The sequence below is a fragment of the Mustela lutreola genome, chromosome 5 (genome assembly GCF_030435805.1).
Source record: "Mustela lutreola isolate mMusLut2 chromosome 5, mMusLut2.pri, whole genome shotgun sequence".
Lineage (NCBI taxonomy): Eukaryota > Metazoa > Chordata > Mammalia > Carnivora > Mustelidae > Mustela > Mustela lutreola.
In genome coordinates this window covers 136,488,268-136,619,482 of record NC_081294.1, presented here as the reverse complement: position 1 = coordinate 136,619,482, position 131,215 = coordinate 136,488,268, and the positions used below count along the sequence as shown (strand labels likewise).

At 41.1% G+C, this 131,215-nt stretch overlaps 1 protein-coding gene and 1 non-coding gene across 14 annotated transcripts; one reads left to right on the top strand and one right to left on the bottom strand.

Annotated features, from left to right (window-relative positions):
- The first annotated feature begins 11,329 nt into the window (after nt 1-11,329).
- Nucleotides 11,330-123,831, top strand: GRAMD2B (GRAM domain containing 2B). 13 transcript variants are annotated; one of them, XM_059175723.1, is made up of 17 exons: nt 53,149-53,396; nt 83,462-83,597; nt 96,893-97,012; nt 97,848-97,890; nt 99,993-100,104; nt 102,857-102,923; nt 103,849-103,952; nt 108,013-108,108; nt 110,462-110,533; nt 110,633-110,713; nt 113,115-113,226; nt 113,777-113,899; nt 114,590-114,677; nt 115,584-115,688; nt 119,330-119,423; nt 120,051-120,131; nt 122,593-123,831. In XM_059175723.1, exons 3-17 carry the CDS (start codon nt 96,907-96,909, stop codon nt 122,632-122,634), a joined length of 1,326 nt encoding a protein of 441 aa, XP_059031706.1. In that variant the 5' UTR covers nt 53,149-53,396; nt 83,462-83,597; nt 96,893-96,906; the 3' UTR covers nt 122,635-123,831. The 13 variants fall into 13 exon arrangements, with proteins under 13 accessions (XP_059031701.1, XP_059031704.1, XP_059031697.1 ...); XM_059175714.1 differs by lacking the exons at nt 53,149-53,396; nt 83,462-83,597; nt 97,848-97,890 and adding exons at nt 11,460-11,571; nt 81,001-81,241; XM_059175716.1 differs by lacking the exons at nt 53,149-53,396; nt 83,462-83,597; nt 97,848-97,890 and adding exons at nt 11,460-11,571; nt 81,001-81,241 and having other exon boundaries at nt 120,047-120,131.
- Nucleotides 106,898-107,002, bottom strand: LOC131832851 (U6 spliceosomal RNA). Its single transcript, XR_009354209.1, has one exon. It is a non-coding gene; the product is annotated as a U6 spliceosomal RNA (small nuclear RNA).
- Nucleotides 123,832-131,215: the final 7,384 nt, after the last annotated feature.

Here is a 131,215-nt window from a genome sequence, read left to right as displayed (position 1 = left end):
GGGGGAGATGGCAAGCACCTGGATCTGTATTTGAGTCTCAGTGTTGTCACCCACAAACTAGGAGATATGGTATGAGTTCATCGAACTCTCAGAGCCTCAGCCTCTCCTCTGCAAAATAAGGACGATAACTCCCTTCCAGACTCACTTCCAGCACTGCACACAAGCATGTTAGGAAGGCAATAACCATCACCACAAATGTGGTGGCCTTTCAAAAACTCTCCCCCCAAAAAACAACAAAAAAAATGAAACAAAACCCTGCCCACTGGTCACCCAATTGGGTTATCTTCTGCATTGTTTGATAACTAGTAGAGAGTATTTTTTATTTATTAGCCATGTGCCTTTTTTCTTCCACAAATTGCACCCTTATGACCCAACTCATATCTTAAAAGATCCTATGACCTCCACTCTCAAGATCAAACTATTACAGATAGCACCATCTCAGTCACCTTCTGAAGTTGGCACAGCCTCACCACTCTTTGCTGTTTTAAAACCTTGCAGGATGAATGATAAACTGAAGACATGTCATCAACAGTAACACAGAAACGCATTAGTATATGATTCTCTATCTCTTTGCCTGTCCTTGAGTGATACTAATTCATGCTCTTCTCAGTGCAAGAAGATTCTGTAGGGAGGCATCATTATTAGCATTCCTTGTTATTACCATTGTCACAAACAGGTAAAATAATAACCATCTAAAAAACATGATGTCAGGATTATCAAGAATGATAGAGGGAAAATACACAAAACTCTGGCCCTGGACTTACTACTAGAGATGCAGAAAAAAGACAGAAGTCCATGTCTTCAAAAGGAATAGTGATGACCAAATTCACCAATGGAGAATAAGTCGCTAATTATATTGTTAAAAGTAATCAGTTAGCCAGAAATAAATCCTAACATTCATGGTCAGTTCATTTTCAATAAAGGAGACAAGACAATTTAATGATAAAAGAACAGTCTTTTCAACAAGAATGCTAGCAAAAACTGCCAAAGGAGTCAAGTACCAGGACAACATACCAAGAAAGAAGTTGGACCCCTACCTCACAACACACTTAAGAATCAACACAAAATAGATCCAAGACCTTATTCTTACATAAATGTTAGAACTATAGTACCTCAGAAGAAAACATAGGAGGAAAGCTTCATGACCTCAGGTTAGGCAATTATTTCTTACGTCTGACACCAAAACACAAGTGATAAAAGAGAAGACTGCTACATTGGACTTCATCAAAATTGAAAACTTTGTGCTTCACTATTAAGAAAGTGAACAGACAACCTATAGAATGGGAGAAAACATTTGCAAATCACATTTCTGAGTGGAGAGTTTGATCCAGAACATATAAAGGATATAACTCAATAATAAAAAGACAACCCAGTTTGAAAATGGGCAAAGGATTTAAATCAGTTTCTCTCTAAAACAGATATGCAAATGGCCAATCAGCCATCAGAAAAGATGCTCACATCATTAGTCATTAGGAAAATGCAAATCAAAAACATAATGAGATACCAGTCCATATCCACCAGAAGGGCTATAACCAAAAAGAAAAAACTAAAACAAAAACAAACAAACAAAAACATATTAAATGTTAGCAAGGCATATGGAGCCATTGGGACCCTCATCTATTTCTGATTGGAATGCAAAATGGGCAGCCACTTTGGAAAACAGTTTGGCAGTTCCTCAAAAAGCTAAACATAGCAACTGCACTCCTAGTTATTTAACCAAGACCACTCTGCACCCAAAACATGTACACATATTTCCATAGCAGAATATTCATAATAGCTAAAAACTGGAAACAATCCAAATATGTACTGACTGAAACACAATATGAAATGTGGCATATCCATTCAAGGGAACATTACTTGGTCATAAAAGAGAAGCACTGATACATGTTACAACATGGATGAAACTTGAAATTGTGCTAGGCGAGGGGTGCCTGGCTAGCTCAGGTGGTAAAGCATGGACATCTTGATGTCAGCATCATGACTTCAAGCCCCACATTGGGTATGGAGCCTACTTAAAAAACAAAACAAAAACAAAAAATAAAAAGTATGTTAGGTGAAAGAAGACGGTTATAAAAGATCACATATAGGGCCTGGGTGGCTCAGGTCATGATCTCAGGGTCCTGGGATCAAGCCCCGCATCGGGCTCTTTGCTCAGTGGGGAGCCTGCTTCCTCCTCTCTCTCTGCCTGCCTCTCTGCCTACTTGTGATCTCTGTCTGTCAAATAAATAAAATCTTTTAAAAAAATCACATATAGTATGATCCCATTTATATGAAATATCCAGAATAGATACTTTGTCTCTATAGGAAATGTTTCATCCACTGACACAGAAAACAGTGATTGCCCAGAGCAGAGAAGCAGGGAGGTAGGAGATGGAGAGTCACTGCCAGTGGGTCCAAGGCTTCTTTTTGAAGCAATGAAAATATTCTAAAATGAGATGATGCTGGTGGTTGTATACCTCTGTAAATATGCTAAAAACCACTAAGTTACGCACATTGAATAGGTGGACTTTATGTGATGTAAGTGATATCTTAAGCTGTTGTTTAAATCTTCAAAAACAGTTACTTTAACTAAAACCCTCTGATTTTATTATAAATGTTGGTAACAATACTTATAACAGCTAACTGAGTGCCCATTACAGGTCAAGCAATATTCAAAACCTTTACAAGTACTAATTCACTTTTCTGGCAAATCTGTTAGGCAAACACCATTATTTGGTATTTTTACATACCATTTTACAGATTAAAAAACTAAAGCTATTAAGTAGCATCCTAAGATTTCAAACACAGAGAGTCTGTGTTTTTAAATAAAATATGGACATGGCCCAGTAATCCAACGGCAAAATATGGGGAGAAAATCCCCGAAATTCAGAGTTGGGGAAATTTTAAAATATTATAACAAGCGGGGTACCTGGCTGGCTTAGTCGGTGGAGCGTGCAACTCTTGATCTCAGAACTGTGGGTTCAAACCTCAGGCTGGGTAGAGAGATTACTTAAAAATTTTAAAGAAAATTTTAAGGGACACCTGGGTGGCTCAGTCGGTTAAGGATCTACCTTCAGCTCAGGTCATGATCCCAGGTGCTGGGATCAAGTCCCACATTAGGCTCCCTGCTCAGCAGGGAGGCTGCTTCTCCCTCTGCTTCTGCCACTCCCCCTGCTTGTGCACTCTCTCTCTTTCTCTGACAAGTGAATAACTAAAATATTTTTTTAAAATATTAAGAATAGGGGTGCCTGGGTGGCCCAGTGAGTTAAAGCCTCTGCTTTTGGCTCAGGTCACGTCCTGGGATCGAGCCCCACATCGGGCTCTCTGCTCAGCAGGGAGCCTGCTTCCTCCTCTCTCTCTCTCTCTGCCTGCCTCTCTGCCTACTTGTGATCACTGTCAAATAAATAAAATCTTTTTAAAAAATTAAATAAATAAAAAATTAAAAATAAAAAAAATCCTTAACATAAAATAAAATACTATAACAAACAACAGAACCTAAGAAAGTTAATGACTAAGAGTAAAACAATTTTTTTTGGTTACTTCATATAATAGCACTGGAAAATGAAAGGTTGGAGATGTCATGGCCATGTCCATTTCTTGTCCTGTGTGAAAACAATATTAAATACAGGTGGGCTGATGCTGGGAATCCCTGATATGTTTTCATTCTCCCATGAGCTACACCAGGAGGGATCCGGTACTGCAGCATGGCCGGAACAGAAGCCAGACTAGCAGGCTAGCAGCAAAGAGAGTCTGGAGGGCAGGCTTTCCTCTGACACTGATTATTCATGTGGCCTTGGGCAGGTCCCCTAACCCCTCCGGACACAAATGACAGATCTCGACCATGAACTATCCTCAACTGACACTTCCTAAAGCATCTGTTTGTTTGAAAATCTCATCATCCTAATTTATAGACTGGTCTCAAAAACATTTTGCCCGGTGTCATGCTTACTCTCAAACAAATCTTCCTCAAATTGGTTTCATGAAGGTCCTCAGGAATTCGTGTGGTTCTACCGAGATGAGTCCATGCGTTCCTCACTTTGAATGGTAAGGCCCCTTGAAAATAATAAAAAAGTATTTTGCAGATGTTGACTATATTTCCAGGATTACCAAGCAATTTTGACAATTATTTACAGTAAAGCACAGTTTTGGTAATGCCTACAGTGTTAATTGTGATTATCTCTGGAGGCTGAAGATTATAGGGGCTTTCTTAATCTTTTTTATATTTCCTGTGTTTTATTTTATAAACAAAAAAGTGTATTTTAAAAAACCATGGCCCAACACTATGAATGTAGTTAATGGCACTAAACTGTGCACTCAGAAACAATTATGATACTACGTGTATTTCACTGCAATAAAAATCCCCCCAAAATCCACTATGGAGACACTATAAATAATACAATGTTCATAAATATTTTTCTGAAAATAATTGTCAATTTGTAAAAAATCAAAGGCAGAATAGACAAAACCGATGCAGTAGGTCTAAAGATATTGGTACTTAAACCAAAGAACACAGTTTCTTCAGTCTGCTAACTCTGGAGCCAAATTCATAAGTTTTGCCAAATACTGCAGCTGGGATGCTGAATGTCAGCAGTGGTGTGAGGCAGCCAGCTCCTACAAGCTCACAAGAGTTAACTGTCAGCATCTCTTCCCAAAGCTATATTCAATGGTGCATGTCGGTAGTTTAAAACCAGCCATGGTGGGAGCACTTACACTTTGGAAATTGGAAATGCTACAAATCAAAGCTTTGTTTTTCCTAGAAAATCAGCATACCAGTACATTGCTGTTTAAATAATAAAAATATAAATAGAGGGGCGCCTGGGTGGCTCAGAGAGCTAAGCCTCTGCCTTCGGCTCAGGTCATGGTCTCAGGGTCCTGGGATTGAGCCCTGCACTGGGATCGAGCCCCACATCATCATGGGGCTCTCTTCTCAGGGGGGAGCCTGCTTCCCCCTCCCCTCTGCCTTTCTCTCTGCTTACTTGTGATCTCTCTCTCTCTCTCTGTTAAATAAATAAATAAAATATTCAAAAAATGTAAATAGAAATGTATACTAACAGGATGCCTAAAATCAATGATCCCAACTTATTTTATAGATCTAAATACAGTTAGGAGCAGTGAAAAATATACCCAAGTGAGTGGCAAGGCAGGAATAGGAACCTAGGATTCCAGATTTCTTTCCCTTCCATCATAAAGACCAAATGCCCAAAGACAAAGGTTGCCTTGAGTTTGCTATTGCTGGATTCACTGGAACTGCAAGATCAATTTGCTAATCTTTCTGGGGGCAAAACTCCCTCCAAAAGTCACCAGCCGCTGCAGAGAGTAATGGCTTTCTGTCAAAAGCAACATCCATCATCTCTCTGCATTGTCTCAGAGAAGGGCTCATGACTTCAGAGGAAGAATTAACTTCCTTTTTGATTGTGACCATGGAACCCACAGATCAAAGGAGCTTGAGGAAGAAGCCAGGGGCTTGAGACAGGACCTAGTTCACCAGTTAGATTGAGCATTCCAGGCTGCTTGGTGGGCCCTTAGCACCGATGTCAACACCCCACGGTCACAAACTGTTAATACTTGATCTATCTCTGGAATGAGGTCTTCCACAAGACACATACAGGCACACAGCTAACGTCATTCAGAAAAGGAAATCACATCTTTCAATCATATTATAAGACTCCACTCCACTTTAATGAAGGTATGACCAGCTCAAATCATAATCTTCCTCCGCCTGCTTATCATCAATAGTATTTCCTGCATGCTGACTACATACAGGCCTCATGCTGGAACTCTATGTGACCATCCAATTCTTACCTTTGAGATGGATACCTTTTCTCCAGAGGTCTGGAACCTTTCTAAAGAAACACAGCAGGGAAATAATGGAGCCGCCTTTCCAATGCAGACAACCTTCCTCCCAAACCCACATTCTCAATCACTCTAGAAATATGCATACATTCATAATATATCCAATGTACCATCATTCTATGAAGACTCTGGAATCTCCAGGTAACTCCACCAGAACACACACTTGTGTGTCCAAATGGCAGCAGCATCTGCTTTGAGTATAAAACTAATTAAATTAATACTAACCTGAACTCAGCATAATCCATCAGATAAATCGTAAAGCACAAATACCTGTAAGGCTTAATTATAGAGGGTATTTAGTGTATTTTTCAGTGGAAATTTATATTCCATACCCCTGGAAAGCTCAGTTTTGAAGCTCTGTTGTTTATGTGATGTTTTCAGTTTTGTCCTGTGCTTCAACATCCCATTCCCACACTTTCAGGAGGAGGAAGAAGATATAGGGGTATGAGCTCCCCACCCCTTATCTAACCGAACACCAGCAGGCATACCAGGTCTGTATTTGTGGACTTCAGAATGGCTGGATGTAATAACCAAAGATTGTCATCATCGCACAAGGCTAAATTCCTGGAACTACGGGCCTTGTTTCACTGAAGAAAGAAAAAAAGTTCTGGGCACTTGGGTGACTCAGTCAGTTAAGCATCTGTCTTCAGGTCAGGTCATGATCTCAGGGTCCTGGGATTGAGACCCACATTGGGCTCCCTGCTCAGTGAGAAGCCAGCTTCTCCTTCTCCCTCTGCCTGCTACTCTGCCTATTTGTGCTCTTTGTATCCCTGTCTAATCTTTTAAAAATTTAAATTTTAAAAAATTTTTTAAAAAACATTTTAAAAAGTTCTTTTAAAAATCTTTTAAAATCTATTTAAAATTTTTTTAAAAAGAAAAAATTCTTACTGGGAAACTTGAATGAGTTGAGTCTAAGGAGCTAGAGCTAGAGAAGACTTTCAACATCATATAGGCTGGGGGTTTAAAACCCAAATGCATATTTTGAGAACCCAGTGAATCAAAGCCAGCAAAATGAGTGCAAGGGGGAGACTTGAGGGAAGAGGCAGACTGCAGAGATCAGCCCCACCACAAGGGGGCACTACTACTTAGTATCAGCCAACTACTACCACCAGAATCCTATTTTTATTTTTATTTTTTTTTTTAAGATTTTATTTATTTATTTGACAGACAGGGATCACAAATAGGCAGAGACACAGGCAGAGAGGAGGAAGCAGGCCCCCTGCCGAGCAGAGAGCCCGATGTGGGGCTCGATCCCAGGACCCTGAGATCATGACCTGAGCTGAAGGCAGAGGATTAACCCACTGAGCCACCTAGGCGCCCCCAGAATCCTAATTTTAAGGCAAGGTCAGATAACAATGTTTTATATAAAACGTTTAAGAAATTTCTAATTATGAAACATGGCAAAGCCAAACAGAAGCTGTCAGCAGGCCAAATCTAGGCTAACATCTTTCATTTGGTAGAAGAGAAAAAAGTCTAGAGATGTAGATTCAACTTACCAAGTGAGATAGCCCAAATTCATTTGTCCATTTTCTAGGTCATAAGCTCTTTAACAATCTCTACTTATAAAGATATTACATATAACTTATTGGAGAATATCAGCAAAATGAGTCACTTGAATCATCGGTGGTCTTGCTTTAAACTACTCGCTGTCAGTTTCTGTCTTGTTGGGCTTCCATAATCTCAGTTTACATGGGAGGAGAGAATATGGTCTCTGCTATCTTTATTTTAGTTGCAGTCTACTTGTTATCATTTTTTTCACCAGTGTGTATGTTCTTTTTATGGCTATATTTATATAAATGTCCTACTGCCGTTGTTTATCTTTGATCGCCCGGACTTTGTTTTAATCTTCACAGACAGAAATGAAAGATGCCGCAAAATCTAGGAGCGCCTTGAGCAAAGGCCGTGTCTAAACAGTCAAGAGGGTTAAACAGCGGCAGTTCGGTGCCTGCTGATGTGGATTGCTGTCCAGCAGGCACCTGCCATTAATCTTAAAAACAAAGCGTCAGAAGTCACATTTTTCTCTCTGTGGTCGTATGCCTTCAAACCCTCATTCCTGTTTGAATAGAAGGTCCAAACATAACTACTAGCAAATTTTGAAACATTCAGCACTGGCAGCTCCTATCAAGAAGTGAAAATGAGGGGGCAAGCCACACAGCTGGATCCCACTCCCGAAAAGGTTTGGGTTGCCTGTCCCTTCGGCACCTGGCCATTTAAAACTTGAACATCCCTGAGGGATGACTGGTGTTGAGCATCTTTTCATGTGTCTGTTGGCCATCTGGATGTCTTCTTTGGATACATATTTGTTCCTATCTTCTGCCCATTTGGATTATTTGGTTTTTTGGTGTTGCATTCTGTAAGTTCTTTATAACTGGTGATCACCACAGGGGAGATAAGTGGGGGAATGGAAGAAACAGGTGATACTTATGATGATGAGTCCTAGGTAGGGTAAAAACAATCACTGCATCTCTATATTGTATACCTGACACTAACTAATACAACACTGTGTGTTAACTATGCTGGAATTTAAGACAACAACAATAACAACTTGAATGTCTCTGGGGAGAACATACACTCTGCCCCCTTGCTACCACTTTCTGCTGACTTCCAACCCCACCACACATTCTTACGAATGCCCACCTCACAGGCATTCGAGTTCATGACTCTGGGTCTAGACTTTGGGCAAACCTTGTCTTTGACATAATTTCTAATGATTACGAATGAACTCAACATCTGACATAACATCGGTCAGCACGGTTTCAACGACTTCAGTCAGAGTTGCATCCCATAGACAGGTAGCAGCCACCTAAGTGAAATGAACCTATCATCAGACAACCACAATCATTTTTGGCTATCAAAGCAACATGTACATGTCCATGAAATTCAGCATTCATCTGTTTATTCCTAATACCTGTAAGATAAAGCTTGACCTAGCCACGGCATTTGGGGTCCTTCATCATCCGGCTGCTACCTAAGTGTTAAAAACTACTTTCTTGGCCAACACAAAGTCTCCACTTACACACACAACCTGACCTGTGTATTTTTTCACTCATGGACTCTCCTGCCTTCCCTCTCTGCTTTTCCAACGTCTCCTCACTCTTCAGAGTGGAAAGGTTAACTGGAACTCCATTTTTTCCTATAGACTTTTCTAAATCATCCGGGATTCAAAAGATCTTTCTTCCTTTGAAATGTAAATAAACATAGTCTCACTTGTGTTTAAATGCTCCATAAACATTTGGTGAATGAATGACTGAATGAATTCCAGCACGACCACATTCTTAGGGCCACTTAATTATGGCCAAGTTGCTTAACCTTCTTAAGATACAGTTTCATCATCTGTAAAAATGTGGTTTGGGCAAGAGACAGATATTGTTTTGAAATTATCTAGCAGAGATTCTACATAGACTCAAAAGATACTAGGTAGAACAAAGACTGATTTACTGCCTCCCTCCCTCCTGTGTTGTTAGTTAACTTTTCCATTAGGCATAGTGTCTCTTCCTAGCTAGATTATTGGATCAAGGACCCCTTTCTTGAAATTTTTTTTCTATCCTTTACAGTGGCTAGCAAAACATGGAGTTTTGCTAATAAAATACTGTTGATGAGTCAATAGCTTCTCTATTGAAAAATATGTCCCGGGGCGCCTGGGTGGCTCAGTGGGTTAAAGCCTCTGCCTTCGGCTCAGGTCATGATCCCAGGGTCCTGGGATCGAGCCCCGCGTCGGGCTCTCTGCTCAGCAGGGAGCCTGCTTCCTCCTCTCTCTCTGTCTGCCTCTCTGCCTGCTTGTGATCTCTGTCAAATAAATAAATAAAATCTTTAAAAAAAAAAAAAACAAAGAAAAATATGTCCCGAGATTTGTCTGGTGACACTGGAATTCCCTCCTTTAGAGACATTCTCTCCTAAAGTAAAGCATTGGCCTAGCTAAAATCTAAATCTGCCTGGGAGATAGCAACAAATTATGTTGCATTAGTTATGAATATATGCTCTAGTTAGACTTTCTTGTTTACAAGAAGTAGAAACTAAGCTTGCAGACTGTCGCTAGTATGCGAAGTATGATATGGTTTTGTTTAATCCAAAACCTCAGTAGAATTTGCTTTATTTAATGTTTTGCCAACATAACTGCAACATAGAAATACAGGGGACAAGAGAAATACAGATACTGCTCTATCAAGGAGGACAAGGAGTGAAACGGAATGAAGTGTAGCATCAGAATTGCAGCACATGGCATCAGGAACCACAGTGATCGGCTGTCATGGTTTGCATTTCACCAAGAGGTTCCAAAGATGCAAGGCCTTCAGGGCTATCACCAAAAATCCCAGACAATCCAGTATAAGTTGGTCATCCTGTAAGGAACCACTAAACTTCCACCAAAAAACACACTTCCTCTAATTTCAAAAGTGCTCTTGTGGTTAGCAGCACAAACCTGTTCCTGGCTGGTTATCAGCTGGTTAGGGCAAAGAGCTCACAAGGCCAAGGCTAAAGGTTTGATTTCCCAGGAACCTTTGCTCTCTTCCACAGTCAGAGGCAGAGTGCTTCCCTTAAGCCAGCCATCTTCCAGCATCTCTGACCCATCAGAAGGGGAACAAGGAGAGGGAATGCACAGCTACTTTGGACCAGATCCTTCGCCGCTGCTAGTAACATTGGTGGGCGGACACTGATGTTTTCCTTGGGCATCAACACGGAGTAAGTGAATAAGGTCAAAAAAAGAAACTCCCCCTTAAATGGGTTTGAAATAACCATACATAGCAGAATCTCCTCGATTTCATTCCAATACTGTGAGACAGGCCTGGCAGTCAGCTAGCTCGGCAGGTCTGGGATCACCTGTGGTTCCAAAGCCAGAAAGCCACAGAGATGGGGCAGGAACCCTCACCTCCTAGCAACGGTTTGTCATCATGGTGGCAGTGGTGGTGGCAGTGACAGAGGTCACAGCCGCCTGTAACCCAGCAAAACACACACCCTGAACGTTGAGCTTGACTTTGTACATCTCCCTTCCATAAGGATTCCAGAACTCTTCAGGTCACTGGAACCACGCAGGCCGCCTGAAAGCTCTCATGCACCTTGCCCAACGCCAGCCGTGGCGTGCTTGTGGGCTGATGATTCCTGCAAGTGTAAAGGCTTTACAAAGTGCAGTCGAATGCTCTGCCGCTGAGCTATACCCCCTAGGCTTTACAAAGTGCATCCACATTCTCCACCCTGTTGCTCAGGTCCAGGGGATCCCAGAAAAGGATCCCCACTTTGAAAGTTTAGATGCTGCAAGTTTCTGCACCTCCCTCTTTCACGTCTTTATCTTCTCATAGACTCTTCTGCCTCAGTCCACAGGGTCCTGAGGTATTTGGTGTTTGGATTAGTAAACTGACAGGTCCATTTCCCAAACACGTTTATTTTTCCTTTGGAAAAGTGTGGGTCGGAAGAAAACCACTCTGTGTCCTACTTCCATGTTACTCATTAACTGACTTGAAAAAAAATAAACAGCTTTGGCTAGATTAGGAGTCATGTGAAGAAAGTTTCCTGCAATGTGGGAACAGTGCAAAGCTAAAATGCAGAGCTTTCCCCATGACAGGGGGGATTCAGAAATGAACCTCTGAGCTTCTTGCCTGACCTGGTGATCAATACGCGCACAATGGCGAGGAAAAGTCAGTCTCCCAGCGACTCGGTCTTCCAGTTTGACATTCCTGACAGCCCAAGAAAGGCAGGCTCCGAGGCCCCACACAGCTCCACAGACAGCCCCGGCTCTGTGTTTCTCAGGTGGGTACCTCCGTGGGTCACCCTGGTGGCCTGAGCCACCAGACCCGTGTTCCTTGGAGAGCTCTGTGCTCGTCCCTGGAGGCTGCAACCTGCCAAGGGGAAGGAGAAGGCACAGCCTGGGCATTTGGGCCAATGGGTTAGAAGGGGGTACATAGCAAAGAATGTGACTTGCTGAGCAAATACAACTATTACCACTATTAAGGGAAAATAATGGTGAGTACCTTCTTTAGGAATTTTTTGTACTGGGTGACTGGCCAGCTCTGCTGTTCTTTCATTCTCGATCACTTTCATGTTCATAGGAAATGAAGTCAAATAGCTGAGCCAAAAAACCTTACTTCCGTGTCAGAATTACCTGTGTTATTATCGAAAGAGTAAATTTGGGGGCTTTCTAAATTAATTATCAGAATAGTATTAGCTGTACTGTGGGTTCAACTATTTATCGTACAGATTGAAAGCAGCTTTGGCCTGATTGAGAACACACTCTTTTTTAGCTATAAATATTAATATCTACATAAACATGACTCTGATAATTACATTTTTTTTTAATTTTTATTTTTTTATTTGAGAGAGAGAGAGAGTAAGAGAGTACAAGCAGCAGAGGGAGAAGAAGCAGCAGGCCCCCTGCTTAGCAGGGAGACCAATGCGGGGCTCTATCCCAGGACCCTGAGATCATGACCTGAGCTGAAGGCAGATGCTTAACTATCTGAGCCACCCACGTGCCCCAATAATTACATATTTTTAATGAAAACCCATGTTATCAACTCTTTATTCATTTTGACCTCCTAATAATTGTCTAGGAACTTACAAAATGTAGAAATCAAATCCAAGTGGAAATAATTTCAAGAGAAAGTTTCTTACCCAACTTTGATGTAAGCGTTAATGTTATGCCACATGAACCTCCCAAGTAAAGCCAGAGGAAAGACCTCCACACTGGATGTTTACTTCTACACAACACCGTAGTCAGAAAGTTGATCATTTATTTTGTTTTTTTCATCATTTTAAGTCATTTATACAAAAAGGTGCTCCTCAAAATTATAGCTTTTAAAAATTAAATGGAAACAAAGAAATCCCATTTCATTTAATGGTGTTTGCATATCAGAATGTCAGGTTACAAAAATAAGTAAAATAATTTAATTTTATTTTACTATATTATTTTACTTTATTTTTATTCATCTATTTGAGAGAGAGAGAGAGAGAGCATGAGAGGGGAGAGGTCAGAGAAAGAAGCAGACTTCCCTCTGAGCAGGGAGCCTGACTGGGGACTCAATCCCAGGACTCTAGGATCATGACCTGAGCCGAAGGCAGTTGCTTAACCAACTGAGCCATCCACATACCCCAAGTGAAATAATTTTAAGAAGTTTTGGGGACAGAGCCTGAATTCATGCAAAATGTTATGAAATACCTTTATTTTTAGGTTAACTTAGTTTTTTCCATCCATCATGAAAATGAATTAATCTGACTTTGATTGTCTGAGCAAGAGGACAACTCCTGTGATTAAAAATGTAAAACCTCTGTATTATTCCCATAATTTGCTGAATTTTTAATGTTTCTCAAATCATTTTGTCTGCTTAATCCACCTCTTCTGTAAATAATGCCAACTCTTCTAGGAGCTCAAGTTCTAATCAGGAAAAACAAAATTAAAATGTAAAACAAGTATTTAAAATATATAAAATACAGAAAATATAATTCAAACGAACACATATATTATTTAAATAAACTTAAATAAATAGAATAAAAATAAAATAAAAATCTGCATCAACTTAAAGTCAAGCCTCTTTCAAAAACAGCCCATGCCTATTCTACCTGCATATTAGATATTAAATATCAAATGTCTATATTAGGATCTAGAAATGATTTTTTGTGTGTGTGTACTGGAACCCATCTAAAAACACTATGTGTATCTCCAAACACTTTGGGCACTGAAGGACTTTCAGTGTAGTTGAAAAATCTACTTAATGTGTTATATAGTAAATCATTCCAAATAATTCATGAAAGCATTTAGGCACATGCTGGTTAATTATCTGAGGTATAAAATAAGACCAGGTAAACACTTCCCTTTACCTTCTCAATAAATACTAAGAATTTATGGGGCTGATGTGATATCCTATTATCATTTCCCAAACCAGAGGCAATAAAATGTACTCTGAGATCAACAAACCACTTCAGATAGGCACGGATACAATTTACTCAGTGCTCTTACTCAAACATTCAACCCAGATTTACTGAGTGACTGTCATATGCCAGGCTATATGGAGCACAAGGGTACAATCATAAGCCAGACAAACCTAGTCTCTGCCTTAAAAGAGGTTATTATAATGTTTAACATCAAAGACAGGCTAAAAAATTATGAATGCACAAATGTATATACCTCTATATACAAAATTCTTATATTAACATTTATTATCATAGGAAACAGTACAGGACTGAGAAAAAGAACCAGATAAGGAAAACTAACTTAGTTGGGTAGCAAGGGAAGGACTCTTTAAGGAATTAATAATTCAGGTGTCTTCAAGGATGAGTAAAGAGCCAACCATGGAGTGACCATGGAAAGGACATACTGCCCACAGGGAGGGAAGATCGTAAGTCTTGAGGAATCTGGGAAGAGAAGCATCTGATGAAACTGGAGAAGGGGTTTAGGATTCACTCTTAACTGCAGTGGGAAACCACTGGGTGCTTTAGAATAGGGGAGTCTCACAATGTGTTGTTCCCTTTAGAAGGGCATTCTGGCCCCTCTCTGGGTGATTTCCAGCTTTCTGCTCTGCCGAGCGATACTGGATCTTGCCCATATCTCCCCATGACCTTGTGTAAGAGTGTCCGTAAGGTACGGAGCCAGCAGATGCATTACTGGGTCACAGTTTATAGGCACGATTAACCCTGCTCATGATGTCAACTTGTGTTCCAAAGTGTTGTGTCATTTACGATCCTACCTGCAATGATTCTGCTGCCTATGCAACATTGACATTGTCTGACTTTTTAATTTTTTCTAATCCAGAAATGGCATCTCAATGGGGTTTTCATGTCCATTTCCCTTATTAATACAAAAGGAGCATCTTTTCAACATGTTTCTTGATTATTTTTATTTCCTCTTCCATAAAATACCTGCTTATAGATTTATGACCCTTTGGGGCAGAAGGCAGGTAGGAAGACAGGATACTGTCTTTTTCTTGTTTTTAGATAGTTTTAAAAACACTGCAGATACTAATTTTTTGTTACTTATATGTATGGTGTAAATATTTTATTCCGGCATATGATTTGTCTGTTAACATTCTCTGTCATATCCAAGTTCTTATTCTTAATTTATCAGTGCCTTATTTTCTTAATGATTTGCACTTCCTGTGACTCGTTTATGAAAGCCTGACCTACTCTGAGGTCATTAGAATGTTCTTACCTATTGTCTGCTAAAAGTCTGTTTTCTTGCTCTGTCACACATTGCTGTCTTAATTACTACAACTTTATAATAAAAGTTTTGCTGTCTGGTAAGACAAAACTCCTTACCTAGTTCAAAAATGACTGACTACTCTTGGGACACCTATATGGCTCAGTGGGTTAAGCCTCTGCCTTTGGCTTAGGTCATGACCTCAGGGTCCTGGGATTGAGCCCTTCATTGGGCTCCTTGCTCAGAGCAGAGCCTGCTTCCTCCTCTCTCTCTGCCTGCCTTTCTGCATACTTATGATCTCTCTCACTCTCTCTCTCTGTCAAATAAATAAAAAGAAATAAATATTAAAAAAAAAAAGACTGGCTACTCTTGACACATTTGCTTTTCCATTTAAATTTTAGAATCAGTTTACCAAATGAAGACTTATTCTTAGTTGAAATTGTATTAAGTCTATTACTTAATTTGAGGAAATTAAGTCTACTTCTCCTTATATTGTGTTAAATATACCTATTCATGCACATAGTATGTCCCTCCATTTATTTAGGCCTTCATTAATATCCTTTGATAAAGTTTTAGAATATTCTACATAAAGACCTTACACATTTTTAGACTTATTCCTACATACTTTACACCACTGTTGCCATTGGAAATAAATAAATACACACACACACACACACACATACTTTTTTTAAAGATTTTTTTTATTTATTTGAAAGAGAGAGACACAGTGATTTATTTATATCTTTTTAGAGAAAGAGAGTGTGTGTAAGCACACATGCAGGGGCAGATGGAAAGGGAGAGAGAATAAAGCAGAGTTCCCATGGAGCCCAATGGTGGGGCTCCACACAGGGCTCCACACAGGCTCAATCCCAGCACCCTGACATCATGACCTGATCCAAAATAAAAAATCCACTGCTAATCACGCAGGCACCCATGGAAGTCTATGCCTCTTAATCCTCTTTACCTATTTCATCCATTTCCCTACCTCCCTCCCCTCTGGCAACTATCAATTTGTTCTCTGATTCTGTAAGTCTGATTCTGTTTTGTTTCCTTTGTTTTGTTTTTTAGAATGCTCATATAAGTGAAATCATATGGTATTTGCTTTTCTGTCTCACTTATCATAATACCCTTAGGTATACCCATGTTGCCACAAAAGGCAAGATTTCTTTTTCTTTTTCTTTTTTTTTGATGGCTAAACTAATATTTCGCTCTATGTGTCTATATCTGTGTGTGTGTGTGTGTGTGTGTGTGTGTGTGCATGCCATATCTTCTTTATCCATTCATCTACTGATGGACATTTAGGTTGCTTCCATACCTTGGCTTTTGTAAATAATGCTGCAATAAACAGAGACATGCATACATATTTTCATATTAGCATTTGTGTTTTCTTTGGATAAATACCTAGAAGTGGAATTGCTAGATCTTACAGTAGTTTCACTTTCAATTTTTTGAGGAACCTCCATACTGTTTTCAATAGTGGCTACACCAATGAACATTCCCTACCAACAGTGCACAAGAGTTCCCTCCTTCCCACATTCTTGCTAACACTTGTTATTTCTAATCTTTTCGATACCATCCATTCTAACAGACATTTTGGCTTTGATTTATATTTCCCTGACGATGAGAGATATGGAGCATCATTTCATGTGTCTGTTGGCCACCTGGATGTCTTCTTTAGAGAAATGTCTATTCAGGTCCTCTGCCCATTTTTTAATAGGGTTTTGTGTTTTTTTCTGCCTTTTTTTTTTTGTATGAGTTCTTTGTATATGTTGGATGTTAGCCCCTCGTCTGATATATCATTTGTGAATATCTTCTCCTATTCAGTAGGCTGCCTTTTCATTTTATTGATGGTTTTCTTTACTCTGCAAAAGCTTTTAGTTTGTTGCCCTCGCCTGAAGAGACAGATCAAAGAAAAAAAAAATTCCGAAAAGATGAGGCAGCACTATGCTGGAATGTGGGACCATGGTGGGACCATGGTGGGACCAGCCTAGGCCTCCTCAGACTCCTTCAGTGCTCTGGTTTGGGGATCACCCCAGGCTGCAGTCAACAATGACTATGGCAGGTCCAAGGTAGCCTTATAGTCACATTCATGCCTCCACCCAGTGGCCCCACTGATTCTGTCCCTGTTCATCTATTGTCCCAGCTGCCACCAGTGAATGGTAGAGGAAATATTGGCCCTTTTTCTCTCTCTTCCCAACAGCCTTGATTTTTCTTAGCCACACTCACTTCCCCCGCTATCAGAGAAAGAACAGGAGCACTTTTTGGTACCTCAAGAAGAGGAACACCGTAGGCATCGTATTATGACCCATTTTCACGATGAGTCCATATCTCAGCTCCTGTTCATTGGGATTTGTAGAGGTAAAGGTTATATTTAGAATCTGGAGGGAGCTGAGTTCTGGGAAATGGGTTTTCCTCCCTAGGAGAAGGGATGAACAGGTAACAGCCAAAGAAAGCAGGACTGTGTTAAGAGGATATAGTAGTAGCAGTTGTAGTGTCCTAAGCTTGGTGTGGGTGTTTCAGCGAAAGGCATACCTCTCTATTCTTAGTGGGCAAGGTTCACTGGCAGGACCTGGGAACTCTGCTGAGCCTCAAGGGAGCTTGAAGAGCAGACTATCAGAAAGAAAAGAGATGATGAAGTATACTAGGATGTGGTGAAATGGGGCTGTGGAAGTTAGAATGAGGAGATGCCTCTCCTCAAAGAGCAACAGGCATCTCTGACAGGAAGGGTAGAATTTTCCCTGCAGGAAAGAAGAGAACTCCCCAGCCTCTAACCTGGCCCGGAGAGAATGGACTTGCAGTTTCTTTCCCAAACTTTGTCAGACACTTCCCCACAGTCTACGTATACCAAGCACTCAATATTCTGTCAGCACACATTTTCTATCCTTGCACCAGGCTTCCAAACACACTGGGAGCCCTCCCTTGACTGCCTCAAAAATTCCTATTCATCTTTCAAGCTGCACCTCCAGAAAGGTCTTCTCTAACATCTGGGGAGAACTTCTACCTCCACCCCTCAGAAGTAGCTGCCTTTCTTATTTGTTGATATCCCATCCACTATTAACCACTTATCAGAATGGACTGTCAGGAGGGGTACCGTTTACAAAGTCAGTGAAGCTTAAGCTTCCACCCCCACTTACACAGGCCCCTTCCAAGGCCCTGGGAGTGTCTGTAGCAAGCTACTCAGATAGGCATACCTTTCTGTAAGGCTTTTGGACAATACTTCAACTACCATTATGACTGCTGTCTCTCTTCACTCCGATTTTCTCTCCTATCCAGTGGGCAAGGGATTTTTTGACATTATGAGCTAAGGGGAAGTTGTTTGAAGATGCATTTAGTTTGGGATTGCTGGAATTAGTTTATATGGTTTGTCATGTGTGAGTTGTTACTAGCCAACCTGGCTTCCTGGAATATTCCCACCACACATGAAGGGTCAGAGATGAGATCACGATAGGAATATGTCCTCCCAGTACCGTTTATCAGCAGTATGTAGGCAGTGAAAGAGAAACAAGACTCGATATGTATAGGACCAGAAGCTAGTTTCTGGTAAATTTTTCCAGTTATCAGATGTGGTGGACTCTGTCCTCATTAATGCCAACACAAAACAGAAGTTCTCTCCTGTTAGGACCATAAATGTGATAATGTAGCTGATATCATTTTAAGTACACCAAACTTTTTTTTTTCTTCTTCCTTGGTAGTAATTGCATGATTTATCAGAATTTCTGTCTTTATGGGACACAAACCCAAGGTAATACTAAAAACAGCCATTGCTTTTGTGTGTGTGTCATATAATAGACCACATCTTATTTTTACTCTTTTATACTTACACTGCTGAGGAAGGAATGGATGTGATTCCCTAGGCATGAATCCGTGAGTGGAATGCATGCTGGCTTCTTAGTGACTACCTGTTAGAAGTTTCTCATTTGGGGTGAACTTGAACATATTTATAGAAAAACTAAGTTTATACAAATGTTTCTCATCAGTGTCCAGTTCATTAAATTTTCATGACCCCTAAACTTGTTTTTAAAAAATAATTTCAAAAATTAATAACCTATGCATTAAGCCTTGACTCACATTTTTAAAAAATTTTTTATTTTTTATAAACATGTATTTTTATCTCCAGGGGTACAGATCTGTGAATCGCCAGGTTTACACACTTCACCGCACTCACCAAAGCACATACCCTCCCCAATGTCCATAACCCCACCCCCCCCCCTTCTCCCAGCCTTGACTCACTTTTTAAATGACATTTTCAAATGTCATGAAAATTTATTTTGGATGAGCTTATCTTTAAGTTCCTACTTTCATTAAAAGCTTTTTATCTTAACAGGTTTTTTAAAAAAATCAATCAGGTTCATTTACCTCCTCTCCTCCCTCCCTCTCTCTCTGCCCCCTCTCTCTTTCCTCCATGTCTAATGCAAAGCCAGGCAAGTATACCTGAGCTGCAAGTTCCAGCAGTTCCCTCAATGGGTAACTATGTGGAGTTGTAAGAGGGCAAATTGGCCAGCCCTGCCAAGAAGTACAGGAGTGATGAATGAGGGCTTCTTTATAGCCAATGGCACAGAAATAACCTCTACTATTTGCACAGAGTCTTACTCGTGGGAACTTTTTACAGATGTGACCTTACTGACCTTAGTGGCTTTTTGCTATGGTGGATGGATTATGGTAGTTGCTCTCTAGTGCTTAGATAATGAAGAAAAGAACAGAAAAAGGAAAAGACGTTTTCTGCTGCGGCTGTCTGGCAAAATTAAGCTAACGAAATTAGTTCAGGTAGTGAGCACACAGCCAGAGAGGTAACAGAATGGCATTATCCAACTTCACTGATTAATATATTCACCCGGTGTGACTTCAAATTATGTGGGCTATTTCCAAAAAATCAAATCTATCCTTAAAAGTCATTTAATTCGGGCGCCTGGGTGGTTCAGTGGGTTAAGCCGCTGCCTTCGGCTCGGGTCATGATCTCAGGGTCCTGGGATCGAGTCCCGCATCGGGCTCTCTGCTCAGCAGGGAGCCTGCTTCCCTCTCTCTCTCTCTGCCTGCCTCTCCATCTACTTGTGATTTCTCTCTGTCAAATAAATAAATAAAATCTTTAAAAAAAAAAAAAGTCATTTAATTCGGTTTCTTCAGCCCACCCAGGGTGACTTTCATAACCTCAGAAGTAGGCATGTGACTCTCTTTGAAAGAACAAAGTTAAAAAGACCTACCCGGTGTTCTCTATTGACCTACTATGTGATTCTATGGGTTTTGGTGAAATTTATTTGCAAAAAAGACAAGGGTATTTGTCTTAGATAATTTTCAGGAATGGTGAAAGAACAAGTATGATGGGTAATTCTATTGGACAAACAGCTCTGGAACTCCTTCTGTAACGCTGCACGGAAGGAGGACTGCCTAGTATATATCTGGTTTGGATACTTACTAGTGGCATAAACCCTCAGGGCCTCACTTTCCCTGATGGCAAAATGGGGACAATCTTAAGACAGCCGATACTATTAAACAAGACAATATATAAAGTGCTTGGACAGCAAATGTTCCAACGAGCTGATTGTAAGGCAGTAGAGCAGATCTACAGAGGAATAATGGTATATTCACTCACCACCTAGAACTCTTAGAAGCTAGAAATACATCCTTGCCTCTACATCTATCTGGCACAGAGAAGAGACTCTGTAATGAGAAGAGAGCCTTGCAAAGTAAGCAAATGGCTGCCAACCCAGCTCCTGCTTTTAGGGGCTCCAATTTCTGTTGGTTACAGACACACCTGCCGGCTACTGTACAAGGCAGGCAATGCGCATGTACTAGGAAGACTGTATTATTAGCCTCACTCTCCAATCTGTAATTTCCCTCAGCATGTTTATGGCGGATCCCCATGTTGCAAAACTTACATCTAGAAATAACTGCACATTTCAAATGCTTAGTGCCACAAAATAAACCTTACCTAATGTGAAAAACTAATGGCTGTCAGGACGTTCCTGAGAGAAACAAAACAAAAGACAAAGCCCTATTTTATTACTTCCAATAAAGCCACAGGGGCAGAACAGTGGGCCATGAATAAGCTTCCCTCCAAACACACTCCTGTACAAGGGTAATAAAGCAAGAAGCAGGAATGGTGAAATCATACCAGTGCATGAATTTATCTCCCAGACTTGTCCTTTGAACGCTGGGAAATACCAGCTGTGACCTGGCCAGCTTCCCTGGTCCTATATCTTATTTCGGGAAGCTTCCACTCCACTCATGCACACGAGTCCTGCCTTTGCACATTCTGAGCTGCCCACAACACTCTGGCAGAGTAAATTCTGTGTGGTCCTTTGAAATTGGACCAAACATGCCTGTCTTTGGAAAGCCTCCCTTGACACCCTTTTCTCGGCTATGTAGTATCTTTTGTTTACCTCCATGACCACATTTATCACAAGCTGCATTACTCTTGTTACATTTGTCTTTCTTCCTCACTTTGCTGCCTTATTTCTAACCCAACCATTCAGCGTAGTTCCCAGGACAAAATAGACAACAATAAATGTCAGAGGGTGGTGGGTGACAGAGCAGTGAGGAGCTCCCCTGAGATGACAGGCAAACCTGGCCCCTGCTGGGGTGCTTGCTGGGGTGCAGCTGGCCTGGCCCCAGGAAGGCTGAGGCTCCATAGCACAGTGAGAGCACACAGAGAGGAGCCGGCACAGTGCAGGAGGGCAGCTAGAGACAAAGCTCTAGCTGCCCTCCTCAGACCTTCTGACTCACCATTCTGGATCTTCTCGCTGTTCCACAGTGATTGATTATTAGATCTGAACTAGCATTTGCCTATACCGTGGTCCCAAATGTTTTATCCTTGCAGTTGGGAAAAGAGAGGGGAAGAATTACAAGGAGCCATAGAGGCTGAGATTTCTGTTTCCATAAATTGAAGGGCACACTTGATTTTAATGTATTTTCACATTGCATTCAGTTTACAAATAAACTAAATGACTGTAAAATTGAATTAAACTCGGCATAAAAGAAAAAAGAATGAAACAAAACATCAGTTTTTTTTTTTTAATATTTTATTTATCTGACAGAGATCACAAGTAGGCAGAGAGGCAGGCAGAGAGAGAGGAAGGGAAGCAGACTCCATGCTGAGCAGACAACCTGATGCAGGGCTCGATCCCGGGACCCTGGGACCATGACCTGAGCCGAAGGCAGAGGCTTTAACCCACTGAGCCACCCAGGTGTCCCAAAACATCGGTTTTTCATTTAAGGAATGATCCCCCCACACACACTGCACACTTTCCTGACTTCATGCCTCTAAGCTCACTCTCTCTGCCCGGAATAACATCTCCTTCCAAGATCACTAAATCAACGTCACTAGAAATCCGGCGGTGAATACAACAAGGGTGGCCTATGTTCTTGAATTACTCTCCTCAGAGGAAGCCACACACGGACAGGATTTTGAGTGTCTTACATAGAGGAGGGCAGGTAAAAGGACCAAAGGGCAGAAACCCAGCCTCCAGGCCCTAAAGCAATGGCAGAGGAGACGCAGTTCCCAGCACAAAGAAATGGTAATTCTGTGACGTGATATAGGTGTTAGCTAACCCTACCTCAGTAATCGCATTACAATATAGAAATGTCTCAGATGAACAGGTTGCACACTTCCAACTTACACAATGGTACTTGTCAATTATATCTCAATAAAAATAATAATACTTTAAAAAAAAGAAATGGAAGGTAAGAGGTGAGCTGAGCATGAGGTGAGGGGGTGGCAAAGAGAGAAAGAGCTAGAACCTAACACTGAGGAATTAGCCTTTTGCTATTCTCTGTGGAAGAGAAGAACCCCCGTTTCAGATGGCTGACAGAACCCTCTGTCTCTAGAGCACAAAGAGGGGGCAGGAGAATCAGAGGAAAGGATGCGGAGCCCAGACACACTTTCCTCAAAGCATAAAAATGAAGCTCAGAAGCTGAATTTTGTCCCAAGTTCTGAACAAAATAAAACACCCTCCAGGAAAAAAAAAAATATCATTCCTATTTCTCTCCCTGTCGGAGACTGTATCCAACTAATACAAACTCTAAGTTAGCAGTCACTGCCTCCAATGCCACCTCTGGAGAACAAAAGATATTCTTTTCTCCTTCGTGGCTGTGCCTCACCATCAGCACCCAGGCTCTGCCTGCTGACCCTTGCACGATTCCACACCGCCCAACATCCAAAGACAAATCCAACTCCAGATCACTCATTTAGGGGAACATGAAGTTTAACCAGGAGGCTCACCCCACAGTGGGGAAGAATGGCCAACAAAGACTGTTTGAGTTACCAGCTGCCTCCCAGCTCGTTACATCAAATCTTCACCTCTTAAAATCATAAGCATCTACTTTCTCATACAGTATCTGTGTGTTTTGAATCTGGAAGTGAAGAGCTTGGTGGTTCTAGCTCAGGGACTCTGGTGAAGTTGCCGTCAGCTATCAACCATGGCTGCAATTATCCAAAGGCTTGACTGGGGTTAGGGGGTGCATTTCTCACCACACCTGGTAGGTTAGTGCTGGTATCTACAGGAGGCTTCAGTTCCTCTCCAACTGGAGAGAGGGTTGTTTACAACATGGCGGCTGGGGCTTTCCCCAGAGCAAGTGATTCTTGAGACAGGACTGTGAAAGACACAATGTCTTTAACAGCCCAGTTTCTGAACTACACCATCATTTTTGCAGTATTTTGTTGGTGAAATAGGTCAGCCCTATGTATTCGGTGTGGGAGGGGACAATACATGGGTGAGAATGCCAAGAAAGAGGGATCATTTGGAGCCATCCTGGAGGCTGGTGACTACAAGGGCTATGGGGGTGACATCAAGGTTGCCACATACTTCTAATCTGTATATGCTGTATATGCTGGAAGTATATGCTGGAAGGACAGCTGGCTTAGAGTTGCACAGGCCTGTGTTTGTGTTGTGTTGTGTGGGTTTTTTGTTTGTTTGCACAGGCCTGTATTTGATCACAATGTTGACACGTGCTGTGTCACCTTAGTCCAGTTACCTGAACTTTCTAAACCTCAGCTTTCTCATTTGTAAGATGGAAAAATAACACCTACATCTGAGGACTGTTTTTGAGGATTAGGTATGGAGAATGTACATACTGTGGCAAATACTGGAGAATGGTTAACTGTTATAGTTACAAAGTAGGCTAAATGTTACTATAGCAACACAGTTGGAAGTCTTTACCCACACAACCCTGGGTCAACTCTAAGGGTTTGTTTGGATTTGTTTCTTTTCCCTCATTCTTTAAAAAAAAAAAATTAAGATTTTATTTATTTGACAGAGAGAGAGAGACAGTTGACAGAGAATACAAGCAAGGAGAGTGGGAGAGGGAGAAGCAGGCTTTCCACTGAGCAGGGAGCCTAACACCGGGCTCAATCCCAGAAACCTGGGATCATGACCTGAGCCAAAGGCAGATGGTTAATGACTGAGCCATGCAGGTGCCCCTTCCTCATATATTCTTTTATAACTTACAAACGACTTCAAGATAAACACAGTTGGTGGCAGTATATAAAGCTAAAAAACATGTACTTTTGTTCATATATTTGAATAGATGTAGAAACCATGAAAACTTTAAGATCTAAACTCGACAGCAAGAGCTGTCAGGCTCTTGCATTTTTCCCATATGGCTGAAATCCATACTCGGATGACTTTAAAGAAACCTGGAAATAAGGTAAGGGTGGAGATAATATACTGCATTCATGAGTTTTCTCAAAATCACAGTTTTTCTGGGAAGAAGTGTGATTATCTCTAGAGAAAAACACAAGTTCCAGTGGTCAAGTGGTGTGTGATGTCAAAATGAAACATTTTTTCAACAGGGCTACTGATTTATAAGGTTACAGTATATTCTTTACTCAGAAATTTGAGAGTTTGGGCTTTGCCTTTGATGCAAATGTCTCCACCCTTCATTTCTTCCCCAGTAAAATAAGAGTAAAGACCCTATGAGAAAAAGCTTCTTCATGTGTGAACTCCGAATATTAACTCTCCAAATTTGTGCCCCGGAAGTTTAAGTAGAAAGAGCCCAGGCTTAGCCCTGACAGTCCTCCGGGACCCGGAACAAATCACTGATCCCTTCCTTTTCTCCATCTCACAAAATGGAGAAATCTACCAGTAAGAGGATTTTTTCCAGACAATGGAGAAGTTAAGGGGCGGTGGGGAATGAAATGAAGTGAGATAAATAGATATAGAGAGTTAGATATATAGATATATAGATATTTAATTATAAGCTCCTTCTGGGGGAAAAAAATGAAGAATCCTTTCCCGGGATTACTTTATTCTTAGGTATTTAATATTTATTTTAGTTGCTATCTGAAGTGGGGGACTTACCACAAAGCTAATGAAGCTGAACTTTTAGGGCTGATCACCTGAATTAACCTCTTCTAATTCAATATTCTCTGTCTGCACCTGATTTTCAGTTTTTTTTTTTCCCTTAAAGAAGTCCCCCATATCATATAAGCTGCAGGCCCTACAAAACTGAATCTGCCCCAGTTGCTGCTCTTAACATAAATACACATTTTTCAACCCAGACCAATTTTCTAATGGTATCATCGGTGTTTCATCATCATCAGTGAGATAATATCCTACTAACAGCTTAACAAATCTATGCAAGAAACTTAACAAGAAACTATTACTATAGTATGAATGGGTATTTCCAAAATGACTGATTCCTGGAATAGATGGAAATACAACTTATCCCCTACGTGCATGTATTATTTTTCAGAATATTCATATTGTCATTTATACAGGATGGTCATATTACATAAACCATATAATTCATGAACCACATATACTAGAGTGTATAACATATTTAATGCAGAATTTAATTTTAGCATAAAGCATAGATAAAGGTGATAGTATATTTTCCTTCTCAAAAGAGAAGAAAAATATTATCAAATATTCTATCTATATTATTATATACCACACGTTGGGGGGTTTAAAGAAATATAGATTCCAGAAATCCAAAAGTTGCTGTACTGACAATAATTCCTCTCTGAGGTGAGAAGTAGCATAGAACAGTTGTTAGGAATGTCAGCTCCACAGGGTGCCTGGGTGGCCTCTCCAGTGAGCTTCTGATTCTGGGTTTCAGCTCAGGTCGTGACCTCAGGTCCTGAGATCCAGCCCCACTTGGGGGTCAGCTCAGCTCAGTGCAGAGCAGTCTTGTCTCTCCCTCCCCCGACTTGCACGCACACACACACTCTCTCTCAAATAAAGAAATAAAATCTGGAAGGAAGGAAGGAGAGAGGGAGAGAGGAAGGGAAGGAGGGAGGGAGGGGAAATAGAGAGCAAGCAAGTAGACCAACATGGGGTCCCATCTCATAGAAGTGGTTCAGCAAGTCTGTACTTCAGTTTTTGCTCCTCTTAAAGAGGGAGTGATAGCTTCTACTTCATGAGGTTCTTGTAGGGATTGAATGAGCTGCCCTACTTGTGAAGTGCCTAGAAACCTACCTAGCATAGGCAAGCACTGCATAAATGTTATTTAAAAACACTTTATGCTGGGGGCACCTGGGTGGCTCAGGCTGTTGAGCATCTTCCTTCAGCTCAGGTCATGATCCCAAGATCCTGGGATCCAACCCCACATTGGGAAGCCTGCTTTCCCTCTCGCTCTCCCCTGGCTTGTGTTCCCTCTCTCACTGCCTCTCTGTCAAATAAATAAATAAATAAAATCTTTAAAAAATAAAAATACTTTATGCTGATTTCTACCTTGGGCTGTAGTCTCACAAACTGCTTTAGCACCCTGGGCAATGACTGAAAATTTCTCATTTTACTTGACTGTCATTCTCCCACTAGTGACAATAGCTAAAACAGAAAACTGTGTAGTCATTTAAATGTTTCATGGCATAGGATTATTTGTTTTTATTTCAAAAGGGTTTTTAATACTTGCTAAATTGTCCACATTAGGAAATATAACTATGAATTAATAAGCATGTCTATTGGAAGTTGCCTCTTTTGTCAGCCTGTAGGACTGAGTGACTGAGAACCGGTGACTGAGAAGCTGACTTGACTTTGAACTTGCAACAATATCTGGGTTTACAGTAATAAAACAAAGTGTGTTTTATTGTGGCCCTAAACCATGATGTACATGTGAACACTAAATTATTGGATCACTAATATGTAAGTTCTGAGGTAATGCTATAAATCATGGTAAATATTTAATGGAAATATAAAACCATCCTTCTTAAAGTCTTATAACTGAATGACAGGGAAGGAGTTTTGTTAATTTCCTTGTAATTCTATCAATGGTCCTTAATTAATGACAAATAAGAGAAAATACACATTGTGATGAAACACTCAATCATGCCGATACCAGCTTTTTGTCCCTTCTTTGGATCCCCAAAAGCAAAAACATAGTTTTTTCTTGAATCCAAAAGAAGTAAAATCTTTCTACTGTGTGCCTATCAGGTTTTTCCACAGTGCCAGACGCTATGTAACCATAAGCAAACCTATAGCTTTATGTAACTTTTGCAGCTTTTCAAAAATACATGATTAAGAGCAGTGTGATGACCACAGTTCTGTGAGGTAATTCTTAATAAGGACCAGCCTTGGTTCCACAATCTTGTCATAGAAATGACAACATTTATTCTATGCATCCTCTGTACCAAGTATATACTAAGCCCTTTTCACAGATTAGCTAAATAAGACTTCACAATAATCTTATGAAATAGGAACTCTATGACTGCATTTCCCAGATAAAGAACCAAGGTTTAAAAAAAAAAAAAAAAAGGAAGTACTTGATTACCACGATGTAAGAGTTGGACTCCATCTTAAAACTCTAAATCCCATGTTCTTCCTACTTCACTGTACTCCCACTCTTGCAACCTTTAATTTCCTTCCTTTGTGGACTAACAGAATTGAGTGAATGGATATAGACCTTCTGAAGTAAGTGGGGTACTTAACATCTGCTGTGGGAGTTAGATGTGACACCAAAAGCATAAGCTACAAAACAAATAATAAATAAACTGGACCTCATCAAAGTTAAATACAAAAGACACCCACAAGAAAGTGAAAGACAATCCACAGAGTGAACAAAAATATTTGCAAATCATGAAGCTGATAAACATCTAGTATCCAGAATATATCAGATTTCTTATAACTTAATAATGAAAAAATGACACATTTAAAACTAAGCAAAGTTGGGACACCTGGGGGGCTCAATCTATTAAGCATCTGACTCTTGATCTCAGCTCAGGTCTTAATCTCAGGATCATGAGTTCAAGCCCCACATTGGGCTCCACTGGATGTGGAGCCTACTTTAAACAAACAAACAAAGAAATTCAAAGGATATGAAGAGTTTTTTTCTCCAAAGATATATAAATGCCAATAAGATGCAATATGGTTCTTCACATTAGTCATAGGACAAAGTAAAACAACAAGAGAAAAAAACCCATAATGAGGTACCACTTCACACTTACCAAAATGACTATACTCAAAAAGACAGAAAACAACAAGTCTTGAAAAGCATGCAGAGGAATTGGAACCCTTTTACAAAGCTGGTGGAAATGCAAAATGGTGGGAGCACTTTGGAAAACAGTTTAGCAGTTCCTCAACAGATTAAACATAGAGTTACAATATGGCCCAGCAATTCCACTCCTTGGTATATAACCATAGAATTAACAACTCATGCCCACACTAAAACCTGTACATGGGTATCATAATAGCCATCAAGTGGAAACAACCCAAATGTCCATCTACTGATAAATATGATGTGGCTTGACTACAGAATGGATTATTAATTGGATAAAAGAAAAAAGAATGAAGTACTATTCTAGGCCACAATGTGAATGAAAGAAACTAGTCACAAAAGGCTACATGATTCCATTTTTTAAAAAGATTTATTTATTTATTTGAGAGAGAGAGAGCATGAGAGGGCATGAGCTGGGGGAGGGGTTGAGGGAGAAGCAGACTTCGGTTGAGCACAGAGCCCTACAACCAACATGGGACTCCATTCCAAGACCCTGAGATCATGACCTGAGCTGAAGGCAGACACTTAACTGAATGAGCCACCCACATAATCCCATTTAAATAAAATGTCCAGAATAGGCAAATCTACAGAGATAAAAGTAGAATTATAGTTCCCAGGGGCTAGAAGAAAGGACGATGAGATTGACTACTAATGAGTACAAGATTTCTTTTTGTAATGATGAAAATGTTCTGGAATTAGTGGTGATAGTTACACAACTCTGAACCACTGAATTGGAGAGTTTGAAAGAGTAAATTTCACAGTATATAAAATATGTCTCAAAAAGATTAAAAAAACTTAATGAAAAATTTTTAAAAATCATTCTTTTTTTAAAAAAAAACTCACATTCTGTGAGTACAAAACATAAAAATAACTTTTTTCATGACTGACAAATTGGCCTATTGATTTCAAAAGGAATGACACATTTTTATTAAACTAGATATTCTAGATCAACATTTTCTTTATTTGCCATGTAACTTTTTAAAAGACTTTATTTATTTATTTATTTATTTGAGCAAAAGAGAGAGAGAGAGGGAGAGGGAGAGGGACAGGGATAGTGAGAGAGAGCACAAGTGGGAAGGAGAGGGAGAAGCATACTCCCCATTGAGCAGGAATCCTAATTGGAAGCTTGATCCCAGGACCCTGGGATCATGACCTGAGCCAAAGGCAGATGCTTAACTGACCGAACCATCCAGGTGCCCTTTAAGTTTTTGTGTTGTTGTTGTTGTTGTTTTTCTAATTTTATTTATTCATCAGAGAGAGAGAGCGCACACGCGCACATATGCACTTTCGGTGAGGGGCAGAGGGAGAGGGAGAGAGAGAATCTCAGGCAGACTCCCCGCTGAGCCCTGAGCCCAACATAGGGCTTGACCTCACCACCCTGAGATCCCAACCTGAGCCAAAATCAGAAGTCAGACGCTTAACTGACTGAGCCACAGGTGACCCTAAGATTTTATTTTTTAAGTAATTTCTACCCCCAACATGTGACTCTAACTCACAATCCTGAGATTAGGAGTCGCACACACCATTTAAGTTTTTGAAAACGTTTCCCTTTCATCTTCTCACTGAAACTGTGCCAGGTTAAGGGAAGGATGTAAGAGATTAAGTACCACAAGAAAGGGTTTGTGCCAGGGGCCCACAAGACCAGCCCACACTGAGAGATTCACTAGACACACTGACAGAACTCAGCATACAGTAGAGTACACAAGGCTAAGATTTACCACAGGGACATAGTGAACTGGGTCATAACAGAAAAAGATGCAGGTGGAATCTGGGGGCATCCATGTATAAGCTTCCTTATACCCTTTCCCTCATAGTAAGGGTCACAGGGAATAAATACCTTCTTCCCCCGGCAAGGCAAATGCTACAACAGGTGTACAATGTTTCTGAGCACGGAAGCCCATCAGAGAGTTTTTACTGGAGGCTAGTCACATAGGCACCCTCTTCCTAGACATGTGCCAAATTTAATCTCCCAGAAGGAAAGCAGATGTTGAACATAAATCATATTGCTTGCACAGCCTAGGCCTGATGAGCCACTTTTTTTTTTTTAAGGTTTTTTTATTCATTTGACACAGAGAGATCACAAGTAGGCATAGAGGCAGGCAGATAGAGAGGGGGAAGCAGGCTCCATGCTAAACCGAGAGCCCAATGCGGGGCTTGATCCGAGGACCCTGAGACGATGACCCAAGCTGAAGGCAGAGGCTCAACCCACTGAGAACCCAGGCGCCCCCTGATGAGCTACTTTTATCAGCCTGGGAAAAGTGGGAACACTCCCAAAACCAAAGTTCCCAAGTATCAGGCTTGCAAAGATACCTTTCTAAGAAGACCAATCTCGGGTCTTCATATTCTACAGTAACTCCATCCTGAGCAGGGGTGGAAAACCAGGACCTCAAAACTACCATCCAATGAAACACAGATTCTTGAGGGAAATACAAAGAGGACTAAGAGGATTCAAGGCCAAGGGGACACTGTAAGGTTTGGCTCCTAGATCAAAAGTCTACCCACATCCACCACCTGGGAAAAATTGGACAGGCTCAAGGAAGAACCTTAAGCCCAGATGGGCCTGATCATTTTGAAGTGATCCCAGGATTTTCTAGATTCGCTTCCTAGCTTCTACCATCACCATGGCCTTCCATTCTCTAGTTGTCCAGGCAAAGGCACCTCCTTTAGTACTTTCCTGGAATAGGTGTGTCTTTTGCAGGAGAGATAAAAGGAAAGAGAGATGAAGTGCAAAGGTCTCTGACCTTTATCGTCCCCTGTGGTATTCAAGAAAGAATCCTCATTGATGTACAGATGAAATGGTTTATCACCAAGAACAGAGTTCATGAAACACTTACGAGACCAGAGGTGTTCATGTAGCCCAGATATAAAGGTCACAGAGGCAACCCCAAGAAATAAACATGACATGACATGAGGTCATCCTTTTCTCTCCTGCAAATGCTTAGTGAGAATTTATCTCATGGAAGACTGGAAGACTGCTGTCTCAACTCCTTTGGGAGTCAGTAACCACCAAAGATCAACTAGAATGTATTTGAAAAATAAAGTGGAAGGGATGTCTTTTTTTCCCCCCCTAGAATATATTTCTGTTACATAAGAATTATCTAACTATGACCAGTGAGTTACAAAATGCATCATTAAAGGGCAGGACTCAAAGTGCATGCCAGGCATGAAAATGGTTTAGGTTTCTGTGGCTGCTTAGAATTTCTAAGACTTTCTACTTTCTCTGTATCTTTCTCTATTATCCTGGGTTCCTCGTTTTCCTTTTACTTCTTTCACTGATCAGCCTCCTCCTCTTTCCCCCCTTCCCATCCCTCCCATCTCCCCAAAGAATTAGAAACTGACTGTAATTTCCAAGGGTTCACTTATCTGCAGCCAACTGTTTTCTTTGACAATTTCTTTGACAATATCTGGGAGAATTACCCAGATACAAGATGGTATCTCATTGACAGATGATTTCTAATAAACATTGCTATGTTAGCATGTGTGTACCTGCATCTTCCACATTAATTTTTTTTTAATGGTACCTTCCATAAATATTCAAGTTCACGAAAATCAGTAAATTCTTTTTTGCTAAGTTGTACTTTTAGCCCTATGGAAAAAAGAGACAGTAAATTCTTATTTAGAAGCCTTTCAAAATCTTCAAAGCTCTGCCTTCAAAATCAGGCAGCTACATAGGAAAATCAGAGTTTCCCAGAATCACACTTTGTAGCCCTGGTGATTGGCTTGACGGAGAGGGAGGAGACCTTCCTGGCAGAGATCAGTCACCCAGGGAAGGACCCTCCATCTAACTATCCATGTTTAATCTTCACAGAGAGTCAAACTGTCTTGAATCTAAGAAAGTCAACTTAGATGCAAGACACAACAGATGACCCATTAGCAGGTGAGCCTGTCTCCAAGATAATAATTGCCTTCCATTTCATTTGCCTTCCACTGAGGCAGGGTTTTACTAGGACTAAAAGAGAAGTTTTCTCCGAAAAAGTGAAAAAATTGCTTCCTCCAAAAAATGAAAAAGTAATTTGGTATCATAGAGCATAAGCAGACTTTAGGATAGGTAACAATCCTATGTGTGTCAGGCCTTCCCCGAACCATTGTGGGTTCTATGGAAAGGTGACAATCTAGAGCATACCCAGAGATCTGAGAGCATGTGAACATGCAGATCTCTGTCAGCTGTGCAAGAGCTAAGGCTATTAGTCTGCAGAAGTAAAGCTCAGAAGCCAGTGCGGAGAGTAGGGCGCGAGCGTCAACTTGGATATTTAAAGGTTTGTCATGTGACAGAGTCAGTGTACATGGCCTGAAGGGCTAAAAAGGTACAACTAAGAAGAGATAACATTCCAATTGCTATAAAAGAGAACTCGGAACAATCAAAATTCCCAAGGATGAAATGGGAATGCTGTGAGTGGTAAGGAGTTCCCTGTAGCCTAAGGTATTCAAGCATTTGATAGATTCATTCAACATTCTGCATACCTTTATTAAGTGTTCACTCTAGAGGCTCAACACTGGCTACACAGAGGTGAATGAAAGGGTTATATTCCTGCTTTTATCCAACCGAGTCTGGTAAGGTCATCAGCTCAGAGGTAGACTCTGAGTTAATCGCTAGAGAGGACTCAGATAGGACCTGTCAAGTTTTTCTGAATCTCAGGAAACATTCCATGAAATAAAGCTATGGGTTTTTCTACATTTAGGAAGCCCCAAATATTTTTTTTCTTGCCAAGAATGAGCCAGCCAGATTAATAACTTCTTGGTTACGGAATAGTTTACAGCTAGTTTAAAGAATATTTTGGAGACTGTTGGGATTAAGGCTTTAAACTTTTAACTGTGGGTCTCCAAAGAACCTAAGGAAGAAGGTTCAAGTACATTTTCTGAAAGTGAGCTCTTAGAATCATCTTTTTGCTGTTGGTGATAGTACTTATAACTTAGAGTTACATATGCTTTACGGTTAGAAGATAGCTGGCCTTTGGAAAAATAGAATGACAGTATTCTATAAGTAGGAACATAAGACTGGTATATGCTAAAGAAAAAAACGAAAAAGTTTCTTCTTAATGGTTTGCATTTATTCTCAAAATTAATTCCTTAACACAGAACACTGATTAAGTACAATCTAATCTTGCCTAATTAGTGAAGTTCATTTTCTAATCACTTTGGTAATCAGCACACTTCAAGATGTGATTTTTTTTTTTTTAAGATTTTATTTATTTACTTGAGAGAGAGACAGTGAGAGAGAGCATGAATGAGGAGAAGGTCAGAGAGAGAAGCAGACTCCCCATGGAGCTGGGAGCCCGATGCGGGACTCGATCCCGGGACTCCAGGATCATGACCTGAGCCGAAGGCAGTCGTCCAACCAACTGAGCCACCCAGGCGTCCCAAGATGTGATCTTTTTAATTTTACAACTGTGATCTCAAAACTGGACCACCTGATGATTTGGAAAGATTACCTGTTATAGCTACAAGGGCCCTGTGAGTTTGCCTAACTTGACCAGGGGGCAGAGGTGAGAAGCTCTGGGAAAATTCCAGGAAGTTCGCTTTAGTGAGCCTCCCAGAATCGCTCCCGGCAACACAGAATTCACAAACACGTCTTCATGGAAAATAAACCAGCACTAACAAAAGCTCCTTTCACTTCTTTTTTTTCCTTTTTTTTTTTTTTTTTTTAGCATATTTTAAATACTAAGACTAATCCAAAAAAAAAAATTCTATTAGCAAATTATGTACTAATCAATGCTAGAATGCTAAAAGTTTAAAAAACAAGAAAAAGAACAAGGTCAGGGACTGAAAAGTCATAAGCATCAGGAGAGAACTTGCTATTCAGTTTCCAGAAGAAGAGGGAATGCTTTATAGAAACTTCTAGATACAGACCTGTTTTACCTTGTACTTAAAGAGAAAGGTTTACACCAAATACAACAATATACTTTACATTATTATACAGTTTTCTAACCATATTCTTGAGTTGCCCATTAGACTCAGACAATTAAATATTTAGATAAACCTATGACCCCTAGTCATACACATGCACAAGTGAATAAATCACAGAAGTAAAATAATAAGGATCATGAGGCTAAGAGCAAACTGGCAAGTTTTCAGTTTATTGTTAGACTTTCAAATTCTAACAAAACACATTGGTTGGCTTGCTTAGGTGAGGGTCACTATTTCCTAACAGTGGAGCTAGACAGAGAGAAAATTAAAACTGTAGGTGCGGGTCCTTGAATCAGGTTTCAGGCCCAACCCTGTCCTAGTATTAGCCCTCTCCGGCGTTTTCCCTTATATCTTGCCTTTCCCTCTATCTGTGGGGCTTCTGCCAACATGCCCACTGGGGTTCCAGGCCACCCATGCGCCTTCCTATCGCCCCACCCCAAGGGGAATGAAGTCTTCTCTCCAAGTATGCCAGTTCCTTCAGCCAACTCAGAAAGCCTGGCTTCATCAGCAAGGAGGCCCACACATAAGAAATTTAAGGCTAATGAACCTAAGAGTTTGCAGAACCAGGAAGTGCAGATGAATGGCAGCGAGAAAGATACTCTCAGCCTTGTGGTCCCAGGAGGTGATTCTCCTCTATCTCTAGCTAGGATCCCTGTTGCTCAAGAACCCATCCAGCCTGCTGAGATGGGAACAGGCTTCAGTGTTTTCTTTTCTTTTTTTTTTTTTAAAGATTTTATTTATTTATTTGTTAGAGAGAGAGAGAGAGTGGGAGAACACAAGCAGGCAGAGAGGCAGGCAGAGGCAGAGAGAGAAGCAGGCTCCCCACCGAGCAAGGAGCCCGACACAGGACTCGATCCCAGGACCCTGGGATCATGACCCGAGCCGAAGGCAGCGGCTTAACCAACTGAGCCACCCAGGTGTCCCAGCTTCAGTGTTTTCTTATTTGAGGCATAATCTCTATGGTATTACAGACCCCCAAACTACTACCAGTGAATCTGAGGTAGAAAGAGCTCTGAAACCACACAACTTTTGTAACTTTGCTAGAAGAATGTGAACTCAAGTGCTGTGAGACTCAAAGCAACACCTATTTAGTTCACTTAGTGGGAATGTTCTCACGTTTAGTGGAAGAAATCTTATCTGATTGAATCAAGCTGGGGTATTTTCTAACATGCAGCATATGTGTCATATAACTTTCTAAAATCCAAAAATCTCTCTGTATCCAAAACAATTTTGGCCCCATGGGTTTTGGATCAAGGCCTGGGGATCTGCAGTAGCTTCAAAATTAATTCCAGAGTTTTCCTTCACTATTTCCCCCAGGGGGCTGAATGAATTATGCAGGATATTGTGGCTAAAAGGAAAAGGTCACATATTGAAATTAGAATTCCTCATAATTTAGTGGTGAATTTAATGGAGGGGAGTACTTTTAGAAAGCCAGGGGTTAGGGTAGAGTGTCCCCCTGAAGAAGACAATATTTACCCCTTAGCTGTCTCATCTCTTTGTCTATTGTTGGCTAATATTCACTCAGGAAGAAGAGTATAGTGTGGGAAATCCATTCCTGAATTCAGTGGGGAGCTCACCATAGGATAAGAACTGCCCTCACTATACAAACAAAATTTTAAATGATTATTTGATTTCCTCACTAAGCCAGAAAAGTTTGCTTATGGAGTAGCAAATGCAATAGAATCCACAATATAGAATAAGCTCACTTTTATCAGCCAGACTTGGAATCCAAATTCTTTTTACATGACTCTACATGAGAAAATGTATTCTGCTTTCAAAAATGCCACGTAGAACACGACGCATTTCTAAGTTGTATGTTAGCAGTATTATGTAGTGTTCATCACTTATTGTCCAAGAAATATTTTGGGGGCACTTATAACAGGTTCTAGGAATAGAAGGTTCAACAGGAGACAATGAACCAGTCCTCACACTGTTCAGACACTAAGGAGAGAGATGAGAGGGGGAGAAATGTAATACAGATTAAAGTAAATGCCTCTCAATGTAAAATCAAGTACTCAATAAAGTCACAGTTTTCTAGTTGTAATTCTATACATGCCAAGTCTCCTGTGGTATGTTTCATCTTATTTAAAAGCAGCTGCATATTTTCTGATTCAGAGTTTTTGACACACTAAAAGTTTCACACTGAGTAACATAAAGTCTCCAAATCTTCACAAGCAAAAGAAACTTTCTAATTACATATCTTTTTCCAAGTTCTGCTAGGAAGAAAGAAGCTGCCTGGAAAAGAACAATTTGCCAAGTCTCAGCAGAATAAAAGCATCATTTTCCCAAAAGTGAGACACAGAACACTATTTGAATCTTAAAACAATAGTGCTGAAGTTCATCATTTAAAAAAAAAAAAATCCCAACTTTGCCAAAAGAAGATGGAATGTTAATGTCTGATCTGATAGCTATAGTCCACATTTTTAGAAAACCTGTCTCAACATTCTACATACCAACCTTCTGAAAACAATAGCCTAGCACTATTGAAATGCCAAGGTTAGTTTTTCTAAGTGGAAACCAAAAAATAACAGCTACCTTCCCTGAAATCAGGAAATCCCAGTATCCCACAACACAACCCAAGGAAACAAAGCCTTGGTCTTATACACATCCTTTTCATGGTAGTGGTATTTGGTAGAAGGCACATGTGAAGAGAAGTGAAAAGAGAAGAGGCCTTACTTCTCCACAAGGCAGCTCCCATGGGGAGTTGAAGGCACCAGTGTCAACACAAATGGGAAGCTGTAGGTAGAAAACACATAGAAGAATTATGTGCTTGTTGTCTTAACCCAGATTGTATCAGCCACATAATGCCAAGAACAGAAAGTCAGTCCATACTTGATGTTAAGCCCCTGAAGAAACAACAAAGATAAAACGAAGTCTTGAAATGAATCGTGGGCATATGCAACTCCCTCTCTACTTTCAGATTTTTAAATACAATGAGAACTCCCAGGGGGTGGAAATGCCAGCCTGGAAAGCCATATTCAGGATCCTCAAGAGTAGCAGAATAAGGTCTGGGAGGTGTGGATTCTGTATTTGATGAGGTCTTTCACCGGGGAAATTTGGACAATATGGAAAATTTGGAAGTTCATTAATCAGGAAAGTGAAATAAACCCAGTAGGCCTTTGTTCAGTGTTTCCAATTATGAGACACTAATCTTGGCACTGAAGGGAGAATTACAAAGATGTACAGCATATCACCTCCATCTCCTTGGGGAGGTACATATAACCATAAATAGAGTATTGTGCAGCATAATAACTAAAGGCGATCATTAATACTCCCAAGACATCCACTACATGCCACACCCCATTCTAAAGGGGTTTCCATGTTTTATTTCATTTAATTATCATAATCTATGAGACAGGTACTATTATTCTGCTATTTTAGTGAAAAAACTGAAGCTCAGAGAGGCTGAGTAACTTACCTAATGTCACACAGCTCCTAAGTGGTATATTAGTGACTTAAACCCAGGCTCCAGATGCCCACCACACAGTATAGCATGCAAATGATGCTAATTCTGTCTGTTGTGAGTTATGGGGGCAGGATGAGGTAGGGAGTTGGGGAGAGAAATGGGAGCTTCCAAGAGGAAAGGGCAATTGAGCTTTATGGTGCCTCAATGAACACAATATAACCTCCCACAAAATAACTGGGTCCCTAGGCTTTGTTGCCTTATCTCTGAGTTAGACTGATGAGTTTCTCTCTTGGGTTCCTTTGAATCTTTTTATCACTTCAGAACTCAATATGTCACCTCTTGTGACATCAGTGACATCACCAGAAACAGTACATAAAGAGCAAGCTTTGGAAGAAAATGAGTCAATAACAGCCATGTGACATTAGGAGATTTGTGCACCTTTACTGAATCTTAGTTTTTGTCATTGTTGCACTGGGATAATCTTCATAAGGTTGTTGTAGAGATTCAGTAATCGACACACAGTGCCTGGCACACAGGGGACAGTCGATTAAATTTAGTCTCTACTTCCCCCCTTCCTTTTCTTCAGTGGCATAAAAATCTCAGTTCTTGAACTCCCTTATACCTTAGATGAGGGACCTGGATATGCAACTGGACACACGTTAGTAGAATACCCTTTGGAGGGAGATTAAAAAATAAAAGATAGAATATTTGAGGCTATGAAATGTTTGCCAAAATATCTGCAAGGTTTTAATTTGCAATGCATCCATTTTATATTAAAATACTTTGTCCTTCTCTTGATCTCTTTCCTTGTACAACTCAACTACCTTACTGAACAGTCACATGATCAACTGGAAACCAAGAGGTGAAGACACACACGTGCTATTTATAAGTTATGATTCATATGGCCTAGGAAGCTTTCAGCATTCCTCAAGTCATGCAAAAGTGCATAGCTGAAAGAATGAAAACCTTTGTAATGTTACATACTAAAATAAATGTGAAAGGAAGTGGACAATAAAGTCCTATCTAAAAACACCTGCCATAATTTAAAGCTTTGTTTTCAAAGATCGAGTAAAGATAGAGATCAAGATGCATACTCTAGAAAAGATGGAGACCTTATTGATATCCAAGAGAAAAAAGAATATATAAACAGAGCTTTTACTTCTTCTTTCATTAACTCAGAATACATTTTTTTTAACCAGTGGTGGCTCAAGAGACTTTTCTTCCCTTTTTAATGTCTTTTTAAGCTAAGGTTTAACTTACATATATTAAAGTACACCAATCTTAAGTGTACATTCAATGAATTTTTACATAGGCACACACCTAAGTAACTATCTCCCAGATCAACATATAGAACATTTTCAGCACTCCTGAACGTTCCCAACCCCCTTGCAGATACCAAAAGGTAACCTCTATCTACACTTCCTAGTTCAGCACTGTAACAAAAATAGGCAATGATCAATGAAAAAGTAAAGAGGTTTGTGTCTTCTGGTGTGTGCTAGAGTTTTGCACCATAAAAACTACTCACAGGCAGTTTAGTAACCAGAAAATCTCAAGGCTCTAAGGAACTCGCTCCCTGGATGATAAACTGAAAGCCACAGCCTGGGACGTTCTTATTCCGGAAGAGTCAAATGACCTATTTTTTTTTTCTAGAGGAAAATGATTAAGGAAAGCATTAAGAGGAGAATTAAGGAGAATTAAGCCAGATTGTTTGCAAACTCCATGTCAATAAGAATGACTCATTAGTGACTCAAATTCTGCTTTGCGGTTAGCCAAGCCAAGATAGGTAATAACCATGAGTCACTTAGGACCATACTCTTGATTGGATCATGAAGCCATCAATTGTACACAGACGTGCCTCCCATTTGACATCAACAGAGCATGAACTTTGAGGTTTTTTTCTAACTGTGATAATTTGACATTCTTGCATACATTTCTTTTTTTGCAATACATTTCTTTTCAAATTTTGATTTAAATCCTAGTTCATTAACATACAGTGCAATGTTGGTTTCAAGAATAGAATTCAGTGGTTCATCACTTACATATACAACACCCAGTGCTCATGATAAGTGTCCTCCTTACTACCCATCACTCATTTAACCCATCCTCCTGCCCATCTCCTCTTTAGCAATCCTCAGTTTGTTCTCTATCATTAAGAGTTTCTTATGGTTTGTTTCCCTCCCACCTTTTTTCTCTTTTTTCCCCTGCCCAAACGTCCACCTGTTTTGTTTCTTAAGTTCCCCCATATGAGTGAAATCATATGGTATTTGACTTATTTCACTTAGCATAATATACTCTAGATTCATCCACATCATTGCAAATGGCAAGATTTCAATCTCTTTTTTAAAAGATTTTATTTATTTGCCAGAGAGAGAGAGCAAGCGAGCAAAGGCAAGAGGAGTACCAGGCAGAGGGAGAAGCAGGCTCCACACTGAGCAAAGAGCCTGATTTGGGACTCAATCCCAGGACTCTGGGATCATGACCTGAGCCAAAGGCAGACGCCTAAATGACTGAGTCCCTCAGGCATCCCAAGATTTCATTCTTTTTGATGGGTGAGTAATATATATGTGCAATGGACTATACACAAACACACACACACCACATCTTCTTTATCCATCAGTTGATGGACATTTAGGCTCTTTGCATAGTTTGGCTAATGTGGATGATGCTGTTATAAACATTGGCATGCAATGTTTATTTAACATGATGCTGTTATAAACATTGGCACCCTTTCAAATCTGTATTTTTGTATCCTTTGGGTAAATACCTAGTGGTATAACTGCAAGAACGTAGGGTAATTCTACTTTTAACTTTTTGAGGAACCTCCATACTGTTTTCCAGAATGGCTGCACTGGTTTGCATTCCCACCAACAGAGCAAGAGGGCTCCCCTTTCTCCACATCCTTGCCAACACCTGCTGTTCCTTGTGTTGTTATTTGTAGCCATTCTGACAGGTATGAAGTGGTATCTCATCATGGTTTTGATTTATATTTCCCTGATGATGAGTGATGCTGAACATGTTTTCATGTGTCTGTTAGCCATCTGGATGTCTTCTTTAGAAAAATGTCTACTCATACCTTCTTAACAGAATTTCTTAACAGGATTATTTGTTTCTGGGGTGTTGAGTTTGGTGAGTTCTGTATAGATTTTGGATACTAACCCTTTATTAGATATGTCATTTGTGAATATCTTCTCCCATTCCCTAGGTTGCCATTTAGTTTTGTTAATTGTTTCCTTTGCTGTACAGAGGTTTTTTTCTTGATGAAGTCCTAATAGTTCATTTTTGCTTTTGTTTCCCTTGCCTCCAGTGATGTATCTAGTAAGAAGTTGCTATGGCCATGGTCAAAGAGCTTGCTGCCTGTGTTCTTTAGGATTTTTGTGGTTTCCTGTGTCACATTTAAGTCTTTCAACCACTTTGGATTTATTTTTGTGTGTGACATAAGAAAGTAGTCCAGTTTCAATCTTATGCATGGGGTTGTCCAATTTTCCCAACACCATTTGTTGAAGAGACTGTCTTTTTTTCATTGGATATTCTGTCCTGCTTTCTTGGAGATTAGTTATCCATATATTTGTGGGTCCATTTCTGGGTTTTCTATTCTATTCCACTGATCTGTGTCTGTTTTTGCACCAGTACCATACTGTCTTAATCACCACCGCTTTGAAATGTAGCTGCAAGTCTGGAATCATGACGCCTCCAGCTCTGCTTTTTTTTTTTTTTTTTCTTCTCAGGATTGTTTTGGCTATTCAGGCTCTTTTTTGGTGCCATACTAATTTTAGGATTGTTTGTTCTAAGGTTGCAAAAATGCTGGTGGTAATTTGATAGGGATTACATTAAATGTATAGATTGCTTTCATTGGATAGACATGTTAACAATGTTTGTTCTTCCAATCCATGAGCATGGAATGCTTTTCCATTTCTTTGTGTCCTCCTCAATTTCTTTTATAAATGTTCTATAGTTTTTAGTGTACAGATCTTTTACCTTTTTAGTTAGGTTTATTCCTAGGTATCTTATGGTTATTGTAAATGGAGTAGATTCCTTCATTTCTTTTTCTGCTGTTTTGTTATTATTATATAAAAATGCCACAAATTTCTGTACATTGATTTTATATCCTGTGAATTTACTGAATTCACATATTAGTACTAGCAAATTTTGGGTGGAGTGTTTTAGGTTTTCTATTTGATGGAAATAGTGAGAGTTTGACATCTTCCTTATTATTAGGATATCTCTTATTTCTTTTTGTTCTTTGACTGCTGAGGATAAGACTTCCAGTACTCTGTTAAATAGTAATGGTAAGAGTGGATATCTCTGACTTGTTCCTGAACTTGGAGGAAAAGCTCTCAGATTTTCCCCTTTGAGGGTGATATTAGCTATGGGTCTTCCATATTTGGCCTTTATGATGTTGACGTATGTTCCATCTATCCTTACTTTGCTGAGGGTTTTTATCAAGAATGGATGCTACAGGAGCATCCATTGGATCGGGTCATGATCTCAGGGTCCTGGGATTGAGTCTTGCATTGGGCTCCCTGCTCCAAGGCAGGAAGCCTGCTTCTCCTTTTCCCACTCCCCGTGCTTGTGTTCCCTCTCTCGGTGTGTCTCTCTCTGACAAATAAATAAATAAAATCTTAAAAAAAAAATAAGAATAGAAAAAAAAGAAAAAAGAATGGATGCTATATTTTGTCAAATGCTTTTTCCCCATCTATCGAGAGGATTATATGGTCCTTATCCTTTCTTTGGTTAATGTGGTGTCTCATGATGATTGATTTATGACTATTGAGCCACCTGTGCAACCCAGGAATAAATCCCACTTGACTACGGTGAATAATTCTTTCAAAGTACTGTTGGATTCAATTTGCTCATATCTTGTTGAGAATTTTTGCACCCATGTTCACCAGGGATATTGGCTTATAATTCTCCCTTCTAGTGGGGTCTGTGTCCAGTTTTGGAATCAAAGTCATGTTGGATTCATAGAAAGACTTTGGAAGTTTTCCTTCCATTTCTATTTTTTGGAACAGTTTGAGAATAGGTATTAATTCTTCTTGAAATGTCTGGCAGCATTGCCCTGGGAAGCCATCTGGCCCTGGACTTTTGTTTGTTGGGAAATTTTTAATTACTGATTTAATTTCTTTGCTGTTTATGGGTCTGTTCAAATTTTCTATTTCTTCCTGTTTCAGCTGGTAGTTTGCAGGTTTGTAGGAATTTGTCCATTTCTTCCAGATTGCACAGTTTGCTAGCATATAATTTTTCATAATATTCTCTTATACTTCTATTTTTGTGGTGTTGGTTGTAATCTCTCCTCTTTCATTTGTGATTTTTATTGAGTTGGTGCTTTCTCTTTTCTTTTTGTTAAGTCTAGCTATGGAGTTATCAAATTCATTAATTCTTCCAAAGAATCAGCTCTCAGTTTCATTGATCTGTTCTACTTCTTTGTTTTTTGTTTGTTTCTGTATCATTTACTTCTGCTCTAATGTTTATTATTTCCCTTCTTCTTTTGGCTTTAGGCTTTATGTGCTCCTCCTTTTCTAGCTCCCTTAGGTGTATTGTTAAGTCATGTATTTGAGACTTCTCTTGCAGACCTATTGCAATATACTTGCTTCTTAGGACTGCCTTTGCTGCATCCAAAAGGCTTTGGACTGTCATGTTTTCATTTTCATTTGCTTCCAATTACTTTTGTATTTCTTATTTAATTTCCTGGTTAACCCCTACATTATTTAATAGGATGTCCTTTAACCTCCACGTATTTGTGGGCTTTCCAAATTTTGCTTATATTTGACTTCAGGTTTCATAGCACTATAGTCTGAAAACATTTTTTGCAACACATTTGTTCTGGTAAGTGTCAGGTCATTTAGTAAAATTTGGGAATACAATGAGTGACAGAGGGTATTCTACCAGGCAGCAAAGCAATCAAATCCAAGAGTTCCTGCTTAATCTAAACACCTGAGCTAATACAATATTTTAGTTTGATCCAACTGTAGATTACCTGTCAATAAGTTTTCCAAACAGGGATACCTTTAAAAAGGGGACCCTACTATAAATAAGCCATAATAGTGGGAATAAATCAGGACTCTCTCAAACAAATGAGAATGTTCAGTCATCCTAGCTCTGATAAGCCTCCATAAGCCTCAGAATTCCTATTAATTACCTCTTAAATCCAATGACTTCTATACTATTAAACTAAAACTTTTATGGTGGCAAAGATATTTGAGAGGGGAAAAAAACCCAGGACATATGAGAAATTACAGATGAGATCTAGTAAGCTAAACATATCGATATCACTGATCTAAGGATGGAGCCTTAGCTTCTGATACAGGTATCAGCTTGAAGAGGGCTGAGAACTCAGAGGGGAAGAGATGTTACACCTTCTACAGCTTTAGTGATGCCTTCTTGCATACAACATAATACTCCACACACTGTGGGTTTTCATTAAATACTGACAGCTGATGATATAAGGGAGGGTAGTTAAAATATTATTCTGGTCAGTAATAATAATATGATGACAATCAATAGTTTAAATGAACTGAGTGCTTACTAGGTACCTGGAATACTTTACTAATTCCTTTACATATATAAGCTTTCTAAATTTACAAGTGATCTTATAACATAGATACTACTGATATTTCTGTTTTTTCCCCCAGATGAGCAAATGGAGGTTTATAAGAGGTAAGCCAGGTGCCCAAGGTGGTCAAGTGCATATTAGGACTCTTAGATCAGTCCAAATCTCAATCACTTGACCTCTCCTCATGACCACCCCTCCCCTGCTGAGACTCTTTTGCCACAGGACAATTCCCTGAAGGAGTTCAAACAAGGAGGGCTATTTCCTGAAAGGAGACCACGGACAATCCCTCAGAAAGAAGGGGCAAAAGAGCAAATTCTGTAGGACCACATGAGAAGTGCAACTGAGAAGCCAGGCATCAAGACCACAGCCACCTGCTCTCACCTCCTGCTTCTTTGTAGTACCTACTACTAATTTATACATTTTCTAGAAATCTGGAGGCTTGGGATTAAATAGGACCAAGCATTTCCAATGTCTGAATCTCCCGCTAATGTGTGTTTTACTGAAGAGCTTATTATTTATTTTTTGATAAATAGGAAAGATGAACTTTTATTACTTTGACTACTACTCTACTAGAAATAGAATAAATTCTGATTTTGGTCAGCCTGTGATCGCAACATACAGGGAAACATTCTGTTTTCATCTGCTATGCTTTTAAAGGTAGAAGCCCATACAAAGAAGCAGAAAGCCCTATAGGAAGAAGGTAAATGCACTTAGTTTGCCAAGTGAATAGATTTTAATAAGCACTCTTCCCTCATGAAATTTATTTAAAACTGTCATTCCACAATAGGTACTTCCAACATTTCTGTGTAAAGCAGTTTCTTCCCCCTTCCCTCTTTTAGTCTCTATAAGACAAAAAGTGATACAGCTGGAAGCATGAGGTCTAGAGTGCTTTCTTTGAGGCCAGCATTCTCTTACTTCAATGCTGTATTCCATTAATAGGTACACATTCCAGCACAAAGCACACTGCCTGGACTAGGGCCCAGTTCTGACTTCCAGCCTACTGCCTTTCAACAAGTTGTGTGGATATGTAAGGGGGTTAGGTGGGGACTGGGTATGACTTGTGTGTGACCCAAAACAGAAGAACGTGAAGCATCCCATAGCCATCCCCTGCCCCTTCCCACCATCAGCTACCCTATTGTCTGAACCAAGTGTCTGGTTGTGATATAGAATTGTGATAGGTTTGGATTCAAGTTCTGTGTATATGTATCTTGTAAATAACCACTTATTGAACTCTTTCCCTGTGGACAATGAACTCCCTTATAGCACAGAGGTACTTCTTTATTTTTACATCTCCATCACATGGAATATAGCTTGGCACATGCAAAAAACAAAACAAAACAAAACAAAACAAAAACCAAACCAGGTTGGAAGTAAAGAAGGAAGGAAGGAGGGAAGGAAGGAAGGAAAGAAGGACAGACTGCACAATCTACCTCAAATGAAGGGTCTGTTTATAAAATTTAAACAAAACCAAAGTAAAAGCTGTGGTTACTTGAGGGAAATAGAAAAACGTTCTTATTTGCCTGAGGTGTTTTCTGTATTCACTTCTTCCCATTCCTCTTTTGCTTTCTTGTTTGTTAAATAATTCTTAAAAATGAATACTATTGGGGTGCCTGGGTGGCTAAGTGGGTTAAAGCCTCTGCCTTCGGCTCAGGTCATGATCTCAGGGTCCTGCGATCAAGCCCCACTTCGGGCTCTCTGCTCAGCAGGGAGCCTGCTTCCCTCTCTCTCTCTGCCTGCCTCTCTGCCTGCTTGTGATCTCTCTCTCTGTGTCAAATAAATAAATAAAATCTTTTTAAAAAATGAATACTATTAGAATACAAATTAGAAGAAAAGACAACAAAATGCTAATAGGAATTGTCAAAAAGGAATAACGTGAAAAGTATGTAAAACAGAATGAAAATTGTAAAAAAAAAAAAAAGTGTGCAATAGGTGATATAAAGAAAAAAAGTAACATGCAGAAACTCCTTGAATAATTAAGTATTAACTGATTCCAATGTATTCATTGCACCATGCAAACTACATCGTCAGAACATTTCCCAGGCAGGAAAAGAGAGCATGTAAAACCAAGGCGCAGGGAAAGATAAGTCCTCATAAGCATGACATGATCATTAGTTCCCACAACAAGGAAAGGAAGTTGCTGTATGAATGTTTCTCTAAGAAAACATGAAAGATTCCCTAACTTTAAATCACTGCCTGTGGATTATAAACAGTGATTCTTGGACATACTTTGGAGCCAGACCATCTGGGAGTCATGGGACCTCTCTGACCCCTTTGAAACACTTGCCATCCACTAGCAGACAAGTGATAAGTAGCATAAGCTACTTTTCTTTTTTTAGTTGGAGGTCTTGGGGGGTGGAATTTGAGTTAAATTTCTTTTTTCTTTTTTAAAGATTTTATTTATCTATTTGACAGAACAGAGATCACAGGTGGGCAGAGAGGCAGGCAGAGGGAGGAAGGGAAGAAGTTTCCCTGCCAAGCAGTGAGCCCAATGTGGGGCTTGATGCCAGGACCCTGGGATCATGACCTGACCGAAGGCAGAGGCTTTAACCCACTGAGCCACCCAGGCACCCCTCAATTTCTTTTTTCATTCACTCTCTTTTTTCCCTGCAAATTCCAAAACGAAAAGAAAAGAAGAGAAACAAAAAGAAACAAAAAGAAAAGAACATTTCAGGTTCCCTAGAGTTCCAGAAGATCATGGTTGAACAACACTGGTTGGAAACAACGACCCAGTGATTCCTTCATTCATTCAGCACATATTTATTGAGCAACTAATAGGAACCAGGTGTTGTGGATGGAGTGGCAGACACAACACCCAAGTTGTTTTGGGGAAGATTCCAATCTCAAGAAAGAGGACAGATTAAAAAAAACAAATGGACAGAGAAGATAGTATCTCTCAGAGATCACCTCCCACCAACCTTCACTTCCCTCCTTTTACTCCAGACAGAGTAGAGAACAGGGGCCTTCTGACTGTCCCTAGAATGTGCTGAGCTCAGACTTGCCTCAACACCTTTACTCATGCTCTCTCCACTGGCTGCCAAACTTTGCACCCAGACTTCCCATATTCCCTCCTTCCCCCTCTTTCCAATCTGACACATCACCTCTCAACGAGGCTTCCCTGGGCTTCCTATGTAAAATGGGCCTCCCTCATTCTCCATTGTTTTCGATTTTATTTTGTTTGTACCTCCCCTCTGTTGAAACTGTGTTCTTTATGTGCTTATGTTTCTCATTTTCAGTTCCTCCACTAGAATGCAAGACCCACCAAACACCATGGGTTTTGCCTGTATTGTTCACTTGTATATCTCGTGCATTTAGAACAGTGCTGTTAGAAATGCTCATTCACCCACATCCACATTGACAAAGTATCTAAACTCAGAGGGCCTCATCTATTATCTGCACTGTGGTAGCCCATCTCCAGAGGTGGTCCCCAGTGAAATGCACTCCTGTTATTCACACCTTGAATGTGGGGCGGCCTTATAGCTCATCCTTGACCATGAGAAAGCAGCAGAGGTGAAGCCGCCTAACATCCAAGGTTATCACATAAGAAGCCTTGCAGACTCTCCCTTAGCCTTATACAACACGTATCCTGGAGAAGCCAGCCACCAAGTTAGAAATCTACATATACTGAGATGGCCATGTTGTAAGGAAGCCCAGGATAGCCATGTGGTGGGCCATGGAGGGAGACAAAATGCTCAGCTAGTCCCCACCTGTTCTAGCCATCCCAGCTGAAGCACCAGACATAGGAGTATACCTGAAACTCAACTGAGTCTTCAGATGGTACTCCAAACCCAGGCACCATCTGATGCCGACTACGTGAGAGACCTCTAGTGAGAACCCTCCAGCTGAGGGTCCACTGCACCAAGAGCAGAAATAATAAATAACTATTTTAAGCCACAAGCCTTGAGGTAGTTATGCAGCAATAGATAACTCCAAAGGGCAGCCACCAAAGACAGCTCTAGGTTCAAACATTTCCTTCCCTGCCAACATTACAGATGTGTCAGTGTCCTTTGGCTTTCCTTCACACACACTCTCCAGTAAGGTGTGCGTCTCTGCCATTAATGAAATTTGGTTTTGCCCTGTCCGTTCTTCTTCACCCCTACAACCACCCAAAGTCAGGAAAGTTGCATCTTCATCCTCAGGGGAATCACTGTCATCTTGGCCGAGTCCCTACACCCTCTGAAGCTCAGGCTCTTCTCTCAAAAATGACTGCAGATTTTACTTTTCAATTTTGTTTAGTGTGTGGCAGGCAACCCTTTCCCCCTCCCTGAAGTTGAACCCAATATAGAACACAAACACACGAGAGAGATAAAGTGAGAGGGGCCTAGCAGAGGCAGGAGAGGCTGTGTGTCTGAGTGGTGGGAAGAGGGAGGCTGGTGTCATAAGACCTACCTTCAATCACCAGCTCCCCCACTCTCTAGTTCAAACCATCCAGCTGACTCCTCCAGAACCTAATGTGAAAACCACAATAAGGTATGGTCTCAGAGGCCTCCTTACCTCACATGTGATCCGTGACATTAACCATACAAAAAATAGACATATACTTTAAAACTTCGGGATTGATTTTAATGTATTCTTTATGGGGCATTTTGTATTTTAATTTTTAAATAATATGGGGCTGGAAGAGGTGTGTTTTTTTTGTTGTTGTTGTTGGTTTTTTACTGCTTTTGCTTTCTCATAGAATCAGACTTAATCCTAGTGTGTGCCAACCACCACCTATTCCTATCGTAGCAAGCCCCTACCATTTTGTCCATTTCTCTAAACACGGGTGCTAAGCTTAGTTGGTGCTTCATCCCTAAGAGAAAGGAAAAGACTACTTCAAATTTTCCCATATGCAGTATAACCTGACTTGGAAAATACTGGTTTACAACCATTCTATGTGATTTTTCTTTATATTATTTTCAAAAGCCTATAGAGTATGAGATTTCATGCCATACTATAGCTTTCCATTGCAATTTTAATAGCTGTACTCATCAGGAAATTGCCTTTCATATCAGTAAAGATCCCCTTCATATAATGCTTCTCAACTTTCATTCTTAAAACTCTATTTAGAAGTTTTAAAATCAAATTCTTCAGTGTCACCGTAGGGCTTGCTGCTGAACTCTGTGTTTTCCCATTTTCTCCTTTGGATATTGAATTTAAATTGAAAACAGGAGTGGTCTGATCGGTGCTCATGAAATTCTTTGACTTAGGACACTAATATATTGAATATTATGCATAGTTAAATTATTACAAGTTATACCTTGATAAGAGCATCAGCCACCTTTTGTCCTCAGACAACAGGCACAAAATCCCAAGCATGTGATGACACTTGATATGTACCTATATTGGTTAATAAGTACATAGCCTGCCACGTGGTATAAATTAGGTAATTACTTGACTCAAACATCATCCAGCAGATTAGGTAATTACATGATACCATCATCTCCACTCAAATCTCCAAGCTCATATTTGAACTCTGCCACTGAGACTATGGACCTATGTACAGTGTATGTATCTGATCAACATCAAAAAGACAACAATTTCGATCAATACTCCAAGCTGTTAAGTAGAAGTCTCCTACCTCCTGAAAGGTGATGGATTAGGCATTTTCTACTGGACATGGTTCAGTAACTGGAAAAAGTAACAGCTAGAACTCCTCTTTGATATTAGGAACAAGAAATGATGTTCCGAAAGGCTAGGAGGAAGAAAAGTAAAGGGTATTTTATTAGAGAAAATCAAAGAGCCCCGTAAAATATATAGTAGGCATACACTCAGGTCTCAGTTTTGTCATACTACAGTGAAATTTCCCCTAATGTTTGCCACTACTACTTTTTAAATACTGCATTCCATTTTATTGTAAAATAGCTCCATGAATAAACAAATTAGGAAGCTGTTTGACAATGTCTTTTAAACCTAGGCAAATATTATTATGTAAAATAATATTTTTTGCTTGCTCTTTTATTTTTTTTAATTTTATTTGTTAATTTGACAGAAAAGGAGAGCACAAGCAGGGGAGCTGCAGGCAGAGGGAGAAGCGGACTCCCCATTAGCAAGGATCCCAATATGGAACTCGATCCCAGGACCCTGGGATCTTGACCTGAGCAGAAGGCAAACACTTAAATGACTGAGCCACCCAGCCACCTCTTACTTGCTTCCTTCTAATTCCTCTCCACTCTAGGAAAGGCCATGTGCTATTTTCTTTTCTTTTTTTCTTTTTTTTTTTTAAAGATTTTATTTATTTATTTGATAGAGATCACAAGTAGGCAGAGAGGCAGGCAGAGAGAGAGGAGGAAGCAGGCTCCCCGCGGAGCAGAGAGCCCGATGCAGGGCTCGATCCCAGGACCCTGAGATCATGACCCGAGCCGAAGGCAGCAGCTTAACCCACTGAGCCACCCAGGCGCCCCCTTCTTTTCTTTTTTTAAAAGATTTTATTTATTTATTTGACAGACAGAAATCACAAATAGGCAGAGAAGCAGGCAGAGAGAGAGGAGGAAGCAGGCTCCCCGCTGAGCAAAGAACCTGATGTGCGGCTCGATCCCAGGACTCTGGGATCATGACCTGAGCTGAAAGCAGAGGCTTTAACCCACTGAGCCACCCAGGCTCCCCTATGTGCTATTTTCTTTACCTGCCTACATACCCATCCTCCTCCCCTCCTTTCTCACTTAAGACTGAATTATTCTAAGTCTTCATCCCACACACTACAGAACAAGTTCTAAGGTATTCATGTGCTCACTAAATGAGCTCTAAGCCCATGCTGAGGAAGTTTTGAACACCTGCCCTTATTCAGGCATCCAAAGGGGCCTGACTGGGGTTTCTCAAATGGTTAAGCATGTGACTACCATCTGACCACCAATTCCACTCCTAGGTATTTACCCGGAAGAATTCAAAGCAGGGACTCGAACAGGTATTTGTACATCAATGTCCACAACAGCATTATTCACAAGAGCAACAAGGCAGAAATAGCCCAACTATTCACCAGCAGGTAAACGGACCAACAAATGTGGAATATACAATGGAGTATTACCCAACCATAAAAAGGAATGAAATACTGAGCGGGGAGTCTGCTTGAGATTCTTTCCCCTTTTCCCTCTGCCCTCCCGCTCTTGCTCTCTCTCTTTCCCTAAAATAAAAAATCTTTTTTTCAACCAACATCTTCTTCCTTTTAATTTAAAATCAATTAATTATATATAGTGGATTATTAGTTTCAGAGGTAGTTTAGTGATTCTTCAGTTGCATATAACACCCAGGGCTCATTACATCAAGTGCCCTCCTTGATGCCCATCACCTAGTTTACTCCACCCCCCCTTCCACCTCCCCTCCAGCAACCCTGTTTGTTTTCTACAGTTAAGAGTCTCTTATGGTTTGTCTCTCTGATTTCGTCATATTTTATTTTTCCTTCCCTTCCCCTGTGTTCATGTTTTCTTAAATTCCACAGATGAGTGAAATCATATAGTTGTCTTTCTCTGACTGACTTATTTCGCCTAGCATAATACCCTCTAGTTCCATCCATGTCATTGCAAATGGCAAGGTTTCATTCTTTTCGATGGCTGAGTAATATTCTCTGTACACGTACACCACATCTTTATCTTTCATCTGTTGATGTACACCTGGGCTCTTTCCATAGTTTGGCTATTGTAGCTATTGCTGCTATAATCATTGGGGTGCATGTGTGCCAATAAATAAATCTTTTAAAAATCTGGAGGTAGAGAGCGCACGACGTACCAGGCCAACTCTCATGGAATTTACCTAAACATTTTTCTTTGAGTTTTATTTTGCAAGTGTCAAGAGAATCAATTTCGGAGCAAGCGGGCTACTAAAAGATGCTTTTGTTCTTTCAGCCTAATCATATAGTTAATAAATGGAGAGGGGGGAAAAGAGAACTTTGGAAGGGACTTGATCCCCCAAATCCTTGCAGTTATCTGAAAAGGTAGGTGTTTTATTTTACACACACCATATATGCACACATATACATACATACATGTGAACGCTACGGTTCCGTAATCTTCGTCATTATTCTGAAATCTAAAATCAATTTTAAGAGAACAATGAAGGACTTGCAGCCCCAGAAAGAGCACAGAGTTGGTGATTGCTCCCCCACCCAGCCACGTCATGAGCTACTGTTGCCCCTTGTCATTGTTTGAAAGGCAATGTGGGCTTCCAGCAAGTAAAACTACTCTTTATTCTCAACTACTCTGGAGAAGTAGAAAACCACCAACACACGCTTCACTCGGTGTAATACGGGCATGTTTAGAACGATACCTGGAACACGGCAGCTCTCAAAAAACCTGCGCGATAAATGATGTTTGAAATGCAAAACTTCAGATCGAGTCACCAAAAAGCTGGAAGAAGAGACATTCCTTGGACCCGGCGGGGGCACAGCCCCTGCTGAGTTGCCAAGGAGGTTTTGAGGACGCCTCCCCATCCCCATCCCCATCCCGTCCCCGCCGCTAGCCCCGGGAAGGGTTCACCAGACCACCCCTAGAGACAACCAGGTCTCCCTACCTTTGTCACTCAACTGACCTACTAATGAAGCCTCGACGGAGCAGTCCCCCATGAGGCAACATCCTGTGTGAATCATTTAGGCTAGGCCCCAAGCCAGCCCACACAGCACATCTGTGTGCGAGAGCGCCTCGCGCAGGAGTAACCATTTCCTGGAGCCGCAGCCGGGCCGCCCGCTTCTCAAACTCCCGGGTTCCAGTCGGGGAGGCAAACAGCCCTCCACATCGCGAGGTTACATCTACGGAGCCTAGTTTGGCGCAGTTTCACCTGCGTGGCCAATTAGCTGCCTTCCCCCCAGCCCGGACTCGTTCAACAGGTTTCCTCGAGCGCGTCCTGGGCCTCCCGATTGGTGCAAGAGGCTGTCACTCGGCTTCGGCCCGCCCCCTCCCGCCCCTTTCCTCCCCGGCTCGCACGCCTGAGCCGACCAATCGCCGCGGGCCGGACGTGTCCAGGTTGGCGGCCCCGCCGCGCCGGGCCGGCCTGGATGCGCCGAGCCCCCGAGCGCGCGGGGACAGCGCGGGGGAAGACGCGCTTCGCAGGGCCTGCGCCCCGGACGCCGGCAGCCGCGGGGGGAACGCCTGAAGGTGCCCTCCACAGGCGGCCCCGATGACCGAACTACAGCAAGATGTGGAAGACACAAAGCCTGCCAAAGTGCTCGCGAAGAGAGAGAGCAGAGTTGGCTCAGCCCAGTGAGTATGCTCCGCGGGGACCCAGCCCCGGCGGCCGAGAGCGCGCTGCCTGGCCAGACGTCTCTGCCGGGGACCGGTTTGGAGTGGAACTTGAGCGGGGGACGGACGGCCCTGTGGCTTGAATTCTTTCGGTGGCGCCGGGTCGCCTCTTTTTCTCCCCTTCTCCGATGCTGTGTTAGAGGAAAAGGCACGGTAGTGCGTCAGGAGTGGGCTGCAACTTGCAGTCCCGTGAGGATGCCAAGGATCGGACCCGAAGGCAACGACTGGAGGTCGGTCGTTCCCGAGGGACGTCTGGGACAAGCCGTCAGGTCTCTAAGGCCGGTCAGGAAGCAGCAGCTCACATTTGTTCCTGTTGCCCTACTTCTTGGTGACGTGTGGGAAGGTGAAGTTGCCTCATAGATGTCATCTGGTCGTTAGCGTCGCGGTGATGTGTGTTTTGTCGTTCGATTCAGAGCTTCAGAGTGTTGTTCTCTCATCCCCTCAAGAGAGTTTCCCCTCCAGAGAGGGGGAAAGTGGTGGAAAACCTGGACTAGGCTTTATTTTTCCCCTTAGAGACTGTCTGGCTTTGCTTGGGAACTTGACACAAACTTCTTCAACACTTTTTTTTTTTTTTTTTGAGAGAGGAGAGAGAGGGTGTAGGAGTGGGATGAGGGAGCACAGGAATATGTAATAATATAAAATCCTTCAAATATTGGGTTCTGACTATCCTCTTAAAGGATCGATGTTCATAATAGGATTTGCACATTGTTGGGCCTATAAACTATGGTTTTAGAAACTGAAAACTGAAATATTTTGGTCACAAGGATTAGCTTCCTGTAATAAAACTCTTTTATCTTCTCTGTATAGCTTTTTTAAAAAAGCTGCAAGTATTATTTCCATAGTTATTATCCCCAAACCTTCTTGTTTGAAAAATGAAAAGAATCTTTTGTTATTCTCTTCTTTTCTACATCACTGTAACTTTTTTTTTTTTTTTAAGATTTTATTTATTTATTTGACAGAGCTCACAAGTAGGCAGAGAGGCAAGGAAGAGAGAAGGGGGGAAGCAGGCAATTTGGGGCTTGATCCCAGGACCCTGAGATCATGACCTAAGCTGAAGGCAGAGGCTTAACCCACTGAGCCACCCAGCGGCCCCTTTATCACTGTAACTTTAAATGATGATACTAAGATAAATATATAAATGTTAAGATGAACAAATAAACTCAATTTTTTTTTTTTTTTTGGTACCAACCTGTTGGGCAGCACCTAAAAAATAGTTAGATTTCTATCTGCTTAATTTCAACATGTACTCATTTTTTTTTATGACACAGCCTGGTTCCACATAAAGACTTGTGTTTATAAAAGCATCTTCCATCTGTGTATCAGAGTTTGGGCTGAAGTTTTGGAAGAAGAATAGCTTTTATTAGCTGCTTTGATTTGTTATTTCAAAGGCTTTGGTCGTGTTCTCTTCCAGTGTCTACTTTCCTTGGCTACCCTTTCTTCTGCCTCTCAGCTTTGTCAACTTAAGCTGATACTCTTTCCTCTTCAATGATAGATGACACTTGATTGAGGAAAAAAAAATCCCATAGGTATAACCCTTAAAAAATGTTTTTGTTTTCTTAGCCTAAAATAAAATCCTAACTCTGTTCTAATTGTTCAAGCCCAAGAAAAAGGTAAACTAGCAAAGGCCATCTATCTCCTTTGCACTTAATCATTCTTATATAAGCTTCTCTTAAAAAGAGGTATATGTAGCATTTTAAACGGCCCTTGATAGATGTTTGAGGTGACAGGAGTATTAAGGGGCACAAATAAGGCTGGAGCCCAGGACTGTGACCCCCTAGTCCAAGAGTCCGCCGCAGGCAGTGTTCTATTCCTGTTACACAAAGCGGAATGATTCAGGTCCACCCAGAAGCTCCTAAATTTTTACATCTTCACATTCCCAATAGTCTACTCAGTTAAGGATATTGTTTTAGTAGATTGAGAAAATCTGTTAGCTGTTTAGATGAATTCTCTTAACTTAAAACTCTTCAGATATTGGCAAACTAATTTTATAGAAGATAATCTTAACCATATTGAAGCAGAAGAACCCAAACAGCCGAACCTTTGTTTGGAACACCTACTTTGACAAATTCATTTCAGTTCAGCAAATATTGGAATACCTACTCTTGACTCCATAATGGTGGGGAATACAGAATGAAGATGTTGTGGTATCTGCCCTTCTGGAACTCAAGAGCTGTGTTGAGGAGACGCATACATATATAGATAGATATTTCTGTATTTATCTATTACTGAAGTTCAGAGGACATTGGGGTCCCTGGCCGTATTAAACCCATGAACAAGATAGTTCTATAAAAAGTTTGGCCTATAACTGAATCCTCTCCGCAGTTAGGATGTTTGCCCATTTGGCACTCTTTAGTAAATTTTTCTAGGTTTATGGAGATTTTTGTTTATTTTGTTTTGTTTGTTACAAAGTAGTAATTTCTAGGCCTGTTGTAGTCACTTCTGAGTCAATCGTAGACTTTAGACACTTTCTACTTCCTGAGCATTTGAATTCTTGCTTTGGTAATGGAATAAGAGTGATTTTTAAGAGGGAGGTAGATACATTGTCAGTGTTACGTGCATTATGATTATTACATATCCGAAATCATTTGAGGAGCAAAATTTTGATGCTTAGAAACGCAGTCTAACTTCTTGGTTTTGAACTTTGTAACTTAGATTAATTATCACTAAGCTCAGAGTCATTGGAGTCCGAGTGTCCCAATGGACATTTTCTTCTCTAGTGTTAGAATGGCTTGTCTTCCTACAAAGCCCTTATCACCTAGAACCTAGGTTCATAATTGATAATAGCTGGTCCTTACTGAGAATCCTCGCTTTGTGGCAGGCAGGGTGCTTAACCCTTCACGTTCATTTTCATACACGATTAGGCACATACTGTCATCTCCATTTTACAGATAAGAACATGGAAGGTCTGAGAAGTTAAGCAACTAGGCAGAGGCCTAGTTAACATAGAACAGCTCAAATTCAAGGCCAGGACAGCTCACTCTAGTTCTGAACTTGAATACTTTATCCCTACTTCTGTATTCCAGAATCTCTGATGGCCCTCCATGACCTCCTCTCCTCTGCCAAGAAGTTCAGGCCTTTCATGATCTGAGCACACATAAACCATTTCTAATACTAGCATGCACTAGTCTCATTCCTAATACTAGCATGCACATCTTTATAGCTAAGCAGTTGCACTAGTGGCCCTGTACTTAGAAGGTGAGGATGCGGAAGAATAAGAAACAGATGAGCCAAAGGTACTTCTGAGTTAGTTTCCCTTCATTCCCTCCTCGCCTCTGTTCCTTTCTCAAGCAGTTCCCTCTTTTCTTTGTCTCAGTGTACTTCTACAAGTCAACTAAAAATTTCCTTTCTTGAAAGCATTTCCTTAGGCAAGGAAAGGCCATACTTAGCTCTCCTTTATCTGGGCTCACCTTGTATGCATGTGATCAACCCCAGAGAACTTAGCTGCCACTATTATTGCTGATAATTAATAGTTAATGTTTATTGGACATTTATTATGTACAAAGTACTATTTTAAGTTGTTAACAGATACTAACTCACGTACTAATCCAGGACATATTAGCAGACTCACATCATATTTTTTCTTACTGATTTTCTCAGAGTGCCCAATGTATAATCTCTTCTAATGACTGTCTCTTAGTGAGTGAGAGAGGCTGACACCCAGCCCTCTAATTAAGGTATATAATCTACTTAATGATATTCTGCTTGAATATTTCCAGGGAAATCTTACTTTTAAAGTTTCTTAATCAAATTTTCTGTCTGTAGCAGTTAGAATTTTTAGGTACCGGCCCAAGAATTTTGACTTAATTACTCATCTTTGTATTAGCAGTGAGGTGAGGCTGCACATTTATTCATCACCAAAATGCATTAATTTAGCTGTATATTTCCTTTTGAGATCCTAGTTTTCCCCTTTCAGCACTTTTTTCATTCTGAATGTTCTATTCCCAATGTATAGACATTTGTAACAAACCTAACTTTTTTGACACACATTTTCTCAGATACACTTCAATTTCATAAACTCTCTTGTGGATCTCATTTATTAATGCTAAGTTATTTTCATAGTTTTTTTTTTAAGATTTTATTTATTTATTTGACAGAAGAAGAGAGAGCACAAGCAGGGGAAACAACAGGCAGAGGCAGAGGGAAAGGGAGAAGCTGGCTCCACGCTGAGCAAGGAGCCTGATGTGGGACCTGATCCCAGGACCCTGGGACCATGACCTGAGCAGAAGACAGCTGTTTAACTGACTGAGCCACCCAGGCGCCCAGCTAAGTTATTTTCAATGAATTGCAAAAAGGATCTAAATTGACTGATATATTTCTGGGAAAAAGTTTACCTTGATTCATATTTCAAATAATGAATTTTATCACATTTAGCATATTTCTAATGAAGTTTTTATTTTTAACATACTTTAATAATTTGAGACATAAGAATTCTAGACATTTATTCAACTGGATATATATGGAGAAAGAGAGGATGGATGTGGACAACATAAACATTTACCTCAAAAGGAAACTTTTGTATTAGCAAGAAGTAGTAAAGATTTTAGGAACATATTTGACATTAGTGAATTCAAGTAAAAATAAGTGACCTGCCCCAAAAGCATTTATCATACAAACAGAATAAAGGTTGGAGTTAAGACGTGGTCTTGCTTTGGAGGCAAGAGGAGCAAAAACCAATAATGTTTGAGGATAGCTTGATTTCTTAGTCCTTGTTTAATTCTAAACTTCCAAAGTGCTCATTTAGAAAGAAAATCTCCATATTGTATATTGCCTATATATTATCTCTCTTTCCATGTGTGTACGTGTGTATACATTTTTCAAAAATTCTAATTTCCAGGTCACCAATTCTGAGAGGTTATCTAGTATACTTTTTAATAGAAACTTTGGAATAAGAATAAAATACTGTTAACATTAGAAACCATTAAAATTTTATTAAAGTGAAACAATGAGAGGAGTTTAAAAAGATGGAGAAAAATCAAACAGGGTGCTGGTCTAAAATGTTCTTGGAAAGGGATTTAATGAGTCAAATCAGTCCTCTGGCTTGAGGGTACTATCCAGGGAGATCACTGATTTATCAAGGTAGTTCATAAAGATGTTAAGAATGTAGGCTCCAGAAACAAGGATTTGAAATCTAACTTTCCTGTTTCCTGAAGTGTGACCTGGGCCAGTTACTTAGCACCACTAAGTCTCCCTTTTGTCATCTGTAAAGGGGAAAACTTAAGTCAGATGTTTCACAGATGCCTGCTTTCATGTTTAAATGAGAAATTAAGAAATTCACTTCCCCTACTGCCTGACATCATGAGCTCTCAGTAATCATAGCTATGTTCATCTTTGCTGTTGAAGGTCTGGGGCTTGCTGCGCAATGGAGGGTAGCCTGGAGGTAGGGAGGGTAGCCTGGAGGTAGGGAGGGTAGCCTGGAGGTAGGGAGGGTAGCCTGGAGGTAGGGAGGCTGACATAAAAAGTAATTAAATTAATCAAAATTCAACAGGCCTGCCTGATGGTCTCATGCCCTTGTGATGTACTCAGGGAGCCTCTGTTATATCAGTTAGACCTTGAGGACTCTCAGGAGCGTACCTGAGCATTTCCTTGAAAACCTACATGGCAGCTTGGTTTTTAGTTTATGCTAAAAGGATCTCCTATTGTAATTTTTCAGTGACCTACCAGCTTATTTAAATATTGCTTACTGCTTTGGTTGTTATCCCATCTGTTGTCCAGGACTGTTATCTACAAGTCATTGATTTTCACATCCTGCTTCCTGGCACTGAGTTTTATCTTGCAGCTCCTCATCTTTAAACTGCTGATTGTTTTTCATTTGCTGCACTCCAGTAGAACTCTGCTTCACCATCTTTCTGATTCTTTAAATGCTCAGCTCTAGGCATTTCACACATTTTCAAATGGCGTAAAGCAGAGGTCCTCAAGAAAGACTCTGCCACTGTCATCTCAGTGACCATTCTTTCTCCTCAAAGGACAACGGGTGTTTTTTAATCTGAACTTAAATTTGATTATTTACTCCTAGCAGAGAAGCAGAACCAACTTCAACTGCATTCCGTAAGAGAAACTAATTTGGATGTTGTCATAAGTCACTCCATGTCCCATTCAGAATGGGACATGATGTCTCAAGAGGCAGATTAGTTTTAACAAGTTTATTGAGATATATATATATATATATAATATCATAAAATTTACTCTTTTCCTGTGTACAGTTAAGTAACTTTACTAAGTGGTGTGCCATTGGCATACCTGGTTTTAGAACATTTTCACCCCCCCATAAGATTCCTTAGGCATATTTGTTCCCCATTCCCACCTAGCCCCAGGTAACTACTTGTCTACTATCTGTTTCCACAAATTTGCCTATTCTGGGCATTTCATATAAATGGAATCATCTAATATGTGGTTTCTTCTTTTTTATGATTTATGTATTTATAAGAGAGAGAGTGTGTGAGTGAGAGGGAGAAGCAGCCTCCCCACTGAGCAGGGAGCCCAATGTGGGGCTCGACCCCAGGATGCTGAGATCATAACCTGAGCCGAAGGCAGATGTTTAACTGACTGAGCCACCCAGGTGCCCCAGTATGTGATTTCTTATATCTGCCTTCCTTCACTTAACATTGGGTTTTTGAGGTTCATCTGTGAGGTAGCATATGTCAGCAGTTCATTCCTTTTTATTACTGTATAGTATTCCACTATATAGATATACCACATTTTGTCTGTCTCTTCATTTGTTCGTGAACATTTAGCTTGTCTCCACATGTTGGTTATTATGAATAATGTTATGACTGTTTGCATGCACGTCTTTGTGTGGACATATGCTATTAATTCTCCTGAGTATATACCTAGAAGTGGAATTGCTAGGTCCTATTATAATTGTTTAACTTTTGGAGGAACTGGCAGATTTTTTCCAAAGCAGCTATACCATTTGATGTTTCTCCTAGCAATGTATGAGGGCCCATGGTATAGATTTAAGAGAAAATGCCTTCACAGTGCAGGGAAGCAAAATTCTAAGCACTTTAAAGGTAGATCAGTGGCTTATACTCCATAACATAATAAACATTTGTTGATTGTTAGCCGAGTGACATTCATACTTACAATTTTGAAAACTCCTCCAAACTGCAGTGTTATCGAAGATGTGAACAGGTGTTACAGTGTTAACAAAGATAACTCTGGCTGTCATACTTGGGTACATTTTTTACAACCTCTTAAATTTTTCATAAAACATTTATCACATATTTTATGACAGAATAATAGAAGAAATTTAAAAACTGGACCATAATCTCCTCCATCTGTGTTGACCTATTTTAAAGCAATATGTGTATAAGGTTAGAAAAATAAAACAAGGTGAGCTGTGTACAAAATGAAAAGTGAGGGCTTTGTTCCTGTCTCCCGCGTTATAAATGCCCTTATCTCAAAGATAACTGCTTGCTGAGGTTTTTGTATTCTCTCGCACTTAAGGCCAGAATCAAGGTTTTTTTGTTTGTTTGTTTGATTTGTTTTAGAATATTCAGCTCCCAGTATGCATGTAAGTATGTTGGACTTGGTAAAATGAAAGACCATGGGAGGACCAAGAGTGATCATGCTCTCCTTGGACAGCATACCTAGTACACAAGCTACCTAAATGGCAGACGGTATTCTCATAAAGCACTGTTTGCTCAAACTTCTTTGCATAGTAGTTATCTACCAATAAAGTGGCCTCCTCAGTTCTAGCATTGAAGGATAAATAAATCCATCAGAACGTGACTTTGAGTGGACCTTAGCAACGTGGCCTTATGGAGAGTCTGATTTCTGACTGCGCTGTCCTCCAGTTATCAAAACATTTTCTCATCTCTTCCATTCCCCTCTCCTAAACGAAGGACACTAGGCAGGCCCTTGATGAGAGGAGGTAGCTATAGCTGGGCTGCGATATGAACAACTAGATGAAGGGCACAATAGTGGTGAGATGGGTTTAAAAAAAGAAGAGATTGAGCGGGGAAGTGGAAATGTGAAGGTGGCAACAGTGAGTGAGGAGGGGGGAGAGAAGAAAGAAGAACTCAGGAGGGATATCGAGTTACATGGAAAAGAGAAAGAAAAAATGCTAATTTAACATTAATGTGTACAATCTTCTATTTGTCCCCTGGATCCCTGGTTCCCTGTTCTATTTCTCCTCTTCTCTCCATATGCTCTTCTGTGTGCTGTCAGTGAAGTCTCTGACACTGCAATGTATAGCAGACATGCCTCTTCCCTCATGGAGATACTGAGTTGTGTATAAAGGCTGGTGTTTTCTTTAAGTCCCTATATATCAGGTTTATCATTATACCCTTATTTGTTATCTTCTGGATTTTTCAAATTATGTCTTCCATCTCATGCAGTGAGTTAAAAACTGGGAAGAACCTTAGAAATAGCCTACATTTTGTGTCCTTTACTATTAGGGATTATTACCTGAAGACCATGATCTTGGGATCCTACAAATTATTTTGAAACCCCTAGGGTGTAGTGCCATAAGAAGAGTGTATTGCGAATTGAGTTGCTATAGGATAACAGTGATGAAAAACTAATTCATTGTGACAGCTTTTATTATCACAGTGTTGTTTCTATAAATCTTTGGAAAATAACACCTCACTTGATCCTAACAGCTTAAATATTATGCTACATAACATAAACTCTGGTCTTGTGAGAGCTTACAGGAAACATCAAGAATATTTTCCTTTCCTCTTAGAATAAAGTATATAGTATATAAAGTACACATGAAGTTAGTAGATTTCTTACACTTGTTCTTGACTTGATCAGAATCTTTTCTAAAAATTTTACAAAGAATCACAGCACCTTTGTGGAAATCAGATACTAAAATCAAAACATCAGAATTTTCATCAATACCTGAAATGAGAGAATAATCAGTGGCGTAGGAGAAAGGCTGATAGTAACTGAGAGATTTGCTCCTATTCTCAACTGACATTGACTAGGTAGTTCTGTATGTTGGGTACCATGTTGCATGTCATGGCAGTCACCATGATGAAGAACATATGGCCTTTGCCCCTAAGGAAAATAAGAGCAGAGGAAAGGAATATTTTGAGATTAAATTTTTTTTCAAAGGAGAGACAAGGTAGCTTCTGAAAATATATTAAAGCTTAGGTGAGGTGTGATATCATTGTTATGTGGTAGACACCAGAGTGCTTTTACATATGAGGTAGGTATGGTTCTCACTGCATTTTATGCCTCACAGAGACTTAGCAACTTGCCCAAGATCATAGCAGCTTCTGAAGTGTTGAAGCCAAAATTCAAATGCCCCAGCAGTCTAATCTGAACCAGCCCCCTTAGATGGTTCCTTACTCAAACAACCTCAGTAGATTTAGGAAGGGTAAAGACACAGAAGGCAGAATACCTCCATGAAGTGTCTCTGATCCTTGAGTAGACCTCTTGACTTTGATCAGTCTGTTTTCTCAACTATAAATCCAAGATTCCTTTCCATTCAACACTTCTAACATTGAAAGCATCTCTAATGTTATGCCAAGGACCGGGTAGATAGGGGGAGCATCTTCAGCAAACTCTGGGGCACTGGGACTTTGTCTGTGTATTGTCAGACACAGGCATCCCTGTCTGGCTCCTTCTGCTCAGACCTGACCACCGGGAACTTGATCATTGCAGTTTCAGCTTTCTACTGTAATTTGTGCAACAGTCATTCATAGATTCTGGTTTTTAAAAACTGTGGTTGGGTTCTTCCTTGCATAAGCACAGAGTGTTTCTACAAAGTAATGTGATTGTTTTGTTATAAAAACATGTGAATGTTGTCTCTTTAAAAGTAGTCACCAAAGGAACCCAAGAACTTTTCCAAAAATGCTGCAATTGCACAAAACCTTTTGAAACTCTTCTTACAGAGTTACTTCCAAAGCCTGGAGCCCATTCTTTGAATAGTCATAAGGTTGGCAAATCCTTGTCCTTTGAGAATGAATTCAATTTCTGGAAACAACCTGAAGCCAAATGTGGTGAATAAGGTGGACAAAAATAAATTAAATACCTTTAAAACACTTTTGGATAGGATCCTTTTTGATCCAAAATCAAGTTGTGACTATAGAATAGTAAGACCAAGTTTGTGATATTTACAACCTAGTTTCTATATGTCCAAATTCTGATTATTATTTTGTAACCTCATTATGAGAACAGGAAGATATTACAGTTTTTCTTCTGTCCTAAAATCATTTTTTAGTGTTTACAATATACCCAGGTAGGTGTTAGACATATCATAAGCATTAAAAAATACTTGAGTATGCAAATGTAGCATGTGATGTCTTTTCATCGAAGTGTATTCTCTATGTATTAGGGGAAACAATTTGTGAAAAACTTGTCCTCAGTTTAGTTTAAAGTAAGTGAAGTTCACATGTCACAATCTTCTTATATTATCTTGTCTGTCATTATAGACTAAGGGAATTGGTATGCTATTTACAATTTTTCAGGCCCTCTCTCCATAGCAGAGGTTTATACCAGATGGACTTTTCTCATATATGCCAGGCATCACTCCTGACTTTTCCACAGGATGGCCATCAGTTTTCAGTGTGAAGCTTTCCACTTTTGTCTAAGTGTCCCCTATTTGTTAATATCTGAGAGATGATTGATCTACTACTACCTGTTAAGTCCCAGACCCTTCTTTTTTGTTTTAAGATTTTATTTATTTATTTGACACAGAGAGAGATACATCAAGAGAAGGAATATAGGCCAGGAGAGCGGGAGAGGGAGAGAAGCATGCTTCCCTCTGAGCAGGGGGCGCGATGCAGGGCTGGATCCCAGGACTCTGAGCCAAAGACAGTTGCTTAACAACTGAGCCACCCAGGTGCCCCAATTCTAGAGCCTTCTTAAAGATAAACATATTTTCTCCTTCTCAGTTTTTGGTCCAAATGGATTTATTAGCATAGCAGTTTCACCTGATATTTGATTTTAATGCTGTGTAGTGTAGTGTTTGGTAACCTGTATGTACTTTGTCTTTGCTCTTCTGTAATCCACTGGAATTCAACAGTTATATGCACACATATAACTAATACCATGTGACAGAAATTTCACAGTAGTTGTCTACTGCTAATGGGAACAGACATGTAGGCAATTTGTTTTCTTTGAGGTGAGGTGAAGTAAGAAGTGATGTTGAAGTGTGGTTGAAGGGCAGTAAAGAATCTGGCCTCAGCTTGAGGGGGAAAATTATTCCAGGCAGAAGGAAGAACAAAGATAGGTTGCTTGAGAGTTCAGAATCATGTTTTTGACACATATGTAAAGATTTTCTGTGGCTCAAATGGTCGTGGCCAGGAGAACTAAAAAGAACAGAGTCTGGGCAGACCTGGAGCCCCCATTTAGAATGCTCTTCCTGGCTTTGTTCTCTTTCTTCATTTCTGGCTTTGGCTCTGCTACTGAATCTTTGGAACTTTAGGGAAGTCATTCACTCTGGTTTTCACTTTCCTCCTCTGTAAAGAAGGAGGGCTGAATGACTTGATTTGTTAGGTTGCTTCCAACCTGAAAAGGAAGAGTCTTTGAAGAAACTGTCCTACTTCTCTGCACTCTGCTCTAGCCTCTGTGTAAACAATTCTATCAGACTGGAATAACTAAGGAGAGTTTTTTGAGTATGAATAGAATCCTTGCATTCTTACTTGGTTTTATCCTCTTTTATCTTTTTCCTTCCTTTCCCTAGGTAAACTTACACCTGGCTAAGGCAGGATTGCCATTTGTACATACCTAGACTGTCCTCTCACAAATTTGTAGATGCTTATCAACATTCATGTTGCATTCAGACATGCCTGTTTTGCCCTTTGCATGCAGCTGACAGGGTCACAATGCCTGCTGGACCAGTCATAGTAGAAATGTCCGATCACGTAGCTTAATGTCAAACCCATAACATGCAGGCAGACCAAACTTCTTACCAGTAGAACTGCAAGCTTCTCAGCTGTAGTTCAGGTCTGAAAATAATATACCATTATACTGGAATACAGATGAAAATTTAAGGTTAAAAAGCCTTTTTCCTCAGAGATGAAGCCAGTGGTACTCGTTTACTACTTCAACTTAATAATTACTTCAGCATTTTAAAAAAATTTTATATTTTTAAAATTACCTTTATTTACACCAGTAGTGTAAGGTACATATTCTGAGAACTTACTATTCTGAGAACTTACTATTGTTAGGTACTGTACTGTCCCCCTTAAAATAAAATAACCAATTATTTTACCATCAGAATGGGTTTAATCAGGAACAGCAGAGGAATTGCAATCTGGGACAAGTAAATGCTAGCAAATGCCAGGCAAGTCCACAGAACAAAGGAAAGGAATGCTCCTTTACAGAGAAAATAGGGGAGTTGGGAGGGACTGTTATAAACAAAAGGCCATTGGTGTAAACTCTTTGGCTGATTGGCAACAGTCTCTCATTGGCTGGGCTGTTGCCAGGCATGGAGAAAATCTTCCTACCTCCTGCCATGGTAGTAAAATGGGTTTTTTTTTCCTTTGGAGAATGCAAGGTCTGTCTCTTTCTGTTGAGTCTGCAAAATGGGGCAACTAGTGGTACAACTTGAGCTCCTTATGTTCCAGCCTCCTGACTCCATTTTCCATGAGGTTTCCTTTATTAAGGTTCACAGTACTATGTTATAAGGATATTAAGTTGCATTAGACATGGACCCTGCCCTCTAGAACAGATCTCACTACAATTTGAGCAATATCTTAATATGACATTAAATATGAATTTCAATCTATTGTGATAAACAAGAATCTGTACAAATTATTTTTAAAAGAATAGCAGAAGAGAAAGTGCCCCAGGGTGGGGACTGAGTAGATAAAGTCAATCATGAGAATGGTTGAAATTGTCCAAATGGAGAAAAGAGTAGAGTCCCAAAGAGAGAACCCAGGAATGATTTTATGTTAGAATGAAGGACAAAAGAAGAGGCCACAAAGGTGAAGTAAAAATAAATGGCACAGCAGAAAACAAAGCAATAATAATATTAAATGCATAGAATAGAATCATGAAAAAATGATCAAGGGAAGAAGAATCCCAAGGCATAGCATGAGCAGGAGCTACCAATAGCATCAGAAGAACTCCTGAAGAGCCCTTGACATTTAGCAATACAGAGATCAACAGGGAACTCTGCTAGGGAAATTTTAGTGTAGCATGGAAAATGGAGGCCAGACTCTAGTGAATTAATGGGAAATAAAGAAGCAGACACAGCATGGGTAGGCGGTAGTTTCAAGAGACTCCACTGAGAAATGAAGGAAGGGGAGGAAGGTAACTAGAGGAAGTGAGGTCAGAGGAAAATGGTTTTGTTTTGTTTTAATTTAAATTCTAGTTCATATACAGTGCAAGGTTTGTGGGGGAGGGGTTCCTGCACACAAAGACTTTATTTGGAAAAAATTAGAAAGATAATGACCATCCTGGAACAGTGACATGATGAAAACTGAGCTTTTATCCCCATAGCTGTTCATGACTAAAGCTCAACCAAAACTGAATGTTAAAAAATCATGGCAGATTCAGAAGCAGGGCCTGTAATTGGGAACTGAGGGGTTAATGTGATCGGCTCAGACACGAGCCTTTCTTTATCTCAGCTTCATCATGGGTGATAGGGCCTTTTTTAAAAAAAATTTAAATCCAATTAATTAACATATAGTGTAGTATTAGTTTTAGAGGTAGAGTTCAGTGATTCCTCAGTCTTATATAATACGCAGTGTTCATTATATCACGTACCCTCCTGAATATCTATCACCCAGTTACCCCTTTTCCCCACTATCCTCCCCTCCAGCAACCCTCAGTTTGTTTTCTATGGTTAAGAGTCCCTTATAGTTTATCTCTCTCTCTCTGATATCCTCTGGGTTTTTTTTTTCTTCCCCTCCTTTCCCCTATGATCCTCTGTTTCATTTCTTAAATTCTATATATGAATGAGATCATAGGATAATTGACTTTCTCTGAGTGACTTATTTCACATAGTATAATACCTTCTAGTTCCATCCACTTTGTTGTAAACAACATTATTTCTTTTTTTGGTACCTAAGTAGTATTCCGTTGTATATTTATACCACATCTTCTTTATCCATTCATGTGTTGATAGACATCTGGTCTCTTTCCATAGTTTGGCTTTGGTGGACATTGCTGCTATAAACATTGGGGTGCAGGTACCCCTTTGATCACATTTGTATCTTTGGGGTAAATACCAGTAGTGCCATTGCTGGGTCATAGGGTAGCTCTATTTTGAACTTTTTGAGGAACCTCCATACTGTTTTCCAGAGTGGCTTCACCAGATTGCATTCCCACCAACAATTTAGGAGGGTTCCCCTTTCTGTACATCTTCACCAACATCTGTTGTTTCTGGACTTTTTTAGCCATTCTGACCGGTGTGAGGTGGTGTCTCATTATGGTTTTGATTTGTATTTCCCTGATGCTAAGTGATGTTGAGAGTTTTTTTCACACATCTGTTGGCCATTTGTAGGACTTCTTTGGAGAAACGTCTGTTCATGTCCTCTGCCCGTGTGTTCACTGGATTATTTGTTCTTTGGGTGTTGAGTTTGAGAAGTTCTTTATAGATTTTGGATACTAGCCCTTTATCTGATACGTCATTTGTGAATATCTTCTCCTATTCTGTCTGTTGTCTTTTGGTTTTATCGACTGTTTCCTTTGCTGTGCAGAAGCTTTTGATCTTGACGAAGTCCCAATAATTTATTTTTGCCTTTGTTTCTCTTGCCATTGGAGATATGTTTAACTAGAAGTTGCTAAGGCCAAGGTCACAGAGGTTGCTTCCTATGTTCTCCTTCAGAATTTTGATGGATTTCTGTCTCACTTTTAGGTCTTTCATCCATTTTGAATTTATTTTTGTATATGGTATAAGGAAATGGTCCAGTTTCATTCTTCTGCATGTGGCTGTCCAGTTTTCCCAACATCGTTTGTTGAAGAGACTGTCCTTTTTCCATTGGATGGTCTTTTCTGCTTTGTCGAATATTAGCTGGCCATGGAGTTGAAGTCCATTTCTGGGTTCCCTGTTCTGTTCCATTGATCTATGTGTCTGTTTTTGTGCCAGTACCATACTGTCTTGATAATTATAGTTTGTAATAGAGCTTGAGTCCAGAATTGGGATGCCACCAGCTTTGGTTTTTTTTTTCAACATTCCTTTGGCATTTTGGGGTCTCTTCTGATTCCATGTAAATTTTAGGATTATTTGTTCCAGCTCTGAAAAAAGTTGATGGTATTTTGACAGGGATCACATTGAAAGTATAGATTGCTCTAGGTAGCATAAACATTTAAACAACGTTTGTTCTTCTAATCCATGAGCATGGGACATTTTTCCATTTCTTTGTGTCTTCCTCAATTTCTTTCTTGAGTATTCTAAGTTTTCTGAGTGCAGATCTTTGCCTCTTTGCTTAGATTTATTCCTAGGTATTTTAATGGTTTTGGGTGCAATTGTAAATGGGATTGACTCATTATTTTCTCTTTCTTCTGTCTTACTGTTAAGTGTATAGAAATGCAACTGATTTCTCTGCATTGATTTTGTATCCTGCCATGCTGAATTCCACTATGAGTTCTAGCAATTTTGAGGTGGAGTATCATGTCATCTGCAGAGAATGAGAGTTTGACTTCTTCTTTGCCAATTTGGATACCTTTTATTTATTTTTGTTACCTGATTGCTGAGGCTAGGACTTCTAGTGCTATGTTAAACAACAGTGGTGATAGTGGGCATCCTGTTGTGTTCCTAACCTTAGGGGAAAGGCTCTCAGTTTTTCCCCATTGGGAATGGTATTTGCTGTGGGTCTTTGGTATATAGCTTTTGTGGTATTGAGTTATGTTCCCACTATCCCTACACTATGAAAAGTTTAAATCAAGAAAGGATGCCCTACTTTGTCAAATGCTTTTTCTGCATCTATTGAGAGACTCATGTGGTTCTTGTCCTTTCTTTTATTAATGTAGTGTATCACATTGATTGATTAACAGGTACTAAACCATCCTTGCAGCCCAGGAATAAATCCCACTTGGTCCTTGTGAATAATCCTTTTAATATACTGTTGGATCCTATTAGCTAGTATCTTGGTGAGGATTTTGGCATCCAGGTTCATCAGGAATATTGGTTTGTAATTCTTTTTGGTGGGGTCTTTTCTGGTTTGGGGATCAAGGTAATGCTGGCCTCATAGAATGAGCTTGGAAGTTTTCCTTCCATTTCTATGTTTTGAAACAACTTCAGAAGAATAGGTATTAATTCTTTTTTAAATATTTGGTAGAATTCCCCTGAGAAGCCATTCAGCCCTGGACACTTACTTGTTGGGAGATTTTTGATGACTGCTTCAGTTTTGTTGCTGGTTATGGGTCTGTTCAGGTTTTCTATTTCTTCCTGGTTCAGTTTTGGTAGCTTATACATCTCTAGGAATGCATCAATTTCTTCTGGATGGCCTAATTTGTTGCCATATAGTTGCTCATAATATGTTCTTAGGATTGTATTTCTTCAGTATTGGTTTTGATCTCTCCTCTTTCATTCATGATTTTATTTATGTGGGTCCTTTCTCTTTTTTGAATATATATTTTTTAACATATTTTCTTTTTCTTTTTGAATAATAATAATATTAATTCTTTCAAGGAACCAGCTCCTATTTTTGTTGATCTGTTCGACTGTTCTTTTAGTATCTGTTTCATTGATTTCTACTCTAATCTTTATTAATTCTCTTCTCTTGGGTTTAGGCTCTATTTACTGTTCTTTCTCCAGCTCCTTTAGGTATAAAGTTAGGTTGTGTATTTGACACTTTTTTGTTTCTTGAGAAAGGCTTGTATTGTAATGTATTTCCCTCTTAGGACTGCCTTTGCTGCATCCCAAAGGTTTTGAACAGTTGTGTTTTATTTTCATTTGTTTCCATGATTTTTTTTTTTAATTCTCCTTTTAATTTCCTGGTTGACTTATTCATTCTTTAGTAGGATGTTCTTTAACCTCTAACTATTTGAGTTCTTTCTGACTTTTCTCCTGTGATTAAGTTCCAATTTTAAGGCATTGTGTTCTGAAAATAAGCAAGGAATGATCCCAGTCTTTTGATACCAGTTGAGAACTGATTTGTGACCCAGTATGTGAACTATTTGGGAGAATGTTCCATGTGCACTGTATAAGAATGTGTCTTCTGTTGCTTTGGGTTGTAATGCTCTGAATATATCTGTGATGTCCATCTGGTGCAGTGATTGTTCACAGCCCTTGCTTTCTTGTTCTTCTGCTTAGATGATCTGTCCATTTCCCTGAGTGAGGTGTTAAAGTCCTCTGCTATTATTGTATTATTATCAGTGTTTTACTTTAATTTTATTATTAATTGGTTTATATAATTGGCTGCTCCCATGTTAAGGGCATAAATATTTAAAATTGTTAGATCTTGTTGGATGGACCTTTAATTCTGATACAGTGTCCTTCCTCATCTTTTATTACAGTCTTTCTTTTAAAATCTAATTTGTCTAATAGAAGGATTGCTACCCCCTCTTCTTTTGATGTCCATTAGCTTAAAAAATGGTTTTCTACCCCTTCACTTTCAATCTGGTGGTGTCTTTAGTCTAAAATGAGTCTTGCAGACAGCATATTGATAGATCTTGCTTTTTTATGCCATCTGATACCCTGCGTCTTTTGATTGGGGCATTTAGTTCATTTACATTCAGAGTAATGATTGAAAGATACTAAGTTAGTGCCATTGTATTACATGTAAAGTCACTTTTTGATTATCGTCTCTGTTCCTTTCTGGTCATGTTACTTTTGGGCTGTCTCATCATGCTTAATATTTCTTGCAGGGCTGGTTTAGTGATCACAAATTCTTTCAGTTTCTGTTTATCTCTCCGTCTATTTTGAATGACAGCCTTGCTGGATAAAGATTTCTTGCCTGCATATTTTTCTCATTTAGCACCCTGAATATATCATGCCAGTCCTTTCTGGCCTGCCAGGTCTCTGTGGATAGGTCTATTGCCAGTCTAATGTTTCTGCCTTTGGAGGTTACAGACCACTTGTCCTGAGCTGCTTTCAGAATTTTCTGTTTGTCTCTGAGATTTGCAAGCTTCACTATTATATGTCAGATATTTTTATTGATTCTGAGAGGGGTTCTCTGTGCCTCCTGGGCTTGAATGTCCATTTCCTTCCCCAGAGTGGGGAAGTTCTCCACTATAATTTGTTCCAATATACTTTCTGCCTCTCTTTTTCTCTTTCTCTTTCTCTTTCTCTTTCTCTTTCTCTTTCATTCTCCTTCCTCTTCTTCTGGGATCCCAGTTATTCTAATATTCACTTTATGTTATCACTTATCTCTCTAATTTTCCCCTTGTGATACAATAGTTGTTTATCTCTTTTTCTTAGCTGCTTTATTCTTCATCGTTTGCTCTTCTATATCACTAATCGCACTTCCATTTTTAATTGCCTCTTAGTAATAACCTTTTTTATTTAAACTTTAATAGATTTTAGTTCTTTTATTTCTCCAGAAAGTGATTCTCTAGTGTCTTCTATGCTTTTTCAAGCCCAGCTAGTGTCTTTATATTAATTATTCTGAACTCTCATTCCAACATCTTATCTCCATACTGATTATGTCCCTGGCAGTCAGTAGTCCTCTTGTTCTCTTTTTTGAGGTGAGTTTTTCTGTTTTGTCATTCTTGCAGAAAGTGGTTGCTTTTCTATTTGTAGAAATGCATCTATTCCTTCCTTAGATCTCCAATTGAGTTTGCAGGTGTTCAGAAAGATTTGATAGCTATCTATCTGGATTCCTGGGAATAGACAAAACTGAAGTCTTCTCTCCACCATCTTGGACTCAGCTCACAGTTTTGGTTTTTAAATGAGAGAACTTTGTGAGGTTGTATATAAACTCCCAGAAAGTCAGCAGAGAGGGGAAAGATGAAGATATACCACAAGCCCAGAGGGGTGGGAAAATGGGTTTGGATGTCAGTAGGAGAAAGACCTTGTCTTCTGAAACTTGGGGGACACGCAGATGCAGTAGAATCAGATACATGCCATTGTAGATCGGGGAACACATGTTGTTGCACTCCTATGAATACTTCAGTTTTCTGTTTCTCTAGCTAAGTTGTGATGTGGCCTCTTTGATCCACAGGGATGGATTGTGTGTAGCTAAGGGGCTTGGTAGCATGGAGAGTGTTTAGAAGGCAGGCTGAGGGAATAGCAGGGGAAGATGGCCAAGGACTGCTGATGGGCCCATGACAGCAGCCTCAGTCCACAGTAAGGGCTAATTTTCCACCTTCAGCAGTGCTCGCCATCTAGGATTGAGAAAGTAAAAAGGCTGATGTGGAGCTGATCTTGTGGTGTTGATGCTGGCAGAAGGACTGCCATACCTAGGGGTGAATCTGTCATAGAAGTGGTCTGAGCCGCTTCAGGAAATAAGTCCAAAAGGCATTGCTCAGCCCAAGAGAACATGGAATATCAAAGACTGTTATCTCTGTCTGTAGTGGGAGTGATGAGGGGCAGGAATTGGGATGATAGAAGATTACAGGCAGACAGCAAGAGAGAGCCATTTTTATATGGAGTAATCTGAGCAGTGATTTAATGGAGTTAATACCAAGTGGTCAGATGCCATTCATGTGGACATTGAAGGATCCAGGTTTCAAAGGGAGGTGGTCCATATATTGGAAGATGGAGACAATAAGGAACATTAAATGCAGCTCTGTCAAGATTAACCCACAGGAGGTTGGACTTTCTGTATACTGAGAAGTGATAATTGACTTCATTTTTTAAACTCAAGTGAAGGAACACAAATAGAAACGAATAGTCAATAGGTTAACTGGTCATCAAAAAATATTTTTAAATCAATTACTTTTCTTAACAACAGTAAGAAATTTTAAAAACAAATTGGAGGAAAATGTACAAACAACAAGAAATATGAAATAACCAGAAATAAGTTTAAGAAGACTTAAAAATAATACAGCCACCAGAGACAATTTAATTAATGGAGAGATGTACCTTCTTTGAAAGGGAAGAAAAACTTGACGTCATATAGATAGTTATGTTCCTTAAATTTTAGTGACTCTCTGAAGTGTTATAAACTGAATCTAAAATTCCTCTGAAAGAATAAGCTTGTGAGAATATCCAGGCTAAATCTAAATGATAGAAGGTAGACTTGTGGGCTGTTGTGATGGATTCTCAAGCTCTAGGATTTAACTTTAACACATATAATGTTAGCTCCTGATCTCATTACCAACCACCTTTATTTTTATTCTTTTCATTTATTAGAGAGAGAGAGGGAGAGCAAGGACAAGCAGCAGGGAGGACAGAGGTAGAGGGAGATGCAGACTCCCTGCTGAGCAGGAAGCCTGACAAGAGGTTTGATCCCAGGACCCTGGGAATCATGATCTGAGCCAAAGGCAGATGCTCAACTGACTGACCCCCCCCCCTCAGGCACCCCTAGGATTTAACTTTAGCACATCTAACCTGTTAACTCCTGATGTCATCGCCAGCCACCTTCAACTGAATATTTGCATCACTCATAATTTTGAAACAAACTCAGTCAAAACCTTATTTAAAATGTATTTTTGAAGGTGTATTCAAATTTATGCATTATAAAATTAGAGATTTTCCTGTAAGTCTCATGCTTAAAATTTCCCCCTAAACATTTATTTGAAATCCGTTCTGGATTAAGACATTGAACATAACTGGTGTCCCAAAATCCAATGTTGTCCCTTTTCTTCCTTTCTTTTTTAAAAGACATTTTAAACAGATTAACATGTGTAATTAGAACAAGCTCATGGTAATAATCTTGACCACCACAGATCGTAGCAAAAAATAGAAATCACTAGTAATTTTATTTCCAAAAAAAAAAATTCAAACATGGTTTGTATTTTGATTTTGGATAGTGCATTTGACTAATATAGGAACTTCATACCTGAAGGTAGCATTACATACTTATCATTAAAGAAGATTATTTTTCTAGAAGTACTAGTTTGTGCTGATAAATTTACCCCTCTTTACCAGCCCGCATTGTAAGATCACTGCAAGAAAGAATAAAAACTAACCAATTTGCTTCTTGCTTGGCCTAATAATCTTTGGCTTGGTTTCCATTCACTTCAGTATTTACAAGATTTTAGTGGGCAAGAGACTTAAGTCTTAAAAGAGTTTGACATAGGGGTGCCTGGGTGGCTCAGTTATTAAGGCATCCAACTCTTGATTTCAGCCTAAGTCATGATCTCAGGGTAGTGAGATTGAGCTCCATGCAGGTTTCATGCTGGGTGTGGAACCTGCTGAAGATCTCTCTTTCCCTCTTCCCATCTCCCAACTCCTCCCTTTAAAAAAAAAAAATAATAAGTAGGTTCAAGAATATTCATTCTTACAGCCCATCCACTATCTCCCAGGTGGTTCTGACATAGAAAGTGCTTAAGCCCCACTTTCACAACCACTCATTTATGAAGTTCACAGTTAGATTTTACCAGAAACCATGGCTCAAGCCTACCCAAAATGACCTGTCATGGAAGAGAAGAAAGGACTTCAGCTTTATTTGTATTCTCTGTCCTAGTTTTGGCTAAGAGTTATTCATTCTGTGTGTTCCTATCTTAAGCCAGGCTCCCATTAATTAGTAAGAAAACAGGACACGCCAGGCAAAAGTTTGAGGCTACAGAGCCTGCTCACACTCTCTTCCACATCTTCCTCCTCCTGTCTCCAAAGACACCCCTTTAGTTGGTCACCTACTGCTGTGCCCCCTCTGTAAAACCAGCCTTCTCTCAGCAGTGACAGGAGGATGCTAACAGTGAATTCATGAATTGGTGGTGGTATCTTCATAACAGTAAAAGAGAGAGATGCCTTCTAGTAACCCCTCCCCAGGTCTGGCTTACCTTTTCAGAGATTATTCCAAAGAAATATAGGGGAGGATAATGGGTTGGGGGTTGGAGGAGCAAACAGAGATGGTGGAAAGGGGATTCCAGTATACTACAAAAGATGGGCTTGCCATTTTCTCCTACAATTTAGCCAACAATACTGTGTAGGTAGCTACTCTTGAAACAAGCTAGCCTTCAGCTTAGAAAAGACATTGCCTCTGCCTTCTTTCAAGATAACCTGACAATTTAGTATTTGACGCTGTTCAAAGAGAGAGTAGGAATTACTGTTACATTAAAGCTCTTTTTCATAGACAAGATTCTAGGGATTTTGTTCTAAGAATTGGCAAGAACTTCTTGCAAAGATCAGGGGGCAGTCGTCATTTGTGGCATGTATTTTTGATGGACAAAGTCTGAGAACCAAATACCGTTGAGAGAGAGCTGATCTTTGCACCTAGAATGCCATATTTTATTTCAAACCCACATACTGCTTTCTTTTTAGATGCTTACCTTCCATCCCTTCCCTGTGCTCAGGAGGGCTGACCTGACCCTGCAGGGAAAGCCTAGACAGCCTCAAGTACTAGCACAGCCCAGGACCTCACTGACAAATAATATTAATGGGTTAGAGGAAATGGATAGTTGTGCTGTCACATCACCATGTGTGTCTGCGGAGCAGCAGGTTTCTCTCAAGAATATCGCTTGGATTTTGAAAGGCAGAGTTTGGCGAGGGAGTGGAGAAGAGCAAGTGTAGCATGAGCTGCAGGCAGAATATATTTGTGGCACTAATAATATCCCTCCCACTGTCACAGTGGCTCATCCATTTCGATACATTGTGCTCACAATGACAACCAGCTTCTTGTTGACCCAAGTAATTGTAAATCTCTTTTCCTTCATCCCAAGAAGACCTAATTTGGCCCAGGTGTTGAGATTAGGGGCTATTTCTGTTTCTTCTCCCCAAAGTAGCTAGAGCAACTAGGCCCCAAAGAAAAGAGACCCCAGCCCATGGAGATACCAAAGGGTTACCTCCTATTGCCAACCTGGTGACAGCCATGTGGATTAATGCAGGGAACATGAACTCTTTCAAGTCCCATACTGGATACTTTGAATATCCAGCATGTGTCCCAGAGATGATTTAGTTCACTCTAACCCTAAATACTGCAGAGGGAGAAAATAATTTTCCCTCTACGCTTCTGAGTCCTTAGCTAGGACTTCCACAATGAAAGGCAGATTCACAAGAGAAGAACATTATTAACATGTTGGCCTTATGTATATGTGGGAGATACCCAGGGAAAAATGAGTAACTCAGAGAGGTGGCTTTAGACCTCAGTATTAAATTGCATTTTAATAGGGAGAGGGGAGGAAGGATATAGGCCTCTCGGGGGATAGTAAATGATTTTTATGAAAGATGAAGGGACTGAAGAAGTATAGGCAGGAGGTATAACAATTTCTGACGGTTTGTCTGTGTGGTGTGTTGTGAACTTCTAGCCTATTCTTTTGTGATGAGTCAGTCCTTCATGGTTGATGGAACTCCCAGGTAAATCCATTTGGAGAATCTGTCTTTAGACAGGGAAGGGGAGGTCAGAGAAAGCCGCTGCATGCATTTGCTCTCCTTCAAATACCTACAGCTCAAACTAGTCCACACACTGAAGCAGCATCTTTTGGGGGGACATGTCCTGCTATACACTTCAATAATAATATGTAATGATCATACCTTCCCTGAACAATAGATAGATTTCACTTACTTTTTTTTTTTTTTTTGGGAAGAATTTATTTATTTATTTGTGAGAGCTAGAGAAAGCATAAGTTGGGGGAGGGACATAGTGAGAGGGAGAAGCAGACTTCCTGCTGAGCAGAGTCCCATGCAGGGCTCCACCCCAGGACCTCAAGATGATGAGCTGAGCTGAAGTCAGATGCTTAACCACTGAGCCACCCAGGTGCCTTATTTTCTTAATCAGTTACCCTTATTTTCTTAATCAGTTACAATTATTAAACCCTTTTGGGTTTTATATTGGTATTGTGTTTATCTTTGCAATGATAATGTAGGGATTTGCTTCAAAATAAACAGGATTTGGGAGAAGAGGTAGATGAAATGAGATTGTCCGTGAGTAAATAATCATTCTTTTGTCTACTGTATATATCATAAAACTCAGAGTAAACAGTTGGAAATTCTTTCTAATCATTTATGAAAATAAGTGGGAACTTTTAATTACTCAGTTAGCTGTGATGTAAACTAAGTATTAATCCCCAAAATTAGACCAGCCTGAGTTTTTCTAATGAGATCTATGACCGATCTTTAAACAGTGTCACTATTCTATGAACACCACATACCTTCACTGGCCAAATAGAAAATGCATACACTACCCTATGCTCCTTTACCCCAAATTTTTAAAAATGGAAAAATCTCTAATCAAGCATGATAGGAAAAATTTCATATCAAGCATGATAGGAAGAGAGCAGCTCTGTGCAGTGCAGCTCTGTAGTACATGCTGCGGGAATGGGGACCTGATGTGGACGCAAGAAAGCCATAATCTCATTCAGAAACTGAAATGTGATAAACAACCCTTATGAAGATGCCCCTCCCAGAAACCACGTATTGGGCTGCTCTCAGGAAGCCAGAGATCCGGAAATAGGTTCTTTTCCTTGAGCCTTATCCATTTCAGAGATGCAAAATGAAGAAAAGGAATCTTGTGTTCTTTCGGTTTCTTGGAACCTGCAATATCTAAGCATTGCCCTTTAGACTCTTCAAACAAAACCAACTAAGCTGTGATGGCCCCTCCCATCAGCAATGATGAGCTCGTGCTGGTTTCATAAGGCTGACTCTCCTACCTGTCACACAGTTTTCTGGGAAGAAACGGTAAAGCTTCCTCAATGGAAAGGTTCCTTCTTGACCCACAGTATTTGCTGTATCCTTTTGTCAGATCTTTGCCTGGAAGAATTGGAAGGGCAGGCCATTGCCTCATTAAAACCACCCCTGACCAGTTGGGTCCAAGTTTGCCAGAACAGGGTTCACCCTCCAGTAGAAAATTTCTCTGGCCTTTCCCATGCCAATCTTCCCAAGTCCAGGAATCCCCAGTGAAGTACATCCCTTCCTGTTGCTATTTATGCTGTCTGGTGTAGCCAGAAAGGGCTCTGGGCTAGAAATCAGAATGCCTGGCCTCTAGTGCTGATTTGAGGAGCATGAAATACTTCAGCTAAATGAATAGAGCCCTTTCCTCCAAGGGATACAGAAAACCCTGGACCCTGCCCTCCAGGGTCTTATGATCCGAGGAGGGAAAAGACAGGCAAACTGTAGGCATTCATAATTTCAAAACAAACCTCCCATTAAAGCATATAATTGCCGTGGCAGCCATACCTTATAGGGTACTGGAAGGGAGCATCTGAAAAGGAGAGTCAGTCCTCAGGGCACACTGGGCACTGGGCAGGTTCCCTATAGGATGATGGTCAGCCAGAGCTAAATCTTGGAATATAATCAGTGCTTGCTGGGGATAGGAAAGATGTCTCAGGCAGCCCAAGCTTAGGACTGGGGCAACATGACAGGAGGTTAAAAGCCAAAGAGGGAGGTTCCAAATTGCAGAGGGCCTCCTTAATTCGTCTTCAGCTGCATTCTGTAGGCACTCCAGAAGGACTTCGATGGGATGTGGGTGGGGATATCCTATCATATTTGGGTTTTTGCAAGATCACATGGTAAAGTGATCTTCCATATAGTCAGAAGGAGTGAGATGGAGGAAGTGTCTGTCAGAGCTCAGATGAGGTAGGGAGGTACAGTGGTCCAGGCAGAAGGCCTTGAGGATCCCGGCGAAGGCAGCAAAACTGGGAACAAATAAGCAGGGGCATAACTGGAGAATATTAAGGAGGTGAATTCCACAGGTCTTGGTGTCTGAATGAGTTTGGTGGGAAACAGGCAGTCAACATACGGGTTTACAGAGGTTCTAGGCACTTAGGGTATTGTGTAGGCAGTCCCTCAGCCCTCTTATTTAGCTTCCTTATTTGTGACATTTGGATAATTGTTGCGGTACACACTCGCCTTGTCCACATTTCATGAACACTGGTAGGGTATCATGCATGATACGGGTGTACATGCTCTTTGCAAACAGCAGTGCAAATTTAAAGTTATTCGGAAAATCCAGAACAAAGGGGTGGCAAGGGAGAGGGAGGAGATAGAGAAGAGGTGTTTGGCCAAGCAGTATATTTTCAGCACAGGTAAAGAAAATGCGTATTTGTGGTGACAGAAATTAAGAACAGGAAATAAGGATGTTGAATGTAAGATCTGTTAAAATGTATCTGGGGCACCTGGGTGGCTTAGTGGGTTTAGCATCCAACTCTTGATCTCAGCTCAGGTCCAGATCTCAGGTGCTTGAGTTTAAAAAAAAAAATAAAAAATCTGTTTAGGCTTACTGCTTATGTTTTCTTGAAAAAGGTACTAATTTTCATGTGTAAATTACACTAATTCTAATCCTTGTATCTGTGCAAGTTAGTTATCTTTAAAAACTGGGATAAAGGGACGCCTGGGTGGCTCAGTTGGTTAAGCAACTGCCTTCGGCTCAGGTCATGATCCCAGCATCCTGGGATCGAGTCCCACATCGGGCTCCTTGCTCAGCGGGGAGCCTGCTTCTCCCTCTGCCTCTGCCTGCCATTCTGTCTGCCTGTGCTCGCTCTCTCCCCCTCTCTCTCTGATAAATAAATAAAATCTTTAAAAAAATAAAAAACTGGGATAAACATTTCTTCTCAACAACAGTGAGGAGTTACTCTATTACATATGTTGATACATATGATAATTATATATCATCTACATGATTAGATCATGATATTAACAATGATATGACATATGATACGTTACTTATATCATATGTCATGATATAAATGTCAAATAATTCTCTGGCAATAATACATATAAAACATGGGGATGGATTCCAGGGGAGAACAACCCAGATAAGATACAGTTAATGGGTTTACTTTCGTGAGGAACTTACATTCATACTTTTGAATCTTAAAACTCAAAGTAACCAAGAAAGTACTCTTTTATTATTTATTCCCATAGGGTAGCATAAACTGTTCTTTGCTTAAATATCTTGTTTGGAAGCGTTTTTGGTTAAACCATGGCTTTTTAAAGGAAACTGTTTTCTCTAACATTTGGATATTGCATTTTTAAAAAAGTGGTAGGAGAGCCTGGGTGGTGTAGTCCATTAAGCATCCAGCTCTTGATTTCCGCTCAGGTTAGGATCTGAGGGTTGTCAGGTGGAGCCCTGCATCAGGCTCTGTGCTCAGTGTGGAGTCTGCTTCTCTCCTTGACCCATGCCACTCCCCCTCATTCACATGCTCCCTCTCGCGCTCTCGCTCTCTCTCTCAAATATTTTTAAAAATTTTAGTTTGCAAGTAAATAAAGAACAAAAAGCGACAGTGACTTTCTTGTCTAGTGGTTGAGTCCCATTAATTTTCATTAGAAAGAAGTCGAGTCTTAGTAATACAAAGCAGTTAAGCAAAGAGAATTTTCTCGTGCGCTGATGACATCCAAAGAGCCTGTGTCCATTTTGGTCCCTGGGGGGGATGTGGCAGGAAGTCTGGAGCCGACTTCTGGAAATTCCTGTATGGGCCAGCCCGGGCGAACATCCTGAGCTGTCCTCACACACAGGCAATTCTGAGCTGTGAGATCAGAGGACAGAAGCCTGAGGAGGTAGCACTGCCGAGTTTGAGTGGGGGAAACAAAGGAGAGACAGGTTTCCGGAGCCCTCTCTGGTGCTATTTTGGAGCCTTGTGGCGACTTTTAACTCTGCTGCAGTGTGCGTGTAGGTGGGTCTTTCAGCTCTCAGGCTTTTGATGTTTTTTAGGTTTTGTTTTATTTTGTTTTTAACCTGCATAGAACAGAAAGAGTTCCAGGAAATGAAGGGTATAAGAGGGAAGAAAGCCCTTGCATCATCAGAGATGACAGCCAAGGTGGCCCGAGGCAGCCCCTTTCCTCCTGCCGTGCTTCCCGTGCAAATGCCTCCTCCAGCAGCTGAGGGCCAAAGCAGCACAGCCGGTTTCCACGGACACAGTGGGGGCTCCTCAAAACAAGAACAAACATTGCTCTTCAAGTTGGCTTCCAGTGGCCCTGGATTGGGGTGGGTTTTTTGTTTTTTGTTTTTTATGGTACTGTGCTATTAATAGGTGAAATATTCCCTTCTGGTTAAGTACATGTATTTATGACATGATACATCCCCTCTGTCTCGGGAATAAAAGTTCCTCTCATGCATGGTAACAAGAGAAATGAAACTTAATTCAGGAGGTATTTGGGGTTTTTTTAAGATTTTATTTATTTAATTGACAGAGATCACAAGTAGGCAGAGAGGTACACAGAGGGGGAGGGGGAAGCAGGCTCCCCACTGAGCAGAGAGCCTAATGTGGGACTTGATCCCAGGGCCCTGGGATCATGATCTGTGCGGAAGGCAGAGGCTTAACCCACTGAGCCACCTAGGCGCCTCAGGAGGTATTTATATTAACATAAATTCATGTTCTGCCCATGTTGCTTATAAAGGATGTCCTGCTTGGCCTGGGGGGAGGTGGTAGAGGTCTACTTTTTCCTTTCTCTCTTACCCCCTGGTCCTCTACCTTCTCTTTGTTGGAAGAGTACCTATAAATTCAGACTCCCTCACATTCCTCTCATCCAGTACCCATTTATCAGAGGTTAGAATGTCATTATCTCAGGAATATCATTTTTAAAAATATTTTTTATCTATATATTTTAGAGAGCATGTGTGTGCGAGTGGGGGGGTCAGAGGGAGAGGGAGAGAGAATCTCAAGCAGGGTCCTCACTGAGCATAGAGCCAGTCTCATGGGGCTCCATCTCATGACCCTGAGATAATGACCTGAGTCAAAATTAAGAGTCAGCTGTTCAACTAACTGAGCTACCCAGGTACCTTTCACAGGTATCCTTTTAAGAAAGTTGTGCCTCAGGGCACTTGGGTGGCTCAGTGGATTAAGCCTTTGCCTTTGGCTCAAATCATGATCTCAGGGTCCTGGGATCAAGCACCCACACCGGCTCTCTGCTCAGCGGAGAGCCTGCTTCCCCCTCTTTCTCTGCCTGCCTCTCTTTCTCTGTCTTTCTCTGTCAAATAAAAAAACCTCAAAAAAAAAAAAAAGTTGTGCCCCATTTTAGGGTAGGGTTCTGTTACTTTCTCAGAATTTTGAGGGTCCTCTGCTTACCAACACCTTTCTGCCTCATCCACTTGATTTTTTTCTGATTGCATTCGCCTCTCATGCTCTTCTGCTAAAGACACCTTCTCTTTGGCACTCCCAAGATCCATGTTAATTGTTCCTTTCTCTTTCCTTACACACTCTAACATTTTATGACTTCTGCCTGAAACCTTTATCCTCCCAGTTTTGTACTATCCTTGGTCCTCTTTTCCTTCAAAATGTGGTTGCAAATTGTTTTTCTTTGATGGAACCGCACATAGGCATTAACATTTTTAATCCAGGTTTTAATGAGGTTGCTAGAACAGTGCGTTTGGGTTTTTTTAATGTGTGCCAATTGCCTTTATTTCAGATGTAAATCTGTTGAGAGCAGAGACTGTCCTTAAATATTTGTTCTTCCCTTCTTCCTTGCCATGTTCAGGATGTGGTAGGTTCAAAGACGGGGCATGTGGCTATTTATCTTGGATATCAGATCTCTTCTGGTATAGAGGTGTTTAGAAATTGTGGCCCTCCCCTAAGCTCATTGAAAGAACTTCTTAATTTTCCTTAAATTCTAGCATTCCTGCTCTGGCCACTAAGCACATTTATGAATTTGAGCAGTTAGAAGTCCAACTTATGTAAAACAGCTTTGCTTTTATCATTCAGAATTGCCTATAATTGCAAATGGCTATTTTATCTTAGGGCATATTCTTTTTCTGTATTGTGCTCTGTAAATACATTCCCAGTGATCCAGTTGCTTTCCATATTCTAGGTTTTTTTTTTTTTTTTTTAAGATTTTATTTATTTATTTGACAGAGAGAAATCACAAGTAGTCGGAGAAGCAGGCAGAGAGAGAGAGAGGGAAGCAGGCTCTCTGCTGAGCAGAGAGCCCGATGCGGGACTCGATCCCAGGACCCTGAGATCATGACCTGAGCCGAAGGCAGCGGCTCAACCCACTGAGCCACCCAGGCGCCCCCATATTCTAGGTTTTAATTTACAGTTATTTCTCAAGTACGTGAGGTACTTTCTGATCTTATTTAATACTTATGATACTTTCCATAATAGCTATAGTACTTGAGTACTTTCCATAATAGCTATAGATTTCTTAATACTGTACTTTCTGTAAGTATTTTTTTTTCCTGGATTTCATGCCCTTTTCTTTTCTTTTTAAGATTTTATTTATTTGACAGAGAGATCACAAGTAGGCAGAAGCAGGATCCCCACTGAGCAGAGAGCCCAATGTGGGGCTCGATCCCAGGACCCTGAGATCATGACCAGAGCAGAGGCTTATCCCACTGAGCCACCCAGGTATCCCATCATGACCTTTTCTTTTGTATTCCTACCTTTCTGCTTTTCTAAGTGTTTCATTCTGCTTTTAAAATTTATTTCTTCCCCAAACACATCCTTCGGGCCAAAGCTTTAATAAATGTCCTTGAATATATCTTAGATACATGAAAATGGCTTATTCTGACATCTAGCAATTGCTCATGGAGAACAACTTCAAAAAAGGAGTGGAGATAGAAATATAAAAACTCTTTAAAGCCCTTGCCCGTGAGAAAATTATGTTCTTGTTTAAAGGAGCCATATTAAACATATTTTTAGAAATTTTGTTAGCACTGAGCAACGCAACATACAAAACACTATTTACATGCCGAGGTTGTAAGTAACAAAAGGGAACTCGCTGTCAGCGTCATCAATTTGCCTTTCCTGGAAATTGGAAAAGTCAACTGCTGTCTCCTTGATGTATTTTCTTGTCATTTTATTTTGTTATTTTCCATTTGTGCTTGGCCTCAGAGTACCACTGCTGAGAAGTTCCTTAGTTTGATTATAATTCTGCTTGCAATCCTCATTTCTTCCAACAACGAAGACAGTCTGTTTGAGTTGTCACAGAGATTCAAAGTCTCGCTTACCTAACTAATGAGTGTGAGGAATAAGTCTATACACATTGCTGATTCAGTGTAAGGGAAAGTGGAAAGACAGCCTTTTCCTCCCTTCTGGCCCCTTCAACATGGCCCCTTTCCAATAGAAGTGTAAGGCACACCTGGTAAAGAGTTTACAACGTAGGCTGAAAGCAAATGTAAGCCAAAGCCCTTTTTAAAATGCTGATTTTGGGGACACCTGGCTGGCTCAATCAGTAGAGCATGTGACTCTGGGGTCTCGGGGTCTTGAGTTGAAGCCCCACGTTGGGTATAGAGATTACTTTTAAAAAATGCTGATTTGGAGGGCGCCTGAGTGGCTCAGTGGGTTAAAGCCTCTGCTTTCGGCTTGGGTCATGGTCCCAGGGTCCTGGGATCGAGCCCCACATCAGGCTCTCTGCTTGGCAGGGAGCCTGCTTCCCTTCCTCTCTCTCTGCCTGCCTCTGCCTACTTGTGATCTCTCTCTGTCAAATAAATAAAATCTTAAAAAAAAAAATGCTGATTTTGGGGACGCCTGGGTGGCTCAGTGGGTTAAAGCCTCTGCTTTCAGCTCAGGTCATGATCCCAGCGTCCTGGGATTGAGCCCCGCATCGGGCTCCCTGATCTGCGGAGAGCCTGCTTCCTCCTCTCTCTGCCTGCCTCCCTGCCTGCTTGTGATCTCTCTCTCTGTCAATAAATAAATAAAATCTTTTTTTTTTAAATGCTGATTTTTGTCCTATACTGCAAATATACTCAAAGTTGTCTGGTCAATAAGTATTAATTGCACAATTTCCTATACCCAGACACCGTAGCTAAAGAGATGGGGGCCAGTGTGACAAAGGTCTATAATTAGACATGCCCCAGGCATGGAACAGTGTGTAGTTAAGGGGAGTTGGAAAGCAGCAGGGAGGATAGTGTGTAGTTGTGGGGAGTGGGGAAGGGGCAGAGAGGATAGCCCAGCTGGAGCCAGCGCACAGAGGGAGGATGGAACATGATGCAAGTGAGGTCATGGGGAGAAGACCAGCATGGCTGGAACGCAGAGCTCTTGTTGAAAAGTAGAAGAACATGGCATAACTCTGGCAGATCTTGGCTTATATCCAGACGCCGCAATCCAGATGCTCGATAGAAAGCCATTGTTGGTTCTGGAGCGGCGGCTTGACGCAGGGGAGATGGTGTCTCTGGAGGATGAATTGGGCATTGATGGCTCAGGCGACTTGTGGAGGGGGACCCTGGAGATGACTGCTGTGTGTTCAGGGATTGAAGGCAAAGGTCTGCAGCTGCAGCTCTTCTGCCCTGGTGACTTCATCTTGAAGCAGGGACAAAAGCCCTTTCGGGGTTTTTGTTTGTTTGTTTTTTTGTTGTTGTTGTTTTTCTTTTCTTGTAAAATACACTAGCTTGAGTTGGGTTTCTCTTCCTTCGGAACCAGAATCCTGGTGATCAAATGCTTTTTGGAATTGAGTCGCCTTAGGCTTTGAAAGCTAAGCAGTGTTGTAGGCAAACAGAATTAGGAGAAGGTAGAAAGGTGGGAGTGACTCACACAATGGGTTCTGGGACAGATATTTGTCCACTGAAATACGAGCAGAGGGGAGCTCTGTGGGACCAGTTTAAAGAGGTGTGTTGGGCCCAGTTGGTGGCCCGTGGTGAGCCACTCCTCTATGCCTAGGATACTGCAGCTGAAGCTGTCGCTCTAGCCTATGGCCATGTGCTTGGGACTTAGCAGAAAGAAGTTTCCAGCTGGCAGAATCCTCTGCAGTCAGATACTCTTTTTGCTGTTGTTCTTTTGGGTTGCTTTGGTTTCTTAGATACAGCTTTCTCACGGTAAGTTAGACGTCTATTGCTAACAATAGACATCTGTTATTTCTGAAACTATGTTTGCAAAATCCCTCCCACCCAACGTTTCCTCTTGAGTTCTGGCTGTTGGTGGCAATCCTGTCTTCTCCATCCTCCAGATAACCTTGGGGTGATCTTGGATGTTGCTCTCCATTGCTCTCTTCTGGTGTTATCTCTGGATTCATTCTCCTGTGCGGTCTACTGCTTCTTGCCTTCACTCTCAGCCCCCTACCCCCACCCGGTGCTTAGCCACTGATATAGTATAATCCCTCCAGAGTCCGTAGCTCTTCAGACCCTCACAATGGCTGTGTGGGAAAAGATGGGCACTTCACACCCTGCCGCTTCATTCCTTCTGCTTAAAAATGTTTCATTTATCCCTGCTGCCAACCAAATGAAGACTAAAAGCAGCCCACTCTCATTAGGAATCAAACTTTCCAACAACGTAATTGCCACTTCTTTCTGCTGCCTGCACTCCAGAGAAAACCAGCCTGCTCCATTTTCTTGTGCATATGTAACTCTTCCTTGTCTGCCTATTTTTGCTACTGCCTTTCCTTGTATTTCTGTGCCCTTTTGGTATCTCAGCCAAGCCTAACTTGTATGTCCCCAGTTCAAACATCAATCCTACCCCCATGATGGTTGCACAAATACAGTGTCTCTCCAGGTAGAGAGGTGGCAGAGATGACTACAGTGTAGTAATGGAAGGGTTTGATTTTCTTCATCCAAAGGAACAAGTCTATTTTTTTATTTACAGCACTAATAGAAATATTATTTACACTTGTGATTTCTTGTTCTGCAATGTATTTCTGACAACTAAATGAGAAAAGAAATACTGCCCTCCCCTCATAAATGCCCACAGTGGTTTCCTCCACAAATCTTCCCTGATTCTCCTCTTCACAGCTTGATTTCTTAATTCCCAAGGCACTGTGTGTATGGTAGACATCCCTTATAACCTGTATTATGTGTTAATTAGGTGCTAAACTTAAATTCCCAGTAGAGGCCACAGTCCTGGAGAGGGCAGCACCTGGCAGTATGTTCTGCAGATAACAGGAACTCAGCCATTTGAAGACAGCAAATCCACCTATTTTTATGATCTGTGCTATATTTTACATCTTCTTTATAAGGTATTAACTTGTTTTTAAGTGTTCACAAATTAATAACGTGCATTAAAATTTATAACAAACTCAATTTCACCTCCCCTCTTCTCCATGTGCCTCCCCAGTAGCTTCTTCTAACTGTGCCTGATTTTAGTTGCAGTGGTTACTTCATTATCTGTAAAATTGTTTGTATCCTGCTTCTTCTTGCTTATTAATTTTTAAACCTTATCTCTTCACTTCCTGTTTTGGTGGAACATAAGAGTCAATGCAGACTAGCTCCCTGCCTCCGTCTGCCTACTCTTAATGTTGCCTAGGCATATCCCTCTTTCTAAATCCTACTTTCTCTTTTACCTCTTTAAAGAGTACATCAATCTACATTTGAGGAACAGCCAGTGCACAGGTTTTCTGTCAGAGTTTGGGACTGTGGTTGGAAGGAAGTGAGTGAGGAGTCAGGAGCTGAGGAGGGGTGAACAGGGCAGGTTACCAAGTGCCTGTAAGCTCCAGAGGACTTGGACTCTGGGAGAATTTAGGAGTCCAGGAGGGTTTTCCCTTGCTGTACTACTGTGATCCATTTTCTGGGTGCTGTCTTCTCTCTTTGAAGATATTCATTGGAAGGCTATGGGTTTTTGGTTTTTTTGGTTTTTTTTTTCTTGTTCGCTTGTTTACCTTAAGTTTTCTTCTGTTCTCTGAAGTCAGTTCCCTAAGGGTTTTACTTTCCTGTTGGTTTATCTCGATCTTGTCATTAAGACTTCAGGTTTTCTTCAAGGGTCTGGCAATCCTTTGTTGTCATTTCATATATCAGAAAGAGGGACTAGTGAGCTCTTCTGGGATCTTTGGAAGGGCATGGGTAGTGGATTGACACCTAGCCTGGGGACTACCGATTCCCCATGGGAGGATAAGAAGGGTTTACTGTAAGGCTCCACCCTCCATACAGGGTACCCTGGCTTTGTACAACTAAGTTCACTCTGTCTTTTCACTGACATCCCTTCTGATATTTGACCTCCATAGCTAATGGTCTTCCTGCCTGATGATGGGGGCCAGGATCAAGAGGAGGCAGTCAAAGATCTCTTACACACACCTTTAATTTAATCTACTATATTCATCAACTTCTTAGCCTTCCTCTTATAGCCCCCTCATTAGACTTTGACAGACCAGATTACTGTTCTCTTACCTTCCACTGATGCCCATATTCTATAACTTCTTTCTTTTTTTTTTTTTTTAAGATTTTATTTATTTATTTGACAGAGATCACAAGTAGGCAGAGGGGCAGGCAGAGAGAGAGGGAGAGAGAGAGAGAAGCAGGCTGCCTGCTGAGCAGAGAGCCTGATGCGGGACCCGATCCCAGGACCCTGAGATCAAGACCTAAGCCGAAGGCAGCGGCTTAACCCACTGAGCCACCCAGGCGCCCCGATGCCCATATTCTAACTACAGCTTCCTTACTTGGCTGCATGAGTTAATACTGTACTTTACTTTCTACTTTCCATATACCAGAAATTTGGTAATTACTTTTCTGTTGATGGTTTCCCTCCAGGATTATAAGCAGGAGAATTACTTCTTTTATACTTATTTTAACGGGCCTCAGAAAGGAGAGGCAAACATTTGTGCTCCATTCCTCCCTCTTGAACTAGAAGCCTGTGAGGTTTCATGAAAGGTTTTGCTGAAACCAAAGAATACTACGTTTTGGGCCTTTTTTCCCCTACCTGCCAGTAAGCCTATCAAAAAGTCAATTCGTCATCGACATTTTATTTTAATGTTAGGCCCAACCCTAATATCCACTTAACTTCTAATTGTTTAATATCAGTTATTTAAAAAGTCAGTTCTAGAATATTGCAAGAATCAGTGATATAGTTGTGAAAAGAAGTATTGCTCCTGAATGTTTCAGTCAACAGCCCAATAGAAAAATTGGCAAGGTGTCTAAACGTTAAATCACAAAACAGGAAATTTCAAAATACGTGAAAATACTCTCAACCTTACTCATAGAGAATTGAAAGTATAATGGATTTTTTTAACCTCTCACATTTGCAAAGATCAAAAATTTAACACTAGTGTTCATTAAAATTATTCTTGTTATTTTATATGCTTGTTACTGTTTTGTGAAGGTACTCTGCTAGGGACTTGGGAAAAAATTCTTTTTTGCTTAACATTTTATTATTAAGAATGTGTTAACACTGCTTTGTATTGTGGGTGTGGGTTACAGAACCTCTGCAGAAGGCAATTTAGCAATAACTATTAATTTTTTTAACTGTGTACATTTTGACACAGGTGTTTCATTTCCACACAAGGAAATGAAACATACAATGACGTTTGTTGCAGTGTTATTTGTATTTGTAGTAAGACTGAAATCCATCTAAATGTTCATCAGTAAGGAACTGGTTAAGTTATAATTTATCCATCTTGGTGGAACTCTATGCAATAATTAAAAAGAATGAGGAAGTTCTGTGTCTATTGATAGGGAAAGAGCACCAAGATATATAGTAAGTAAAAAGGGGGGAAAAGCCAGCTGTATGATAGTATCCTATCATTTGTGCTTAGACATTTGTTGCTGGAAAGACATACAGAAACTAGGAACAGTAGTGGGTGCCTCTTGAGACAAACAGGACCACCATGAAACAGGGATAGTGGGGAGATTTGTTTTGTGTGATTTGTAACTTTTAATTGAAGTGGAGTTGATACACAATGTTCCATGAATTGCAGGGGTACAACATAGTAATTCTACAGGTCTATACATTATGCTGCTCTCACCACAAGCATCATTACCATACAATATTACAGTACCATCAACTATATTCCCTATGCTATACCTTTCATCCCTCTGCCTTATTGATCCCATAACTGAAAGCCTATATCCCCCAGTCCTCTACATCCATTGTGCCCATCCTCCTACCCCTACTCTCTGGGAGCTATCAGTTTGTTCTGTGTATTTATGGGTCTCTTTCTACTTTTTGTTTGTATTTATTCATTTGTATTGTTGGCGTTAGATTCCAAATACAAGTGAAATCATAAGGTATTTGTCTTCCTCTGTCTGCTTAATTCACTTAACATAACACCCTCTGGACCCACCCATGTTGTGACAAATGGCAAAGTCTCATTCTTTTTAATGGCTGTGTAATATTCCATTGTGTGTCTATATTGCATCTTCTTTCTTCATTAATTTATCAGTAGATACTTGGGCTGCTTCCGTAGCTTTACTATTGTGAGTAATGCTGCAATGAACCTAGGGGTGCATATATCTTTTTACATGTTTTTTGTTTCTTTGTGTAAGTATCCAGAAGTGGAATTACTGAGTTGTGTGGTATTTCTATTTTTAATTTTTTGAGGAACCTCCACACTGTTTTCCACAGTGGCTGTCCCGAATTACATTCCTACCAACAGTGCATGAGGGTTACCTTTTCTCCACATCCTCACCAACACTTGTTATTTCTTGCCTTTTTAAGTCTTAGCCATTCTGAAAGGTAAGAGATGGTATCTCATTGTGGTTTGAACTTGCTTTCCCTGATGAGTGCTGATGCTTTGACACATCTTTTCATGTGTGTGTTGGCCATCTGTATATCTTCTTTGGAAAAATGTTTGTTCAGATCCTCTGCCCATTTGCTAGTCAGATTATTTGTTTTTTTTGGTGTTATGTGAGTTCTTGATATATTTTGGCTATTAACCCCTTATTGGATATATCATTTGCAAGTAGCTTCTTGCAATCAGTAGGTTGCCTTTTGTTTTGTTCATGGTTTCCTACGTGTGTAAAGGCGTTTTATTTTGGTGTGGTCCCAAGTTTGTTTTTATTTTATTTCCTTTGCCTAAGGATGCCTATCTAGAAGAATGTTGCTAAGGTCAATGTCAAAGAAATTATTCGCTATGTTTTCTTATACAAGCGTCATGGTTTCAGGTCTCACATTTAAGTCTTTAATCCATTTTGAGTTTTTGTGTATGGTGTAAGGAAGTGGTCCAGTTTCCTTTTCTCACATGTAGCCATCCAGTTTTTCCAGCACCATTTACTGAAGAGATTGTCTTTTCCCCATTGTACATTCTTGCTTCCTTTTTCATGGATTAATTGACCATATAAGTATGGGTTTATTTCTGGGCTTTCTATTCTGTTCCATTGATCTATGTGTCTCCTTTGGGCCATTACCATACTGTCTTGATGACTACAGTGTCATAGTTTATCTTGAAATCTGGGATTATGATACTTCCATCTTTATTCTTCTTTGTCAAAGTTTCTTTGGGTATTTAGGGGCTTTTGTGATTCCATACAAATTTTAGATTACTTGTTCTAGTTTTGTGAAAAACGCTGTTGGTATTTTGTTAGGGATTGCACCTTGTAGATTGCTTTGTCCACTACTGTGGACACTGTAACAATATTCTTTCAGTCAGTGAGCACAGGCTGTCTTTCCATTTGTTTGTATCATCTTTGATTTCTTTCATCAGTGGTTTATAGTTTTCAGAGTTCCATTTGTAACTTTTGTATTGTGTACTTTTGCTTCTGGTACTTACACAGACATGAATATGTAGATAGATGCATTAAAAATTTAAAGTTTCTAGATAAAGATCTACTGTATCAAAATTGTAGATGAAAGACTTCTTCCTGGCTTATGAAAATCTAGTTTGGGAGATTTTGAATTTACTTTGCAGTTGGAGAGGCTGAGGGGGTCTTAGAGAGGCTCTGGTGTCCATCACCACCTCCTGTACATTTAAGCCCTATTATGCACCCTTCTTACCATTACCGTGATGTCTCCTGATTTGTCCCATGGTTGCTGCCAAGCCTCCCATAGATCCCTCCTCTACCCTTGTAGTCCATCTCTTGGGTCCCACGTAGTATTGCCCTTGCCTGCCAGCCAGCCTTGAAACCACTAAGCAAACAACACACCAAAAACACGGATTTGGTGGGACACCTGAGTGGCTCAGGTGATTAAGTGTTTGATCTGTGGTTTTGGCTCAGGTCATGATCCCTGGGTTGTGAGATCAAGCCCCATGTTGGGATCTGTAAGCAGTGGAGAGTCTGCTTGAGATTCTCTGTCTCCCTTTCCCCCACCACCACCCCCTCAAATAAATAAATATTTAAAGAAATAAAATAAATTTTAAAAAATAAAAAATAAAATAACAAGGGTTTGGTGCCCTAGGGTCTTGGTGCCAGGTATACCCATGTTTCCAGTATAGGGTTTCAGCAAAGCACTGTATTGTGACAGACCTGGCCTCAATCACTATGATCCCCTTTCCAGAATTTTATCCCCTTGAGATCCTCTGGTGAAACATAGCCTATCTTTAAGTCACTTTCAAACCTTGTTGGTCAAAACTGTGGTTTCAGCATACGGTGATCAGGGAATTTTTTTTTTTTTTTTTTTAAGTGACAATGGATTTAAAACTACTCTCACCCATGCTACTTTAAGGGAGTTGACAACATTTTTTGTGCCTTAGCTTAGACTGATTTAACTTGAAGGTAGATTCAACTCTAGGGATTCACCACTGTGATCAGAAAGGAATACATCTGCCTGGACTGAACCATAGGAGACACTTGTTTTCATTTACCTGAGACACCACTTACTCACCTGAGATGCACCCTAATCACCATTCTGCCCAATATGTACTTACCTTGACTTGCTTGGGATGATGGCTCATTCTCAGCATGAGGAACAAAGTGATGGGATGGGAGAAAGAAATGCTGAGTTTACCTTCAACTCAGAGACACTCTTCCCAGGAGGAATATAAGAATTCCAATTCTGAAAAATTGTGAAATCTGAGTCATCTCATCATCAGCTTAATGAGGTCTGGGAATTGACTCATATTGTCCTCTCGGTAGGGATTGTCCAGCCCGTTTTTGTTTTGTTTTGTTTTGTTTTGTTTTTTATAGATTGTGTAACAGTGTGGGGCAGTGTCTTATTGAAACCAGTACCTCCTAGCTGGTAATAAAAATGCATTCCCCCAAAGGGTAACGTCAGGCTTGGTTGGGATAAGCAGGACTGTCTCAGTGCTCTGGAATTCCACTGAAAAGCTTTCAGGGCCCACAAGTGATACTTACATTGGGTTGGAGATGGGAGAAGAAATAACTCGTTAAGGCTGAGTGAAGGTTGATCATGCGTTTCCAGTATCTGGTTCTTCTGAGGAAACAGTAAAACTGTCCGTCACTTATCTCTGTGTCACCTGCCCAGCTCAGCATCCTGCTGGCCTAGCAGGGACCCTTCCAGTAAACGTTTGTGGAAAGAGGAAGGTTGGATTATCTGCCATTAGGGTCACCACTAGGGCCACATTCTAGTGATCCCTGAGAAGTTCAGCATATTTTGTGAGAACTCGATACCAGTTTTGATGGTTGGGCAGAAAAGAACCTTTGCCATCACTGCAGTGAAGGGTGTGGGGCAAAGACAGGCTCACGTGGTATTGTGGAAAGCAGAGAGCGACCTCACCAGGAAGGCAGGAGAGCTGACGGAGGATGAGATGGAACGTGTGATTGCCATTATGCAGAATCCATACCAGTATAAGATTCCAGACTGGTTCTTGAACACACTAAAGGATATTAAGTATGGAAAAAAATACAACCAGGTCCTGGCTCATGGTCTGGACAGCAAACTCTGGGAAGACCTGCAGCAATGGAAAAGGACTCGGGCTCACACAGGGCTGCAACACTTTTGGGGACTTCGTGTCCAAGGCCAACACTTAAGATCATAGGCTGCTGAGGCCGCACCATGGGTGTTTCCAAGAGGAAATTTAAATCTTGAGGCTTTATCTATTAGTAAATTGTTTATGTATCAAAAAGAGAGAGAAAGGAAAAAAGAGGAAGATTTTCTTTTGGTTTGGTTTGGTTTTGTCTTGTTTTTTAGTTGACTCTTGTAGCCAATGTCCCTGAAAGGTCTTATCTTCTTGGTTAGAAAAAAAGAAAGAAAAATACCTGGTTTCTTCTTTTTCATGATTTAAACAAGACCTGTTATTTCATCTCCGTTGTCAGTGAGTTTAGCTTTATTGACAGTAACTTTAAAGTGACAGAGGGGCCTTGTGGAACCATCCTATTGCCCTCCCATGCTCGGCCGGTCTTTGCTGTTTGAATTCTATTATGGTTTCAATCCTCTGCCACAAGACCTCAAGGGGGAGGGGTGCTTGTGGGAGTGAGCTCTCCTGTGTTAGGAATTCACTTACTTGATTTTCTGTGGGATCTTTTTTTTTTTAAGATTTTATTTATTTATTTGAGGGAGAGAGCATGAATGGGGCATGGGGGGTAGAGAGAGGGGCAGAGGGAGAAGCGACTCCCCGCTGAGCAGGGAGCCTGACAGTAGGGATGGGGGCTTGATCTCAGGACCCTGGGATCTTGACCTGAGCCGGAAGCAGATACTTAACAACTGAGTCACCCAGGTGCCCCTGTGCCATCTTTAAGTCGACAAACCTCTAAAACTGAATGGGCCCTTAAATGAATTTCTGTGAGACACTGCAGAATGAATCCCACATCAGTCAACATGTACCACTAGGAGCCAAATGCTGAGCTGAGAGCCATGGAAAAACTCAGATGTTCCCTGTGCATAAGGAATTTAGTCTAGGAGTTGGCTAAATAAGACATTTGCCCCAAGCTAGGGGTACCTTAGCTCTGCCAGGCCACATAGCAATAGGGCTTCCTCCAAACTGATGGGTAGCTTTTGGTGAGTGGTTCCTGGGGGAGGGTCCTTTCTCGGTATGCAGAGGTGCTGTACAGGATAGCAGCACCTCAGACTCGTGCACAAAATTCAGGAAACACCTAAGTAAATGCCAAATGGATTATGGAGGGTCTACACACGCTTACTCTCCCTACTTAAGGAGAGCCTCACAAGTGGATTACCGTCTCATGCTTTTTTTTTTTTTTTTTTTTTTTTAAGATTTTATTTAAGAGTAAGAATGAGAGGTGAGATCATGAGAGAGGGGAGGGTCAGAGGGAGAAGTAGACTCCCCACTGAGTAGGCAGCCCCACATGGGACTCCATCTTGGGACTCCAGGATCATGACCTGAGACAAAGGCAGTCACTGAACCAACTGAGCCACCCAGGTGTCCCCCATCTGATGCTTTTGAAGAATGGGGATAATGTGTGTGTCTTGGGGCGGAAGTATCTTCTAAAGCCCCTTAACCTTCTAAAATTCAGAGTCTACGAATTCAGCTTGATTGTAAAATTAAATAAAACCCTCTATTTCAAACCAAAGTAATGTCTTCCTATTAATATGGCAAAGACTTCCATGTGCCTTTTGTCACATCACGCAGTTCAGTTACGGACTGAGCTCTTTGAATGTACTTAAGTGATTTTGAGCACTTTGAGAATGGAAGACATGGAAGGTTGGGGAATGCTGATGTACTAAGAAGTGGAATGCTAACTCCAGTGGAAGAACACCCACCATCTGTAGGGATGGTTAACTGGCTACCTTGTCAGATACACTTGGTCTTGATTTTGACACTACTGCGGTCTTACTAGAATGGGCCGGAACTGTCACATACTGTGAGAAGTGGTAAGAGAGCAACCACAAAGCTTCAGCTAACCACTCACATTTCCTGCCTGTGAGGTCATGTGCAGGTAGAGGCACCAAATGGTGGGAAATGAGGATTCAGAGTAGCCAAACAGTCATCGCAATGCTATCTTAATATGTTTCCCTTCATGTTCAGCCACCCTAGAGCTCTCACATTCTCAGAAATGTGTCTTGTGAATTCTGTGCTTTGCAGACTGGTACAGAAGGAGGTCGGTCCATATAAAACACCATGTATTCTCTCTTCCCGCATTCCTCGCCCTCCTCTTTCTTTCCCAAACTGAAATTAGTGTCCCTGGTCCCTAAGATTAAGGGAGCTCAGCTCCCATGTCCACCCCACTGGCTACCCTCATCTGTTAGTGGTACAGGGTACAGTACCACTTGCTTCCCCTCTAATCCTTCTGTCACCAAAGTCAGCCCTCGTTGTCTAAAAGCCTATTGATCGTGATTAGATACCAGCACTCACCTAAACCATGTGGTCAGTATAAAAATCACTAAGATCCTTACCCCGCCCGGGAGCTCATCGAGCTATGAGGGGGCTCAATGGAGGGACAGATGGTTTGGGCAGGTGGGTGGGTGGATGGCAGGGGAAAGAGAGACAAGGATATGAGGATGGGTGTGTACCCTGAGGCATCCTCGATGGACAGATCTTAGCTTGAATCCCAACTCAGACAGATACTGGTTGTGTGAGCTTGGGCAAGGTGGATGATATCTGAGGGCCTCAGATTCCAGATCTGTTAACAAGAGGGGGTGTCATAATTCCTACCCAGCCCAGGTGGCTGCATAGATTAGAGACTGTAAATGGCTCAGAGAAGTGCTTGGTTAAAATATCAACAACCCAAAGTGGGACCTATATATAACTACCACAGTGGGTGGTAAATGACACAAGAGAAATGCAAACAAAGGGGTGGGGGCTCGCAGCAGAAAGGCTCACACCTGGCAGAAAGCCATGCGTGAGCGTGTGTGCTGAGCACGTGTGTACACAGGCCCTCCCAGCCTCTGGGTGATCTGTTGCCCCAGCACACAGCTAGCCTGCTCGAGCCGAGCAGTGTGGGGCCCACGGGCGCACACCTGACAGCCACCCAGCTCCCACAAAATTGGACGTTTACCTGTTGCAGCAGGCATGACCTGGAGCTCATGCCCTTGAGGGATCAGCCAAGAGGCAGCAGAATGGAGATCTGGGAAGGGCACTGCCATCCAAGTTGACTTTCGCCTGCTATGGGGATTGAACATTATTCCCTCCTCCAGAAAGCAAGGTGTTTTCATCGGTTTTCCTTCCACCCCCTTCCCCGGATGTCTAAGACCAAGCTTGCTTCTCTCTTCTCCAGCTCAGAGGCTGAGAATGGTGTGGAGGAGAAAAAGAAGATCTGTAAGTCGCCAACAGTCCAGTCCCCAACCCCGTCCATTGAGGCCGAGTCCCCAGACCAGAAGAGAATCCTTTCCTTGCGGTGAGTCCTCATGGTGACACTTGGTTCTCTGGGGCGTCTCGGGAGGAGGGGCTGCTGGGAGGAGCCCGTGTTTCTAGTTTGGTGGTGGTGGCTGAGAATCAGGATCTCGTGTAGGCGAATAAACCCCTGAGAAACCAGCAGGGTGTCTGTCTTTGATATCCTGGCACCAGTGCTTGCCCTCCTGTCTCATTTCTTTTGGGCGGCATCTTTCCTCCTTCTTGCCCCAGTCTCCTGCAGAACACCTGCCCCATTCTTCAAGGACAGATCTTGCTACCAGATAAAGCCAGCATAGCCCCCTGTCTGGCATAGACCTTGGAAGCACCTGGAAAGGCTGGCCAAGGAGCCCTCGAGGCCTACCCAGCTTGGGCCTCTCTGCCTGTGCGTGTGCTCACCTGCTGCCTTGCTGTCCTGGCAGCCACCTGCCTGGGATCCCTGGCCAGGGTGTGCATGGCTCAGGGAGCCACCTACTTCCTGGGGGCCGGAGCTGGAAGCCAGCGGCAGTTTGGTCATGAGGCTGGGGCAGAGGAACAGGCCATTCTGAGAGGAGCCATGGTCCCTGGCACTCTCTCAGACCCCAGTTATGTCTTTGCTTTCACACGGAAGGAAGAAGTAGGAACTTCAGCTTGCGTTTCTTGCCCTGAAAAGAGAATGGGTGTACCTATGGTCAATTTCGGGAAGTGTGGCCAGGGATCTGTGCTGGGTGGTGTGGGGGAACTGCTCTCCTTTCTCCTCCCTGAGACTGCATCTGTCAGAACTGCTCCTTTGGGGTCTTGTGGCCTCTGCTGAAGGGTAATGAAGTAACTCCTGCCTTTCCCTTTCCTTCCTGGCTTCCCAGCCCATTCCTTCTCTCCAAATCCTTACTTCATTCAAGACCAAGCGTAAGTCTCATCGCTGTACCTGAGATTTTTCTTTTCTGGCTTCCTCGTTCTCTCGTCTTCAGTTCTGCATGGCTGGCTTGACACATCTCACACCTATAGCTGCTTCCTGTCTGAGCATCTCCCCTCACTCACCACTCGAGTCTCTGGGCAAAGGCACAAAGTATGTAGTTTCTTGAATCTTTTACCATTACTGGCTGGCTCCAGTGGGTGCTTGGAAAAAGTTGCTTTGACCCCGCCTCCCCCAGGCTTCGGATGAGAAGCACACTCATCGTGAGAGTGGCTTATTAAACAGTGTGGGTGAGTTGCCTGTGTCGTAGCAGAGAGCCCCCCACGTGCTTTACTGCTCTGCTCTCACTGTCGGGAAATTCCTAATTTTTGAGTAAGAGGCCAGACATTTTCATTTACACTGGGCTTTCCGTCCCCTTCATAGTCACCTGTGAGAAAAGCGAGTACCACAGTTCCGAAGACACGGAGATAGCAATGCTATGTAAATCAGCAGCCCTCCTCCCCCTTTCACAGAGCGCTGTGCTATGCAGAAGTCCATTCTGCTGGTGGCTCTTGAATTCGTCAAGGATACAGCTGCCCTCCTGGGTGCATTTGCTGAGTCCTTCAAGAGGTCGTTTCCTTGGCAATTCCATTGACATTTACTAATGTGAACCAGTAGAGGTGATTAAATCAGATTAGTGTCTAGTATAAATAGTAGGTAATTTGACATTTGTAAAAAAAAAAAAATAATTTTATTTTGGAGTACAGTCTTTACTCATAATTTCAAAGAGAAAAATAATTGCTAGAATTCAGAAGGAATTTGTATCTGTGAATGGTTTCAGTGGTCAGTAGCTAAGTCCAAATCTTCACCTGTGGCTAGAGCAACTTGGATCCAGACTGTTGGGGCTGGCAAGGGCCCAAAATATCTGATAGCCTGTTTTTTCATAGCTGAGAGACCCAGAGTCTAAAATCTGACATCAGTCATTTCTATCTCTGAGTCGTACCCTCAAACCTCCTAAATTACTCAGGATTCTTACATCTGCTTTGGAAAAAAAAAAAAAAGAAAAAGAAAAAGAAAAGATTCTTACATCTGCTTTGAACCAAATAGTAGTTTTAATTGAGCCTCTTCATAAAGAATCATATTGTGGAATCATGAATTTCATGTGCTATTTTTCCCAATAATCAAAAATAATCCCACATAATTGTATCCTAAAAGTTGGTCCTATGTAGACCTCAAAAAATCATACATGCATTCTACTTTGAAATGATTCTGCGTGTCTGTAGGCCTGAAGACATGTGCAGATTCAGGTATGTACTCAAACGGAGAGCCAGGATCAGAGTCACATCAAAATACCTCTACCCTCACTAGAACAAAAGAAAACTTGACTTTCAAACACATTCTTCATTTTTATCCTAGTTTCACATCTGTTTTCCCCACTCTGGGATGTTTTGTCTCTCTTTTCCTCATACCCACCTCCTGCTCATCCTCTGGGACCCAGTGTATTAAACCCAGATAGTGCTATTGAGCCCCTCTTCTCTTATCTCCTGTGGGACTTTGTATCTCTCTACCTGCCCCCAATACCCCTTGTATGTATTATTTGGTGCTAAATCTTGTACTGCCTTTTAAAAAAAGATGTCTGATGAATTCTTGGGCTCCTTAAGGAAAAAGACTGCCTTGTGTGCCTCCTGGCTTTAATACAATGTCCTCCTCAATTAACACATGTTAAATATTAATGGAAATCTGAAACAAAAATATTCTTTGCTTGAACTATAGCTGTAGTTTTGTTTAATAATTTGCCCGTACTGCTCCTCTTTGACTGCTTAAAAGACTTTTGAGATGGTATACTGACCTTCACAGTTCAGCTGATACTTCTCCCTTCTACAAGTTCACATTTCTCCAGTTTAACATTGCAGCCTGGTGAAACTATCCCAGTCTCCTACACACTATACTATGTAAATGCTCGCAGAGTATCATGAGTGATCACCAAGGTCGAGAAGAGAAAAACCAATGTCAGGTTTTCTCATGCGATTGTATAATAATCAAGATTTGTCACAATACAGTCAATGAATAGCATACAAAATTCATCTTACAGACTCCCTGGATTCTCTTTCCTCAGGTCCAAATCCAGTTTTGATGGTACCTCTTTAGCAAGCGACAAGAACGACTGTAAAGCAGAAAGCAAAAATGAATCTAAGATGGACAGGAAAAAGTATTCGTCTTCCAGCCAGGTAACTTGGGAAGGCAGTGTGCGTCATGTCGCGGCAGGGACACTAAACCCAAGTGTGCATCTCCCTGCTGGTCAGGATTCCTATAGGCAGGGGTGGTTGGGAATCTGGAAGAAAGAAGAGATTGCCGTTTCTTTGGTTGATTTTTAATCAAGATCGTATTTCCCCACTGACCTTTCAGTATATCCTGGGCAGTGGTGGGTTCCACACCGTGCCCCCTAACTCTGACAAGCACCCTGAGAGCAGGGAACAATTTGGTCACATGCTGGTCTAATAATTAACTGAGACCAGGAGAGCTTTGATAGCCTTGCATTAAAATAAGAGCCTGATACAGCACCTGTATGAATGGAAGGCTCCCCAGCTCCACCAGGGCTGGGGATTGGGGAACCTATGAATGGGATCATGACTCTTGTCCAGGAGTAGTTCAGTTCTGCTCTCAAACACCCCCAAATGGGTGTGAAAGCCCAGTTCAGTGTCTTAGAGTGGGGAATACTTACTGGAGTCAATGAATATGTTTTTCCTAAGAACAACAACAACAACAAAAAACACATTGGCACACACAAGAAATGTAACTAAACAGAAAATATACCAAAATCGTGTTAACATAAAATCCATTTTGGATTTCCATAATTGTCCCAGTAGTAAATGCCTTTTTTTTTTTTTTAAGATTTTATTTATTTGACAGCTAGAGAGAGCACAAGCAGGCAGAGTGGCAGGCAGAGGGAGAGGGAGAAGCAGGCTCCCCCCTGAGCAGGGAGCCTGATGCGGCGCTTGATCCCAGGACCCTGGAATCATGACCTGAGCTGAAGGCAGCCACTTAATGAATTGAGACACCCAGGCACCGCTGTGGAGGCCTTTATAAATGTTTTTTGCCCCCACCCCCCGAATCCAGTCAGGAGGCACGATTGCATTTATCCATTTATCTCTTGTTTTTAATATAGATCATTCCCACCACCTATTTTTTTTTCCTTTTATTATGTTCACATTTTTGAAGAATCCATGTTCAGGTTTTCTTGTTTCATGAATTTTTTTTCTTCTTTTGGGCCCAGGTTTTTTGGGGGTTTTTTGTTCGTTTGTTTTTTAAGATTTTTTATTTATTTGTCAGCGAGAGAGAGCACAGCAGCAGGAGCAGCAGGCAGAGGGAGAAGCAGGCTCCGTGCTGAGCAAGGAGCCCAGTGTGGGGCTCAATCTGAAGACCCTGAGATCATGACTGAGCTGAAGGCAGATGCTTAACAGACTCAGCCACCCAGGCGTCCGTGGCCCAGATTATTTTTAAAATGAAGTCATGTAGCTGATTCTCACTGTAGCCATTAAAAATAAAAAAATAAATAAGTAAAATAAAATAAACCTCAGGAAAACTCCCATGAAATACTTAGCTTTAATTCAGGTAATGTTGTGGATACTGAATGTACTTTTAGGAAGCAGCATGAGGTGACCTACTTTACATGAGGTGTTTGTAGAATAGCTGACTTGTGGGGACCATCTTTCATCTTCATGACCTTTCTAAACTCTTCCTTAGAGCAGTATTAGGGCCAGTCCTGTCACTGAGACCACTCCTAGTTTGGATAATAAAACGTGAAGGGCCTGCTTATACTATCTCTCTGTTCGGCTCACAAGACTTTTTTTTACCAAAAGCATCCTGTCAGGCAGGGGTCCTGTGGAAGGAGGACCAGTTCTACCTCTTAGCTGTGTGGCGCCAGTTCAGTGATTCAGTTTCCCTGAGGCACACTGTCCAGACCCATGGAATGGGGACACCAGTTCCCCAGGTTATTTTGGGAATGGTATTTGTAAAGGCAGGTTACCAAATGGAAATTGCTGGCTGTCCATTGTTGTTGTCACAGCTGTCTAAACACATGTCTTCTTACCGCCCTCGAGAGTTCTCTCCCCCTGACACTGACTAAGGAAATGCTCTCACAACAAAAGTAATGAGAGTGACAATACCAGGTGGTAGGTTTTTCAGATGAATTGTACCATTTAAGCCTTATGGGAGCACTTTGAGGCAAGTAGTGTATTTGTCCTCTGACACAGAAGAATTTGAGGCTCAGCAAGGCTCCCTCACTCGGCCGCAATCACACACCGAAGGAGAGGTGTAGCCAAGACTTGAACTCGGGTTTATCTGACCCTTCAACCTCTGCCCCCCTCTGAAAGTCTTTGTATCTGGAGGGCTCTGAGATCTGCTGCCTTCCCTGGTGAGATCCCTTGGAGTTTCATGCCATTTGTTATTAGGGACACCCTTGTCGAGCCACCTGGGCAGAACAGTGACCACCAGCTATAGCATGGTCACGGATGTCTGTCCAACCAGAAGGTCACTAATTTTTTTGGAAAATGAAACCTTGTGCCCTGCCCACTCTGAAGGCTTGTATTGAAGACTGTGAGGTCAGAGAGAAGGAATTCCTAAAGCGACTGTATCAAGGGAGGGGAAATTTGTTAGGTTATTTATTTATTCATTTATTTTAAAGGTGTATTTATTTATTTTAAAGATTTATATGAGAGAGAGAGAGTGCAGGTGCATGAGCTGGGGGGAGAGGCAGAAAGAGAGAGAATCCACAAGCAGACTCCCCGATGAGTGCAGAGCCCACCGTGGTGCTCGATCCCAGCACCCTGAGATCACAACCTGAGCTGAAATCAGGAGTTGGACTCTAATGGGCCAAGCAACCCAGGCATCCCTTGTTTTGTAATTTAAATTGAAGTCAAAATTTACAATGTTTCACCAAGAAATGTGAGTGGTGATGCCTGTGTTGTGTTCTCATTGTAGTACAAGGCCAATATGCACTTCCACAAGTTGTTCCTTGATGTCCCAACTGAGGAACCACTGAGGCAAAGTAAGTTCTGGTCTGTTTGACTTAACTTGAAGAGATGCTAATTGGTTTGGGGGTAGAAAGCGGCCTCCATTTTGGGGCTGAAGCACCCAGGGGAACAGGCTTTTGAAAGTCACAATATAACAGTGGTGCCAACTTCATTCAGCTGTCACCAAACACCTGAAGGAAAGTAGACCAGGAAACTGAATTTGTCCTCATAACAGGGAGCACTCTAAGAGGATTCCAGAATGATCTCCTCACCTCTGTATTGATGGCTGAAATGCACTGTGCATTTGTCCTGAGAGTGAAGATCACGAGACTGGAGAAACAGAGAACACTGGAAGAAGGCTGAAAGGAAGCACAGATTCTAATGCGCAGACGTGTCAATCCCTAGATGATGTGGGGCGCGAGGATCACCCCCAGACATCCTGCTCAGCATGCCAGTGAAGACCTCTGCTCCTCTTAGGTTCATTAGGACCAAGGTTCCATTCTGGTCTCTCAGTATACCCATGTTAAGCAGGAGGCTGGATTCCTGCCATGAGGCCCAATCATGTGGGTCACATGCTCTTCCCACACTGAGACCATCAATTTCCAAAGGAGTCATTAGTGACGGTCCCAGAGTAGGAGGGGCAGGAATGTCAACACGAGCTCAAGGTGACACGCCTTCCTTAAAAAGAGGATTTTGAAACTCCATTCTCAAACTCTCGTTTGTAGTGCTAGACTTGCCTGGCCATTTTGAGTTTCATACCAAAGCATGTCAGACTTTGAATTAAAAAACAAACTCTCATGCCCATAGCTTTACTCCACGGAAGACAGCTGACAAAGAGGGGAAAGATCTTTTGAATATGAGTATATTATCTCTGCCAATCCTGAGTCACCAACATATTTACGGAATTTTTATTTCATTTGGAAATTGCAAGTCCTCTTATACCTGTGTCTGTTTTCCCAGGTTTTACCTGTGCTCTACAGAAAGAGATATTATACCAAGGGAAGCTCTTTGTATCAGAAAACTGGATTTGTTTTCATTCCAAGGTCTTTGGAAAAGACACTAAGGTTGGTATAATTTTTTAAAAGAAAGCTATGCACTTTATTATATGTTGTGAAAGTCAAGTTTGTTTAAGTGTAGCAATGTTGATAAATATTTACTCTTGTTATACCTTTATGTCTTTATTTCCCTCATCATAGTTCCAAATATTACAGATTCTAAATACCTCTAACTGATACTAACTTCCCTTTTCTCCTAAAGACCACTCTCAGTTTATTTCCTTATATACATAGATCTCTACCACAATCATACACTCAATCCTTACCCAGATGTCACTAGAGAACTCTCAAAGTTGTCCATTTGGAGAGCGTGCCATCATTTGTTTGAAAGACATATATTAAACCCAAGACCATTTTAAAAATAAATACCAATTTTTACACCTTGTTCTATCACATCAGACATGTAGAAAAACAGGCTTAAAGGAGCTCATTTTGTACCATAACCAGCTCCAAAGGAGGAGGAATTAGAACACTTAAGGCCTGGTCTGAGAGAGTCATTGTCCACATTCCCCAGTGGACAATGATTGACAAGTTCTCATTCTCATTAAACAGATTTGGGGGAGCACAGGCCCAAGACACCTGAGCTGTTAAGGAGGATAGCCTGGAGGAATTGGCAGCTTTCCCAAGCCACTCCTTCCAAAGGGAGGACCCTGGGACTATGTCATAAGAAGGAAAAAGATAATACCATCCCACTGACATTCTTTCCCTTTGACCTGCAATGTCACACCACAGTCCATTCAGGCCACCAGAACAAGGAGTCTGAGAAACTCCTTAGGTTTGCGTGACCTAATGAGTTGTTAATCCTTCTGAATCATGAACGAGCTGCTTTAATATTCATGAAGTTGCTGACTAAAAACTTTTTGAGCAGTAGTTATGTTTTATTTAAATATTCTCCCTAAAGCCCCTGGCAATCTTTAGGATAATGACTATGTAACAAATACAAGGGAAAATTCTTGATTTTGTTGGTGTTGGGTCCGCCGACTAGCACATTGTTCTGTAGGTCAGACATGTTATTTTGATGTTGTTCTGTAATTATGTAGAGTTGTGTTTCGACAAACATTTTGATAAATATGATCACCTGAATCAGTATAATGCAAAACAGTATTAAGCAGTTTATACCGGATTTCTAAACTGCTCAGTTGTAAGAACTTGTTCATGGAGTAGGGAAGGGATTAGGTAGCAGGAATCTCCACAGTTTGGGGTTTTTTTTAAAACTGCTGAGCCAGAGAGCCTGATGCAGGGCTCGATCACAGCACCCTGGGATCATGACCCGAGCCAAAGGTAGAGGCTTTAACCCACTGAGCCACCCAGGTGCCCCAGGAATCTCCACAGTTTAATGTGATAAGATAATTCCCAGGAATTTAGAGCCAATACCTCTGATGAAAGCAGCAGGGCTGGAGATAATAGTGAAGGAAGAATGAGTCTTTGTTAAGGGATGGGGGAATTCTTAAACTCAGTAAGTGTACTTTGAAGCTAATATGATCCTAGCAGTGGTTTTAAAATCCATTATCTACCTAAAAGAGAAATAACCAGAACAGAAAAAGAGAAAAGGAGTGGCCTAACACACTGGATTTCCAAAAAGGTAGTAGCGGGGTTGCTTTTGCATGTGCTATAGCTAATCTAAGAGACAAGGGGTTAAAAATCATCAGGAGGTAGGAACTTAAGAACTGTAATAGTGACCTGTACATTTCTTCCCTTCCCAGGATGGTGGCAAGGAGATTGGGGCCACAGATCTGTGGCAGAATTCCCATACTGCCAACAGAACTGGGTCCAACACGATCCTGCGTAAACTAAAGGCAGTTCACAATTCACTCTCGGGAGGGAAATTCTAAGCACCCTACCCTGGAAAAATATTAACAAAGTGCAGCCTTAATGTAATCAGGACATTTTGGTCAGTCTGACTGCATTTTCAGATACTGGTAAAAGTAAATGCATGGATCATATCCCATCTAGACTCAAACTGAAAAATGATTTATACTTTATTTCTCACATGTGATCTGGTTGTCATTTTATACTTATTAAGCAGTTGATTGAAAACTCCTTAAGAGTGTTCCATGCCTTAGATTATGAAAAAAACCAAATGTGTAGCCCCTAGTCTCTGTGCACTTGTGCTGCTGCTCAGAAACAAAATTAAACTCATTTTTATATCCTCATCCATCTTGGCAGACTTTACTTTTTTTCCCCCAAATTTATCCTAATGTTTACCATATGAGTTATCTCCTACACTTCAAAATTTGGGGCAGTAGAGTTCTTCGGCAAAATGGTTTTTAGGAAATATCTCATTAAGATTAGCCCCTCATTCTTCCATAGTCTTCCCATCTGGAACATGGAGGGGCAGTAGAACATCTCTGTCTCATAAACCTAAATACAGGAAAGACAGTATTCAGAATTAAAAGCTCAGTTTTCTTCCTTCAAACTGACAGTACTAACCTAAGGCCCTCCTCTTCCCCACTGACCTTGTTGCTCTCTTCTAGAATATGTGAAGCATTTTTACAAGATAATGTACACTTGAATAAGTGTATCTGTGGAGGGAGTCAGTTCATTTTACCGTGGATGCAAGTGACTCTTTATCATGATTAAAGTGATATGGCCCGTTTCTCTTTGAAACCAAACTGGCTTGGGGGATATAAAAATATTGGAACGTCTATTCTTCATGTTATCTGGTACATGCTTGTAATACACTGGATGAAAAAGAACCCACATTTTGGATTGGATTGATTCAGATTCTCTCATAACCCATTTATGACCTTGGACAAGTCACCTACCTCTGTAAACACATGTCCTACTCTCTTAGAGCATGTACTTTTATAGGACTGTCCTAATTAAAATGACACTCTCATCTGTTCTAATTCTCTATTGTTCAAACCAGAGAAGTTGTTTAAGTTCTTTTATTTCACTCATCCTCTTATAAAAATAAGACAAATGAGAAAATGAATGACTTTTTTTTTTTATTATTTAATATGGAACATTTCATGAATTTCACTCATCTTTGCACAGGGGCCCTGCTAATCTCCTCTGTATCATTCCAATTTTAGTATATGTCCTGCCAAAATGAGCACAATACATTACTTTCTTAATGAGTATTTTCCATATATTACCTCACTGAATCCACAGAAAATCCTGGGAAGCAGGGAAGATTATCTCCATTTTACAAATCAGAAACCTGAGACTTAGAAAGTGTGGTTTGTAAGGTCGAGTAGGTCATGCAGATAGTATGGACTGTAAAAAGTAAAACAGCCAGTGGTTTTATCAGCAAAATGGGTTTATTCAGGAACGGGAGAGAAATCGCTCTTTGAGCCATGCAAAGCTCTGGCAAACCATACGCAAGTCGAGATCAAAGGAGAAAAATATTAAATTATAGAGCAAAGGAGGAAGTTGGGAGGGGTTTCTTTGGACAAAAGCTCATTGAAGAGAATTGAGCGTTCATGCCTTCTCATTGGCTGAGCTTGTTGCTGGGCAAGGAGAAATCCTTCCTTCCTCTGGCTGGGGTGGGTAGTCAAGTGGGCTTCTTCCTGTTGGGATCTGCAACTGAGGACCAGAAGTGGTACAGGAGAGCTCCCCCTTCGGGCCTCCAGATTGCATTTTAAATAAGGTTTCCTTTATTCCTTTTCACGAAAGTAACAACTGAGAATTCAGGTCCCGGACTTTCTGTCCAGTAGTGATTCCACTGTAACAGCGTCAGTCAAGGTTTTCCATACCTGCGTATGTATAAGGATAGATGAGAGGGTGGTGTGTGGAGATTAGCCCTAGGGGGATGGCCACAAGCACTGGGTTTCTGTAGAGCCAGGGCCTACCTTTAAGATGACTGTGCATTTTGCATTCATTGCCTTGTCTCAAGATCAAGGTTTTTCACCCAGCCCTTCAAGTAGAATTGATGAGGCAGATTTACCCTCTGGCTTTGGAAGCAGAACTTGGAGGAGACTGGCTTTTTTTCCTGGAGGCTGAAGAGCTCCCTGGTGGTTTTGGATTTCTTCGTTAAACTTTAAAAAAATTTTTTTCGTCCTTCTACATGAAGATTTGAAGTTATGTTCAGTGAACACTCAACCAGTGTGTACTGATTCTGTTTCAGATCTCTATTCCGGCGTTCTCAGTCACCCTCATAAAGAAAACCAAAACTGCCCTCCTCGTGCCAAATGCCTTAATTATAGCAACAGTCACAGACCGGGTGAGTAGGCCTCGGAGGCGAGGGCGCCTTCACTTTGTCCTGTTTGTATAGTGTTTCCCCTCACAAGGTGCTTTATTCTAATATAATTGTTGGCAATTTTGCGTTTCCTGCTGACTTAATTCTACTTGCTTGACCAAGGTCAGAAACGGAAAATTCTTTCCTAACTCCCCTTTCTCTAGTATCTCTTGGAAGAGGCTAAACTGATATGTTAAGTTTCTTTAATATTTAAAACCACCACCACTGCATTGTTGAGGGGATGAGACTGAAGAGTCTCTGGGACCCAGAACCTTACTCGGTCCTTCACCAGAGCTATCCCCAATATATGAACCCGGTGCTTGCCATGTGGGGTCAGCTTCGGGACCAGTTTCTAGCACCTCTTTGTTTCCAGGTTGCATAAAGTACTGTTCTATATAGAAATTCTGTATTTCTCTTGACTGTTGAGCTGCGCCACACGTGTGACCGGATACTTGCATCGATAGTGGTATTTATTTCAGTTTAGGCAGAAAGAGGGAGTGGAATAGTTCGGTTACTCATTTCTCACTTGAAATTTTTTTTTTTTTTTTAAGATTCTTACCTACTATTTCTATGTAAGCATAAAAGCTGCATTCCATTTCCAACCTTACTGGATAACTTGGAGAGGGAAAGAGAGTGGAGGAAAAGATAAAAGAGGCTATTCTGATGAGAGTAGGAAATAGGTTAATATTTTGAGAAAAAAAAAAGTTTATAGTACGAGTGGCTAACAGGCATTAAGTACTTCTCGCCAGGCATACACTAAATGCTTTCCTTCTATTTTCACATTGATTTCACACTGCCACCCAGAAAGGCTAAGTGTTATTAGCCAACTGAGCCACCCAGGCGCCCGGGCCTCAGTTTTCTTAAGCGTCTAGACGCCTTTGGCTCAGGTCATGATCCCAGAGTCCCGGGATCGAACCCCACGTTGGGCTGCCTGCTTGGCGGGGGGCATGCTTCTCCCTCTTCCTCTGCTGTCTTCCACTGCTTGTGCTCTCCTGTTCTCTTATTCTGTTAAATAAATAAATAAAATAAAATAAAATCTTAAAAGAAAAGAAAACTGAAGCCCAGGGTCACTTGAGGGTCCAACTCTTCATTTCAGCTCAGGTCCTGATCTCAAGATCATGGGATCCAACCCTGCTATGGGCTCTGCAGGCAGGCGGAGTCTGCTTGAGATTCTCTCTGCCCCTCACATACTCTGTGCCCCTTCACATACTCTGCCTAAGTAAATAAAATATTCAAAAAAAAAACAAAAGAAAAACTGCAGCCAACTGTGGTTGAGCAGTTCGCCTACTGTCACCCACTTCTAAGTAGCAGAGCCAGACCTAGCAAGTGGGTCTAAAGGCAGAACCCACAGTGTTATCTACTCTGGAACACATACTTTCTGGGAAAACCTATCAAGGGCTTTCCTCCACGAATAAAAGGGATAATTATAAATTTCTGGAAGGGGGCTCTGAAAAGATTCTGTGGCTCAAACAGAGAAAGAGTGATTTTTAATATTTTCTTAACATATGTAACACTTTACCACTTAACATGGGTTTTTTTTAAGATTTTAGTTACTTGAGAGAGAGAGAGATCACAAGTAGGCAGAGAGGCAGACAGAGAGAGGGGGGAAGCAGGCTCCCCACTGAGTAGAGAGCCTAATGCGGGGCTCCATCCCACGACCCTGAGATCATGACCTGAGCTAAAGGCAGAGGCTTAACCCACTGGGCCACCCAGGCATCCCCACTTAACATGTTCATGGTAAATTCATTTTTCCTTATGTCATGTGTCTCCAAATTCCTTCTCTAGTCTGATTTCACTTTCTGCCCATCACTTACATTTACATGCATCCACTAGAAAAATCTCCATATTTGTACAAGGGAGAATCTGAAAGTGGCTTGAAAAAGAAAGGAGCCTCTAAGAGCCTCTGGGAAATTCTTAGTGGAAATCTAGGTCAGAACAGAGAAAGAGGACCCTTGGGAAATGTTAAATACCTTAAAGGGGGGGAGGGGTGGCGGGAGAACAAGCTTCAAAGAAGATCTAGCAAGTATCACTAGCCTTTTTTTTAATATTATGACTTTTTTTTTTTTTTTTAAGCCTGTGTGTGCTTGTTTGGAGCATCTGTTTCAGTGCCTTAACACCTTCACATTGCTATTACCTAAATGGGGTTTGAGGGGTTCTTTGCCCTTGTGGGGGAAGAGGTTTGGTTTATTATGGAAATGGAATTTAAAAAAAAAAAAATGTGTGGGTGAATGAGAGTCTTTCCTTTGAAAAGGAAAAATATTATATAAAATTTTTTGCACACTGAACTCTCACGTGTTTCCACGCAGTATCTGTTAATAATGACTATTTTGTTTTCCAGTACATATTTGTCTCCTTCCTCTCCAGAGATTCTACTTACAAGCTACTGAAATCTGTGTGTGGACACTTAGATGTGAGTACAACATCCCTAAGCCTCAGTTGCTGTCTCTCTTTTCTATTTCTGCTGGTTTCCTAGTTGATTTAGTTTTTCATTTTGTTTCATTAATTTCAGAATACGAGTGTCGGGAACAGTCCCAACCCATCTTCTCTTGAAAACAGTTTCCGGGCAGACCGCCCTTCATCTCTGCCTCTGGTGAGTTGCCTACGTAACAATCTAAAAGCCACAGAAAGGGAACGTGTCCCACAATGACACTTCTCCTTACACCAGGATCAGGGGATGGAAGTAGCGTAGGACCTTAAAATCTGAGGTCAAATCTGAAGACAAGGGCATTTCTGTGCTGAAGAAAAGGGGGCCATAGGAGACCATAAACTTTTTTAGGGTAACTAAAGAGCCATCCTAGAAAAGAAACAGGATAGTGGGCTGTCTGCGTGAGCAAGTGGTCAGTGGAGATGTTTGTAAAATCTTGCTATCTTTGCTTGTCAGTGTTTTGCAATTGTAGAAGAACTCTGTAGTCACCAAGTGAAAGAGATTTTTTCCCCCTTTAGATTTTGTTGACTGAATAGTAATAGTTCCCCCATTTTTACCTAGGATGCTGTGATGTCAGCCCAAGAGAGTCCTAGCCATATTTATTCAAGTCCTTATTCCCAAATTGATTCCTGTTAAATATCAGAATACCTTGAGTACAATAGTATGAGCCCATGGCTCTCACATCTACAAATCTTCTGAGAGCTATTAAATAGTACAGGGACTGAAAACATGTACACATAAAAAGTCGTCCAAGAATGTTCACAGCTGGCACACCTGGGTGACTTAGTCAATTAAGTGTCTGCCTTCAGCTCAGTTCATGATCTTGTTGTCCCGGGACTGAGTCCCCCATCGAGCTCCCTGCTCAGCAGGGAGTCTGCTTCTCTCTCTCTCTCTCTCTCTCTCTCTCACTCTTTCTCTCTCTTTCTCGCTGTCTCTCAGGTGAATGGATAAAATCTTTAAAAAAAAAAAAATGTTCACAGCTGAACTGTCTGTAATAGCTAAAAAACAAACAATTCTAATGTCCATCATCTGCTGAATGGATGAATAAAATGCCGTATGTCCATACAATAGAATATTATTTGGCCATACAAAGGAAGGAGTACTGACACATACAACATGAAAGAACCTTGAACACATGACACTAGGCAAGAGAAGCCAGACTCAAAAGGCCACATACGGTAGGATTCCATTTATACAAAATGTCCCAAACAGACACCCTGACAGGGAAAGTAGAGGAGTGGTTGCCAAGGGATGGGGCAAGGGAGAAGTTAGAAGGGAGAAGCTTCTAGGTAAAGGGATTCACTTTGCGGGTGGTGGAAACGTGCTGAAATAAGACAATGGTGATGGCAGCATAACATTCTGATTATTCTAAAAACCACTAAATGGTATGCTTTAAATGATGATTTTTGTATCATTGAATTTTATCCCAATTAAAAAAAAAAAAAAAAACCTTAGTTCCCCTAAAAGTAGTGGGAAGTTGTTTTAAAAAAAAAAAAAAAACCAAGATGTATAATTTGGAATCCAACAAACTTGGTTTCAAATCTGGCTTCTGCCCAGCTGAGTTATGCCATCAGAGAAGCGCTTTTAACTGCTGTGACTCAGTTTCTTCATCCAGCCAAATGCCAACTTCATGGTGTGGCTGTGAAGATGAAGTGCAGTCGTCGGTCTGAAGAGCTTTGCGTACTGCCTGATACATGATAGGCTTTCAGTCAGTAATTACTAAATCCAAGAGACTGGAATTCTTCAACTTTCTCTTTCCTATATATTTTTGCATGAAATTGAAATGAACTGAAATGAAATTGAAATGAATTATTGAAACGATCCAAAGATAGCCAGTGTAAGCTGAAAGGCTGGTCCTTTGCTATTTTGCAGCTAACTCAGCTGTGAAAATCTCAGCTTACTTGCACCTCCTGGCAGTGGGGAAGGGTACATTTTAATGACCCCTGTGGTCCCTTCAGTACTTAAGCACTTGGGGGAAACAAGTGGGATAAAAGTTAAACATCCCTGCTTTGTCCCTACTGCTCACACCTCTATCCTCCTTCTATAATTCACAAGTTATAGCACAGCCTCTCCTTTAATTTGGTTGGTGGAAAGGAGCTAAAACTTTGCTTTCAGTGTCTAATTTGTTAAAGGCATTTTTCCTTTCATTAAAATTCCTTTTTTTATACTGTGATTTAAAGAACACCTTTGCATTGAGAACATGGGTTTAGAAAACTGTGCTTCCATTTCTTTCCTCCGATATGTCTGTGCCGATCACTTTTTCTCATGACAGAATGCTAATGAGACTTTTCCAGTTGGACCCTGGAAGCTTTTTCAATCATCAGCAGTGCTTTTTCTAAACATTTGTTGTTTCAAACAAGTTGGCCACTGTTGATAGGATTTTAACGGCCCAGAAAAATCTGTTTGGTCACCAGATACTCTGATCTGTTGGGGAAATCCCAGGGGTATGGGGTAATCCTCCCTTCTTTATCAGTGTTTTATAAGTGAGGCCCAAGTGTGGGGGTTACAGAGGCCTGTCTGTTTACTGAGGGGAATTGGACTCTGTACACTTCCTTGTTTCCTTCAGGATTTCAACGATGAATTCTCAGATCTGGATGGAGTGGTTCGACAAAGAAGGCAAGACATGGAAGGATACAGCAGCTCTGGTTCTCAGACTCCCGAATCTGAGAACTCTCGAGGTCTGAGAAATTTCTGTATGTTACCTAAAGTATACAGATATCCTCATCTCACGCCTATGAAACAAAACAAAACCAACAAAAACCACCTTGCCAATCAGGAAGGGACTAATTAACAATTAAAATTCGATAAGAGACTCTGGAGAAAGGGTCGTTTGAAAGTTTCAGGGAAAAGAATTGTCTGCTTGGTTAAAAAAAAATTCTCTTTATACACATTTAATAAATCTCTTAAATTGACATCATATTAGGGCAGTTCAGAGAGAAACACACAAAATGTTTTGTTTTGTTTTACCTCTTCTTTCAATCATATTGTTCACTGTTCTAGCTGAATGGGCCCAGTGAGTTAGTGGGCTAAGGACAGACTGTCCTTGTATCATTTTCTTACTTCTTAAGCATTGAATTTCAATACCTAGCCACTGAACCAAATTGTGAGAAGATCCATTTATATTCTCAGCCATTATGCATGTTGTGAGATTAATTTGCTTTGTGGTTGATGCTGTGTTTTTAAATGCACTGGGAAGGAAACTTAGCCAGCCCCATTTTGGCTTGATAGATTTCCATGTGACAGAATCCCAGACAGTTCTGAACGTCTCCAAGGGAGAAACAAAACCAACCCGGGCAGATGCCCATGTGAATAGAGTGCCTGAAGGAAAAGCCAAGAGTCTCCCTGTACATGGTAAGGAACAGAATGTCTTGGGTAAGGGAGTGTGGTAGTCATCAGCTTGTAACTTTTCAAGGACCCCCATATATCAGGGGCCCCTGGGTGGCTCATTTAAGCATCCCACTCTTCGTTTTGGCTCAGGACATGATCTCAGAGTCCTGGGATCAATCCCTGCATTGCCCTCAGTGCTCTGTGGGGAGTCGGCTTCTCCCTCTCCCTCTGCCCCTCCTTCTCACTCAATAAATAAAATCTTCAATAAAAAATAAAGGGCACCCATATTTCAGTTTATGACTGCCTTTCATATTCCCACCCCTCTTTTCCTACTGTAGGTCTTTGTTCTGTGCATATTAATTCATGCACTCATTCAACAAACATTATCCAGTTTTGTGCTTTATTGTGAGGGATACAGAGGTGACTTGTCTTCCTGGAGGTCCCTTCATTATTTATAGTGTCTTGAGAATGTTACTCAAAAACTGGTGATGAAACTCAAATTAAATTATTGCTTACTTAATAAGTATTCTAATAGCTGTTTACCAATTCTACTGATATGAGAGCAAGGACAGACACCTGGAAGGCTTCAGTGTTTTCTTCAGTGTCTATTATCCTGGAACAATTACCTCTTTCAAGTACCTCTTCCCTGCAGGGACTTTGCTGGATGAAGGAGGTGTGTTGTAGTTTTAAAACCATTTTTTCTTCTCCCAACAGGTCAGTCAGAAACCACTGGAGTCCTACACAAATTCAAGTCTCAGACATGTACGACTCTCCACCATATTCTTATATTTTACGCAATTGTGTAAGTAGATGAATTTACTATGAGTGACTTAAAATCATTCATTTCTCTAAAAGAACAGTCTCACGGTTCCAAGAGTCCTTGTAAATCTCAGTTGTCTCTCATGTGACCCATATCTTACCTTTGACAGTTTTGTCTCCTATTCCAACATTTTGTTTTCCTTAGGCTTAGGTTACATTTTCCTATTCATTCCCTTATTTAAATAAATGGAAGGAAGGAAGACCAAATTGGGCCAATTCCAGCAGAGGACTACGTTATGAGTGGATACTATTAGTAAGAAAACTGTTCTGTGAATGATGAAGCATCTCTGGCCTTACTATTTATCTTCTCATCTATCCCATGTTCTCTGGACAGAGGCCAAAACAACTTCCAAATACCATCATGCCTTTTACTGTGAAAACTCTGGCATAACTTGAAGACCTTTCCTCCTCAGCTTCCAGCCTTTAACCAATTGTTTTTCTGAAAATAGGCTGACCCAGTTCTAGGTTCTCCTTACTACCAGGGAGAATGTGCCCAGTTTGGTTTCCAGATAAAGAAGGGAACTTGTGAGTCACCAGAGAACGAGACTGGGCACTCACTGGCCAGGCCCTCCTAGTAAGGGACACAGCACCGCAGGGGAGGAGCACAGGCTTCGTAATCCACCTTGGGCATAGCCTTGAGGGACCCTAGTAGAATGGCCATTGTTTATAAATTGAGGAACCTGGATCAGAAGATTTTAAATCCTATTTTCGCTCTCAAGTTTTGTGACAAGCCATCAGCCTATTGAAAAAAAGACCTTTTTCAAGTCTCTCTGGCAAGTTAATTTTGGAAAATACCTTGCCTTAAAGATACAACACTTGCCCTGAGTTGATAGTTTCATGAATGTCAGTTCATGAACCTATTAAGAATTTCTCTTTTATCCCTTTCCAGTGTCTGTGCACTAATCATCTCGACCTTCTACATGAGATACAGAATTAATACTCTGGAGGAGAGGCTGGGGTCACTAACCTCCATCGTGGACACTCATCATCAGGAGTAAGACGATTCCCTCCCGTGCTATCATCTGCTTGCTCCTGAGACTAGTCTAATGTTGGGTGCTTACCATCCTTCTTAGCAAATGTGAACTGAGGTTACATTCCATAGGAGACATTTTGTTAAGTGCATCCAGGGGGGATAAAGGGGTGGGTGGGAGGGTCCTAGAAATGAATGCCTGGATTCTGAACTGTTCTTGCTAGAGTGTTGCCATATTATCAAGAAACATGCCTGATTTTACATTATCTTGTTCTGGTAGCCCAAGACTCAGCTGTGACCTTGGCCCACTTAGTAAAATATACCAGTTTATCTTACTAAAATGGCAGTGAGTGAAGACACTAATAGGAAAGAAGCAATTCAAATAGCTCAGCTCATTTATCACATATTAACTCTTTACATTAACTCATATATTCACAAAATTCTTGAGTACTTTTAAGATCTCTGTGACTAGTATTAGCTGAATACATCTGTGAAGATTTTCTATCTCACCCACTCAGAGCTCATTCCTTCAAATCCATATACATAAGGATTTTGATCCATTACCAAAAAGTGAAGTAAATTACTCCATGTTAGAAAGCATATTTGTAACACAAGTTAGTTTGTTTGTTTGTTTCTTTCTTTCTTTCTTTCTTTTTTAAACTGTTGGGTTTTTCTTTTTTAGTTTAAGTAATCTCTACACCCAACATCGGGCTCAAACTCATGACCCAGAAATCAAGAGTCACGAGCTCTTCTGAGCCAGCCAGTGCCCAACTCAATTTCTACAAGTAGTGATACTCATTTACAGAGCTTATACCACCTGCTAGAGACTCTATTAAAATAGATAACATGCGGGGTGCTTGGGTGGCATAGTTGGTTAAGCAGCTGCCCTCAGCTCAGGTCATGATTCCAGGGTACTGAGATCAAGTCCCACATCAGGTTCCCTGCTCAGCAGAGAGCCTGCTACTCTCTCTCCCTCTGCCTGTCACTCTGCTTACTTGTGCTCTTGCTCTGTCAAATAAATAAATAAAATCTTAAAAAAACAAAACAAAACAAACAACAACAACAACAAAAATTACATATATATATATATGTGCAATTCTCTCTAATTTTATGTTCACCATAACTTTTTAAAAAGATTTTATTTATTTATTTGACAGACAGCACCATAGCCTTTTAAGACAACTTTTATTCCCATTTTACAGATGAGGAAAACGAAGACCCAGAGAAATAATTTACTGTCATACAGTTTATAATAAAATCAGGTCTCAGATGCAAGTCAGTATGACTACACGGAGGACAGGCTTTCCCATCTACCAGTGGCTTGGTTGTGAGGAACAGCCTAGGAACTGGATTAGGCTGTAGAGAGTGTGCTTCAGAATCATCTGATGGCTTGTTAAAACAGACTGCAGGGCCCCTCCCCAGAGTTTCTGATGCACTAGAATGGAGGGCCCAAGAATTTGCATTTCTGTCAAGTTCCTAGGTGATGCTGATGGTGCTGGCATGGGTCTGTACTTGGAGAATTACTAGATAATGCCATTCTAGGGCCTCTTTATGCTCAAATAATGACCTAAAGTCTCGTTCTGTGGCTTACATGTCTGCTGGCATACAGGTTCTTTCTGAACCATAACATATACTTTTGAGCCAATATAGTGGAAACATAAAGAACAGTCTAGAATAGATTTATACCCTGCCCTTACTTTCTCCCTTCTTGTTCAATATGCTAACATACTTAGGCCAGAGTAATATCGTGTGCCCTCCTAGTTCACTATCATATACAGGATTGGTTTTTTGTTTTTGTTTTTGTTTTCTTTAAAAGAGAGAGATCACAAATAGGCAGAGAAGCAGGCAGGGCCGGGCGGGGGGGGGGGGGGAGCAGGCTCCCTGCTGTGCAGAGAGCCTGATGTGGGGCTCAATCCCAGGACCCTGAGATCACAACCCAAGCCAAAGGCAGAGGCTTAACCCACTGAGCCACCCAGGCGCCCGAGGGTTGTTTTTTTTTTTAACAAAAATGTACTTTATGTCTGATTTTATCATTTTGTTAACTTGGTGATGATGAGGGGGAAACTCCCGCTAAAAAGAACAAAGGGAATATTCATTCCACTATTTACTCAACATGGGGCTTCTAGGTGGCTCAGTCATTAGGAGTCTGCCTTTTGCTCAGGTCATGAACCCAGGGTCCTGGAATTGAGCCCTACATTGGGCCCCCTGCTCAGTGGGGAATCTGCTAATCGCTCTCCCTCTGCCTGTCACTGTCCCTACTTGTGTGGGCTCTCTCTCAAATAAATAAAGATTTTGTATGTATTTATTTGATAGAGAAGGAGCACAAGAGTAGGAAGGGTCAGAGGGAGATGCAGACTCCCCTGAGCAAGGAGCCTAATGCAGGACTTGATCCAGGACCCGGGATCATGACGTAGGCCGAAGGCAGACACCTAACCAACTGAGCCAACCAGTTGCCCATAAATAAAATCTAAAAAAAAAAAAAAAAAAAACACGAAACAAGAAACAACCCAGGAAGAAGTAGTGTAAAGAATCTTCATTTAAAGGAAAAAATCACAAAGATTATGACATGGGACCAAGAACACCCATGATGGGAAGAATATGTTCATAAAGTGATTTATAAGACCTGAGCCTAATCTTCCTTTCACCAAGGTGATCCAGCCAGGCTGCCCCATAGTTGGATCCACACTTGTAAGTGGGTCGGTTAGTGGTCGCAGAATCCATTCCTTTTAGTGGCTTTGTCGGTGCATCAGTAGCCTGTATGCTCTCAAAATTTCATGTTGATCCATCAGTTCCATGGGTCTCCGTTCTCTCTAGACACTGACAGATTCCCATTCAGCTTCCTGTCTGGGATCTAAGATTTTGATGGTGCGGCTCAGGGATACAGAAAGCTGTTTGTTTTTAGTACTAGTATACAGAAAAACATCTAATTCCTTTCTTAATGTTTAGAGGGTCCTTAGTCATTCACCAAGTACCTGTGTTAAATAATTAGACCCATCACTGCCATCTAAAACCTTAATGGCTAAATAAATTACAGCCAAGAAATATGGAGAAGCTAGAGACCATGGTTCTTAACCTTAACATGAAAATCTGCTCAAAGGTGTTAGACCACTTCTCCAGGAAAATGTACACACAGCGCTCAATTTCCTACAGTTTCAGCTGGTATGGGACCCCACTGAGCCCTGGGGAAGAGCCCATGCTGTAAATACTTGAAACGGTACACAACGAATCCATGTTCCCTTGTAAGACAAGGCCAGCTCCATGGGCATGGCAAATCCCAAACTAGAAAAGTCTTGCACTTGAGCAGCAATTTGACTAAAACTCCTGTGTAAATAAATGGTCTCTCCTCCAAAAATAAGTCTGTGACTGAGAAGAGCAGTAATTCTCACTCATTTCTGGTCTGGTGGGGACAGCAAGGATATTCGAGGTGAACAAGAGGTCTAAGAAGCCATGTGCTGGAGCACTTTTTTTGGTTCGGAAGCCAAGGTACAACACGGCCACTTCCACAAAAACAGGTTAAGAGATGTCCAGCCTTTCCAATGTTAACAAGTGAAATGCTCACGCCTGACGACTGTAACCCAGTTTTCTATACAAATAAATTTTAAATGTGTTCATTCCACTTCCTTTGCCACCGCTGCACATAATCAATTTTCTCTTTGTTCTTACAGACAGACAGCACCATCCGGCCTGGGGTCACAAGTACAATTAAATGTGGAGGTCCTCTGCCAAGAGCTGACGGCTAACATAATGAAATTAGAAAAGGTGACTCACATATTTCCTGGGCTGGGGTGAGAGCCATGGTGTCTGCTGATGGCCAGACAGCACGGGTCACGCACACAAACACCGGCACGGGGTAGCAAGCAGCCTCCGTGAGCAGAGCCAGCCAGGGAATGTCATTGTAAATGGGAAAAAGAGTATTTTTTTTAATTCCACCCAGAAACAGATTTCAGTCTCACTCTCCGTGTGGGTACATCTTTGACTTTTCCTCCTTAGAAAGATTTCTCTCTACCACAAGGGCCCGATGGCCAGTGACCACTCAGTGGAAGGGACACAGCAGGAAGTGTCCTCACCACAGAGTGGGCCCCAGCCCCACCCAGGCCGATTGTTGCCATCCATGAAATACTGTGTTCAGTCTGTTGGAACCCCTGCCAGATGGATGTCACTGTTCTGTCTGGCAGACAAAGAGTCCCAAGTTTCCGAGTAACTCGCTCAAAGAGACACACAGAGAAAGTTGGCAGATCTGGAATGTGAACCAGGTCTGATTCCACTGTTGTGTTTGCTGCTCCTCACAGGCCAACCTGAGGCCTTGCCAGTAAACCTCTGATTTATCTAACAGTAGGGCAGTTTTTGAGCAGATCTGTCCTAAAACCTGTCATTCTTCGAAGCCAGGAGGAGGGCGTACAGGAAGATTGGCACAGGAGAACCGGCCCAGAATTAAACCTAACTAACATTTCTTCACCTCTCCTTCCGGTATGTCCCTCTCTTCCATCTGGTGGTTTGTTTCTGCCCTAAACCTTAAGGAACGGTTTCAGGTACAGGGGTTCCGTTTAGACTGTTACCACAAATGCCCAGCGTAGCTCTCCCTAACAGTGCAGTTATGTTTACCTGGTAAGAAATGTGAAATACAAATTAGCCAAATGATGTTGGTTTTGCTAAACTAAATGGTGGTTAGCACTCAGTTACTGAAGGATTGAGAGCCAAGGAGTTTCCAAAGTTCTGCTTGAAACTGAAGGATGACCTAGAATTCCTACTGAATCTATGGACAAACTTGGAAACTTTTCCTCTTCTTAATCCAAAATCATCCTAGAGAAAGTCGGTTGTAGCCACACAAAGAGTTTTCTTTTCTAAAATGTGAGTTGCTGAGAGTTGAAGAGATGTTTTTTATAAGTGCCCCGCCATGCTTACAGACGTCAGGCTTCCACACTGGCCTGGAGAACAGGTTGGTCATCATTCTCCATCCAGTTGCTCACACTGGTACGCAAGGGCATTTTGGGGCTAGAAGCACCCAAATTCCTGCCCGTCCCCTTTTGCACTCCCTCCCACTCTGGTGCCAGACCCAGCTAGGGCACCCCACGCTGTAATGAGGGACAGAACCTGTCCACAGGGGGCAGACATACATAGCTGTGTCTCCTGCCTTCCGCCTCAGCTTCTTCTAGAGCCCAGCTCCTCGGCTCGGAGGCCTGCACTCCCACCAGAAACCTAGGTCCCGAAGCAGCAGTAGTAAAATAAGTGGAGTTAGGCCCCCGTGCTGTGTGGAAGTTCTAAAAGTTGTAAGTTGCCCACACAGCTCAAAGGACTCTGGGCATGAACAATCCTGCTCTGGCTCACAGGTCCGCCCCGCTCTGCAGAGGCTGTCTGCAGCGGGGGGCGCAGACTCGAGGTGCACTCACGGCTGCCCCCCCCCCCAGCTTTTACTTCCAGGTTTCTGTCTTTGGAGGTGTGTTTTAGATATTTTGATTATCAGGGACTTTATGTCCTTTCTTTTTCTTCCTTCGTACACCTGCTTTTCTGTTTACCTCCGGTCCTGTGGAGTACGTAGGAAAGCCAGGGCAGAGTAACAGGGTGGGGACAAAGGCAATGCCTTTTACAGGTCATGAGATAAATAAGTAAACTTATTGTCTGAGAGCCGCAAATGACATTCATGGCGGAGCAGAAGCAGCAGACCTCTGTTTTCACCCTTCATCTGCCACTGAGTATGTGGCTGATCTCCCAGTTCGTGTGTGAAACCTGTGTGTGGTGGCGGAGGGCACTGAGGGGAGCACCTGTGAAGTTCCCGGCACAGACGTCCTAGATACTTTGCTCCTCACCAACCCTGGGTGCCTGCAGGACATCACAGACTGGTCTATAGAAATAGATAGGGGCTCAGGGGGTTAAAGCCTCTGCCTTTGGCTCGGGTTATGATCTCAGGGTCCTGGGATCGAGCCCCGTGTTAGGCTTTCTCCTCGGCAGGGAGCCTGCTTCCCCCACCTTCCTCTCTGCCTGCTTGTGATCTCTGTCAAATAAATAAATAAAATTTAAAAAAAAAAAAAAAAAAAAGGAAGTAGATACTACCTGGGGCACCTGGGTGGCTCAGTCAGTGGAGCATCTGACTCTTGTTTTCAGCTCAGGTCATGATCTCCAGGTGGCTCGATGGAGCCCCATATCCGGCTCAGTGGGGAGTCTGCTGGAGTTTCTCTCTCCCTCTCCCACCTTGTGCTTGTACTCGCTCTCTCAAAAAAAAAAAAAAAAAGAATTTGTATATATATATAAATACACACACACACATATGTATATACATACATATATATTCATTTTATACACACACAAACACGTGTGTGTGTGTATCTTTTCTTTCATGGGGTTCCCCACTCCCATCACCATACTGCTTGTTGAGAATTCCTTGCTTAGAATTCCTGAAAGTTCACTTACTCAGCAAATATCTACTGAGCACATTTCTAATGCCCAACACTGTCCTGTGGTCTCAAGATCCAAAGATATGTCACGGACCTGGGCCTGTGAAACTCAGTCTTCTGGGAAATGGGTAATATCTCGTAGGAGTGTTCAACTTTGATGGTTTGAGTCAGACACCACAGGACACACATGCTCCATAAGGCTCAGTTTCCCATTATCTGTATTTAGGTCACACATGGTGCTGTGAAGGCTTTTTGTTCTTTTCCTTCCATCTGATTTCTTTTGGTCTCTCCTAACATTTGCATCTTTGTGCCACTCTTCGTTTTTAGCCCCCCCTCCCTTTATTTTTCATCTTAAAGTGGATTATCAACAGAGTTTATTTCCATTAAGCAGCATTTGCCTGATCTCAACTTAATGTGGGAGCCGCTTTTTATTCAACGTAGAATAGATGAATCTCAGACATTATCCAGATCGTGGCAAATGGGCTCTTGGTAGAAGCCATTCTATTTAGGAACAGGAACTTCTCTCTTGTTATTTCCAGATACAAAACAACCTCCAGAAGCTGCTTGAGAATGGTGACTGACAGACCGGGTCAATCGTTCAGGCCGACATGATACCTCGCTCGCGCATCCCTTTGGAGAAGGTGCTCCCCGAGGCATTCTGGTGGAGCGCTCCCTGCTGGCCAGAGGAGCGGGCTGACCAGCATCCCCAGCCATGTTTGCACTTGGAGGTCTCCAGCTCAGGAAGGGGGGGAGGGGGAATAATTCTGGTTCCTGTGCAATAAACATTGACCCTGTCTCTCTGAGGAAGTTTTCAGTGCTGCTGCCCGAACAAAACAGACCCAGGTCTGGAGGTCTCTGGAAGGGCCTGGTGGACACTCTCGGGTGATTATGGTGCCACGGTTCTCGTGACTGTATCATCAAACACACTCCACTCCGTGCCTTTTTAGTCCTTTCTGTGCTCCTTTTCTCTCCTTTACACCACTCTGAACCAGCGTTCCAACGAAGGGAGAGATCATGTGCCAAAAACCTGATATGGTCCTTTCAAGAATGAGCCCTGGTTCTCCAAAACAGACTTGCCTCAAAGAACACCAGCATTTTTTTTTTTCTTTTCCGCCCTTCTGCTGTTCTGTTCTGCTTTAAATCACCCTGCGTACCTTCTCAATTCAGTACGGACAAGAATATCACAAAGCAGATTAGAAGTACCCCGTTTATGTTGTGCTTTGTTCCTGTAACTAATACTTAATTGGACTGATCGTCACCCGGCCCAGATCAAGAATCTATGACCACATGCAACTGAAGTACTAAATTAAACTTACTCAAAACCAAAACTAATCTTTAAACCAAAAAGTACAATATGATTTGATACTGGATGAAAAACCCTGAATTTTTAAGTTTATAGGTGGATGATGTTAGTTTTGAAACAGGCTGCCTGCATGGAATGCTGAAACCCCTCCCAGCATGACAAATGAATGCTTCTCTCTTGCTGACCAGAAGAAGTGACTGGCGGTTTCCTAACTTCTATTTACCATATGGGTTGGCTGGTTTTTATTAATTATTTAGGTACCATAAGATCTGTAATATAAATGATACTCTGTTTCTATTGGCAATGCATTTTATAATCATTTCTATGAAATGTACTTTGTTTAATCAGATAAGCTAATAAATGAATTGGTTACATCATTTATATTTGTTAGCCTGTTGGACAAGAACTGTGCCTGGTGCACCACCCCACACCCCCGGCTTTTAATAAATACTCATTGGCTAAAATGCCCTGCTAACACTGTGTTCTGTCCGTTTGTAAACTCATTTAACTAAGACAACGTGGCCTTTTTAACTGCTTCTCCCCTCCTCTCTACTATTTCCCACTCACCCATACTTCTCTCTTCCCAAGTATCCATTTCAAAACTTCAAAATAATTTTAAATTCTGGGGTGGCAATGATACAGGGGAAAGAAAATGAACTTTTAAATCATAAAAATAATGCTTTATTCTTGGGTTCATGCTTTATAAGTTGTGTGACCTGGAGATCTTTGTCCTTTCCCCCCGTTTTATGTATGTGACTAAAAGTACCAACAAAAAGTATCACTGAGAGGATCAAATATGATCTCTCTAGAGCCCATCAGTGTCATGCCAATAGTATACTCTCATAACAAGGGCCATATTCATTCTTTTTCAAAATGTTCTCATGTCTGACATTCCAGTTTCATAAAAGTTCTAAGTCAGTATAGTCCAAACCCATTAGAAATTCAAGAATGGGTAAACTACCTACACCTATACAGAGAAATTGTACAACCTATGAAAAGCTTTGTATGCCCAATGTATTATATTAAATACCCAATGTATTGAAAGGTTTAAATTTCACAGTAAAGAAAACAAAACTAAAAGGCAACCTTCAGAATAGGAGAAGGTATTTGCAAATAACACATCCAATAAAGAATTAGTACCTAAAAAATATAAAGAACTTACACCCCCCCAAAAGAAGACATCCAGATAGTAAACAGACACATGAAAAGATGTTCAGCATCACTGACCGTCAGGGAAATGCAAAGAAAAGTACAATGATCCATCACCTCACAACTGTCAGAATAGCTAAAATAAAAAGCACAAGACACAACAGGTGTTGGTGAGAATGTGGAGGAAAAAGAACCCTTGTGCACTGTTGGTGGGAATGCAAACTGGTGCAGTCACTCTGGAAAACAGTATGGCGCTTCCTCAGAAAGTTAAAAATACAACTACCCTATGATTCGGGAATCACACTACTGCATATTTACCCACAGTGGATATAAAATGACTTATTTCAAAGGGATACATGCACTCCTGTTTATAGCAGCATTATTTACAATAGCCAAATTACGGCAGCAGCCCAAGTGCCCATTGAAAGATGAAGAAGTGATAGATACAGAGAGACAGTGATATGAGAGAATAATACGTATATATCACTGTGTGTATACATAACAATGGAATATTATTCAGCTATAAAGAGGAATGAAATCTTGCCATTTGCAATCACATGGATGGAGCTGGAGGGTGTTATGCTAAGTGAAATAAGTCTGTCAGAGAAAAACAAAACCACCTGATTTCACTCATATAAGGAATTTAAGAAATAGAAGAACAAAGGGAAAAAATAAAACAGAGACACCAAGAAAAAGACTCAACCCCCGAGAACAAACTGATGGCTACCGGAGGGGAGGTAGATGGGGGGGAATAGGTGACACAGGTGATGAGGATTAAAGAGTACACTTGCCAAAAAAAGGTCTGAATTTCAGGAATTAGTAATCTCTCTAGGAATTTATCCTGAAGCAATAGGCAGAGATCTAATCTAAGACTTATATGCAAGAATATTCTTTGAGAAATTATGACTGCAAAATACTACAGATTTTAAGCATTCAATAGCAGAACAATTAAATCATAGAACTATGGAGAACTGTCAAAGCATTGTCTAAGAATGGCATCAAATATACCATTAAAATGTGAGGCACAAAACTATATGGTATGATCATAATTTCTGAAGAAATTCCTATATATATGTGTATAGACATGTATACACATATCATATATATACATGTATGTATGTGTATAGACATATATATAGGAATTTCTTCAGAAATTATGATTTCTGACACTGACATTGCCTATCTTCTCTAAATTTGGTACAATGAGCAGTTACTACCTTTTTTTAATCAGAGAAGTTGATCAGAAACATTACATGGCTCTCAGCAGGGAAGGAGATCTTACTATTGTGCCCACCCCGCCCATAACACAGCCCCTAGTTCTGTACCACGAGCGCCTTCTTTAGTTGTCATTCCAACATGCACCACAGTTTTTTCCCAAAGAGAGAACACATCATTTTTAAATATAGTGACTATTTTTGCTCTGGGTATGCTGTTACTTGGTTTTTTGTTTTATTTTGTTTTACTTTTGTTTTTTCTTTTTCATTAATAGCTCCTAAATCTAAATCTGGTACAGATGGGTCTGAATGATATCCATATGCCAGTCCAATATGCAGGTCATATGCCTACTTATTATCCAAGGAAGCATGGGGGAGTAAGCATCTGGGATTTTTCAGCCTCTACCACCGAGATTAAAAATGTAGGGAATTCTATGGGGTGCCTGGGTGGCTCAGTGGGTTAAGGCCTTTGCCTTCGGTTCAGGTCATGATCCTAGGGTCCTGGGATCGAGCCCCATGTCGGGCTCTCCACTTGGCACGGAGGCTGCTTCCTCCTTTCTCTCTGCCTGTCTCTCTGCCTACTTGTGATCTCTGTCAAATAAATAAAAATCTTTGAAAAACAATTTAGAGAATTCTTTTTTTTTTTAAAGATTTTATTTATTTATTTGACAGAGAGAGATCACAAGTAGACAGAGAGGGAGGCAGAGAGAGAGGAAGGGAAGCAGGCTCCCTGCTGAGCAGAGAGCCCGATGCAGGACTCAATCCCAGGGGCCGATTCGGGACTCAATCCCAGGACCCCGAGATCATGACCTGAGCTGAAGGCAGCGGCTTAACCCACTGAGCCACTCAGGCGCCCTTTAGGGAATTCTAAAGTAGAAAAGAGTTCCAGACGTTGAGCCGTCCCAATAACAGCAAATGTCCAGCATATACCTTACGTTTTAAAACTTCAGCATTACCTTTCAGAAAAAACAACAACTTAAAAAGAGATTAACTGGTTGTATTTCTACTTCTGTGCATCCTAATATATATTTCATCATAAATGATGAAATATGTACTATTTGGATGAGCAGAAACCAGCAACTTCACATAAACTAAAAATGCAATTATTATTGATCTCTCAAGCTTTGTGAATATTTAAGATACTTTCCTACATAGACTCCACAACACTCCAAGACATTTCCCAGGTATTCATTTATGCAATTCTTTGAAAACATCACAGACGTATTTTCCTTTAAGATTTTATTTTTAGGGGTGCCTGGGTGGCTCTGTGTATTAGAGCCTCTGCCTTCGGCTCGGGTCATGATCCCGGGGTCCCAGAATCGAGCCCCGCATCGGGCTCTCTGCTCAACGGAGAGCCTGCTTTCCCCGCTCTCTCTGCCTGCCTCTCTGCCTATTTGTGATCTCCGTCTGTCAAATAAATAAAATCTTTAAAAAAAAAAAAAAAAAGGATTTTATTTTTTATTTTAAATAATCTACACCCAAAGTGGGGCTTAGACTCACAACCCTGAGATCAAGAGTTCCACGCTCCTCGGCCTAAGCCAGCCAGGCACATTTGTTTTTTTGTCTTCCACAACTCATCCTAATTCATAAATTCATGGCATCAGACTGAAAATTTTCCCACTTAAGTGTAAATTTTCTCTTTCATGGTTTTGTTTTATGTGTCTTAATAGTGAAATTCAAGTGATGCTCTCCTTGTTTGTTTCTGGTGACCTGAAGGTCAGGGACACTAACAGATTATAGATAGCTCAGGTGATTTTACTCTCAAGTATTATTTTTTTTAAGATTTTATTTTTAGGGGGTGCCTGGGTGGCTCAGTTGGTTAAATGACTGCCTTCAGCTCAGGTCATGATCCTGGAGTCCTGGGATCGAGTCCCGCATCAGGCTCCCACCTCCACAGGGAGTCTGCTTCTTCCTCTAACCTTCTCCTCTCTCATGCTCTCTCTCACTGTCTCTCTCTGTCTCTCAAATAATAAATAAAATATTTTTAAAAAAGATTTTATTTTTAGGTAAAAATACACCCATAGTGGGGCTTGAACTCACAACCCTAAGATCAAGAGTTGCATGCTCCACTGACTGAGCCAGTGAGGCACCCCTCAAGCATTTTTTTAAGTCAAAATTCTACACTCTGGTAATAGTTATGCTATCATTTGGGATTCATAGCCTGATCGTCTCACAAAGGAGCCCAGTGGTATAATGTTCTTTTTACGTGCCTCTTTTAAAACTATCCCTGCAAATAATGTTAATATTAGCAGTTTTTAACTAAACTAAAAAATTAGGGACATTAAATGAAGCATCTCTGACCACTGAGTTTCTACCATCCTTTGTGTGTTCCAAATGCTAAGCCTTACCAAAGCAATCTGTAGATGTAATGCAATCCCCATCAAAATTCCAATGCCATTTTTCATAGAAATAGAACAGCATGGAACCGCATGCAAATAACATTTGCATGGAATCACAAAAAAAATAGCCAAAGCATCCTGAGAAAGAACAAAGATGGAAGCATCATGCTCCCTGATTTCAAACTGTATTATCAAACTATAGTAATCAACACAGTATGCTATTGGGATAAAAACAGACATATGGATGAATGGAAAAGAGTAGAGTCCAGAAATAAACCCATGCATATATGGCCAGTAATTTATGACAAAGGAGCCAAAAATTTATCATGAAAAAACAAGTGTTTTCAATAAAGTATTAGAAAAACAGGACAGCCACATGCAAAAGAATGGAAATGGACCTCTTACTCTGTACACAAAATTCAACTCAAAATTGATTAAAGACTTGAACATAGAACCTGAAACCATAAAATTTCTAGAAGAAAACATGGGCGGTGTGCTTCTTGGCACTGGTCGTGGCAATGACTTTTAAGATCTGACATCAGAAACAAATACCATAAAAGAAAAAAATAAACAAGTGGGACTCCATAACGAAAAAGCTTCTCCACAGCAAAGGAAACCATCAAGAAAATGAAAAGGCAACTTATTGAATAAGAGAAAATATTTGCAAATCATGTATCTGAGAAGGGAATAACATTTAATACATAAACTCACACAACTGAATAGCAAAACAAACAACGTGATTAAAAGATGGGCTGAAGGACTGAACAGACATTTTTCTAAAGACATACAGATAACCAACAGATGTGTGAAAAGATTCTCAGTATCACTAACCATCAAGTAAATGTAAATCAGCATCACCGTGAGAGATCACCTTTACCTGTTAGAATGGCTATTATCAAAAGAACAAGACATGGTAAATGCTGGTTAGGACATGAAAAGTGGGAGCCCTCTTACACTGGTGATGACTATGTAAACTGGTGCAATCACTATAGAAAACATATGAAGGGTCCTCAAAAAATTAAACAGAGAGCTACCATAGGATCCAGTAACTCCACTGCTTTATATTTATCCAGTAAAACCTAAAAACACTAACTCAAAAATATACACATGCTCCTATGTAAATGGGACATTGTAGCATTAATCCTAACAGCCAAAATATGGAAACAAACTAGGTATATAGAACAGCCAAAATATGGAAACAAACTAGGTATATATTGAATGGATAAAGAAAATGCAGTGTATATATACAATGAAATATTATATGACATTAAATATCTATTATTCCATTAAATATGTGTATTATTCCATTAAAAAAAATGCAATCTTGGGAGTTCCACTCCAAGAAGGCACCCTGAACTCACCTTCACCGTGGATACACCAAATCTGTATCTGTTTGTATAGATCAGTTGCTCTTGAAGAACTAAGTGCTAACTCAGCAGCTTCCACACACCAAAACATGGAGAAACCACACAGAGAATGCTGAGAGCTGGGGACATGGGTGCAAAGGGAACTGATCCTGATGATGCAAACTGCGGTGAGGAGGGAGAGTGGTGGGGGGACCTAGAGCAAATTCATCGACCTTGGGGGACAGGGATAAAAAAAAAAACCACAGTTTCTAAGAGCAACATGAAAGATCCAGCCCTAGGGCCCGACCCAACAGCAGGGGAGCGGCTGGAATTCTCTGTGGGTTGAAGGGGCTGGTGGGCACCACAATTTATGTTTCATCTCCACCCTGACGGCATGGACAGGAGCAGTGTATGGGCGCCCGAGTCAGCCAGCTGCCTCACTGAGCCCCTTGCTCAATCCATACCAGCCTCAGTGTGAAACACTACAGGACACCTGGTCAGTGCTCACCATAGCCCCAGCCTTTCCACCAAGGTGACACAGGTGCAAAGCACCTCAGAAGACTCCAGGCCCACACCACTTTGTCTCCAAACAACTCACAGGGGGCATGGAGCACCCCAGAATACCCTGGCTTTTTACGCAGTTCAACTTCAGCTGGCCTCCTGGATGCCCTCATCAGAGTCTGGAACTAACTCAGCCCAGACACACTTCAGTTTGGGCTGTCCTTCCAGGGTGCCCTCTAAGCGGAGAGCCTCCGGACCCGACAGTTGGCACCCACTTCAGCTTAAGCTATCCTGCAGAGATGCCCTCTGCGCAGAGAGCCCTGGGACTTCCCCAGCTCATGCACACATCAGCTCTAGCCATCCCACCAGGGCAGCCCTAGTACAAAGTGTCCTTGGACTCTCAGTCCATACCAGTCACAGTTCTAGGCAGCCAACCACAGTTAGTGGGCACACACAGTCTCCACAGGGGATGAGCATACACAAGGTCATTCCTTCAAGTTTTGAAGAAGTAGTTGTTCCACCTAATTCACAGATACAAAGAAATTCAAAACAAATGACAAGAGAGAGGCACCTGGGTGGCTCAGTGGGTTAAGCCTCAGCCTTTGGCTCAGGACATGATCCCAGGGTCCTGGGATCAAGCCCCACATCAGGCTCTCTGCTCAGTGGGGAGCCTGCTTCCTCCTCTCTCTCTGCCTGTCTCTCTGCCTACTTGTGATCTCTGTCAAATAAATAAATAAATAAATTTTTAAAAATGACGAGAGAGAGGAATGTGCTCCAAATGAAAGTACAAGACCAAACCTCAGAAAAAGAACTAAATGAAACACAGAAAACCAGTCTAGGTGATAAACAGTTCAACGTTATGGTTATAAAGATCCTCCCCAGAGGAGAGAGAAAAGTGGATGAATCCAGTGAGAATCGCAACAAACACAAAATACAACAAGGAACCAGTGAGAATCGAAGAATACAGCAAGTAAAATGGAAATACACTGGCGGGAATCGGCTGTAGATGAGAGGATACAGAAGAAACCAGCAAATGGAAGACAGGGTGAGGGCAAGCATCCAAGATAAAAAGCGAAAGGAAAAAAGAATTTCCTTTTTTAATGACAGGTGATGGGTTATCTTGGATAACATCCATATCTCGGATATCTGGGAACAAACATTTGCATACAGAGATGCACAGGGAGAAGAGAGAGATAAGTGGGGCAGAAAACTTACTTGTTTTTTCAAGTAACAAACAACAGCTAACAACTTCCCTAACCAGGGAAAAGTAAAGGGACATCCAGGTTCAGGATACACAAGGAATTCCAAAC

Coding starts and splice junctions, on each gene's coding strand:
- GRAMD2B (XM_059175714.1), top strand. CDS start 81,021: ATGAAGGGTATAAGAGGGAAGAAAGCCCTTGCATCATCAGAGATGACA. Junction 103,953..108,012: donor TCTTTGGAAAAGACACTAAG/GTTGGTATAATT, acceptor ATTCTGTTTCAG/ATCTCTATTCCGGCGTTCTC. Junction 119,424..120,050: donor ACATAATGAAATTAGAAAAG/GTGACTCACATA, acceptor CTTCGAAGCCAG/GAGGAGGGCGTACAGGAAGA.